The sequence below is a fragment of the Malaclemys terrapin genome, chromosome 1, assembly GCF_027887155.1.
Source record: "Malaclemys terrapin pileata isolate rMalTer1 chromosome 1, rMalTer1.hap1, whole genome shotgun sequence".
Lineage (NCBI taxonomy): Eukaryota > Metazoa > Chordata > Testudines > Emydidae > Malaclemys > Malaclemys terrapin.
Genome location: NC_071505.1, coordinates 192,996,559 through 193,140,737, shown reverse-complemented (window position 1 = coordinate 193,140,737; position 144,179 = coordinate 192,996,559). Strand labels below are relative to the sequence as shown.

The window sequence follows — 144,179 nt, the reverse complement described above, 5'->3', positions numbered from 1 at the left end:
CCCCCAATAGAATTCTTCAAACCTTCCTTATACCGCATTAAAAAAAAAAAAAAAAAAAAAAAAGAGGAAAAAGACACAAGTCCAATTTTTGTAGGTCAACTTTAACCTCTTTTGCAATTTCTGGTATCTCAGGACTAGAGATGTATAGATATGAGGGTGTGACATCAGTCAATTTCCTTGTGGTAACATCACATAGTAGTTAGATTAGGAATGAAGTTCACTTAAGTCAGTTTAAAAAACTCTTGTCTTGAATGAGAACAGGTTTGGGCCTTAAATTGCTTTAAAGAGGGCTCTCGGAAAAGAGGCATATAACACAAATTATTTCTAGTCATTAGGGAATTTAAAAAATGCCTTTAGGGGACTGCAAATGAGCTATTATGTTCTAAACAATGAAGGATTAAGGGTGAAGAAATGCGGAGCCATATTATAACTGAATAAGCCACAACAAAAGCAGAATTCCCCAAATAGTAATTGTTTTTCAATTGTCTCTCCACACTCACCACAGATCAGGGGATGGCTCCCTTGGACAGTAACATTTCTTCCTTAAGGTTCTTTAGCAGAAGAAACACTTTGTAACATTATTTTTTTCCCCCTGATAGAAAATTAGAGTTTAAAAGACAAGAAAAATGGGAATAAGATGAGTTTCAGGAAGAAAAAAAAAGACATAAAATAACTATTGAGCTAAAATCTGATTTCACTATCAGGACTGCAGCAGCAGCAATTTACCCACTCTTATGGAGTACATCTAGATGGGTAAAAAACTGACTCAGGAATATTTTTGTAAAAAGGGAAGTGAGTTTGACTTGTTCTGATTCACAGATTCTAAGACCAGAATGGACTGTTAGATCATCTAATCACACCTCCTTCATTACACAGGCCATAGCATTTCATTCAGTTACCCCTGTATTGAGACCAGTAATCCTGGGGTCATATTATTATTTATGACTATTCAGACAACTGCAGAGTAGCTGTGAAAATCTTCACAGATTCCTTGTTTTACTTACTTTAGCACAAATGTTTAGCCATCTGAAAATTCATCCAATGCATAGTTTATTTGCTGTTTGTTATTATCTTATTTTAAAAGTATCAGTTTTCCACTCAGGAAGCAGAAAAAAAATATACCCTGTAACTTAGGTGACCAACACACTTCATAGCTAATCAATTGCCAATAGCTGAAGTGAATAGTTTATAGCAGGAGTTGGCAACCTTTCAGAAGTGCTGTGCCGAGTCTTCATTTATTCACTCTAATTTAAGGTTTCGCGTGCCAGTAATACATTTTAACGTTTTAGGAGGTCTCTTTCTATAAGTCTATAGTATATAACTAAACTATTGTTCTATGTAAAGTAAAGAAGGTTTTTAAAATGTTTGAGAAGCTTCATTTAAAATTAAATTAAAATGCAGAGCCCCCCGGACCGGTGGCCACGACCCGGACAGCGTGAGTGCCACTGAAAATCAGCTTGTTTGCCTCCTTTGGCACGCGTGCCATAGGTTGCCTACCCCTGGTTTATAGGCTGAAAATTATTTATCCAAAATATTCACCAAATATTTAATAAGGAATACATGCAAAGGAAAGGAGGAGGAGTTTGTGAATAATTTGACAAGAGCTAAACTGTCACTTTTAGTAGCATTATAGAACTATCTAGAGGCCCCAACAAAGGTTAAAGCCCCATTGCGCTATGTGCTTGGGTGGGGGGGGGGGGAGGGGAAACAAAAAAAATGTAGGGCTTGTTTGTCTACACCATGGGGTAATGCTCTTTCTGGGGGGGGGCGTGATTTCTCTAGGGCACAAATGTGTTGTGCATTAATTGGTCTGTGTAGACCCTGCTTGTGTGCTTTAATGTAATGCTGTTGGAAGCAATACCATGTTAAAGCACCCGTGGGAACCTTTATTGTGCTCCATCTGGATCTACAGAGAACAATTAATGTGCAACACGTTAGTGCACTTGAGAAATCAACCCCCCAGAGCACATTACTCTATTGTGTAACTAAGCCCTTAGTAAGGGCTAGTTCCCGTCTCAGTGTTTCAACACTCTAAATAGACAAGGCAGACAAAGGGTAGGAGAAAGGAAGTATTATTATCCCCATATTATAAATAGAGAATAGAGTCACAGAGAGATTAATGTTGAATCCCATTTACTAGTATGCTTTAGTAACTTAGGTACTTTTGAAAATCCATCCCTAGGAGACTTGATCAAAGTGATACAGGAAACATATTGTAGATGTAGGAATTGAACCCAGGGTCCCAATTCAGTACATTAAACACAAAATCATTTTTTGTAAATAATAATTCAACCCAATGCAATCTAGAGCAGGAGGTGGAGCTTCTAATTAAAACACTGAGATTGACGCTTCGGGGGATTTTTTTACAGGTAAAAATTAAATAATTACCATTTGCTTCGATGGCATTTTTCTTGTCTCATGGTGGGTTTTTTTTAGCAGCTAGATTTTTGTCCGAAACAAGTAAGTGTGTGTGTTACACTGTTCCAAAATTGCATGTAACTCTGTCCAGGTTATCGTAAGTGTCCCTGTCAAGGACACAGTGTAAATACATTTCCACAAGAAAACATTGTCTGGACAAGAAAACAAATATTTGACTAAAAGTGTAATTGACTATTGTTCAAGAACTGCCACCTGTTCCATGGTTTCTGGCGCTATCTCAGAATCAGACAACATTGCAAACCACTGACTTCAGCCAAAAATCATGCAGCAGCCAGCACTTGATCAGCATTCACCAATCAAGTAAACACTCCGCTCACTCGCTGTTTTCCAGGCTGGGTCATTTTTGATAACAGAGGAAATGTTCTGAAGAAAAAGTGCAAAGGCAACAAGCTATGCCTCGGCTACAGCTGTGTGAAGGATATTACATATGTGGTGCCATATTCTGCATTTAGATGTATGCAAGTGTTCCCGTTGCCTTCAGTGAGAGTTTTGCCCATGCATCAGGAGGAAGAATCTGACATGTGTAGTCAAACTGGCTTACTTGGTTACTTCATATTTTCACAGATGGGTGGGGAAAAAAAACAAACAAACAAACAAACACTGATGTTTTTGTTTGGCTAAACTGATAGCCATGTGCCTGTGGAGTTATGCAGTCAAAGGGGGATGACAGGCAAAGGGAGACTACATCTTAAAGCAGGGGTCAGCAACATTCGGCATGCGGCTCGCCAGGGTAAGCACCGGCGGGAAGCCGCGGCCAGCACATCCCTTGGCCCGCGCCGCTTCCCGACGCCCCCATTGGCCCGGGACGGTGAACCATGGCGAGTGGGGGCCGCGATCAGCCGAACCTGCCACGTCAGCGGATAAATAAACTGGCCTGGCGCGCCAGGGTGCTTACCCTGGCGAGCCGTATGCCGAACGTTGCCGACCCCTGTCTTAAAGCATCTAGTTTTAATCTGAATCTGAGTAGCTACACCCAGTGTGAGTATGAGAAGAATTGAAAGGGTCAGAGAGGGGTGGAGCTAGCCAGCTGTGCAAGGCAAGGAGTATGATGCACCCCTTAGAGTGGTGTAACAGTGTCCACGCTTTCCTCGCACATTGCAGTGTGTTGTTGCTGTTGCTGCTACAGCTTCTGAGTTGTACTTCCCATTTGCTTCTGTATTTTCTGTTCTCCACCATACTAAACCTGGAACAATTATTTGCCATATTACCACTGGATGATCCCCTCTCTGTCCCTGCAGCACATGTTGTATAATAACAATACGGTCCAGAAATGGAGTCCCACATTCTGACCTATTCCACTGTTATGACATCTCCGTTATTTACCTAAGCTGTTTACATTTGTCCAAAAAATGTTGGAATTCTACCTGGTCACTATTGCCTCCTACTTGATTCACCGAGGAGGACATGCTGATTTATATATCATAAAATCATAGAAGATTAGGATTGGAAGAGACCTCAGGAGGTCATCTAGTCCAATCCCCTGCTCAAAGCAGGACCAGCACCAACTAAATCATCCCAGCCAAGGCTTTGTCAAGCTGGGCCTTAAAAACCTCTAAGGATGGAGATTCCACCACCTCCCGAGGTAACCCATTCCAGTGCTTCACCACCCTACTAGTGAAATAGTGTTTCCTAGTATCCAACCTAGACCTCCCCCACTGCAACTTGAGACCATTGCTCCTTGTTCTGTCATCTGCCACCACTGAGAACAGCCGAGCTCCATCCTCTTTGGAACCCCCTTTAGGTAGTTGAAGGCTGCTATCAAATCCCCCCTCACTCTTCTCTTCTGCATACTAAATAACCACAGTTCCCTCAGCCTCTCCTCGTAAGTCATGTGCTCCAGCCCCCTAATAATTTTCATTGCCCTCCGCTGGACTCTCCAGTTTGTCCACATCCCTTCTGTAGTGAGGGGACCAAAACTGGACGCAATACTCCAGGTGTGGCCTCACCAGTGCTGAATAGAGGGGAATAATCACTTCCCTCAATCTGCTGGCAATATTCCTACTCATACAGCCCAATATGCTGTTGGCCTTCGAGGGCACACTGCTGACTCATATCCAGCTTCTTCTCCACTGTAATCCCCAGGTCCTTTTCCGCAGAACTGCCGCTTAGCCAGTAGGTCCTCAGCCTGTAGCGGTGCATGGGATTCTTCTTCAGGACTCTGCACTTGTCCTTGTTGAATCTCATCAGATTTATTTTGGCCCAATCCTCCAATTTGTCTAGGTCACTCTGGATCCTATCCCTTCCCTCCAGCGTATCTACTTCTCCACCCCAGCATAGTGTCATCTGCTGAGGGTGCAATTAATTCCATCATCCAGCTCATTAATAAAGATGTTGAACAAAAACAGTCCCAGGACTGACCCCTGGGGCACTCTGCTTGATACCGGCTGCCAACTAGACATCAAGCCATTGATCACTACCCATTGAGCCTGACAATCTAGCCAGCTTTCTATCCACCTTATAGTCCATTCATCCAATCCATACTTTTTTAACTTGGTGGCAAGAATACCGTGGGACATCATATCAAAAGCTTTGCTAAAGTCAAGATATATCACATTCACCACTTTCCCCATATCCACAGAGCCAGTTATCTCATCATAGAAGGCAATCAGGTTGGTCAGGCATGACTTGCCCTTGGTGAATCCATGTTGATTGTTACTGATCACATTCCTCTCCTCCAAGTGCTTCAAAGTGGATTCCTTGAGGACCTGCTCTATGATTTTGCCAGGGATCTGAAGTGAGGCTGACCAGTCTGTAGTTCCTTCAGTTCTCTTTCTTACCTTTTAAAAATATTGGCACTATATTTGCATTTTTCCAATCATCCGGGACATCCCCCGATCGCCACGAATTTTCAAAGATAATGGCCAATGGCTCTGCAATCACATCAGCCAACTCCCTCAACACCCTTGGATGCATTAGATCTGGACCCATGGACTTGTGCATGTCCAGCTTTTCTAAATAGTCCTTAACCTGTTCTTTCACCACCGAGGGCTGCTCACCTCCTCCCCATACTGTGTTGCCCCATGCAGCAGTCTGGGAGCTGACCTTGTCTGTGAAGACCGAGGCAAAAAAAGCATTGAGTACTTCAGCTTTTTCCATATCATCTGTCACTAGGTTGCCTCATTCAGTAAGGGGCCCACATTTTCCCTGACCTTCTTCTTGTTGCTAACATACCTGTAGAAACCCTTTTTGTTACCCTTCACATCCCTTGCTAGCTGCAACTCCAATTGTGCTTTGGCCTTTGTAACGGGGTCCCTGCAGGGCCTCCTGGCTCCTGCCTCCACTGGGCTGAGAAAGTCACAGAGAGACCTTTGGGTGCAGCGCTCACCTGGTGCTTTTATTTACAGGCTGTGCTCCCACCACCTTTCCGCCATACACATAGTCTCCTTCTTACAGTCCCCCAGCAGGAGAGAGGGGACAAGCTATCTCTCTCTGCTTCCTCTCACTGCCTTGCCTTGCCATTACTGCAGCTTCCCTCTTTCCAGCTCCTCCCCCCAGCTTCCTTCCCCTGGGGTTTTTATCTAGCCCCAGCCTGATAAGGCAGCAGCTGTTCCAGCTTCCCTAATCAGGGACAGGTGATCTACCCAGCTCCAATTCATCTCCCTTAATTGGAGCTGGAGTGACCAAGGGTTGGCTAAGCAGTTTTCTGCTCAGCGCCCTGTCACAGCCTTCCTGGTTACATCCCTGCATGCTCTAGCAATATTTTTATACTCCTCCCTGGTCATCTGTCCAAATTTCCACTTCTTGTAAGCTTCCTTTTTGAGTTTAAGCTCACTGAAGATTTCACTGTTAAGCCATGCTGGTCTCCTGCCATATTTACTATTCTTTCTGCACTTTAGGATGGTTTGTTCTGGCACCCTCAATAAGGCTTCTTTAAAATACAGCCAGCTCCCCTGGACTCCTTTTCCCGTCATATTAGCTTCCCAGGGGATCCTGCCCATCAGTTCCCTAAGGGAGTCTAAGTCTGCTTTTCTGAAGTCCAGGGTCCGTATTTTGCTACTCTCCTTTCTTCCTTTTGTCAGGATCCTGAACTCGACCATCTCATGATCACTGCTGCCTAGGTTGCCACCCACTTCTACTTCCCTTACCAATTCTTCCGTCTGTAAGCAGCAGGTCAAGACGAGCATGGCCCCTATTCGGTTCCTCCAGCACTTGTACCAGGAAGTTGTCCCCAACACTCTTCAAAAACTTCCTGGATTGTCTGTGCACCACTCTCCCAGCAGATGTCAGGGTGACTGAAGTCCCCCATTAGAACCAGGGCCTGCGATCTGGAAACCTTCTGATCTGGTGGTCTATAGCACATGCCCACCATGACATCACTCTTGTTGCTCTCACCTCTAAACTTAACCCAAAGACTCTCAACAGGCTTTTCTCCAGTTTCAAACTGGAGCTCTGAGCAATCATACTGCTCTCTTACATACAATGCAACTCCTTCACCTTTCCTCCCATACCTGTCCTTCCTGAACAGTTTATACCCATCCATGACAGTGCTCCAGTCAGGTGAACTGCCCCAACAAGTTTCTGTTATTCCAATCATGTCATAGTTCCTTGATTGTGCCAAGACTTCCAATTCTTCCTGCTTGTTTCCTAGGCTTCTTGCGTTCGTGTACATGCACCTAAGATAACTAGCCGAGTGCCCTACTTTCTCAGTATGAATCAGGAGGTTACCCATCTTGTACCCTCCTCCTTATGCAGCTAGTCAAATACTTAGCCAGCTGGAGTAACTATAGACTTTGACTTCATGAGTGTTCTGTCCTGTGCTGACTATGGGAAGTTCTATGAGGGCAAGGTGCAATACATGACACACTGGCAAATTCCTCAGCTCCAGGGCACCCACTGCATTTATGCCAATATAGGGGGTACAACAGCAGCTTTAGCCCCAGACAAAGGGCAGATTTGTTAACTGCTCTATCTTCTGCTGTGTCCTTAGCTTAATCACAAATTGGTTGACTCCTTTTCCCTAACAGAAGGCTTTCCACAAATATATTCTCTCTTCAGCTACATAGTGTTGATTGAGCAAGATAACCATGGCACTTGCACTCTCCTTTCAATTTCCCTCTTCCCTCTCCAAGGCTTGGTATTCAATAGAGCTGAGCAAAAAAATCAGAATTTCATGGGAAATGTTGATATTTTAACATTTCCCCTTCCCCTCCCCCAAATTGGGAGGAAAAGTTGAAATATTGCAATTTTTTGCAAAAAATGAAATATTTAAAAAAAATCTATTTTGAAGTGGTGAAACATTCCAATTCAAGTCAGTTCAACCACTGTAATTCCTTAGATTGGCACACTGTCTCATGAGAGTTGAAGTTTGGGTCTGGTTTCCCCCATTTTCCCTTATGGACCATGTTCCCAGGCAGACTACACCTCCTGTAATGCACCATGCCATTCAGTCAGAGGCAAGACTGCATTACATCTTGGAAATAATCCTTTCTTTTTGCCAGAGTTGCCAGATATTATGATACACCTCTACCTCGATATAACGCTGTCCTCAGGAGCCAAAAAATCTTACCGCGTTATAGGTGAAACCGCGTTATATCGAACTTGCTTTGATCCACCAGAGTGCGCAGCCCCATGCTCCGGGAGCGCTGCTTTACCGCGTTATATCCGAATTCGTGTTATATTGGGTCGCGTTATATCGGGGTAGAGGTGTATATGGAATCACAGTCCATCTTAAACAGGAGTCCTTTATTAAAGAAAACCACTGCAACTCCAGACAAACAGGCTTCTGTGCAGCTTGAGTCCCAGCTTAGCCTCCTTAGTTTACCAGAGATCACACCCTTTCTGGAACTGTATACAACTCATAGAGACATTTAGTGGCTGAATATTATTCTGAAAGTAAAACTTCATTATCCCAGATGTGTTTCTCTATAGTTTATCCAAAAATGTAATAAACCTATTTGCTACCATTCAGCAAAAGTTTTCATTTTTTTACTTCCACTAAAAGCCCCAAGTCAGTTAATGGCCAAATTCCTGGCTGGTGTAGCTCCCTTGAACTCAATGCCCAAGAGTTGCCAGATCTATCCGACTCCATTATCATTCACTTTTTCTTCCCAGATCTCCCCTATCTATAGGAGTCTCTTACCACTTTCAGAACATTTCCAGAATTGACCTTAACTTGACCCTCCTTCTGCTGACATCCTCAGTCTCTTCTTCTCTCACCTATTGCAAGTCCCTCTTTTATGGCAAGCTTAAATCCATACTCTCTAAGGTCCAGTCCACACTGCACAAACAACCCTGTTTCAACTGTGTTATGAAACATAGCTGAGGCAATGTTATTGCATGGTGTAGTCTTGCCTGAGTAGAGAGAAAAAAACATACAACAACATATGGGGTTTCTTCATGTGGAGGGGGGATAGCTCAGTGGTTTGAGCATTGGCTTGCTAAACCCAGGGTTGTGAGCTCAATCCTTGAGGGAGCCATCGGGGGCAAAAATCTGTCTGGGGCTTGGTCCTGATATTCTATGATTCTTCATCCACAAAGGCAAGAAGAAATGTGAACATGTTTGATCCCCAACACTGTTTACATAGGATTATTTTTGTAGCATAGATGGTGCCAAAAACTTCAGGGGATCCACAATACTGAGGAAGTGGGATCATATTGCTCCAAGAAGTGAGACAATAATAAACCCATCATTTACACCTGTTTTCTATCTGTCTTCTACTCCAACCTGGAGTGACCTTCCTGGTTGTCAAAGCTCTCTATGGACTCACTCCATCCCTTACTTCTGGCACTGTATCCATCTACAGCACACCATTGCCCACTCATGCCACTGTTCTCTGGCCCCTCTGCTCGGGAGACAGGTGGAAGACATCCCATGCACAGTTGACCTTCTTTTAAAATGGTCGGAGTCAACAAGGATACATACATGTGCATGCTGGAGTACCCCTGCTGATCTGAATCTCTTTGCTCTCTGGATGTTTTTCTTTGAGTTAACACTATAATTTTGTTATGACTTTCAGGGCTGGTGACAAGTCAGGTAAACATCTCAAAATAGCCTCACCTTTTACCTCTTGCAAACTCCTTTTTCAACCCCAGATGCCAAGAGCCCAAAGCAGAAAATCTCCCTTGTGTGTATATCAGGGGAGATTGGTATCTCTAAAACATGCCACTGTGCAGAGCATGCATTTAATCCACAAAGGCTAGGAACTGTACAGTCTCAATTCATAAATGGAGTCATTCTCCTTCTCTCTGAGCCTTCAAGAGGCTCAAAAGAAAATTGCTGGTCTGTGACCTACTAAGCTGGATACCATAGGATATCTACGTCATTGCCCAGTTAGAACAAACTTTTTCAATATAAAATGGATCAGCATCACAGTACAGCAGAGATCAGAAATTGGAGACTAGCTTTGCTGACCAAGAACACTGAAAGCTAGCTAATGTCCTTGCACAATAACTGCAAGATTTGCTCAAGTAGAGAGAGGAATGGGGACCAGGGACCCTGATTTCTGCCAGAAGATTGCTAACAAAGGCTGCTGCTTCTAACAATCCTAGAGCTTTTCTCATTGTCTGCGCTAGGAAAAATCAGATGTAATTAGCTACTAATGGAGCTTTATTTGTGGTAGCAGTGGTAGAAGACGTGGCATGGGAGATTTTACTACTGTCTAACCCTATTCGGAATAGGGAGGTAGGGGTGGAGGAATAAGAGTCATTGAGAATGAATTATTATTCGACAGCATGATTGGGGCTAGACTAAATGGTGGTTAAAAACACCTGAGCCCTCTTTACACTAGAATTTCCACCATTGTTATCACTGATGGAGCTATGCAGTTCTGAATTTCCCCATCTACACATTGGGACACATCCTCAGCTGGTGCAAGTAAGTTGATTTATTCCAGCTAAGGACCTGACCCACTGTGCAAAGTTTTAGCTGTTGCAAGAGGAAACGATTCCTTGACGCATGCCAACTCTATAATTGGGGAATGTACGCAACTGGGAAATACCTAGGCTTTTCTTCATTTCTTATGAGGAAACTCAGGCATTTGTCAGCCAAATATTTGTTTTTTAGAATGAAGAGGAAGCAGAGGTGTTTATTCATCAAAGGAAACAGGAGGGCTCAGCTGCTTCTCAGAGTCATTGTCTGAGTGTTTTGCATTTACACAGAGAATAGGCCTGCCATGCTCTTATCCTGTTTCCATTACTACACAGGAAGTTATCATCTTTCATTCTGCTAATACACGTTGCAACTGCAAAACCTAACATTTCATACATATTGTGATGCATGTTTTGAGTTACAAGTTTTCTTTTTTCTTTATGTCTGATCTTTGAATGGTGCTGCCAGAAAGAGCCATAGCAAAAGTTGATTTGTTGGGGGGTTTTTTAGCCAAAGTTCATCGTGTATAGCTCATTCCCTCAGTGGCTGCATGTTTGATTCTACTTTGGGAATGGAACCCACCAGAAAACATTTTTTTCTAATGGCCTGAGGGATAGCTCAGTGGTTTGAGTATTGGCCTGCTAAATCCAGGGTTGGGAGCGCAATCCTTGAGGGGGCCATTTAGGGATCTGGAGCAAAAAAATTGGTCCTGCTAGTGAAGGCAGGGGACTGGACTTGATGATCTTTCAAGGTCCCTTCCAGTTCTATGAGATAGGTATATCTCCATATAAATATAACATCCATTGCAGGTAATGGAAAGACTCTCTTGCCTTCAATGGGCATTCTGCTTTTTATAGATTCTTATACTGCCCACACTATCTGAGTGCTTTCCAGTGGTGCATTAAGTGACATGATTAATATCTATCACATGGTTCATTCTTGTTCTGATCCTCTCCCCAGGGGACAACTGTGTATGCAGTGAAATGTTTTCATTTGGTAGGTTTGGGTTTTTTCTTATACACACCCAACTCTGTGTTTATGTTAGAGAAGGCAAGGTCAAAGGAGTGCATCTTGTACTTGGAACGGAAGGTGGTGAGGTCTGTCATGGTCCTTAGTTCCTGTGGGAGTTTGTTCCACAGTCTTGGACTGGCCTCTGAGAAAGCTCTGTCTCTCGCACAGACCAGCTTTATCTTTATGGAAGAAAGTTCATTGTGCCTGAGGAGTGAAGTTGTCAACCACAGTCAGCATCCCAGAGCTTTAGCTCATCTTTTAGATATGCCAGGCCCAGGCCATTAAGCATCTTGGAAATAAGGACCAAGACCTTGACTTTGACTCGATATTCTATGGAAAGCCAATGCAGAGAGTTGAGGACAGGTCTGATGTGCATATGATAATCCATCTTGCTGAGGAGATATGCTGCCTGTATTCTGTACTAGCTGGAGTTTTCTAGGAGCTGATGGCTTCATTCCCAGATATAATTAATTGCTGTAGTCCAAACAGCAGGTGATAATGGCTTCTATAACCCAGACCAAGTCATCATTCATCAGGATGGGATGCAATCTCGTAGCCATCCAGCAATCGTAGAAAGAGTTATTTGTGGGTCCTCCCATGTGAGAGCTCAGTGTCAATGAGGAATCCAGGAGCCTCCTAAACTATGGACTGAATTGACCAATTGTGGCTGTGTTCCTTCATCCAAAGGAGACTGCACCGTGGCTACAACCTCTTCAAAGTGCTTTCCTCTGCCCACCAGCATAATCTTCATTTTGCATGGGTTCGGGATTGAAATCTGGACCTGCCTGGTTATACCTGCCTAGCTAATTCTGAAGAACAGTTCTTGCAGCAGAATGTTGATATCTCAAGGAATGTAGATTAACAAAACAAAACAAAAAATGACTGAGGTTTATTTTGTAACAATTTTGCTGGACTAATACTCCTTTGGCAATTATCAGCATGGAGTGATAGCTGAATGGAAAAGGTATAGTATGTGCAATGTTATAGTCATGTTGTTGAATTAGGATAATTTATTGGAGATCAGTCTCTGTCCCCCTAATATTGGAATGAAAAACCCTCCAGCAGTTCAGAGCTCTAGGAGAGCTCTTTAAGCTGCTGTAGATTTCATTTTCTTGTTCCTCCCTGGCCTACCCCTGCCCCGAAATTCTGGGAGCAACAATGCTCCTCACAGAGCTGTACCCAGAGTTGTGCTGCTCAGGTGCAATGCACACTCTGCCTTGGGTCCTCAAGTCCTACATCTACCCAACCCTGTACAGTAGATCCAGGCTATTTCCCCCATGGATGAGGCCCTTTGCAACCACTGTGGAAGAAACAATGCTTATTTCCACAGCCCTCTGTGAGCCTGATCCAATGCCCTTTGACATCATAAGAGTATTTCCATTGACTGCAATGAGCTCTGGACCTTCATATGAGCAGGGAACTCTGGGGGCCCCTTGTATTTATTTCTTTACATAGGTATTATGCAGTACATCAAATATTATTTTCTGCCATCTTTGCTAGTGGGACTCATTAATTTTTGCCCAACCCTACAAAGCATTTCTAGGACAACAGTCTTCAAATTTGTAAAAAGTTTTAATAAAGAGACCCCCACTCCGCCTCAGCCCCTTGCTCCAGTGATTGCCCCCCCCCCCCGCCCACTCTGCTGTGGTCCAATTTCCCCAGCCCTTTGCTCTTGGGACTGACCCCTGCCATGCCCCGATTGGGCAGCCGGGCAGGTTCCATGTCAGCCCCTCCCAGCCAGCTCTGCAAGCAGCAGGTGAGTCCCAGGGGATGGGGGAGCAAGCGACAGGAGCGGGGGTGGAGTGAGTGACAGGTGGGGCTGGGGACAGGGCCTTGGAGGAAGGGGTGGGGCCTCGGGGGAAGAGGTGTTCAGTTTTCAGGGATTAAAAAGTTGGCAACCCTAGTTCAAACCGGATACTCCAGGGACCAACAGACAAAGAAAAGATTTTTTGAAAAATAGCGTAGTTTTAAATAGTCTCGGGAACTGCTTTGGGATCCATGGAGGGCCCCAAGCTTTAGGGAAGGGTTGGAAAGATTTGGCTTACTGAAGTCCCATAAAAGACTGGGTGCTAGTTCTGAGCTGAGGCTGTGATGAACTTGTGACCACAAAAGGTTTCCCTTTTGAGGATCTGAAGGACTCGTGCCAGAGTCCATGTTGGAGACAGCTGGAGTGAGCTGTGGTAAGATTATCAGCATACATGTAGGTTCTTTAATTGTTTTTAATAGGCTTTCTCTATAGTGCTTTTTCCTTAAGAATAAAATAGGCTTGCATGGGAAGTATGTGTGATAACTTATAACTGTTGGCAATTACACTATGTACTGTCTAGGAGCAATCAGGCCTGTCTAGGCAAACTATCTTTTGCTGGGAATAACACACTAAAGGCAGAGAACTGTTTGGCCTGGGAATTCTCCTGTCAGAAGGAAGAGAGATGTGGATCTGCACTCAAGAGAGGTGATGACCAGGGGAGCTGGACGCTTGAGAGTGGGTGCCCTTGCTGAATCATTAAAGGGAAATACAGGTGCACGTGCCCTAAACTGTGACAGGTAGGACAAGAAATAATCAGCTTAGTTTGCAGCAAGGGAGATTTAGGTTGGATATTAGGAAAACTTTTGAACTATAAGGACAATTAAGTACTGGAATAGGTTACCAAAGGAGGTTGTGGAATCCCAGTCACTGGAGGTTTAAGGACAGGGTGGTTAGACAAACACCTGTCAGGGACGGTCTAGGTACTTGGTCCTGCCTCAGCATGGAGAAGACAGACTAAGTGGACTCTTGAGGTCCCTTCCAGCCCTATATTTGTATAATACTAATCAAAATATGTTTGAATAGTGGCCCATTTATATCTTAGGGTCAAATCATGTTCAGCTCAACTTTGTCCCCATCAGTGGAACTACTCATGCAAGTAAAGCAAGTAGGATTTAGTCCTTGAACAAAAGTCATCCCAGTAAATTGCACAGTTCCATAAAGCTCATTGCTCACGCTGGCCAAGGTCAGCATGTTACACTCTTCACTGAGTTAAAGAGCTTTAGTTAAAAAAGCTTCTCTGAGTAAATATGAGAGTTATACTTTGGGGATCCATGAAACAGTAAAGAAATAAGGGAGCTGCATTTAAAGTCCATAGCTCAACAGGCAACAGTTGCTATCTCAAGTCTGAAAAATTATCTGTGTGTTAACAAAACTAAAGGAAATTGACTTGGATTCAGCTTTGTTTGTGATCTACAATGACAAAGTGGGTTAAAATCCCTAGGAAAGCAAATGCTAAATCTAGTCCACTTCTCTGGGAACCCAGAACCATGCACCATGCAAATTCATGAAGCTGCAATAGAGATGTAGGCTGCAGATGGTGTGGCTGTGGGGAGCAGAGGGTGCTGGCTGCAAAGAGGGTCCCTGAGCTACCCCACCAACAAAGAGCAAGTTAAGTCAGTAAGCAGGAGACGGGAGAGTGTTTATTGTTAATAAAGGACAAGGAAGGAGGAGTGCTGAAAACTGCCCATAAAGCTTTCACAGTTACCAGGTAAACTTTGCCTCTGAGCCTTCCTGGTCTCTCAGTGCACACCTCTCTAGGTCTCAGGCCTTGGGTTGTCTCTTCTCTTGGGATGGAATGACAGGATTCTCCACTCTCAGACCAGGAGCTGGGTTGCAGTCCCCTGGGTCTCAACTGTGATCACCTCAGCAAGTCTGGTTTATGCAATTCCATTCCCCTGGGGCAATAACAGTGGTCATTAGTGACCAAACAGCCTACTTAAAGGAAAGAATCATTTATTTAGAACAAAAGCATTTCAGAGAACGTATATCTTAAAAACAATAAAGCCTATTGTGCACATACCTAATTCTTCCCTAAGGCTTACCATTCCCTGGATCTAGGAGACCCAATTCCTCCAGACTCCTCCACACAGCCCTGTCTGTGCCAGCTTGGCTGCTCACAAGCGACTCTTCTCCCCTTCAGGAAGTGCTTTTTAACTCTTCAGTCTCCATTTGCTCTCCAGCCTCCTAGTTCTAGCAAAACAAGGTTTACAGGGTGTTGGAGACTCAGCATAGGTTCCTTGAAGCGAACAGCTTGACCCACTGTTTTTCTAGAGTGCACCTAGATCAGTGGCAACCTGCGGCCCGTCAGGGTAATCTGCTGGCAGGCCATGAGACAGTTTGTTTACATTGACTGTCCGCTCCCAGTGGCCGCGGTTCACCATTCCTGGCCAATGGGAGCTGCAGGAAACGGGGGCCAGCACGTTCCTGCGTCCCGCGCCGCTTCCTGCAGTTCCCATTGGCCGGGAACAGCAAACTACGGCCACTGGGAGCTGCAGCCTGCCGTGCCTGCAGACAGTCAATTTAAACAAACTGTCTTGCGGCCCGCCAACAGATTACCTTGATGTGCCGCATGCAGCCCGCGGGCCGCAGTTTGCCCACCGGTGACCTAGATGGTCTTCACTAGGAAGCCGTTATGTTGCCTCCCTGTCTGTTCTTCCCACAGCCCCTACTGTATTCAATAAATATGCTACTACCCCACTATAAATTATACAGTCTCCCTCAATAACTATGCTACATATCACTATTCTCAAATGCTTACCTAGCAGGTCCAACAGTATTCATAACAGTGGTATGTATCAGCTCCACTTCTGTCACAGAATGACAGAGGCATCAGTAGTCCTTTACAAAAGAGAATAAAGAGTTGCATTAAGGGACTATAGGTGGGAAGGTTTTACTGCGTGTGCCAGACATAATATAGTCTTTTATACTTGTGCTCAAAGGTTGGTTATTATTTCTGATAGATTATATGAATTCTTTAAATTATGGGGAGTTTACTTTCAAACATTTTTCATTATCAAAGCAAAACGCCTGCCAACCCTGAAGAGTAGTGTTATGTATCCACAATGCACAGGCTTTTAACCACAGTAGAGTTTGTTCCAGTCATGCTCCAGTTACTGAACTATTTCCTGTTTATTTTCCACTGTAACGCAAAACTAGGCACATAAGTAGTAGTTACCAACTTCTAGCTCAGGTCACGGGGGGACCTAATCATTTGGACCTTGTAATGGGGTTGCTACTCACCGCTGGCGTGCCACCTTGTGATTCATCTGGGGATTAGCTCACTATTGGTCAGACACCCCTTCCTGCGGTCACTCAGCCTGTTGTCTCCATCTCACCCTCCAGGTCTGGGTATTCTTCTTCTTTGTGACTCGACCCTCCGGCCTGGACACTTTAATTCTCCCCTTCCAGAAGGTCTGTCAGTGTTTCTCAGGACAAGCTGTTCCTCTGCCCTTCCAAGCAGTCCTCCGTTCTACATCCAAAGCTGTGCCACATACCCAGTGGCTGGTAGAGGAACCCAGGCCCACGAACTAACCTAGGTTCCAGCCCACACACCCTATGCTCCGCAACTATGGTTCTACTGACTCCCAGACCTGGTTGTTACTTCCCTGGGCTCAGTCCTACCCCCTCTTTCTTTCCTCTGGCACCTCTGGGTTTAGCACCCACCCAAGCTTTCTCCGCTCCCTCTGGCTACTTCCCCCTCTGGCTTCGTGCCAGACCCTGTAATCTGTAACAAACCTCCCTCCTGTCAGGGAGTGACTGCAGATTATTTCCCCCTGCAGCCTCCATCTGGTCTCAGCTTCTTCGCTTTATAGAAGTCCCACCTGTTCCTGCCCAGGTGAACTTCATCCTTAATAAAACGTTATTGATCCCTGGCTCCCCTCCAGGATTAGTCTAGGTGGTTAATTGGCCCGTCTAGCCTACCTCCACCCCTTCAGGAATGTTGTAGGGTGAATACCCCCATCACAGACCCTTTCAATTTTCTGTTCACTTGCGAAGGCTATAGTGCAGACACTTTCATCTAGCCACTTCATTCATTAGCTTTTCCTTGAATGCCAATTGAAACAGAATCCTGAAAGTCTCCATTTGGTATAGTATACACCAGGAATCGGCAAACTTTGGCACACGGCCCGTCAGGGAAATCCGCTGGCAGGCCAGGACGGTTTGTTTACAGGCAGCGTCTGCAGGTTCAGTCATTCTGCAGCTCCCATTGGCCTGGGACGGTGAAGCGCAGCCAATGGGAGCTGCGATTGGCCGAACCTGCAGACGCTGCAGGTAAGCAAACCGTCCCGGCTCGCCAGCAGATTTCCTTGACGGGCCACATGCCAAAGTTTGCCGATCCCTGCTATACACTGATGTTTGTGAGAATGTGACATTTTCTCTCAGTGCAACACAGCATCTCCTCAAATGTAACAACCAAGTAATGTGACTCCAGACAGCAGTCCCCTATTTAAGCCTGAGCCTGCAAGATTCTGAGTACCTCCTGTGAGGTGCTGAGTCACCTTGCCTCTGATTGAACCGGAGACTGGTTCAGTATTTCATTCGACCACCTGTGGGAGACTGTACCAGGCTGCGGGAGGCCCTCACCAACTTATCTCAAGAACAAGCATCTCCTGTGGACAATATTTAGCATGCACAGCTGAAATTGCTTCATAGGTCTTCATACCCTTTCTCTTCAGCAGGGCTGGTGCAAGGATATTTTGCAACCTAGGCAAAACTTCCACCTTGCGCCTCCCAACCCCACCCCTCCCCCCGGAGCATCGCTTATTATAAACTTTCAAAAATGAATACTTCATAATATGGCATTGTTCATTAGAATTAATACATATTTGGCTTGAAAATTTATTAATTTAATTATTTAGACTACATATTTTAATGAAAATAAATGAATAACCTGACAGGGTGTGGGGCTGGCTGGCTTCGGGCATGGGGGTAGGCAGGGGTTGGCTGAAGACAGGGTTGTGTGGGGCTGGCTGGCTTCGGGCAGGGCAGGGGATGCGGAGCTGGTTGGAGATGGGGTCCGGGGTTGGCTGGAGACGGGGATGTGGGGCTGGCTGAGGGCAGGGTGGCGGGTACCAGGGCTGTCCCTAGATATTCTGGGCCCTACGCAGCGCCCCCCCAGGGAGGGTGCCCCAGGCCTCCGGGGGGTCGGGGCTGGCTTGGAGGGCAGGGGGGACCACCCCCCAGCACTCACCGGCGGCGCAGCTGGGGCCGGGTCTCTGCACTTCCCGCCGCCGGTGAGTGCAGCCCCGACCCTGCTGCAGAGCTCAGGGAGTGGGGGGCAGGGCAGGGCTGAGCAGGGGCGGGGCCCTGGGGAAAAGCCAGAGCAGCAGGGAGCAGCGCAGCGCCCCCGGTGGCTGGAGGAGGAATGACATCACTTCCCGGCCGGCCGGAGCTGATCAAAGCCGCAGCGCCCCCTCGCACAGTGGCGGGAAGAGGGTTACACATTTAGCCAGTGCCACGTGAGCATCCGAGGCATTTTGGGCACCGCTTTTTGGCGCCTTCAAATCTTGGCGCCCTAGGCGGCTGCCTAGTTTGCCTAGTGGCCCTGCTCTTCAGGCATGTGGATAAAATATGATAGGCATAGGGACAAATTCTGTGCTGAGGCTCACTAGAGGCTTGTACAGAATGTAATTCAGGCCCGTACCGGTGCTGTGCTGGCCAACTGGGAAGATTTGCAAGCCTACTTCATTAACACCATTTTTATACCAGGCCCTATGTGTAGAGAAGCTATACTGTGACAAGGTCGAGGTTGCTGTTGGTTGGTTAATCGCTATGGTTTGTTTCGCTTATGGATAGAAGGAGGTTGTAAAGCGAGTTCAGGTATGTCTATACATGATGCAGTCACATCTTTGATTGCAGTGTAAATATATCCTCAGCATCCAGGTTCGGTTCCCATTCTGCCATCAACTTCCTGTGTGACCTTGGGCAAGTCACCGTGCGTCAGGTCCTCATCTGAAAATTGGGGCTGATAATCCTTCCTTTTGTCATCCCTTCGGTGGTCTTGTCCATTTGGACTGTGAACTCTTGGGTGTGTATGTTTAGAGCAAGTGGAAGCAGCTGCAGCCAATGACGTAGAGGCATGAAAGCGACTGGTTTCCGCCCTGTGCACCAATACTGACATGGGGAAGGACATAAAAACATTTAGTATTTGTAAATGTCTCATGACTTTTAAGCCAATCTTCTGATTTTTGGTGGTGTGACTCCTGGTTTTTGACTGTATATCAGGGATCGGCAACCTTTGGCACACGGCCCGCCAGGATAAGCCCCCTGGTGGGCCAGGCTGGTTTATTTACCTGCCGCGTCCGCTGGTTCGACCGATCACAGCTCCCACTGGCCGCGGTTCACCGCTGCAGGCCAATGGGGGCTGCTGTGGCCTGGAGCGGCAAACTGTGGCCAGTGGGAGCTGCAATCGGCGGAACCTGCAGACGTGGCAGGTAAACTAACAGGCCCGGCCCACCAGGATACTTACCCTGGCGGGCCGTGAGCCAAAGTTTGCTGATCCCTGCTACATATATTGGGTCATAGCAAAACTTCACTAAGATTTTAAACAATTGTAAGATGCTCCAGCTGTATTTGTACTCTGTGCATGGAATATGCAAATGCAATATAATCATTTTAAAGGCAAAAGGTTTGGATCCTTTCCCTTTTGGCTAAGTAGTGAAAGTAATGGGAAATTGGTGCTATGCTGCACTGCACAGATGAAAGCGCAAACCAATTTGTTAATGGCAGCATCAGCTTGTGACATGAAGCATATCATGTGGGAAGGTCTAGTACATATTTCAAATGAAGTTGCTCGTCTGCATGCAGGATCCTGCCAAAACATACATTTACTGTATAAGATAGGAGGGGGCCAAGATAGGCACTTTTAAGGACAGAATCTACTTTGGAATTAAACTATTCCAGGATATTGAGGGAAAGTTGTCTAAGAAGGACCTGAACTTGTAAGCAATTGAGCAACCCCAGGATGTAATGAGCATCCTCGACTCAGACTGAAGTCAATGGGAGTTAAGGGATCCCAGCACCCCCTTGGTGTTGCTCAGCACTGTACAGGATCAAGCTCTAAATAAGTAATAATGCCTATTTATGTGCATAACAAGACATGGGCCTGAACCCAGAATCTCTTTTGAATTTCCAGGGACTTCACATTCAGTTCTCAAATCCAAATCTGCTTCTATGGTTCTAGTTCCAGATTGGGTTTAGAAACACAAGGGTTGTGTATTGCAGCTCCAGGGCCTGACTTGGCAAAGTGCTGGAGTCATACCATTGAAATTCCTGGATGTTGAGCATATGCAGCATTGCACTGAAAGTACTCAGGATCCCACAGCATATGACCCAGATTCATCGGGGACTGAAATCTCATAAGCAAAGCTTTCCTGGTAAGGAATCTCATCAGATGAACATATGCAATTGCCGTTCCCTCAACTATGAATCTGCACTTTAGCCCTGAGTCAGCCTTGAACCACAATGCCCACCTAAACCCCATCCGGATTCAAACACTGCTTCTTCACCCATTCAGAACACCAAAGAATTCTAAAGCTGAATTTTGGAATTCTCTGTGGTATGTTATAATCGACATGGAACAGAGTGTGGGTAAAACAAGCACGTAGTAGCATTTGGTTACTGAGGCCCAGATTTTGATGCCTTTACTCACACTGAGTAGTAGTTTACTCTCTGGGCAATACCACTGAAGTCAATGGAGCTACTCATTGTGAGTAAGAGTGGCAGAATCTGGCCTTTAATTTATTGCCTGTAGCTTCCTGACCCTGGAGTCTGAGAGTTCAGAATATGTGAAAGAGGAAGAGCAAACATGGAGCTCTGTGCAGGCAGTTGCCAGGTCACAGCAGAAATGTTTACTCAAAACCTGAAACATTAAACCTGGGAAAAGAGCGAAAGTATCAGCTATTTCCATCTGAGATTCCAATACTGAGTTGCTCCCCACAGGGAGAATTTGCCCTTACAGTGTCTGGTAGAACAGTGCAAAATATTCAAGGTAGGTGAAATTCACCTCTGTGCAGAGGGTCTGCACAAAGGCTTTCCCACTGCTTAAGAGTCCCATTTAACCCTATTTTCAGGGCTTAAAAGGTGGATAGGCCTCTTGCAGGTGGTTTGCTGCTCAGAGATGTATTTCACCCAATGAAATGTGAGCTACCTAAAACTTACCTCATGCTTCCACAACATTTAGCAAAAATGCAGGAACCTGCGGGAAATGATACTGTGGAAATTGTATGCACCATGTGCATTTTTGCTTAGCTACTATGTCAGTGAGGGACTTCATGTAGCAAACACAATTTGCCTAAAAAGTCCTTGCCTGTTTTCTAGGGACCCAGTCAAGCTCCCATGGAAGTCAATGGGAGACCTTGCATTGACTTCAATGGGAGCTGAAATAAGCTATATCTCCCTGGGAGTGATTTTTCCTCTATCAGCTAGTTTACAGGTAATTTGCTAGCAATCCAAGCTACATGTTACCCTGAAAAAACAGAAACTTCACATTTCAGATAAGATTGCATCATAACAAGTCACTACTGGGTAGAGAACAGGGGAGCAAAGAAAACTGCAGACAAAGGAAATGGCAGATGCGCCTATTAGTTAGTTATTTAGGGCTGATCTGTCTCCATGTTTTGCAGCAAGGGGGCATGGAGAAGGAATGTTTCAGTCCATGGCTTTGTAAGTCTGAAGAGTAATGCAAAATATTCATCTGCTGAGCTAGCAGGATGCATGTTAGAGTTTGGGATTTAGGCCAGCCTCTCCTAAGCACCAAAAGTTGATTCAGAAAAAGAGCGAGAAAACACATGATGAACTCTATTCAACTAAGCACAATTCCTAGCAACCGTGGCAAGAGTGTTTGCTAGGCCAAGACTGTTCACAGAAAAATTAGAGACCAGACCCTGGTCTGGATGGCAATATGATCTGATATGTTCCCTTACAGCAAAATAGTATAGCTAATGAAAAACGGAGGCATGGTTGAACAGATGAAGGAACAAACAGGATTTTTTTTAATGATAGCACTGGATTGTGAAATGATGCACACTGCTAGGAAGCATGTGGCATTGCTGATCTGCATTCATGTTGTGAATGCCAAACTATGTATTTAGGACTGAATTCACCCCAGTGCAGAGGATCAGCACCTGGACAATGCTCCACTTTAGTCTCACTTAAACCCTATTTTAAGAGATTAAGTGGGATTTAAAGCCTGGCTCCAAGAAAACCTCTTCAACAAATGTTTAACGTTAAGCACATAAGTCTTGTTGACTTCATTGGAACCACTCACAGGTTCAAAGTTAGCATGTGCTTAAGTGCTTTGCTGAAGTAGTGTCTAATGGTGGATGGGTCTTGGGCAAACTTCTGCACATGAATAAATATCACACACGGTTTACAAAATTAACTGTTAGACTCGTAAGGGCTGGAAGGGACCTCGTGGGATCTTCTATTTCAGCCCCCTGTGCTGGCACAGGCTCAGGTAAACCTAGACCACCCCTGCACAGGTGTTTATCTAACCTGTTCTTAAAATCTCCACAGCCTCCCTTGGTAACCTCTTCCAGTACTTAACTATCTCAGTAGTGTAACTATAGCGCCCTTGTGGTCAAGATGGAGCCTGCTCTGTAGGCAGCTCTGGCCAAGAGAAGGTGTGCATGCAGGAATACAACAGTGAAACTCCCTTTCACCCCAGGGGCACCAGTTCCAACCCCCTCCCCCACCTCCCAAGTGGGCACACACACTGGAATAGTACAACGAATATAGGAAAAGGAAATATTTATTTACAGAGGGCTGAATGGAGAAAAACAACAGGGGGTGGGGGGAGATAAGGGGTGCGGTAAAATAGGGTTATATCCAAAATGAGCCCCACGGACCCAGTGGTACCACAATATGAAAGGGCAGACACCAAACCTCCCTCCTTATTCCCAGTGCAAAGTCACAAGCCCCAGTACTCACGGCCCCATACAGCTCTGGGCACAAGTGATACTGGGTCCAGCTCTGGTTTGGCCTTCTTGGGTGATTCCTCCCTGGTTCAATGCTCCTCTTGGCCCTGGCCCTCTCCATCCCAGGCTTCAGGCTGGTTCTTGGCTGCTTCACTCTGTGAAGACCTGCTTGCTGCAGCCCTCTTGACTGGAGCTCCAGACGCACACACATACCCTGTCACCCTCCCTCTTTCCACTCCCATGGAACAGCCAGCACTTCCTCTGCCTCAGGGCAAAGTTTTAAAGGGGCCAAGCTCATTAAGTAGCTAGGTTAGATATTAGAAAAATCTTTCTAAATATCCCTTGCTGCAGATTAAACTCATTACTTCTCATCCTACCTTTAGTGCACACGGAGAACAATTGATCACAGTCCTTTTACATCAGCCCTTAACATGCCCAGTTCTTTTAACCTTTCCTCCTCTGTCACGTTTTCTAAACTTTTGATCATTTTTGTTGCTCTCCTCTGGACATTTGCCAATTTGTTCACATCTTTCTTAAAGTGTGATGCCCAAAAATACTCCTACTGAAGCTCTTCACCAGTACTGAGTAGAGCAGAACAATTATCTCTGTGTCTTTCATATGACACTCCTGTTAATACACCCCACAATGATATTAGTCTTTTTTTTTTTTTTGTAACTGCATCTTATTGTGGGCTTATATGCAATTTGTGATCCACTATAACCCTCCAAAGCCTTTTCAGCAGCAGCACTATCACCTAGACAGTTTTCCCCCATTTTGTAGTTGTGCATTTGTTTTTTCCTTCCTTAGTGTAGTACTTTGCACTAGTCTTTATTGAATTTCATCTTGTTGATTTCAAACCAATTCACCATCTTCTATATCAGGGGTTCTCAAAGCCAGTCCGCTGCTTATTCAGGGAAAGCCCCTGGTGGGTGGGGCTGGTTTATTTACCTGCCACGTCTGCAGGTTCGGCCGATCGCGGCTCCCACTGGCTGTGGTTCACTGCTCCAGGCCAATGGGGGCTGCGGGAAGGGTGGCCAGCACATCTCTCCACCCACGCCGCTTCCCACCACCCCCATTGGCCTGGAGCAGTGAACCACAGCCAGTGGGAGCCGCGATCGGCCGAACCTGCGGACGTGGCAGGTAAACAAACCAGCCCCGCCCACCAGGTGCTTTCCCTGAACAAGCGGTGGACCGGCTTTGAGAACCACTGCTCTAGATGAGTGGTGGGCAACCTGCGGCCTGCAGACTGCACACGGCCCATCAGGGTAATTCGCTGGTGAGCCACGAGACAGTTTGTTTACATTAACTGTCTGCAGGCACGGCTGCCCACAGCTTCCAGTGGCTGTGGTTCACCATTCCCCGTCAATGGGAGCTGCAGGAAGCGGCGCTGGCAGAGATATGCTGGCCGCTGCTTCCTGCAGCTCCCATTGGCCAGGAATGGTGAACCGCAGCCACTGGGAACTGCAGACAGTCAATGTAAACAAATGGTCTTGCAGCCTGCCAGCGGATTACCCTGACGGCCTGTGTGGGGCCTGCAGACTCCAGGTTACACCACCACTGATCTAGATGCCTACAAACAGATTGTTTAATAATTTGTTCCTGTATCTTTCCAGGTATGGAAGTTAGGCTGACTGGTTTTTGTGGGGGGTTAGGCGTGCTCTGAGCCTGCCTATTGGATCACACCTCACAGGCAAGATAGGTGGAAGAACTCCTATCTATCTTGCATAGGTTTGTGAAGCACACTGTGGCTTAGTCAGGAGATATAAATTCGGGTGCCTAGAGTGAGGCAGCAGTGCATGTGCTCAGAAGCAGAAACATAGGTGCCTAGGGAACTTTTACTGCAAAAACTTAGGTGCCAAGTGAGTTTCGGTGCCTACAGTGTTCAGCAGCGGCTGAATGGGGGTTTTGTGCATACCAATAGTGCCTGTAGCAATTAGGTAACTAAGTCCTTTTGTGAATCTAAACCAGTGCCTCTAATATATGCACAGAATGGAGATTCTTGTTCTGGAAAGGTCAGTATTCAGCTAACTCTAAATTTCTGTTACATCTACTAAAGTCACATATTATATCCTATTGGAACTTTTACAAGTCATGTTATTTCATGTTTCCTCTATTAACAGTCCACTAAATGAAAACCATGAAAATCATAATCATATAATCAACTTTATTCTATTGCCAGTTTTTAACAGAGAGGGGGGGCTACCGTGATTCCCAAACATAACGAAAAGAATAAAAAGTATACATGCAAATGGTTAATATTTCAACAATGCACTGAAACACAAGAACACATTTAAAAATGATTAAGGGAAAAAGCAAAACCTTCACGGTGTAATTGGACACAGAGTGTAGTCTATGTGCTGATGGGCATGAAAATTTAATTACTGCTTCAACTATTGAAATGAATGTTGCAGCCTCCCGTGCCTATAGAATAAAATTTATGGGCCAGATTCACTGTTGGCACGACACAATTCCATTGACTTCAGTGGAGCTGAGTTCACTTAATTCAATAGTGTATTTGGCTCACAATCTCCAAAGCCCTTTGAAATCTGTGGAAAGGCTTCTTTTGCATTCAGTGAGTTTTGCATCATGCCATAAGTGTGGTTTGCCAACAATTGAATTAAATTTATGGTATAGACCAGCATGTTGACCAGACTTAGAACTGCAGGAATGGGAATGAAGTACCCAGTAGTTAGTGGTTCTATTTCTGTATCTCAGGGTCAGGTCAATAACCAGTCAATGTACATTTAGAGTAATTCCATTTAGTAATTAGACCATCCATTTTCTTGCATTATAGTTACTGCCAAAGTGTTCTCCCATCACCTAACACATTGCTCTCCAGCAGCCACACAAAAATTAAGGCTATTTTGAATCACGCTTCATCGGAAAAAACATGATTCTAGGCCAATGCATTCTTGTACTGCACCAGCTCTCTATTCTTTAAGCCTATCCAAGAAAATAATTTCCCAAAACAAGTTATTAGGTAGAAGCTAGGATTGAAAAGAAACTGAGAGAGAGAGAAAATGTATTTTTAACTACCAGTTAACACCTTTTATTTGTAGATCTTGTTGTTATAAAATATTGCTAGAGGTTTACAGCCACTGGCTTGTGCGACTAAAGCAGTTACTCTAATTGTAGCTGATAAAGAAACGCAGCCAGAACCCAGTACAATGTGAAGCTTTACAAAAACTGTACTTTAAGATGCTTTGGAATGGATCCCAAAATCACATTATGGGAATCACATATGGGTTCAGAATAGCTCTGCTAGAGAATGTCAGCAGGCCACATCCCCAGTCAGTCTTTTAGCTGAAGAATTTCGCAGGGAGCCACAACAGTGTTTGCAGGAGGAGGGAGAGAGTATCTCTTCTCCTGCCTGCCTTTTGTGTGAGGGAGGGAGCTCAGGGACGGGGGCTGACCAGGAACATGTGGAAGAAGAATGGCAAAAGAGACAGAAAGAGAGAGGCTATGCTGGTGAGCAGTGATGATAGAAATGGTGCAAAACAAAATACATATTTAATAGAGCCATATCCCTGCTTACAAGGACTGGAAGAGATACATCCAGAACTACTGATAGAGCAGATTCCAGTGGTGTGCAGTACGGACAGTAGCAACAATGCCACATACCTACCATAGCCTCATTGATAGAGCACTGAGCTAGGAACTTGGGTTCTAATCCTAGTTCTGCTGCTGGCCTATTAGGTGACCTTGGGCAAGTCACTTCTCTCTGTGCCTCAGTTTCCCCCTCTATAAAAGTGGGGATGATTATATTGACCCCATTAATAAGTGCTTTGAGATCTACTGATGAAAAGTGATATATAAGAACTAGGCATTGTTATTAAATAGCAACTGCATTCAGGTATCAGTTGGGTACTTGGGCAAGATTCTTGGGCTCACAATGGTACTTGGACAACTGGATGCTGATAGCAGATGGTCAGGTTTGAAAATATCACTTGCATTTCATTTCTGGCTACTATCAGACTACAGCAACTCTTGTTTACTCATCTGCTAAATATTAACACTGAAAAGACCTGAATTTAAATTCCAGGTAAACATCTACATTTAAGGCATAAGAGAGAGAATTTAAACAAACCTTTATCTGTGATCAATTTATCATCATAGGACAGAATTAGAGCTAGGCAAAATATTTGTTATTAAATTCAAAACTATTTGACGTGTATTTCATATTTAGTTATGATCTCGATTGTGGACTCAGTTTTTGCATAGGATTTCACTGAGGCTTTTTTTTTTTTAATCAAAACGAGGCCCATTTTCCAGTGGACCCAGGACAGTCTTCATGCTGTTTCGATCTACGCCAGGGAAATTCTCAGCTCGACTGTTAAGTTGGCTTTACACCTTTGCACCACCAGAGCAGTGCAAAAGGACCATTGTGAGCCCAAGAATCTGGCCTATTGACTTCAGAGGCATTATACCCAGGAAATTTGACTCTGTATGTTGAGCATATGTCAATTTAATTAATCCTCACAGGCAGGTGATAAGGAACCATTGTTAACAATATCATGCAGTATTAGTGCATCTTTCCTGTGAAGAAACATTTCAATAAAAGGAACTACAACCATTACCAACAATCTGAAAAAGCCTGGGAAACTCAAGTGTTATCTAGAACTGAGGGAATTGGGAAATCACACCTGAAGCAAGTTTTGTTTGATTCCCCTCCCCCCTCAAATTTAGCTCATTTGTCCAGGTCAGTGGATTCAGTGCTGTAAGTGAACGGAGAGATCAATGCTTCAGAAGAGAGCCATTTTGGAGATCAGAGCCTTTTTAAAACCACCAGTCAGCAGATTCAGGGTTTTGTTTTGTTTTTTGGCTGGGCTATTGTTTGTAAATGTTTTATTGCTCTAGCCAAGTTTTGTGCTCTGCTTTTGTCTCTCAAGTGCTGTGGAGGGGAGGAACAATCAACTTAGAGTCTCTCTGTGATCTATTTGTAGAGGTAAGCAAGGGAAACCAAGCCAATAGGTGCCTTCGCTTGAAGGGCTAGATTTACAAAGGAATTTAGGTCTGGCGATGCTGAGCATCGCCACACTCAACATTTAGGTGCCTAGAAAGTCACTGGGATTCCCAAAGTCTGGTATAGGTGCCTGTGGTCATATACACTGAAGGAAAAGAGATAGGCATCTCAGAATAGGAGTCACAAAAATCAGCACATTAAGTGGCTCCCTGGTTAAACTAGCCAATGGGAGATGCCGAGGCAGGGGATGTGTCCTAAACCTGCCCCCCCTCTCAGGGAATTAGGCTCCTAAATCCAGGCAGGCACCGTCCTCTGCTTGGGATTCTCAGCTGCAAACCCTCTCTTGGGGTTCAGCTGCGAGGGCTGCACTGCTTGTGCAATAGGCCTGAGAAGGAGGAGGAACAGCTCCCTCATAACTTTTAGTCCAATGGGGCTCCCTCAGGCTCCCCTGTTGAAGCTGTTCCGCTGTGGATAATAAATAAAGAAGTCATTGGAGTAGGGGACTGGATCCTAGTTCTTCCACTTCCAAGGTGACCACGCTAACCACCAAGTGACAGAGCCAATCCCATGCTTGTGCTCACTCTCCTTTCCCCTGCCCCATAGTTCTTTCATGATTTGTCCACAGTGGAACAGCTGCAATAGGGGAGACCGAGGGAGCCCTCTCAGAACATTCCATAGCCCAGAGGTTAGGGCATTCACCTGAGAGGTAGCAGATCCCTGTTAAATCCTGTCTCCTCATCAGGCAGATGGGGGACTTGAACTGGGGTTTTCCCCCATCCCAGGTGACCCCCCCCCAACCCCATCCTAACCATTAGGCTAAAAGGTATGAGGGAACTCCTTCTTGCCTCACAGCTATTCTGTGTAAACTGCCCTATAGGGGCCAGATGCAGAAGGTGAAGTCCAAGCATGCTTACTGGACTGGGCAGTGCAAGCAAGTAACACCTATCTTCCCCCAGTTTGTACATTGCTCTGTGGCTTAGTCATCTGGCTAATTGGCGCAGTGGGGTAGTTCACACATAGGTGCTTAGGGAATATGTACTGAAAACATTTAGGCGTGGAGTAAGTTTAGTTGCCTACAGCTGCCTGATTCTGGGATTTAGGCACCTAAAGTGGCAGTTAGGAGCCCAAATCCTTTTGTGACTCTAACACTAGATCTTAACCTTTAATACTTTAACCTTAAATCTTAAAGACCTCCTCTCAGAGAAAGGTGTTTCTTTCCTTCTCCTCTTCTGCTCTGTATTTTGTTAAGAGTTTGCATTATTATTTGACAAGTAAAAGATGGCACGGTATGTACTGGGGGCTGGAGCTTGGAGATATTTGTGTAGCTTCTCACCCTTCAGGAATCCCACAAATTACTGCCCGCTATTCTGATCCACAGGACACTCTGTGAACAGTAAATCGGGCCAAATGAATTCAGAGAAGAAATCAGAAGAAAAAAGTGCAGGGATCTCTTTTAGAACTATGGTTAATTTTCAAGTCTGTTCTTAGTCAAACGCCTAATGGGCACACATTGAGGCTTTCACAAATAGTGTGATCCTAGCCAAAGGGTATTGGTAGTGAGGCAAGCTAAGGCCAAGGAACATTGTTCATTTCAGTTTTCTCACGAGGAAGGCAGTAGTCTACAGGCTCATGCTCAATGATAATATCTTCATGGCACACCACAGGCATCCTTCATTGGTTAGGTGAAACCATTACTATAATATGTATTATTCCTTCCAAGATTTATCCTAGTGTAGGATAACATAAAGACCTTTACTTAAAGACCTCTCCTACTTAATACAACATTCTCAGAGAATTGTTAAGGATCTCTGTGAAAATAGCCCTCCCTTTTCTTGCCATAAGTAGCAAGGTTAGCAGTTGAGCAGGCATTACATACATTATTCCCGGGTGTGGATTTTCAGATTTATTCGGAGTCATTTCTTAATTTGGAGCACTGCAATGGGAACATTTTTGCACACAATTTTACAAGTTTCGTTGATGAAAGGATAAGCAATAATCTCCTAACTTTTGTTGTTTTGACCACAACTGTTAAGTGAAATCTTACTCTTCTCAGTGATTCAAGGGTATATCATCTTAGCAGAGGAAAGTAAGTGAGTTGTGACCCTATCTGAAATCAAACAATTAGATCTGTAACATGTACAGTATAGGGGGGAGACTTTGGAATGGAACAATGGGAGGCTAACAATTCGTAGCAGAAAAGCTATGCACAAATATTGAAAATATACACAGTCCTTTAAAGCTCCAGGTCTAAGTCTCCACTACAGGACAGTAGATTTAATGGAGTACAGCATCAGGCCCATAGTATCTTGTTCATGAAAATATTCATCTGAGGTTGGTGTGTCTGCTCCAAACTTCTAGCAGATACCTACACAGTACTTAGCGCCTATCTATTCTACTGATGTCAGACATCATATCACCTCTTGTTCAGGCTGATGAGCAAAGAAGGTACAATTTAATGAATTTAATACAGCTTATGCAATCTGTTGAGGTGTGCAATAATCATCAAAAAGTTTATTATTAAAATAGATACAGTATATACAAAATACAGTTGCTGGGCTACTTGTGGATTACATTGTTTTGTTTCTGTTTACTATGTGGTGACTCAGAACAGGACAATTCTGAGTAGCCTCCGCTGACAGACTATATAAAGCACTGGAAATGTTTCAAACATTTTTCCAAGCCAGTTAGGTACAGGATGTTCAGCAGAAATCTTCTCCATTAAGAAGACCCTGAAATGGTAATCTAATATTTTCACAGAATAGGCTGATGGCTGACCAGCCTAGTAAGAGCATAACGTTCCATTATTCATGTAATAATGTACATAAGTGTGACAGATAGTTATATTCCAGCCAGGCAGAATTTTAATATCGAATATGCAAGTTCTACTATCTACACAATACCTTCTTTTGTGCTGCTTTACATTATGGATCAGACACAATCGATGCACAGTCATACCTGTTTTGAATTGAGAGCAGTCTGTCATAGGAAGTGTTCTCACTGGAGCTGGGCAAATACTACCAAATGTAACGGTGGAGATTTGTTTGAATATAAAATCATGAATTCACTTCAGAGCTCACAACCCGTTTTATTTGTTTATACAAACATGAGCGCCATTTTTGCAAGAAGTTTTGCATTTCTTCAGAAAGCAAAGGCCTCCAAAGTAGAACGGGGCAAAAAATAATAATAATTCAGTGAATAGTAAATTTGCCAAAAAATGCATGTTGAGGGGTACTAAAACTATTACTTGGGTTAAATTTGATGAACAGGTTTGGCTGAACGAACTCTGAAAAAATATTCATTTTTTTAAACTATCCCTTTTGCCATTTTGTTTCAAAACAACATTTGCAAAATGAAATGACAGTCTAAATATTTTGTTCAACCCAAACACAATGTTTTTTGTTTGGTTTGGTTTCAGTGAGAATTCACTTTGTTTGAAACTAACCAAATTTTTTTTCCAGATTTTTCGGTTTAGACACTGAACGAAAAAATCAATTATTCACTTAACTCGACTCACAAATACGTGTACAAATGCATTTGCACAGTGCTATATTCTAAGGGTGGGATCCACAAAGGGACTTAGGCTTTGCAAAACTGAGCATCATGGTGCCTAACTTTTAGATACCTAGAAAAATCACAGGAACAACAAAGCTGAGTTAGGTGCCTAGGCTCCTTATACAATGAATGGAGAGAGACAGGCACTTTGCAATGGAATCCACAAAAGCCACCAATGCTAGACAGGGAGCCACCTAAGCTAGGTAATAGTGGGACACCGATCAGAGGAGTGTGTGCTAAGCCCGTCTCCTCTCTCAGAGATAGGCATCTAGCTCTACTCAGCAATTCACAAACAGGAACCCAATAACTATAGGGTGGCCTTTAGGGTCAGGCAGCATAGATGGCTAAGGCATTTCTTGCAGGAATGAGTTAGGCACCTGCCTCCACACAAAATGGCTGGTGGAGGAGGTGATGCTGCCGCCCACGTTAGAACCTTTAACCCAGTGGTTAAAGCACTCACCTGGGATGTGGGGAGACCTAGGTTCGATTCCTCCCTCTCTTCCAGAGGGGGAATAATTTGAACAGGGATCTCCCACCCCTTAGGAGGGTGCTCTAAGCATGAGATATGGGATATTCTGACATGGGGCTCCTTCAGCCTCTTCTGTTGAAGCTGTTCCACTGGGGATAAATAATGAAAGAGTGATCAGAGCAGGGGGACTGGCCCCTGGTTCTCCCATGTCCCAGAAGCATGCCCTAACCACCAGGCTAGGGAGTCATTCTCTCACTCTCTAGCCCAACGACTGTTACAATGTAGGTAAATCCTTAAATAGTTATTGGGCTAGAGAGACCAATGGGACCCGATCCAGTAGACACGCTCAGAGGCTGCCTCTCAGATTGGGCCCTGCACATGAGATAGGCAACTGAATGCCTATCCTCTCTCAGTTCGTGATTCACTCTGGGGCTTAGGTGGGAGATAGGCATCTGGATTCCGGACACCTAGAGTGAGGCAATGGTGCTTGTGCTCAGAGGCAGTAACGTAGGCACCTAAGGAACTTCTACCCTGAAAACTTTGGTGCCAAGTGAGTTTAGCACCTTCAGGGTTTGGAAGGAGTTTTGTAGATCACAGTGGAGTGAAAACTGGGATTTTGGCACTTAACCCTGAGACTTAGATGCCTAAGTCTGGGGTTTAGGCACTTAAGTACCTTTTGGATCCCACCATAGGTGTTCAAGGCCCTCTCGAAATCTCTTTAATTTATTTTTTCCTGTTTCTAAGATACCCAGGGATGCAGCGGAAGGTAGCCGCTTAACAGCATGAAAAACTAGTAACGAGGAGTTGAAGACATTGATGAAGCAAATAGCTCATAAACAACCCATAGGCTGAAATTTCTTCATATTTGTTCATGGGTTGTACAGTTTCAAATCATTAACACATTTTCAAAATCAAAGTCTACTCAAAGCTAATTTATGAGCAGGAGAAGAAAGGGCTAACTTTCTACTATTATTTGGTACAAGTAGATTAACAGAGTTTAAGGACAGACTGGACTATTATAATCGTCTAGTCTGACCTCCTGTGTAGTACAGGCCACAGCATTGCACCCAGTGATGTCTGCATCTAGCCTAGTGACTTGTAGTTCAGCTAGAACATATCCTTTAGAGCAGGGGTCCCAAGCTGTCCACCCCCCACCGCTTCCCCCCCTCCCAGCTCACCATGTCCCCGCGCCTCTGCCTACCTCCAGGTGCTTCCCGATGCTAAACAGCTGTTTGCCGGCGCTTAGTGCTTTCCAGGAGGGAGGGGGAGGAGCAGGGAGCCCCGTGCTCAGGGGAGGAGGCGGAGAAGAGGCGGGGCTGGGCGGGGATTTGGGGAAGGGGTTGGAATATGGGTAGGGAGGGGGCGGAGTTGGGGCGGGGACTTTGGGGTGTAGGGATATTAAAGAAGGTACTAATAGTGATTCCCCCGAGTGACAGTGACCCCCTCATAATTTCTCCCCCACACTTTAAAATCTAACAGTTTCACCAAGTACAAAAATCTCTTGGGTCTTCTGTTAAAATTTGTAAGCTACTGTCTGTAGAAACCATTGATTGTATCTACACTGTGAAAGATACTTTATTACTATGTAAAACTTACAAACAAGTTAATTGACTTTGTTCTTGAAGTAATTGATATAATGTAAACAAATACTATAAGCCATTAAATGACTTTCACTTCATTGTAATAGCACCGGCTCCTAGGACAGACCCCCACCCTCTGTGATTAAAGGGCCAGGAGTCTCAAATGAATTAGCACACACCCCGACAGTGGTGGAGACAGTAAATTAAAATATGGTTAAGATATGGAATGTATGCTGATGCTTGATATTCATGAATGGTTAGGGAGGTGCCAGCCTAGAAAGGGAGTATCCATCGGCCGAAGAATGTGTCAAGTGGACCACCAGACAACCCCCGGAGGGTAAACTGGGATCCACCCCATCACCTGGAAGGATGAGAAACACAAACTTTGGACAGTTTGGAACCACCAAGAATGTGCCCAGGAATGTGCCATCTGCTGATTGAGTCAACAGCAGGATGAAACAGCTCCCATAGACTAACATAGGAATTAATTCCTATAAGAATGGACTCTCAAGACTGATAGCTTTGAGTCTCTGGTTCTGCTGCCAACCTCCAGGAGTATCAGGTGCATCTGACACAGACTCGGCTCCATCCTCATGACCAAGATACCTGGCCAGTAACTTGGCATGAGCAACTTCTAGGCTGGTAACTATAACACCTATACAGAACTTGAATGAATGATTGTGTGAATGAATCTCTCTCTCTCTCTCTCTATATATATATATATGTGTGTGTGTGTGTAAGGAATAAGTAGTGATAGGAATAAGTGGTCAAACAATGTTGTTTACTTTTATCTTTTGCTTTACCATTATATTTACAATAAATGTGGCATCTTTGCCTTATCCCTCTTAATAAGATCCTGCTGGTTTTTATTCTATTGGTATAACAGGGGAAGGGAATGGGGGCGGGGCAGGGGTGGCAAGAGGCGGGGCAGGGGTGGGGCCTCATGGAAGGGGTGGAGTGGGGGCGGGGGCAGGCTTTTGTATCTTTATATGAAAAGGTGTCAGTGATGCGGCCCTTGGGCCAATGTATTAGTCCTCATGTGGCCCTCGTGGTGATTCGAGTTTGAGATCCCTGCTTTAGAGTCTGCACAGCTCTAATTCTGGTCATGTGCAAGTGAGCTAAAATTTTTCTTGGCATAAAATCATAGAAATGTAGGGCTGGAAGGGAACTCGAAAATGATTTACCTTAATGGCAGGACCCAGCGCTTCCCAGACCTAGGCCCAGCCTGCATACATGACACACCCAAAGCTCACACTCCGGACAACAGGGACTTTTCCATGTACCAGGTTTGCCAGATCAGGGCCTCTGGAGCTCACCACTGCCACTGGCAAAAGCACACCTGGGGCTGAAAGGAAACTCATTTCTAAATTATATCGGATAGCTGTTCTTCATGCAGAAAGTATGTTTCCAATTCATCACTGCTCCACAGCTTTCTCCCCATTCCCTGACTAGTTAAAGTGAGTCAATCTGTAATCTTTGCTTTTGCTGTATGTAAATTAATATGCCAAGCATATCCTAACTACCACACCCTCTGACTGCGCCACAAAGAAATCAGCAATCGTTCAAATTACATTCCTTTATTAATAGAATGGTTTAATAGACCAAAACTGAAATGGATCAAAGGAATGATTGTCCATTAAAGTGGCCAGAAACAGTAAATATTGGCTACAGATGTCATCAAGATTTCATTTAACAAAAATTAAATATGGCCCATGGCAAAACAAGCAACCTTCAGAAATGTATTGTTAGGCTGCTAATAGAAATGATTTACACTTTATGAAAACAAAAGTCTTGGCAAAGCCAGTTTTAACTTAGTTAATTACTGTTTTGATTCTATGTTAACTGCCCGCAGCTCCCTCCCTAGATGTTATATACAAGCCTGCCATTAACATGGTAAAAAAACAAATGAGTGTTCAAGAAACTAATGGTCCCTAATGGAGCTGAGAACACCCTTTTAACAAAGTCCAGCGGGGCTATTAGTGTACAAGTCATTTTCTCTCATTCAGGATAAAAGGATCTGTTTACCAGCTATAGTATGTCTGCATTGATTGAACCACACATCTCTCACATTAACTTAGTTAAGACCACTTAAAGAAAATAAAGCACTGGTATGAAAATAAACATTTTAAAGGAGCCTATTTCCTTCTGGAAGCACTGTGTGCTAACTTTGAGATCCCACTGTTATAATTAAATGATGGCAAATATCTATGTGAAGAAATCTTCTCACGGTATCAAACTCCACTTACCAAATGGAAAGTAGTATGTCTGATCTTACAGCTGGTACAAGGCAGACTCTCAAAATAAATCCAACTCTGTTAAGTCATTATGATAAACAAAGAAATCCCACCTAATTAAAACAAATACTCGATTAACAACTTGACTTCACAAAAGGACAGATTTACTCTATACCAAGGCACTTGCTTAAGAGGTCTCTGCTGCATTTTCTTAAGAGCCATACAGTATATAATGTATGCTTTTGTTTCAGTTTGTAAATAGGCATTACTAATGTTAAAGTTTGCTCATACAATCAGGGCCGGCTCCAGCATTTTTGCCACCCCAAGCGGTGGAAAAAAAAAAGCCATGATCGGCGGCACTTTGGTGGCAGCTCTACCGCTGCCACATTGTTCTTCGGCAGCAATTTGGCTGCAGGTCCTTCCCTCTGAGAAGGAGAGAGGGACCTGCCGCCAAATTGCCGCCGAAGAGCCGGACGTGCTGCCCCTCTCCATTGGCCACCCCAAGCACCTGCTTGCTGCGCTGGTGCCTGGAGCCGGCCCTACATACAATCACACATTGCTTTGCTGTAACAAAATTGTTCTCAGTCCTCTCTCTCTTTCATCTTCCTGTCTGTATCTCTCTTCTAGTTTCTGTTTTTCAGAGTCCATGCTATAAAAAGTAGAGTCTACACTTCTTCTGATTTGCTCAAACTGACTAAAATCAGCAACATATTTTCCATTTTGAGAGAGAGAAACCACAGGCACAAACTCATAACCCCAGTGGATCTCCTCTGGTATATAAGAAGTTCTGCTTTGGCAGACGGCACTAGTGGATTCTACTGTGGCATTCAAGAGGACAACCAGTTCAAAATCCTTTTCTTTTAGGTTTTGGGGTGTGAGATCTCTTAAAGGGCTACTCTCATCCAATAAATGGTAAAAGGTTAAAGGTAAAATCAGAAAAGGACTTTCTGAAGAGGAGTCAACATGGAATTTGACACTGGCTTGGTTGAGCAGGATCCTCTCCCCTTCTTTGGTTTCATAGGTTTGAAGAAGTTTCCCAGACAGCTGACACTGAATCAGAAGACTCTTCCTCATATTTGCTACTCTGATCACAAGGCAAAGCTCTCCGTTGTGTTTGGTAATTACAGCACAATGACTGAACTTAATAGTCTCAGCCCGTTTTTTGGGTCTTGCAATTTTGGCCAAGAAGGTACCAGTGATAAAGATCTCAATCAAGGTTGTGATGACCAGCTGAGCAACCAGGAGGAATATGGCATGAGGGCACTCCTCTGTGATGAAACGAAAGCCATAACCAATAGTTGTCTGTGACTCCAAAGAAAAGAGAAATGCCCCAGTTAGTGAATTTACTTCCTTGACACAAGGCATATGTTTGGGGGGGAAATGATCCCTTTCTAAATCTCCATGAAGAAATGCAATGGCATAATAGATAACTCCAAAGAGGAACCAGGTCATCACAAAAGTAGCAGCAAACAGGGTAAGTTTGTATCTCCACTTCATGTCTATAACCGTTGTCCACAAATCTTGAAGGTAAAGCAGGTATATACCATCTACTTTGTCAATCCTCACATTGCTGTGACCACTTTTGGACATCACCCGGGGTCTGTGTGTCTTGAGGTCAGCGCTGATAATACCGTTAACGAGTGGGGCACTTGATGTATTGATTTGAGTGGTGCCCATTTTCAGTTCCTCAGTTCTAAGAAGAGAAAAAAAGAATTCAGTTACTTAAAGTCAAAGTACATGTGCCTTAAAAATCATTTGAAAAACACAGAAGGACAGAAGTACACAATCATGACCGCATTACATATGTATAATAAAGGAATGCCCCTGGAACAAAAAGCTACCATCATATAGTGTCTGATATTAAAGCTATTTGACTTTTTTTTGACTTTCGTGACTGCCATATAAGGAGAAATGGACTGTCTTATGGTATCTTGGAAAAGAAATTTGACCAAGCTAAAATCCTATGTTAGTACTGTGTTTTTTAAAAAGGCATAAGGTAAAATTCTTCTCATATATTGTTGAGAAAGCAGGAGAGACTTGTTTTGACTACTATATTTATTCCCACTCATGCACTCAGGAGAAGGATTTCATTAAAATTAAACACATTTTGATGCTTGATTTAGAATGCCGGACCACCTTTGTCTTGCAAAACAATACAGTCAAAATAAGCAAAACAAATTTTGTTCATGGCTAATTAACTTCCATAAGTGATATAATCAATCATTTCTAGCTCTTCCCTAAACATATAACTAAGCTACAGGGAAACAGCATAGTCCTGTGAACACATAAAAGAGAGTTTTGGAAAGAAATATTTGCATCTGAAAACTCTTCAAGGCTCTTTGTAACATATAGCACTCCAATTTCAAAACAGTCAGTGGAAAACAGGAGGCAATTCACAAATTCAGCATTCTAGCATTAGGCCCTGACCTGTGCAAACACAGGAATCAATGGAGCACAAAACTCAAGAAGTTTGTTTACTGTGAACCAAGTTCAGTCCAGATGGAGATTAAGTGGGAGTACATTCAGGACGGAACAAAACCCACAAAGTGCAGGAGAAGGTTGCCTGTGCCAGTTTGATGAGGCAAATAAAGAAACACAGCTTCCAGGACAAGACAGTGGTTGCGTAGTGCAAGGACAGGGGATGTTACAGTAGTAGTTTCCAATAACAAAACTTCCTGCTCTAAAAAAAGCCCACTGTGCATCCTTTGTGCTTTTGGCAGGTCATACAACAAACATTGGTTTGTTCCATTGTTTTGCTTAAAAAGAAGCTTTAATAAGTGTTTCTTTTTTATGAACCACAGGAAAAAAAAGTTCTCCCTTGTAACTACTTAAAAGAAACTCACAGGAAACTCAAGACCTATTTGTGGTGGGGGGGTGTGCCTGCCCAGGACAACAACATAATTGTTCAGTGTTGTAACTTTCCTGTTATGTCAATAAAAGAGAGTTTTGTTTACTAAATACACTGATAATCAAATTACTGTTTTTCAGGGGGAAAGTAATTGCAATTTTATTTGTATTGTCACACTGTAATTCATTCAGATTTTGTTTTAATCGTTAAAGCTCATTTTCCTTATTTTAGGCTCAGTTTTAAAATATATAAAAAAAAAAAATAGGACTGCACTGGTGATCCCAGTAGGAGACCTTTTATGTGACAATCAAACCACCACACACACTGTGCAGCATGTCCAGATAAACAGAAAAAAAAAAAAAAAAAAAAAGACCAAGTGATCTTAAAAAGAACTACAGGAGGAAGCAGAAAAAGCAAAATAAAACACAGCAGCATATGAGCAACTGCTGTTTAGACAAGCCCACAATTCAAATGGTGCTGCCAGAGAAAATACAGCGTATGTAAGTATATGCAACATGCAGTGTAAAACTCATTAGGAAAAAATGCACGCCATATAGTCAAGAGGCTCCATTGCCCACATCAAGCATTACCATGATAAGATATTGATATAAAAAGTGCCTAAAATCTGTCCTGATATCAATCCTATCTCCTCTAAAGCTCACTTCTCCGTAGTCTCTGCTTCCATTCATGAGAAGTGATGGGTTACAATTAGTTCTCTGCCACAAGCAGCTTTAATCCGCTAAAGGCCAAATTGTACCTGGACTTTGAGGCCATGCAGCAGAGTAAGGGCCAGCCCCACTCCCCTGTGCAGCCTACCAGCATTGCTGCTTCGTGTGCAGGGGGCAGAGCAGGCTCCCCAGAACTGCTACCTCCTGCCAGTTGTGCAGTTGTGTGAGGCGTGGGTGGAGAGAGCCAAGGACCTGCCCTCTTCCCTCAGGGCACCAGTTAGTGGAGTTGAGCTGTTGGGGGAAGGAGAATGCTGGGCCTGTGAGGTGGGAGGGTCCCAGAGCTCGGGCATCTACACCGCAATTAAGCCCCTTTGCCTAAGCCCCGGGAGCCCAGTGTAAACATACCCTAGTGGGCTATAGCAAAACAGTCTCCTCCAAGAGAGCAGGGAGGAGCCAGGGAAGGAACTGTGATTCGAAGGCATGATTCTTTCTCAGGGTTGCTCGTGGCATGGAACAGTTACAACATGTGCTGCCTCTTCCAAAGACATCAGATTTCAGTTTAGCTGTAAGTGACCTACAGAATGTTCCAAGTAACCTCCCATTCACCCCTTTACTCAAGCGATCTGCAAGTCTGTCCCCGACATCCCCAGCCTTTTCTCCACTTCTGTGGTGGGGATTTACACATCTGTAGGTTGCTGGATCTCCCTTAGCTTAAATACGAATTATAATGGCTTCATTCTGGTTTTTGCTAGGCTCCTCTCTTGATTTGTATTTCTATATTATCTCAAGGCTCTCAGCTCTTCAGATACTTCCTTTGGTATTCTGGAATGGATCCCATCTGATCTTGGACTTTTTTCTGACTTCCTGCATTTTCCCTGTTACATCATCTATTCCTGCACAATTTTGAATTCCTTTAGTATATTTCTTCCTCTCACAGGAAATTCATGTTGGTTTTCTCTCACTATAAAAGTACTTCCTCTGTTTGGTGTCATCCTAGCTGCATGAATAGCGGAACAGAAGCATTGCCATACTGTATCAGACTAGCAACCCATCTAATCCAGTGCCAGATGCTTCAGAGGAATGAACCCTTGAGTAACCAGTTATGGGATAACCTGCACCTAAGGTAAATTTTCTCCAAACCCAAATAGTTAGAGATTGGCTTATACCCTGAAGCTTGAGGGTCCCCTTCCAAAGCTCTTGGTTTTTAAAATGTTCTCTATTTTAATAGGATAGTCTTGTTACTCAGATAAATATCGAATCCCTTTTTGGACCTGCTAAACTCTTGGCCTCTGTGATATCTTGTGGCAATGAGTTCCACAGGCTCACTGCGAGCTGCCTGGATAAGTATTTCCTTTCTGTATTTGCCACTTTCCAATGTCACTGAATGTCCCCTTGTTCTTGTGGAGATTAGAGAGAAAGACTGAACAGAAGTTGCCAATCAACCTTCCCCCTCTAATTCAGAAAATATCCTTTCTGAGATGAGGTAACCAATACAGAATCCCAAATGAGGGCAAGTCACTGAGTTATATAATGTCATTATATTTTCCTTAATATTCTCCATCTCATTCCCTATGCATCTTTATATACAGGCATCTTAAAAGATTTCTACAGGGTGACTTCCTTACATTTGGAATTTTTTAGTTCTGTCTTGATTCCCTGCCCAGCTTTTATTCTACTTCTTTTCCTTTCAATTTTTTCCTGAATCAGCAAACATTCCTAAAACAACAAATTTACATTTTTTCAAAGAAACATTCCCAATAACAATAACATGCTAGTTGTAAGGGAGCAAACTAGTTGATTTATACTGAAGTGAAAACTACCAAAATTTAGCCAAAATACCCTGTTAAAAAAGAAACCAAACCCCACCCCAATTCTAACTACAGAATTAATTGATAGCTTAAAGAAACAGTAGCATAATAAGGGAAGGGAAGGACGAGTCTGATATTTATATTGTACTGTCATGCCCAACAGTTAGCCCCTCCAGATTTCTGGTAAGAACTCTGGATCCACCAGAAGAGTGATTCCCCACCAGAGTGCATACTGGTAAAGGACTTGAATGCACACAAGATCAAGAAAGCTTAGAGTTATGTACCAAACCACTGACAATCAGTATCTTGATGTTAACACTGACTCCAAGGGCCACATTATCAAAGAGCTGAGACCCACTTGCATACACACTAATGTCCACACCGTACAACTAGAGTTGCTTGTTTAGGACCTACTTGAGCCTACACAAATCAATTAAAGAAGACAAAAGCATTATTTGGTCAAATGGCCTCAAATGCCTCCTTTCTTATCCATCAGATATGCTTTGCCAATGGAGCCTCCCCCACTCTCCTCTTGGATATAAATGGCTAAAACTTACATTGCTCTTTTAGCCATTGTAAGCTACCAGCATTTGAAAAAAAGAAAACAAACCTTTTTCGTCTTGAGATCTTTGACAGGTCACACATAGGGTTGCCTGGCATCCGGTCAACCCCGGTTGAAAAGGGACTCTGGGGACTCTGGTTGGCACTGCCAACCAGGCCATGAAAAGTCTGTTCGGCAGCGCAGCAGGGACCCGGGGCTAACGCAGGCTCCCTACCTTCTCTGGCTCTGTGCTGCTCCTGGAAGCGGCTGCCAGGTCCCTCCGGCCCCTAGGCGCTGGGTCAGAGAGGGACTGCGAGACTCTGTGTGCTGCCCCTGCCCCAAATGCTGGCTCCACAGCTCCCATTGGCTGGGAACCGCAACCAATTTGAGCTGGGGACAGGCAGCGCTTGCAGGCACGAAGACACCGCACAGACCTGTCTGGCTGCCCGTGTGCCTAGAGGCCGCAGGGACCTGGCGGCCACTTTTTTCTCTGAGCCAATGTAAGTGATGCCAGGATCCCATAACCCCACCCGCACCCCAAACCCCTCATCCCCGGCCCCACCCCCAGCCAGAGCCCTCACTCCCCCCACATCCTAACCCCCTGCCCTAGCCCAGAGCTCCCTTCCACACCTCAAATCCCTCATCCCCGGCCCCACCCCAGAGCCTACACCCTTAGTTGGAGCCCTCACCCCCTCCTGCATCCCAAACCCCTCATCCCCAGACCCATCCCAGAGCCCGCACCCCCAGCTGGAGCCCTCACCCCCCCCCCGCACCCTAACCCCCTGCCTAGCCCAGAGCCCCCTTCCACACCCCAAACCCCTTGGACTGAGGTGGAGATGGACATAGGAGACGGAAGTGTTGAGAGTCTCTGGGTTAGGCTAAAAGGGGTAAAAAACAAGGGTGATGTCATGCTAGGAGTCTACTACAGGCTACCTAACCAGGTGGAAGAGGTGGATGAGGCTTTTTTTAAACAACTGACAAAATCATCCAAAGCCCAAGATTTGGTGGTGATGGGGGACTTCAACTATCCAGATATATGTTGGAAAAATAACACAGCGGGGCACAGACTATCCAATAGGTTCTTGGACTGCATTGCAGACAACTTTTTATTTCAGAAAGTTGAAAAAGCTACTGGGGGGGAAGCTGTTCTAGACTTGATTTTAACAAATAGGGAGGAACTCGTTGAGAATTTGAAAGTAGAAGGCAGCTTGGGTGAAAGTGATCATGAAATCATAGAGTTTGCAATTCTAAGGAAGGGTAGAAGGAAGTACAGCAAAATAGAGACAATGGATTTCAGGAAGGCAGATTTTGGTAAGCTCAGAGAGCTGATAGGTAAGGTCCCATGGGAATCAAGACTGAGGGGAAAAACAACTGAGGAGAGTTTGCATTTTTTTAAAGGGACACTATTAAGGGCCCAAAAGCAAGCTATTCCGCTGGGTAGGAAAGATAGAAAACGTGGCAAAAGACCACCTTGGCTTAACCACGAGATCTTGCATGATCTAAAAAATAAAAAGGAGTCATATAAAAAATGGAAACTAGGTCAGATTACAAAGGATGAATATAGGCAAACAACACAGGAATGCAGGGGCAAGATTAGAAAGGCAAATGCACAAAATGAGCTCAAACTAGCTACAGGAATAAAGGGAAACAAGAAGACTTTTTATCAATACATTAGAAGCAAGAGGAAGACCAAAGACAGGGTAGGCCCACTGCTCAGTGAGGAGGGAGAAACAGTAATGGGAAACTTGGAAATGGCAGAGATGCTTAATGACTTCTTTGTTTCAGTTTTCACCAAGAAGTCTGACGGAATGCCTAACATAGTGAATGTTAATGGGAAGGGGGTAGATTTAGAAGATAAAATAAAAAAAGAACAAGTTAAAAATCACTTAGAAAAGTTAGATGCCTGCAAGTCACCAGGGCCTGATGAAATGCATCCTAGAATACTCAAGGAGCTGATAGAGGAGGTATCTGAGCCTCTAGCTATTATCTTTGGAAAATCATGGGAGACGGGAGAGATTCCAGAAGACTGGAAAAGGGCAAATATAGTGCCCATCTATAAAAAGGGAAATAAAAACAACCCAGGAAACTACAGACCAGTTAGTTTAACTTCTGCGCCAGGGAAGATAGTGGAGCAAGTAATTAAGGAAATCATCTGCAAACACTTGGAAGGTGGTAAGGTGATAGGGAATAGCCAGCATGGATTTATAAAGAACAAATCATGTCAAAGCAATCTGATAGCTTTCTTTGATAGGATAATGAGTCTTGTGGATAAGGGAAAAGCAGTGGATGTGGTATACCTAGACTTTAGTAAGGCATTTGATACGGTCTTGCATGATATTCTTATCGATAAACTAGGCAAATACAATTTAGATGGGGCTACTATAAGGTGGGTGCATAACAGGCTGGATAACCGTACTCAGAGAGTCGTTATTAATGGTTCCCAATCCTGCTGGAAAGGTATAACAAGTGGGGTTCCACAGGGGTCTGTTTTGGGACCGGCTCTGTTCAATATCTTCATCAACGACTTAGATATTGGCATAGAAAGTACGCTTATTAAGTTTGCAGATGATACCAAACTGGGAGGGATTGCAACTGCTTTGGAGGACAGGGTCATAATTCAAAATGATCTGGACAAATTGGAGAAATGGTCTGAGGTAAACAGGATGAAGTTTAACAAAGACAAATGCAAAGTGCTCCACTTAGGAAGGAACAATCAGTTGCACACATACAAAATGGGAAGAGACTGTCTAGGAAGGAGTACGGCAGAAAGGGATCTAGGGGTTATAGTGGACCACCAGCTAAATATGAGTCAACACTGTGATGCTGTTGCAAAAAAAGCAAACATGATTCTGGGATGCATTAACAGGTGTGTTGTGAGTAAGACACGAGAAGTCATTCTTCCGCTCTACTCTGCGCTGGTTAGGCTTCAACTGGAGTATTGTGTCCAGTTCTGGGCGCCGCATTTCAAGAAAGATGTGGAGAAATTGGAGAGGGTCCAGAGAAGAGCAACAAGAATGATTAAAGGTCTTGAGAACATGACCTATGAAGGAAGACTGGAAGATTTGGGTTTGTTTAGTTTGGAAAAGAGAAGACTGAGAGGGGACATGATAGCAGTTTTCAGGTATCTAAAAGGGTGGGATCTGAGTTGCTACAGAGAATTCTTTCCTGGGTGCTGGCTGGTGAGTCTTATCCACATGCTCAGGATTTAACTGACCACCATATTTGGGGTCAGGAAGGAATTTTCCTCCAGGGCAGATTGGCAGAGGCCCTGGAGGTTTTTCACCTTCCTCTGCAGCATGGGGCACGGGTCACTTGCTGGAGGATTCTCTGCACCTTGAGGTCTTTAAACCACGATTTGAGGACTTCAATAACTCAGACATAGGTTAGGGGTTTTGTTACAGGAGTGGGTGGGTGAGATTCTGTGGCCTGCGTTGTGCGGGAGGTCAGACTAGATGATCATAATGGTCCCTTCTGACCTTAAGTCTATGAGTCTATGAGTCATAAGGAGGGGGGAGAAACTTGTTCACCTTAACCTCTAAGGATAGAACAAGAAGCAATGGGCTTAAACTGCAGCAAGGGAGTTTTAGGTTGGACATTAGGAAAAAGTTCCTAACTGTCAGGGTGGTTAAACACTGGAATAAATTGCCTAGGGAGGTTGTGGAATCTCCATCTCTGGAGATATTTAAGAGTAGGTTAGATAAATGTCTATCAGGGGATGGTCTAGACAGTATTTGGACCTGCCATGAGGGCAGGGGACTGGACTCGATGACCTCTCGAGGTCCCTTCCAGTCCTAGAATCTATGAATCCCTGGCCCCACCCCAGAGCCTACACCCCCAGCCACAGCCCTCACCCCCTCATGCACCCCAACCCCCTGCCCCAGCCTAGAGCCCCCTCCTGCATCCAAACTCCTCATCCCTGCCCCCACCACCAGCTGGAGCCCTCACACCCTCCTACACCCCAACCCCCTGCCCCAGCCCAGAGTCCCCTTCCTGTACCCCAAACCCTTCATCCCCTGTCCCACCCAAGAGCCTGCACTCCCAGCCCAGAGCCCAGACTCCCTCCCGCACCCCAACCCCCTGCCCCAGCCTGGTGAAAGTGAATGAGGGTGGGGGAGAGGGAGGGAGGGAGGAACAGGGGATGGAGCGAGCCGGGGCAGGGCCTTGGAGAAGGGGTGGGGCATGGGCAAGGCCTCAGAGAAGTGGGGGTAGGGGGCGGGGCAAGGGTGTTCGGTTTTGTGTGATTAGAAAGTTGGCAGCCCTAGTCACACAAGGTTCAGTGGGTTGTACAAGTGTCTCAGAAATTCTCACAACTTTGTCCACCATCCCTCTGGACTACACAAGTGCCGCACGGTGGCAGGTTCTGCTCTGTGACAGTTGACCAGCTAGACCCTCCTCCATGTTCCAACACATGGAATCAGAAAGGTGGGCAGTTCCTGAAAATGAGCTCCTCACCTTCTCCAGGCTGCAGCATCCAGTAATAGAGCCTTGTCACCTGAAACCCTGGACACTTCCAGCGACTGTTACTTCTAGGCTCCTGGCTGGGCTCCAGGCTGGAGTAACAGTCTCCTCTACAGCTGGGACCAGGGAAGGACAGGCTGGTAGCCCATGTGATCAACAGAGCCAATATTTTTTTTAAATTAATTGCTTTTTATTTGTAAAAGGGCTGGACCCTCATGCCTATAAATATATCTGCCTGTGGCTGATAGATCAGTTCCTGAAGCTAGCCATTTAATAGCCTGTCCATTTGCCTCTCCCCAACCACCAGTTGATACTAAGGCACATAAAACAGAATCCAATGGATGATATGAATAGCTCTCTCTGACTAACCTTAGACATGCATCTCTCAGCGAAGGGAGTAAAACATCCAAATCCAGTCATGGTTTTTCATAAGTTTTTCTCTGCCTGACACATTTGGTCAGTCGAGGAAGAGGTCAAATCAAACAAGTCTTGGGTGTTCCATTGTGTCCAGCAGATTCATATCTCTCCAAGGGCCTGATCAGGGTCATTGCTATTGATTTGATGTGTAAGATGCTCTGGTACCACAATGATGGGCCGAAGAATAAAAGAAGATAGATAGATAGATAGATAGATAGATAGATAGATAGATAGATAGATAGAAAGAAAGAAAGAAAGAAAATCCATCCAAGTCAATGATTCCGTTGGTTTCAATGGGCTTTAGATCAGACCCCTCAAACAGGTTTGAGGAACATAGTCCCTGCCACTGCCCATGTCCAGTAGATAAACAGAGGTTTTTGCTGTCCACAGAGCTATCAATCTAGAATCCTTCATGAGCACCATTTTTTTAAACAAACTAAACGGTTACTAAAGTTTGTTTTTCTGTTGTATGAAACAAGTTATAAAATGCTGCTGGAACAGAGAAAAACATTTATGCAAAGCATCACCAGAAACCTGTTATGTTCAAACTTTTTTATGAATGACTTTTCCTCAGTAACAAAATGTTCAGAACTTTTTTATGTGGCTCTTGCTGGGATATTATTTTTTCAAATTCCTTAAGTTCAAAGCGCTTTCATCTTTACTCTTTATTAGCATAGCCAGGCATTCTGACTCCTAATTCCTGAGCGGTGCTCTGCCCTCCCATCACCCTTCCTCTAGTTCATGCTGTGCAAACCTTACCTGTCTCTTTAGGAGGGCAAGTCTAAACAGACACTAGTTCACTATGAAGTCACACTTTCCATTTCTGAGGCTCGGAGTGCTGGAATTAAACGACAGGTTACAAAGAGCCATTATCAGCTGAACATGCTTATCATCATAATACTTAGCACTTCCCCACTGTATCACTTACAGCTTCAAAGCACTGTACAAACACTATTTAATGCTCACAACACTGCTGTGAAGCAGGCAAGCATTCCTAGCCCACTTTATGTAGGCAGAAAGGAGCAGAGAGAGAGGCCAATGTCTTAGCCAAAGCTGCATAACAAGACAGTAGCCAAGCCAGGATTAGAACTCCGAAGATCCTAGATTCTACCCATTTTTTGTCCAGTAGGCTTTGCTGTATGAGGCTCCCCATTTCTTTTCCCCTTACCTTGTTAGTGTGCCCTCCTGGGGTCCTCCATCCCCATGCTCTCTTCCCACTTCCCTCTGGGGTGTGTCTTTTCCCTGTGAGGTATTCCTTGGTGTGCTGTTTTCCCTTGTCCTGGGAGGTATCCCCTTCCTGTCCTGCCCTCCTTAGCTCTTTGAACTAAAGGGGCTCTACCTATTTGCATGTGTTACCACCACAGTATATTGGTCTCTTACATGTTTTATTTATTGCTTTACGAGTCTCTTATGTTAGGCAAGGCTGATAGCACCACCTACAGTGAAGGTGGTCTGACACTTCCCATTATCACACCCTGTTTTCAGTTATAACTTTGCCAAACTTTAACCATTTGGGCTCAAATTTTCCATGCTGGGGGTCTGCTGCAGGGTGAATTATTTATGGGAGCTTCAGCCAAAATGGTTCAACCATTTCCAAGAATGAGGCTAGGGGGAAATATGTTGTTTTATGTAGCAGCAAGTGTCCATAGTTCTGGGGCAGCCCTGTTGTGTGGCTGGCTTTGGGGATAGAGACCTCAGGGCTTCCTGGGTCCATGGTTCCAGGGCACCTCCTCTCTGGCATGGAGCCGGGAGCCTGGAAACGCTGGGAGCCCCCACTCTAATTATAGCTTGGATCCAGTCTCCATAGCAAGTAGCCTGGAAACCTTGAGGTTCCCAGGGCTTCTAGGCTTTCCAGCCATAACCTGGAAACTGGGGGATTCTCAGGACTTCCCAGCACGGAGCTGGGAAGTCTTGGGATGGATTTCCTGAATGCAGCTCCTTGGCAGCCCCATCCTACAGACTGCCCTGGGATGTGGAGATCAGGGCTTCCAGACTGCCAGGCCAGCTGGTTCCCTGGGTTGGGGGAGACATTTGGCCTGTCTGTCTGGAAGTCCTGGCATTCCCAGCTCAGGTAGTCCGTGTAGCAGGGCGGCGCCTAGCCACAAATCCCTGTAATCCATTCCCTGGCAGTTTGTGGTGAAACTAACAGGATTCTTGTCAGGTTTACTGCTGCTCACTCCTGAATCCTATCAAGATTCCTGTCAAGACAAGAATTCTATCAATTTCATGCAGCCTAGGGGAGCCTTTTTCATTTCAGAAACACTCTGAGTCAGCATTTTCAAAAGAAACCATTTCTGGAGTTTCAGGTTCACAGGAAAATGTCAAAACATGGTTTTGGTCCAAGTCAGAATGAAAAATTTTTAAATGTGAAAATTTCTTGTGAACTAGGCCAGCGTTAACAAAGAGCTAATTTCTAAGCAGCCAGAGCGCTACTCAAGGTGCTTAGCCCTCTTAGCACACTTCACTGTGAGAAACAATGCAGATCAAAGACTTTACCACAACAGACAATGCAAAGGACTTTATGGTGTGGGACAGTGAAGGGGACAGCAGTTCATTGAATGGACTCTCCTTAGTAAACCTGAATGATTAAAATGGGTTAGGTGGTGGTACCTCCAGGCAGGACCAGGCAAGCTGCTCCTTTGGGACTGGAGGAGACCTGCAAAGAGACACTTGGACTACTGATTCCAATGAGTGGATCTTGGTGGATGGGTGAGGTGGTACAGTCAGGGGACTCCCATAGCAGGGGGGACGGAAGTTAGGCAGACTACGGCCAAAGTTACTGAAATGGGTTAGGTCTATTTGCACATACATTCTGGTGCTGCGTTTTCTCAACTGGGTTCTCTTTCCCATAATAAAGATTTCCTTCTGCATACGCAGTTGCAGAGAGCTTGTGCACAAGACAGCTCAGTCTGTTAATGGCTAGGATGCATTTAACTTTCCCAGGTTTCTGGGAGGGGGCTCGAGACATCAGTTTAGTTATTTGGCGAGAGGGACCCTACTTATATTGAACCTGGCTCTTATTGCTGCTGTTAACTTCCTGGCAGAAGGGTTACCTGTGTATATACCTTAAGGGAAGCTCACACTGTTGCTACTGATGAGGACTAGGACTGGTACCTGCCTCCCTTGCTGTATGCTGCAGAATCAGAGACAAAACTAGAAGAGGAAAAGTCCCAATGAGAGGTGGAGGCATACAGTGCAAATAGCCAGACAGATAATGAAGCAGAAAGAAAGGCAGAATTTGCTTCTTAGACAGCTTCTGCACAAAGGGACCCTCTGCTGGCACCTGGGGAGCAACAGCACTAAACCCTCACACAGGGCTTGTCTTCACTACCGTGCTAGATTGGCGCCACTGCATCAAATGCTCTCCTGGTGACATAATTACTCCACCTAAATGAGAAGCAGAAGCTACGTTGGTGGCAGAGCATCTCCCACCAACGTAGCACAGTGTAGACAGCGCTTTAAGTGGATGTAAGTCGCGTCGCTCGGGGTGGTGGTGGTTTTTTTCACACCCCTGAGCAACGTAACTTATATCGACTGAAGTGGTAGTGTAGACAAGCCCTCAGTCTCAGCTGCCTCGGAACCAGAAATGGGGCAAATCAGGACTCTCCCAGGCAACCTGGGGCAGCTGGTAAGTCAGGCTTGATTTTTGTTAAATGCTGATGCTCAATTTTGCTAAATTGATAAGGATTGTTAATTCTGGATCTCAGCCTCTGTGTAAGCAGAAATATTACTGGTCAAAACCTTTATCCAGGGGCTCAACAACCTGGGGGGCAAAAGAGGGGGGGGGTGAGACAGTGGCCTCCAGTTGCAGGCAGATTATTCATCCAGTTGTAGGTTGGACACTCCTGTGTAAAGTTTGTCACCCTGTCCAGGACTGATATAAAATCAGGCATGGTTTTGTACAGTATCATTGCGACGTGGATGCACCGAGAACATCATTTTACAGGGCACGCTGCTCCACCCCTGCCAGCATGGCCTCACCATTGCACCCTGGGATAGAGACTTTTATCTGTGATATTTCCACTTGGTTTATACCATGTTAGGTGTTACAGTCGCTGAGCTCCAGAATTAAACATCATCATCCATTTAGCAAAATTGATCACCAGCCCTTAAACAGCAAGTCAGGCTCATCCTGTGATGTGACTGTGCATGTGAGGTCATGCTGCTGGGGGTGGGGCAGCAAGCTCTGCAAAATGGCATCCTCTGTGTGGTGTGACTGCACAGCGGCAGGGTTGTGACAGCAGGGGTGGGCCCACACCACTCCGGAAGTTCATGCAACCGAGCTGGATGTCCTGTATTCTGGGGATGCGTTAATGGCCACCCTACCCACTTTGGCCCCTGACCAGAGCAGGACATTTGAGTGGCATTGTGCCCCCATACACCAGTTTGCAATGCCACTCACTGGACAGCCAGGCCAATTGGAATATCACTGCAACCCCATGTGCCTACTTGGTCCCCCAACTTTTGTAGTCTTTCTGGTGCCCATGGGCATGGGGGCCTCCCAGCTGCTGGGGAGCAGTGGAGCAGAGGATACCTGGAATTCCCAGCATAGTTTGAGGACTGGAGCCGGGCTTTCAGTGCTTTCTGGGGAAGTGGAGATGCAGAAGGAAGATGGGATCTGGGGCTCCCCGAGCTGCCTACCCCCTAGTGAGGATGGTGCTCTTCAACTTGACTGCCTCACTGAGTAAGAGCATGGAGCTGGGTGTGGGGGCAGAGAGACTGCGGGGCTGGGTGCAGGGAGCGCATGCACTGAGTGAGTCTGGGGTCACAAGAAGGGAGTGCATGTGGAGCTGGGTGCAGGGGGACGAGCACAGGTCTCTAGGTGCAGAAGAAGAGAGCTTGGGAGAAGGTTGCAGGGCGGGGGAGGGAGAATCCTGGTCCCCTCCTCAGGAAAATTCTGGTTGTACCCCTGTCTCTATCCATCTGCCATACCTATACTGCCCCCATTACCACATTATCTGAGTACTGTATTTATTAACAACACCTCAGCGAGGTAGGGCAGTGCTATTATCCCCCTTTCCAGATGGGGAAACTGAGGCAGAGAGAGAGAGGCTAAGTGACTTGTTCAAAGTCACACAGGGAGTCTGTGACAGACAGGGCCAGCTCTAGGTTTTTTGCTGCCCCAAGCAAAAAAAATTTTGGCTGCCTCCCCACCCCACTGCACCCTCCTGCCGCCCCAGCCCTGGGTCACTGGTAACTTGCTCCCAGGGCAGATCATTCAGCAGGAATTTTGGATGTGCACAGAACACAGACAGGATTGGTTCCCATATGGTTACAGAACTGCAGTAAAGTGGAACAATTTTCAGCTTGTGTGATTGGAGGATATCTGGATGCATATTATAAGACTGTCCTACATAAACGAGGAAAAGTTGAGGTGCCTTTATTACTCTTTTGTTCCATTCTTTGTTTCTATGGGGAATTTGCCAATGCAATATCACGGTCTTCCTTTTAAACAAATAAAACTAAAACTTAAAAATAATAATATAATAATAATCATAATCATAATAAAAAAGCAATGGCTGTTGAAAATAGCAATTCCAGTCCTAATAACCACTGGGAAGCATTTCTTGCTCAATTTATTCTACTTTTTCCTACAGCAAGTTACAGTGGCTCAGTATATTTGATTTGGGAGAAATGAAGTAACAGCTGCCCAAATTGAACTTGAGCACTCCTGAATTTTGAGGGTGTTCAAATCTGGAAGGCAGGTGCTGGATTCCCTTTCTGAATATTAGCTAAATCTGGAAAAGAAAAGTCAATTTCTGCTTCCATGGCTCAGAAGTGTAAATCCTCCTACATGCCTCGTACTGTATCTAAAGCTGCCCAGTCTAGTAGAGCCGCCCCTCCCTTACTTTTCATTTTAAATTCTAGTGGGATCCAGGTACTTGCCTTGCTAGGCTTCAGATAGAGAGGTGCAATGTCCATTTAGTTCACCTGATTCTTTCTTTGGGGGAGAGCCCAGGGCTGGGGTGGCAGGAGGTGCGAGTGCAGGGGGGAGAAGAGCCCAGGGCTGGGGTGGCAGGAGATGCGGGTGGGGGCCAGAGCTGGGGCAGCAGGGAGGGCAGGTGCAGGGGGAGGAGAAGAACCCAGGGCTGGGGTGGCAGGAGGTGCAGGTGGGGGGGGGGGAGAGCCCAGGGCTGGTGTGGCAGGAGGTGCAGGTGGGGGGGGGAAGAGCCCAGGGCTGGGGTGGCAGGAGATGCGGGTGGGGGGAGAACCCAGGGCTGGGGCAGCAGGGGGGTGCAGGTGGGGGCCAGAGCTGGGGCAGCAGGGGGTGTGGGTGGGGGATAGTCCATGGCTGGGGCAACACAGGGGTGTGGGAGGAGCCCAGGGCTGAGGTGGGGGGCGGCAAAAAACCTAGAGCTGGCTCTGTTCCTACCATTCACAGCAAGCTGCAGCATGAGGTTTCAGTTCTACACTCCTTCCCCCCTCCCTTTCCTGTTAATTGCGGCTGAGGGAATGCTGGGAAATGTAGTTCTTTCTCTGCTCCAGGGCTGGCTCTATAGGCAGGGAGCTAACCAAGGAACTACAGCTCCCAGGGCTCCCTGTTGGTTCTCAGCTCTCATGCTGGATTCTTGCACCCCTGCAAATTTGCCGCCCCAAGCACCTGCTTGCTTTGCTGGTGCCTAGAGCCGGCCCTGGTGACAGAACCCAGGCCTCTTAAGCCAGCACCCTAACCACTGGACCATCATTCTTCTCCCCAAACCTTTGAAATCTATTGCACGTTACTTCTCACTATACATACCTAATGAATTATTAACGTTAATAGGAATAGGCTCTTTGATGTTCACTTCAGCCATTTTCTACTTAGCACCATTCCTCCTCCACACAAGCACATAGTAAGAGACACTCCCTGCCCCAAACTCCTCAGAAGCCAAGTAGACAAGGCAGATAAAGATTGAGAAGACAAACAGAGGCACAGCAAGGTAAAGTGACTTGCCCAAAGTCCCACAGCAGGTCATGGCATAGTCAGAAAGAGAATCCAGGTCTCCTGGCCCGCAGATGAGTGTTCAATTCACTGGCTAACAATGCATCTAAAATTAACTAGATTACACTAATTTTTCATGTTTCCATTTAACTTCTCAATGATTTCAACCCAAACCAGCTTTTCCAATGCAGCATTGTTGCAGAGCAGAGAAAATGTATTTTAAAGTGTGCCGCTCTCTGCTGGGAGCATAATTGTTAACACAATTGACAACTCGGTAACTCACAACAGCATTAACTTACCCTGGGCTTTTCCTAGTCAGGAGTTCAGCAAGTAGATGAGGAAGCAGACCAGAGTCTGTCCTAGGCCCCAGCAACACTTATTGAAATGCAGAGTACAGTTGCACCTAGAGGTATCACTTTTAAATGGGCAGGGTTTCTTCATTGTAAATAAATTAGGAATAAACAACCACTTGGATGACTCAGAGAATTCGTATGGGATACAAGAGCTTTTTTAGGTCATTGGTTCAGTACTGGCCCACAGGCACTAGTAGTGATCAATGTGTTACCATCTGTTTGGCTTTCTAGGAACTATATACAACCAGAACCTAGCTGGTGTAAATTGGGGTAGGTCCGTTTACTTCACTAGAACTTGGACAGTTTATAACAGCTGAGCATCTAGCTGATAATTTGTTTAGGTCCCAGAATAATTGATCTGTCGTTGCAGGATTTTGCCCAGGGAAGGCTGCCGTGTCCCCTCTGTCACCAATTTCAGTTATTCTTTCTTTCTCTCTTTTAACAGACCAGACCTTCGTGCTGCTACATCTCTCATGCTTACTGTCTCTCCAGCGGAGGTTACTATATGTGGCCCAGATCATAACCCTCCAGGGAAAATGCTACAAGGGTGCCGGGGCCTCCACAAAGTTCCCCTCACGGATCCTCCTGTCAGTTGGTCAGGGATTTCCATCGAGGAAAGGGGGGCTTGGTCCCCACAACTGAGGATCTTTGGGTGTCAATGGAAGTCAAGACCGTGCACTGCCCTTGAAACCCTCCTTAAAGAGGATTCCATAGCCTGGGATGGGCTTTACTCCTGAGTTTGCTCTCCATGTGCTTGGGGAAGGAGGCAGGAGGAGTAATGCATGGCTTGACCAGGCACAATCTGTCCTTAAGAACTAACATAGTAAATCAGTTACACTTTGCCATGCTATAGGAGGCTTGGCTGTGCTTCCATATATTGGGTCATTCATACATGCTCTGAAGAGCTCTTTCTTTTAAGTAGTTGCCGTTAACTATTTGCTAATTCATTTCACTGCTGCCTGCATGTGCTCTATTACAGTCAAGTTGGGGTTTGTTTTTTAATTAGTCTCAATACACTTGCATTTATAGCAGAGGGTAGGTGTGGCAGCAAGGTACGGCTCACTGGAGGGTGTCAAAATTTTGCTATGGCAGCTTCTGTAACAAACTCACTCCTTTATTCCACACCTAGAAGGCCTACAGCATCATCAGTAGTGAACAAAGGGTAGGTGGCAGTACTACCCAGAGGAGCCCCTCCACCCCCCGAACACTCACTCTCTCTCCAAAATAATTTTATTTTACACACTATAATGAAAATACCAAGCACAGCTCTGAAGAGGGCTTAGAACAAAGTTTATGATGAAATAAAAACATTACATCAACCTGGAAACATCTTCACAAAATCAAATTCTCCTGGTATACAAGAAGCACAGCATGCTATTTAAAACCATACTACAGCTTCGTAAGGGAAGAAAAAGGGCAAGGAGTACAAAGTCCTTCATTAAAAGGTCAGTATATTGCTGGGCCTTTTGGTCAGCTCAGCTCTAATATAGATAGAATCTAAGCTAGTTGGGGAAATACAGCATATTCTTTCCCAGAAACGGGAGAGACCCAGTCACACTACTAGAGTTTTCCATCGCTGAGAGCTATGGGCCAGATTCACCTGTACGCTTCAGCTGCTATGCAAAATAGCAATAAATCTAACATCATCTGCTAGTTAAATCAGATTTATGGCTGCTTTGCATGACCAGAGCATACCAGTGAATCTGGTCTTATGATTTTACAGTATTATAAAGTGTGTTTCCAAGAAAGGACGACTCCTCTTGTCATGGTTTCATCTCAAAACTTGTTTTCTCAGGAAGTGCTTGTGCTATGCAGAAGAATTCCATTGCCTGTGTGAACAAGTTCATGCTGTGGAAGGGCAGATGATAAGACAAAGTATCTTTTTTCCCCATCTAAGTCTATTAGATTTTAAAGCAAAGCTTTAATTTCATTCTGCTAAACACTAACTCGGGCCAGGTCTACACTACATACTTGCTTTGGTATAACTACCTTGCTCAGGGGTGTGGAAAATTCACACCCCTGAGCGAGGTAGTTATACCGAATTAACTCCCATCCCTTCCCCATGTAGACAGTGCTTTGTCAGTGGCAGAGCTTCTCCCGCTGACCTAGCTACCACCTCTCGCAAAGGTGGAGTTACTAAACCGACAGGAGAGCTCTTTTCTATTGGCTTAAATCGTCTTCAGCAGCAGCACCACAGCAGAGCAGCTGCATTGGTGCAGCTGCACTAACACGTTTGTAGTGTAAACCTGCACTCACTTACCACATGACAGCATTCTGCTCTAAGCTCAGCAACTAAAAAACCCAATTACAGCAGAATTTCACTAATTTGCATGAGCAGCTAGGAAACACACTACAGGTTACTACGGTCTGGGTGAAATTTACTCCTGTATAGTTGGCCAGTACAAGGTCTATGTGCCACTTAAGCTACACAGGCATAAGTGGGAAGTAAATGGTGCCTTAGGCTTCATGCTGGTCTTTTGCACAGGGGTGAATTTCATCCTTTGTTAATGAGTAAACAGCCATGATGAAAAAATAAAACTATTTATATTTTCAAAATCAAAAACTGGGACACTTGTGTAGACATTATTTTTAGGGCTGCGACATAGCCATTCAAAAGATAAAAGTACACAGTGGGTAAAAATGTGGCTGCGCTGAAGTGAATGGCAAAACTCCCACTGTCCTAAAGGGTGAAACCCTGGCCCCCTTTATTTTGAAAATGTGTGCTGCTGTCATACTGCCAGCTTCGGAGACAGCAGCGACACATGCATGTTACTCAGAGTGGAGGATTTTCTTGCAGCTATTTTGGGTTTTGAATGAGCTGATCATGTATTACTGAATAAGCATGTTGAACACTCACTCCGAGTTAAAGAACAGCTTCAAGGATGGCCACTCTCGTTTGAGTTTTCGTTTTAAACTCCAAATGTTGTAAAGCACACAACCACTTGTTCCCTTGAACTGTTTGTTTCTAGTAAACACAGAGCAAATTCCACTCTTTAGCTCTTAAACAGACAAACATGTGAACTGATGCAATAAAAAACTGGTACTGTCTGGTGAAATCAGGACATGGAGTCACCTTACAGATGATGCATCAGTACATATACTTTGTTCATTTATTCTGACCACCTCAGGTTAGCTTTCACTATGTATAATAGCACTTCAGAAGATAGTACTCTCTTAAATAACCAGTAGTGTATTTTGTAAAAGTAACTTTTGGTGCAGTAGCAGGGTCTACACAGACCTATTAATGTGCAGCACGGTAGTGTGCTTTAGAAATTACATCCCTGTCATGTGCATTACCCCACCATGTAGACATGTCACTGGTAACATGCTTTAACAGTGCAACACTCATTTGCTGCATCTTCGTTGAGTAGTGGATTGAGAACGAGCAGTTGCAAGTATGAGCAGGTTTGCCTATTAACCAAGTGTTAATTTGTGAGGTATTGCTGGATCTAGTCTTGGTTTGGAAACATCTGGTTTTGAATACACATTCCTCTGCACTTCTTGCCTACAGAATTGCTAGGTTCAATTAGGAAAAGTCTTTAGATCGTGACAAAAATGGAACTTCTGAACTGACCCTTTGTGATACCTTAGCCATATCACTAATGTCCAATACAGGGCTCAGAGTATCCTCTTTGAGCTAAATCTTCAAGTTCTTTGTCAAAACGCCCACTGAGTTTTGCTGATGGGCCAAACAAACATGCAGTTCATGTCCCCAAAGAGGTCCCTCTAACCTATGAGTGGCTGCTAACTAAAGCAGTGCAAAGGGGCTATAGCAGAATGGAGAATTGGGCCCTAAGCCCAGACTGTCAAAGGTACTGAAGCACCTAACTCCCAATGGGAGTTCCACGTCTAAACACCTTTGAGGATCTAGGCCTACTGCTCAACTCCGGCAGCAGCTGCTGGGGCATATGCCACTGAGCCCTCACCATCACCCACTTGGATAATGGCTTAAAGCTACAGTCTGAACTTATAATGAGCACTGAAATAGTTACACTATGAAACTAATGGAATGATATTTAAAATGCCAATGGCACTGTCAAATTGGGGCAGTAGTGCTTGTTTTCAGTACCAGCTGAGTGTATTATTTCAGGGCAATTTTCTGTTTCTTTCCTCACCAGTTTATGCATGTGATCAATTTATGGTTTAAAAGGCTTTCTCTCATACACACACACACCCATATATGTTTTCCACTGAAGACTGTGCTTTTTCCTAGACCCACCCAAATTCCAGTACATAACTCACTTGTGTGCCAAGTTTTCATATTCTCCATGCAATGAATGGAAAAAATGCCTTTCCCCCCCACTTCTGCACATTTCTGGGGAGAGGAAGGAAAGGCCTCCAGAAGAATTTGGTTATACCTGTTGTTTCAGAGCAGAAACATGAGAGGTCCACTGTTAATGAGAACATTCTAGTGCTGCCTGTGGAAGGAAGTTTATGGTGTTGGAATCCCAAACTATTTGATTGTGTTTTCAAGCCATAAATATAGAGTGCTACAGAGATTTTTTTTAAAAATAATTATAAAGTGAAAATAATATAAACTACTAGATTGTGTGGCTCCCTGCTCTGTTTATACAAAGTATTCCAATTACACTCTTGAATGCATTGATGTTTTATGAGGGAGGGTAAACAAAAATCAAAGCTCAGTGGGGAGAAATATTAGGGAGCTTTATAAGGAAATGGTAGCTTGCAGCTGTAACCTTAGAGCCTCCCTTTAATCCAATATGGCAAGGGATTAGAAAGGGTTTGTGAAAGGTGCTGGACTGACAGCATTGCCGTCCTCTCCTTATCCACAGTGCAGAAAGGAGAAAGGCTGCAGCACTGTGGGCTTCCCCACACTGCCACAATTGCTGCTCTAGAGGGAATCATTTTTAGAGCTGAAGGGGTTCACTGGCTGCACTCCTCTTCAAGCCCCACACTATCTCCAAAACTAACTGGAATGCCTATGGTGTTCTGAAAGGCCTGATTCTGTTACCTTTACTCACACTGCACAGTGGCCCCACTGAAGCCAGTGTCCCAGTTCACCCCCATGGTGGTAAGGCCCTCAGGACAGGCTCTGGGGGAGGAAATCTCTGCAACCATTTCCTCATGGACAGTGAGGGGGGTGTCAGCTTTCCTCCAACTCAAACCTGATGATTCCCAGGCTATCTGCTGGAGGTCAGGGCCATCCACACAGAGCTCCTGGGCAGTATGGCTTCATTGGACTGGGCTGCAGTGGCCACTGGGATCCAATATGGTGTGGTGCTCTGTGGAAAAGATAATACAGCCCCAGGCTTCTTATTTTCCAGGTAAACTCCAGGGGAATGGAAAGGAATGTGTATGTCCCCTTGGTCCTTTGCCCATTTTCCCACTGCAGTCTCTGCCCCTCCCGCAGCAGAGACACCCCCCCCGTCCCCAGACCTTCAGAGAGATCATCACGGATTCCAGAAAGGGAAAGTGCACGGTGGGTACGTGCAGATAGGGAAAGGGACTGTCAGCATCCCTTCTGCATGGGTCATCTCAGGGGCACTCTCTGAGCCAATGGAACTATTTGTGGAACAAGTTACTATTCATCCTAGGTAAAGGTAGCAGAATCCATGCCTAAGCTCTTTATTTGGGGGGATAACTTTGTGGTATTCAGTCCTAATTTATTTTCTCTTCACTTTATGGTTCCTTAGGAAACCCTTGTAAAACCTGTGCTATGCTGCCCTGCAACATACTTCAGAGAACAATGATACATTCCCAAAAAGATAAATACCAACCTGTTTTTCAAAGTCAGCATATCTATAACTTCACTGAAGGGAGGTTGTATTGCTTGTTTATTTACACTCTATCTTATCTTTATTATTGTTTCTTTATGATCCTGTCTCAGCTCAAAAGTTCAATGATCTTATGTACTAGGGAACTTGAGAAAGTCTAGCTTTGATCACTGAAGAATTAAACTGGATATTTCTTTCATGTTCTGTTGAGACATAGGTTTGTTCTTTTTTCAGAGCTCCCCAAATTTATTCTTAAAACTCTACAAAATTCAACAACTTGAGTAATTATATTAAATTATTTTTGTCTTAACTTTTCCAGATGCCAAGAAGGTCAGAAGCTACACTTTGATGTTTTCCAAGTCATCTGCTTTACCAGAATAGCAAATATGACCCTTCCCCAACTACCTTATTATGTCACTACTAGGTGTTTGGTTGACAAGGATAACTTATCAGGCTTTTGATGGCTTCATAATGTGTATCACAGAAGAGAACAGAGAAACATTTAAATTTAAACATGAGAGCTGGTTTCAGCGGTTTTTCTGCTGAAAATTTCAATGAAAACAAATTATAACTTTTCAGATAAAAATTGAAAATTAAACTATGCGGCTGAAAACCAAAATATTTCTAGTCAGAAATGCTACCGCAGTGACTCAGAGGAGCTGTAGTTTGAATGCCTGATGTTTCTGTTCTCTTGTATAGGCCAGGCTCTTTGGTCTCCCTTCTTGGAGAGGGGAAGTAGTGGATCATAGGAGTCCTGGTCCATAGAGAAGAATGGGGTCATGAGAAAACCAAACCACATCCTCGCCATGAGACACACAGCAGCATTTCCTGAATCAAAATGTTTCAGATTTCAACTGAAAACATTTTGGTTTTCAGGTGTCTTTTTGGATGAAAAATGTAAATTTTCCATCAAAATCAGAGACTTTTAATGAAAGATTTTGTTTAATTGTAATCCCAATTTTTTTGATCAGCCCTAGTAAACAGCCATATGTAGTCTCATTGACTGATAATCCTATATAAAGGTAGCTTTTATTCTGTCATCAATTGTTAAAGAGAAGTGAATCTAACAAGGAGTTCTGAAGCTTAAGTTGTGAGGTACTGTAGACTAAAATACTACATACTATTACAAATCAATAAATGTAAGGAAATCTTTTCTTGTTTTTACTACATAGCACACTACGAGTCACCTACTCTTGGTGATAGATAATAAAAAAAATAACTAAAAAAGACCCATGAGCTTTAATTTGCAGTAGTGTATTTCAGTGGAATCTGTTTGTAACCACAGTGATGGATGAAAGACGGATCCAGTCCTCATGCTTCAAAGAGGCACAGAGTACTGTGTTTCCATTATGGATTATGCGAATGATACAACATTCTGTCATCTTTGATGCAAATATAACATCAATCCAGAGGCCTTCATTTGTCCCTGTGTTAGCAAAGTGGCACCCCTGGGAAACCCATGATTTACAAAAGGAACATTTTCTGTGAGATACAGCATCCTTTGCTTCATTCATTAAATGAGTAAAACTCCTCCCTTTCTGTTGGCAGCTAGACACTACAATATAGCCAAAATCCATCCCTTCCTCTGTGAACCCACTGCCAAACTCTGGTTCATTAGCTAGGTGTTTTCTAACTTGCCTACTGCAACCATGTGTTCTTGGCCCTTCTCCTCTACCTTATGGCCTAGCCATCCAAAGTGCTCCTGCAACGATAATTTTTCTTTCCCATTATTCTGATCACGACTTCCTCTTTCCTCAGTGCTTGCACAGCCTTCCCTTCCATTACTGCACAAAAGCATAGCTCGCCTTCAAAGTTTCCCATAACTCTGCCTTCATCCACTCCGACCTGGCCTCCCACTTCTTCTGATTCACTTCTGACTGCTCCTTTTGTCTCCTTTGCTGATATATCATCTGAGATTTCTCTCCGACCACTCCATGTGCCTGGAACAGCCTCCCAATTAACATATGTCAAATCCCATCTCTGGCTGCTTTCAGAACAACTTCCCAAAACACATCTGGTTTGATGGAAGTATTCCAGCTATAGTAGCTACATGCCACCTTATGTTTGCCTACAGTGTACCTGTATCTCTTGTTTGTGCTGTATCATACTCCACTTGTGCTGTTAGATATGAAGTTCTTCAGGGCAGGGATTCTGGTCTTTGACTTCAGCACTGTATAAATAATACATTCAAATTATGGACCACATTCAGAGCTGATGTAGATTACAAGTGGCTTAGTAGCTTGGAGGTATGTCTATTGCTCATGAAGACAAAGGACCTACCTTCAAATCCCACAGAAGCCCCATCAGGTGGATAGAGATAGGGCTCCTATAGGACATCAGCCTAGATCATCTAAAAGTTTCTTCTGGCCTTCACATCTATGAGTTTAAGTTATGTATGTGTAAGTTATGCACAGAGGAGGCAGAATAGAAGGGCATAACAGGAAAACAACTAACTGAAAATATAAGATAAGGTGTGGGGATGTATCTTATGGTTTTCCTGCCCCAGTTCACCCCCTCTTCCATCTCCTCTTCATGTAAACTGTACCACCTTAGACTCTCTTGTACTGACTTACTGATACATAACTTACATCACTGGGAAGAATGCAAAAAAAGGCAAACCAGTGTTGGCATTAAGACAGAGTAACAGACTGCAAGACCTGCCTGAATAATTCAGATGGACTTTCAGGACCAAAGAGTAATAGAAATAAGGTATGAAAAAGACCTGTTAAACCATCTAGCTCCATCCCCTACCGAAGTAGGGTCTCACAAATCTAATGCTGTATAGGACTCGCAGCTCTCTAATCCATGATGAGATCTAGGGCTTGGCTACACTTGCAAGTTAGAGCGCATTAAAGCAGCCTCAGGTGCCCTAACTCCTGATGCATCCACACTGGCAAAGCATGTAGAGCGCCCGGACTCTGAAGCTGGAGCACTCCTGGTAATTCACCTCCACGAGAAGCATAACTCTTGCTGCGCCCCAGCTGAAATGCCCAGGTGTCAGTGTGATCAAGCTGTTGCATTACTGCACTGTGATTGGCCTCCGGAAATGCCCCATAATCCCCTGAAGTCAAGGGTCCACTCTTCTCATTGTTTTGGAATCGGCTGTAGGAATGCGGATATCCCCTTTCAAAGCTCTGTTTCTGAGCATGCTTATCTGCTCTGGGACAAAGTAACCATTAGTGTGGAATGCTGTTGCTGTGAGTGTGTGTGTGAGAGAGAGAGGCGGGGGGGAGGGGGGTCTGCTGCTGTCTGAACTTACAAGACAGCATGCTGACACACTCTCAGCACCCCAAAACACACTGTCTCTCCCTCCACATACATACAACACACTCCCTGTCACACTCCACACCCCCATTTGAAAAGCATGTTGAAGCCACTTGCATGCTGGGATAGCTACCACAATGCACTGCTCTCTGTGGCATTGCAAAAGCTGCTCATGTGGCCACACCAGTGCACTTGAATCTGACAGTGTGAACACATGGCAGAGTTTTCCCTGCTGCTTTCTCCGAAGGCTGGTTTAACTCCCAGCTCTTTACATCTGCAAGTGTAGCCATGCCCCAGATGAATTTACTTTTACGGTGAGTGCACAACTGTTGAAAGACTGTTCTCAGAGAGTAGTAATCAATGGTTTGCTGTCAAACTGGGAAAGTGTATCTAGTGGGGTCCAGCAGGGGAGAGTCTTGGGTCTAATACTACTCAATATTTTCATTAATGACTTGGATAATGGAGTGCAGAGTAGGCTTACAAAATTTGCAGATGACAGCAAGCCGGAAGGGGTTTCAAGCACTTTGGAGGATGGAATTAGAATTCAAAGTGACCTTGATAAACTGGAGAATTGGTCTGAAATCAACAAAATGAAATTCAATAAAGACAAGTAGAAAGTATTGCACTTAGGAGGGAAAAATTAAGTGCATCACAACAACAATTGGGAATAACGGGGTAGGTGGTAGTACTGCTGTAAAGGATCTCAGAGTTATAGTGGATCAATAATTGAATCTGAGTCAACAATATGATGTAGTTGCAAAAAAGGCTAATATGCTGGGGTGTATTAACAGTAGGGTGACCAGATGTCCTGATTTTATAGGGACAGTCCCGATATTTGGGGCTTTTCCTTACATGGGTGCCTATTACCCCCCACCCTCTGTCCCGATTTTTCACACTTGATATCTGGTCACCCTAATTAACAGGCGGGTTGTATGTAAGACACAGGAGGTAATTGTTCGGTTCTACTTGCACTGGTGAGGCCTCAGCAGGAGTGCTGTGTCCAGTTCTAGGCACCACACTTTAGGAAAGATGTGGACAAATTGGAGAGAGTCCAGAGAAGAGCAACTAAATTGATAAAAGTTTAAAAAAACCTGATTATGAGGAAGGGTTAAAAAAAACTGGGCACGTTTTATCTTGAGAAAAGAAGGGTGGGAGCTGATAGTCTTCAAATATGTTAAGAGCTGTTATAAAAGGACTGTGATCAATTTTTTCTCTGTGTCCAGTGAAGATAGGACACGAAGCAATGGGCTTAATCTTCGGCAAGGGAGATTTAGGTTAGGTATTAGGAAAAACTTTCGCAATATGAGGATAGTTAAGCTCTGGAAGAGGCTTCCAAGGTACATTGTGGAATCCCCATCACTGGAGGTTTTTAAAGACAGGTTGGACAAATACCTGTCAGGGATGGTCTACATTTACTTTGCCCTCCTTCTGCACAGAGCAGGTGGACTTAATGACTTCTCAAGGTCCCTTCCAGCCCTCATTTCTATGATTCTACATGTATGCAATTACAAAAATGGTATTGGCTGTTTTTAGTAGCACATTTCATTGCAAACTCATCCAATTCCCTGTCCACTATCAGCCCTACCTCTTTTGTAACATCACTTTGATCTCCCCAAAATGATATTTGTTTCTTAATTCTACCATTGTTTCTTAGTGACATTTGCATTCACTGAGAATTAGCCAATAACCAATAAGAAAAAAAGACAAAATTAGAGCCAAGCACTATCACCACAAGCCTCTGACAGATGCTGCTCTGCACTCTCTGTCTTTGCCTTTCATCTTAACATTTTCAAAGTTACTGATCACCCACGAGTCCCATTGATTTCAACCTTAGTTCTGGATGCTCAGCAGATGCTGAAAATCAGGTCCATTATTTTCTAAGGCTGAGAAACAGCAGTCTGTCTGTTGTTCAAGCCTTTTTTATATATTCCCATGTTAATATTTCAGCTCTGACAGCCTGTGTTTTTAAGCAATGTACTTTAACTGATGTTTTCAGAGGTTATTGCCCTCTGTGGCACTTTCACCCTTGAACAGTGAAAGTTACTGTAACAGCTTCAAATGATTAACTAGTTTCATAAGACTGACTAATGTATCTAGAAGTAAATGGTTTGTTTTGTTTTTTTGTTTTGTTTTCTAGCCATTACTCAGAAGCTTTCCAAGAGAAATGTGTTCTTTAAAATCTCCACTCTTAAAACTGTAAGTCTACAAAATCATGACTACACTCAGCAAAAACAAAACTCTGTTACAGGATACGAGGAGGATGTATCATTGGGACTGCTCGATTGAACTGTTTTCTGCATTCCACTAAAGGACAAACACAGACAAATGGCATCAGGGTAATATTTCCAGTTCTCCATCACACGGGAGTACTGAATATGATGTTGCAAAATTAATGCAAACGTTATTTTGAAGCCTTGAAAGTCAAGTCACAACTTGTCTATTTTATATTGGAAAGAAATAAATCAAGACCAAAGGGCAAATTTTGTGTTTCAGAAAATCCAATTTTACCCTGCAGTACATTCTTCAATTGCAACAACACTCCTGAAAAGGGATGAACTCAAAGGGCCACATACCCTCGAATCCTGTAGTGGCGCTCACATTATTGCGTATGGAAGATGCACAAGGGAAGAGAAGTATGTAGCTTTAAGTATGTTGGTAGAGTTAGTTCAAGAAAAGCAAGGATATGAAGAAAAATAAGACAAACTATTGGGGCGGGGGGGAAGTAAGCATAGTAAGCACAACTGCACTATTGTGTTTGCTTTTTAATTTATCTGAAGTTGATTTTAGTGCTCATGAATTCTATCCAAGGGATCTCAGTGGAGGCAAAGGGCCTGATTCTCACTTGCACCAAGATCTCTTTACACCACTCGGGCAGTGTAAAGGGACCTTGATGGGAATGAAAAAAATCAGGCTAAAGAAATTCACCACATCAAGATTGCATCTGAAGAAGTGAGGTTCTGACCCACGAAAGCTTATGCTCCCAGTACTTCTGTTAGTCTCAAAGGTGCCACAGGACCCTCTGTTGCTTTAGGCTAAAGAAACTTGTTTATCCATAATGTACTGATAACAATGGCAGTGCAAGTTTTCCCTCACTGCTTGCTCTACATTCTTCCACTTTTACTGGTGAAGCAGCACTTCACATGCTGTGCCATTTCAGTCTTTGACTCTCTTGTGAGACTGCCAAAGAGGACCAGTGTGGTGGCAGTGTATTTTATGAGGTAACATCAGTATACCAGGAACTGGGCTGAGGCCAAGGGCATGTTCCAAATGGGCTACGAAACAGCTGCCAGATGTTAAATCAAAAGTTTCCTGATCAAATACTAATTTCTTGAATCACCCAATCCCCTGTAAAAAGCAACAGAGGGTCCTGTGGCACCTTGATTGAACTAACCTCATTATCTCCATACTGATTTATACCTGCCTCTGGAAATTTCCATTACTTGCGTCTGATGAAGTGGGCATTCACCCACGAAAGCTTATGCTCCAATACTTCTGTTAGTCTTAAAGGTGCCACAGGACCCTCTGTTGCTTTTTACAGATTCAGACTAACACGGCTACCCCTCTGATACCCAATCCCCTGTATTCACTCAATTCACTGCTTGAAATGTTATGCAAATGGTGCCGCAGTTAATTTCTTCCTAAGAAAATGAATGAGAATTACACGTGTCCTGGAACATCTATGCATCACCACACATACACCAGGGCCAGGGCCTTATTTATATGAGGGACAATCTGACTCACATTTCCACAAAAATAACAGAATCACATTGGCTTTTCTTCCATTATTTCTTCCATATTTTTTTCGTACACTGGCTGCTTTTGTAGTTTTGTGGCATGTTTTTTTGGTGGGGGGCGGGGGCAGATTGTTAATAGATTTAGCATCTGGGAAGTTAGGGCAGATGCTTTTGTGGATGGCTGCAGGTGGCTAAGGCAGCAGGGAAGTAAGGACTGTTTGCTGGGGCTAGAGAATGACAGTGGATTCACCAGCTGACAGGAAGAGTGAAGATGCTAGGAGTGGGACCTGGCAGTGGTGCATTATAATCAGAGCTTGTCAGAAAATCGAGGGGAGGGTTCATGGAAATCATCAACAAAAACAAATACAATTTAGTTTTCATTGAAATTTTCCACAGAAAATGTCAACTTATTGACCCCTCCCCTCCCCAAAAGAAACAAAAAAACCAACCAGTTTTGACAAGAAAACAGTTTTGATGAAAAATGTTCAACCAACCTTAGGTACAATATCCATTGCTCTGCCATGACTACATTTGCCTTTATCTCCCATGATCAATTAATCTTGATGTGGTGAATTATGCCTTTGAGAGAACCTTAACTATTGTCCACAAAGTTATCTATTAACAACAGAGCTGGTCGAAAGATTCGAAAATTTATTTTTTATGAGATTGTTCGATTTTGTGATGGAAAAAGGGTAGAAAGTTTCATGAAATATTTGTGATTTTTTCCCATGTTTTTTCCATCAGCTTACTCTAATCCACTTTTAAATCAGAAAAGCAACACATACAGCATTTTTAATGGCATGCATTGAATGAAATGTGTTGTGTTGTACATTGGTCCATTACAAATTACACTCATTATTTCAACAGATAATCTTTTTATTAAATATCCTTAATAAAAAGTTAAGTTCAGATTAAAAAAAGTGTAGATGAAAATAAGACTTGAGAAACTGGATGTTTTGTAAAAGCTCTGCTCTAGGAATTATTTCGGGGAATTTCTATATCTTGTGCTATACAGGAGGTCAGACTAGATGATCACAATGGTCCCTTCTGGCCTTGAAATCTATGAAACTAGAGAAGAGGAACAAGCTGTGATTTAATCTAGTATGAAGCACTTGAGTTGAAGCTGTGGAAACAAATTGAACCTAACCGGGTCAGACTAGTGTGCCACTGCTGATCAAAACTTACTGTGCTTTATCACTTTGGATTTATAAAGGAAGTTTAAAGCCACCTAGCCAAAGCTCTGTCTACCTTTTACACTTATTTAAAAACACCAGGCATACAGCAAGTCCAGCTGCCAATCCTCGCTACATAACAAAAGTAAACCAGCCAAGCTTTACAAAAAACAAAACAGGTGAAATATCTCACCCTTCTCAGCTGCTAATCCTCAGGTGTCCCCCATCCCTCCCTAAAAGCCAGAGGGAGAAAAGAACTTTGTAATATGTCCTGAAGGTCAACAAATTGGGCTATTTTGAACCAAGTGGGGAGCAGATTCCTAAGTTAAGGGACCCTCCAGGAAAGTAACACATCAGCAACTCCTTTGCTCCAGCTTGAGCAACTCTGCAGGTTTCAGCTGCAGCAGCTGTGGCACAGGCAAAGGAGGGGGAGGTGTCTCTCAAGTAGGCATCTCCTAAGCCAGTTAGAGCTGCATAGACCAAAATTAACATCTTCTGCTCCACAAAGAAATCCAAAGGATGCCAGTGTAGTTCCCAGAGCACCAGAGTAATATGGCATCCCATGGTGAAATGCACAGGGAGGCAAGAGATATTCTTAAGACTTGGTGGCTTTACAATCACAGAATTTCCATAGTATCACACAGGTGGGAGGATGGGCTTTACCTCATCACTTAGTCTGGTGGGCCCTGGAATATCTCAGGTTATCATCTTGCAGAACTCAGTAAATCCGAGTGGAGCACCTGCCCCTTCATGGTACTCCCTGGCCCCAGCCTACCCCACAGCAGCATTGCTCCACTCCACACCTGAGGTGTAATCATGGCCCCACTGAAATCAATGGGAGTTTTGCCTGATTTCCTGGAGTCAGGATTTCACCCCTGAACCATAACTACTCTCCCTGAGGTGGGCAAAAATGAACAGAGCTGAGTTTTTCAGAAACTAACTCTGATCCGGCAATTGCACAAGAGTTTCCATTGGCCACTGGGGGGGGGAGGTGATGATACGTAGAGCCACCCTTTCTAGTTTTGCTCCCTTTCCACCTGGCGGTGTCCTCCAATTTAGTGAGCCTCAAAATATGTGCTGTCCATGCAATGGACTTTCACATGTTCCTGGGCAAGGAACAATGCTGCTGATATTCCTTCCCCCTCCCATATGAAGAATTTATCAGTGGTTTGGGCTGGTATGCATTGCATTGAATCCCATGCATGTCTAGATACCGAGAGAATGATTTGGCCTTTCACTTTAAACACATATGCAAGAGTTATAAGAGTGCTGTCTTTTTCAATTGTGCCATTTACTCCAATAGTGCACACTCTTGTCTTAGTTCCAAGCCTTTTAACGTATTAGTAGCATAGATATACAGAGTGCTGAGGTGATCCCGGAGTTGGTAGTAACTCATTCAAGTAACTCATGAATGCTTTTTCATGCCAGTGAGTTAGGGACATCACAGCTGGAAGGCAGCTTTCAAATACTTGACATTTAATGGATTCAACTCAGCTTAGAGATTTTGAATTTAACTGTTTGAGGGTCCAGTCAATGTTTTCCCCAATTACCTGTATATTTTTACAGGCAATAAGATAAAGATTGCCTGACCGCAACCCCCGCCAAATTAAATACAAACCCATCAACTCACAATTCACTCTAGTTTTTCTAGAAGCTAAAGAATCCAAGTTTATTTCAAAATGTCCTGAAGTTCAGTGTGCAAAACGATTAAGTATGTTTTTTTGGTCTCTACCTGTACCCAAAGAATACAGCTGGTCTCTGCTAGTTGTGTGTGTCAGGAGAGAGAATAGGGGTCAGAACACTTTTTGTAAAATCTGTGCAAACCCAAATTTCAGCTCCAATCAGTACTACAAGCTGATGACTTGGTTGTTTTTTTTCTTTTCATGAGCAACTGGGGTAAAAAGCACTATTTGTTTTCACTTGAAAGGCTATCGAAAGTAGCCTGAAGTGTTGAAAGTCATCTGTTGCTGTTTTTGTCTCTAGTCCATGCCTAATTTACCCACATGGAATTCTTTTGGAAGTTTTGGACTCCTCAATGCTCCAATTTGCAAATGTGATGCCAGTTTGTAATCTACGACCAACTGCACAAAGTTATATTTTGAGCCTTTCTTCCCCACATAAGCTGGTTACCAGAGAGTGCAGAGAGCCCAGAGCAACATTTTACAACAGAGAAAAATAAAGGCATTTCTGTAGCGGCTCTCTATTTTGAAAATGCCCCTGCTACCTCCCTGCTTTAAAAGAAGAAATCATGAGTGATGATACCAAATCAGAATTAAAAAACAAAATATGTTGAGGTTTAAGGTGGGCACTCAGATACTAAGATGAAGAGGACTCTAGAAATGCCTATAAATATAAGCAAAGTAAAGTGGAGAAACAAGGTTAAGTTATAAAGATAATATAATTCTCCATGGTTCACGTAGAAAAGCTAGTTTTGTTGCATTTTCATAACCTACGTAACATGGAAAAAGTAATGTAACTATAAATATGTTCAAAGCATAAATTATACAGGAAAAATAATAGTGGGAAGGTACAAAGCTAAACAGAAGTAATGGGGAATTTGCAGCTCAGATCTAAGATTCTGATTGCTGACAGTAAGTCATACTTGTTATACAGTTAAGGAAGAAATATAAAGACACCATCCAGGAGCTGGGGGAAAGTGCATAAAGTTCTCCAAATCAGAATTGTTTACATTCCTTATACCTACCACAGAAAACGTACAAATCCTTTCTTATCCAGATATGCACCAGAGATTATAAAATGTTTCGGTCTAGTTTCCCACTGTGGAAACTAAAACTGATTTTTCCACTGAAAAAGGAGAAATAACTGACTGAAAATTAGCAAAAACAGATTTTTAACAGAACAAAAAGCATTAAAAATGTCTTCAGAAAAACACCATAACAGGAAAAGTCTTGCAAAGATAACTATTATTATCCCCTAACAGACCAAAATATCCCCCCACACACACATTGTAAACATAATGTTTGGAATACTGCATCAATAGGTAGAATAAAACATGACAGCTTTTGCTGCACCATCACTAAACTGCTATGTAGTTCTAGTTTTCACATGCAGGCATGAGCTAATAAGCAGATTTTCTTTTGCAGATAGTTTCTAGAACCATACATTATTAAAATAGTTAAAATAGGACGAGAATGGATTCATTAAGCTTTATCTGAAACACAAAGTTTTTAAACCTCTCTTAAGCATGTATGCAATTTTTTTTAAACCAATTACTTCTTACCTGTGAAAGATCAATGTTCAGATTCCTTACTAGATGTTATCGTCATGACAGGTCAAACAACTGTTTATAAAAGAATGAGTATCCTTTAGGTACAGCACATATGTATGTTTTAAACACTCCCCCTCTATCCCCCTAAAAAGTCTTCCTTAATTCACTGTCAGTCAAAAACAAGTTGGTAAGAGTCTGAGTTGGAATTACCTGAAGGAGGAAACAGGAGAGAGAGGGAAAGGAATCTGAGAGGAGATTCAGTGATGTCAGCAGTATGTCTTAAGGAAATCTAGAGCTGAGCCCAGCAAACTTTATAACTACAATAGCACTCAACACCCAGTTACGTGGTAAGCAAATACCTGCTTAAAAGGAAACTGATGTACTTTTAAAGAATGTCAGTTAATCTTTGAAGAAACTTTAGTCTCACTGAGCAAAGTCCCTCAAAGGCCTTCTTGCCGGAACAAATAAGGGCACAAACCTTTGCACACATGAAAAAAAGAAAATAGAGACCAAAAAAAAAAAAGTCAACATTATTGATGATCCCCTTCCTTCTGGCAAAAAGGAGACTGAAACCCATCTGAAATGAATTTATACCAGGACTATTTTAGCACACTGAACCATAACAACCATGGTCATAGCTGAAATCCCTGAACACTAATGTTTCCAAGCTGGTTAGCCACGACACTGTTTCTTTTTGATGACTTATTCTGAGCTTTCCTGTGTGCCATTTCCTCTGTTATTTACAAGATGCAGAAAATAAAGTGAGGTGGTGCAGATTTGATTTGGGGAAAATTGGGTGCTTCTGAATGTGAGGAGTGAGTGGTGTAAGTGTTTTGCCATCCATAACCATTCCGAAGTGCCTTAGGCGCTACTTTCTTGTTTGATGGGATTCCCAGAAGTAAATCCCAAAAGCAGAAATGAAAGGGAAGACATTACAGCACTGGAAACACTGATCTGCTGGCTCTGGGATATTGTTCTCTGACATACATCCTCCCAGATGCATGGCTTCATGGAATTATGTCACAGCAAGACGGTCCAATGCAACAGATCATAGAGACAAGCAACCATAGAGACTTCTCATGGGGCACTTGATGCTAGATTAATCTTGCCCCCTTTGGTGCTGAGGTGCGAGAGGTGTTTTAAGTATGGCTTTTTACTAACAAAATCAGAACCATCTCACTGAAAAGAAAACATACTAGCAGAAGCGAAAGCTCTTTTTTCCACAGTGGCATTGGTAAACAATCATGTCATCGATATGCAACCATAGGAAATAGAGGCCTGGAATTCTGCCTTCATGTGGTCAAGTATGTAGGCATTTAGGCAGTGCCAGCAGGCAACAGCTGTTTTAAATTTAGAAGAACATAAGTAAGATGTGATTTTATTTCCTTGTCAAAGACAAACAAATTTCACACCACTCACACATACACTCCTCCCCCAATCCTTAGACCTGTGGAACTGATTGTCCCTTTATTAATTATTATGAGAGATGGAGCTGGTAGCAACCCCTATATTTAGGTTGTCTAGTGCCTTGCATTATAAAAGGAGTCCAGTGACCTTTTTTTGAGATGCTGTAACACCGTTGTTTGCAGCAGGCCTTTGGAACTGGGCACGGATAAAGCCCTTGAGCTAGAGAAATTCCATTCTGGGTTAGCTGAGCTATGAATGATTAAAATTGCTATTTCCTGGCTCTCACTTGTATTCCTCAGGAAAATGGTGGCAGCTTGCCAACATAATAACTGCACGTGAATATTCTAAAGTGTCAGGCCCACACTGCCACTGACGCAGCACACACTGCACTGGGAAAGCCCGTTAGCTGCCAAAGCAGTTAGAATGGTGGGTAGGGTGGAGTGGAGGCGGAAAGAGAGGCAGGCTGGGCCCTCAACAGCCCTGGCACATGGTTTCAGCATCTTAGCCCCCCTCTGTGGATATCAAATGGGGCAACAGTTCCTCCAACTCCCAGAGGGGTGAGGAGAGAGACAAAGGTGGCTGAGCTCCGCCCTCAATCATACCTTGGACTCAGAACATGCACCAGCAACAGATTTCCTCTGAGATAAGAGCCTTCTTCTGCTGTTAACTGATGCAGTTAGCCCCATATCTCAAGTGGCAGTAGTCTGTATTGCAGTGCTGAAGGTTCATAGTTCACACCCTGTTAATGATGCATGATGACAGATATCTACCTTTTCCCTTTTTATAAAAACCTAGAAAATTACTTGCAAAAAGTTATGTTAAGATTGCAAAGTTAAGCACTTGAAAATTAGGAAATGCCTGTTTTACAGTTGCCTGTGAATATTTATTCAGCCCCTTTGTACATATGTGCTATGATACAGTCTTTAATTACATGATCTATTACTATTTTTCCCACAGGATGCCTGCCTCATTCAGTGCACAAAGTGGTGGAATTAAGGGTCCACAGGTAAATATAAATCTGACATTTCCCAAATTTTGCGTGCTTGACGTTGCAACTCAAATGCCTTTCTTTTAATGTAGCTTTTTCTGAGAATTGTGAACATAAGGTCCCCATTTTAAACCACTTACTCTGCATATAATCTCTTCTACTGTACCTCAGTACTATGGCGGACATTTAGAACAATGATAGGGAAGAGTATAACATCCCAGAAGTTCAGCTGTTTATCTGTACTTCTTGGATCTATAAATTTGAGCAGGAAATCTAATAATAATAATTGACTTTCTTGTGGTATTTCCAACTCTTGTTTTTGGAAAGAGTCAAGTAGGGAAGAGATAGAAGAAAACAAAAATCTCAGACAGAAAATGCTCCAGGTAATTCAGACTTGCAAAAAAGTTTTAGTCAAGGTTCAGTTCAACATGTGTCTGCATGCATCCCAAAGAGGGAAGAAAAGTCATAATGAACGTTTGAGTTTTAACTCTTCCCTATCACAAATGTGTCAGAAAAATGTTTTACTGTCCCTCTGAAACAAAAATAAAGATACACATTTCATTGCACAATTTCTCTAGGTAAATATATATAGGAAGTAGCAAAAGTTGTGTTATAATTTATGATCATAAACAAGTGCAGAAACATATCTTGACCAAAATGCATCTCTAAGTTCTATTTACTAACAAATAAAAAAATTATTAAATCTTTAATTATGTGCATTAATTAGAAGTTTTAGAATCACTGGGTGGGTTAAGCAATGGAAGAAAGAGTCTAAGAAGAGAGAGGCTACTTCCACCTAAATATGATAGATGTGCTTGAGCCATGAAGTTCAGACCTGAAATTATATCTGAATCTGGATCCAAAATGTCCCCAAAGTTTGGGGGAATTCAGATCTAGGATTTTGGCCCAGCTCATTACAGAAATAGGAGACACTATGCACTGCTCGGATCCTGATCGAAATGTCCTGCAGAGGTATTTGAATCACGGGGTTTGGGTGAGGTCCACATCTAATTATTATTGAAGGATTTGGGGAGAAGAAAAAATGAGTTTATGGTGCATCTCAAAAGCTTGGAGCAGCAGAAAGCATTGTTTCCAAGGGACAAGATGTTCTTTTGGAAATGCTAGAGCTATTTTAGGTGAGCTGGTAGACTGAAACCACTGACTCAGCCCGTACATGTCACCTAAGACACCCAGCTAAGTAGGTAGAGACCAGTTGGTCAGGCTAACTTCACAGTATGTTCACTCTCCTGAAAGTTGCTTGTGCTAAAGAGGACAGTTCTTGGGATACTACTGAGCACCTTAGAGGAAAAATCCTAGCTATGTAATATCAAATATGTTTTTAGAAAAAACAACAACTAATTTTGATATGATTTTACCATTGTTATCCTCTATCATTTGATGGTTTGAAAGAGAGTATAATTGTGGGGCTAGCCTAGGACTTAGGAGTCTTGAGTTCAAGTCCCAGTTCCACCACAGGCTTCTTGTGTGACCTTGGGAATGTCACTTCGGGCCAGATTTACAAAGCCATTTAGGTGCTGAAAGATACAGGCGGGTACCTAGTGGAATTTACAATAGCTCCTGAGCAAGTTAGATGTTTAACTCCCACTCAACGTCAATAGTTAAGGGCCTATCTCACACAGGTGAGTTTGAAAATTCCAGTAGGCATCTATCTGCATCTTTAAGCACTTAAATACCATTGCAAGTCTGTCCCTTAGTCTCCCTGTGCCTTTGTTCTCCATCTGTAAAATGGGGATAATAGCACTTTTTACTTCACAGGGGTGTCGTGAGGATAAATACATCAAAGATTGTGAGGCCCTCTGATACTGTGGTGATGGGGGCCATATAAATACCTAAGAGACAGAAAAGCTCTCCCTCATAATATTAAATTAATTTTTCAATATCTTGACAAAATTTTGACAAAATGTTGAGCTTCAGTGGCTGGGAGTCCTGCCTATCCTAGGTTTGGTCCTTGTGGTTTCCTGTGTTCTGTGGTTACTTCAGCTTTTTGTCTTAGCTAGCTATAGCTAAAGAGTAAACTCCAGAATCTTTAACGTTTTCTTTATGTAAAGAAACAAAATACCAGTTGGGTTTCCACTTCAATCACTAAAACATAATTGTTTCTGTTTTTATTATTGGCTTTTTAAAATTTCATTTGTAATGTCAAAACATTAGATCAATAAAACAAGGATTGAAAAATTGGCAAGTACTTTCCCTGAATTGTCAAGGAAAAAAAAGTAAGCTCATTGCAAACCCTGCAAAATGTAGTTTGGTTAGGAAGTACCTCGTAGAGAGAACAGCCAATACAACCAAAAACATTCCTTTCAGAATAACAACTTTTCACACACACAAAGAACTAAGCTCAAAATGCATTTTTATCAATTACTCTAGTTAAATGAGACCTGGTTATTTAATATGTAAAATCTACATAAAAAAAACGATTTCCGTCCCCATTAAAAAGATAGTAAGAAAATACACACTGCACTCTATAAACGATAGTTTTAATTAAAAAAACAAAAACAAAGATGCTAACTGGAAACTTCTTCTTAGATTCCTGGGCTAATTAGAAAAACCTACAAATCCAGATCCCTACTGACATTCTATTCTGCAAATACTCATGTATTGCTTTCCAAACTATAAAGCTTGATTACAAAAGATCAGTAGAAATTTGTCAAACTGCTTTTTCAGTACATCAATCAGTTACCCTTTTTAAAAAAAACCCATTGACAACTATGTACTCTCTCCTTAGTATATTTTCTTTCATTGTTTTTAAATAACCTTGTATTGTTTGCATACTTTTCCTGAGATTAGAGATTTTATTTGTAACTATATCTAATTTTGAATCAAAATGGTAAATCTGTTTCTTAATGACTGCATTGTTGATAAAGTTAGATAAAGAGGTGGCAAGGACATATGTTTCAACTAAATGCGCTGTTTCTTGGGCAATGTGACCATGAAAGGAAATGAGGACCCACTTCTGCTCCACTGAAATCAGTGGTAAAGCTGCCATGGAATTCAATAGTACAGGATCAGGTACTGAACGAGAAGACATTCTCTTCAGTGTCATTCCCTCCTATTTAGATGTCATCGTGGTAGTCACTGCTCTCCACTTTTGTGTCTCCATCTTGCTTTTGTCATCTCTTTGAAAATATCACAGAAGTCCACACTAGGGGGATTGTACCATGGTATAGTTAAAGTGATACAGTTTGTGTGTGTAGACAAGCCCTCCTTCGCCTGTATCTTAGGGTGGATGGGGATGGGAGACTCAGGTGCTGGTTGACAGTTGGCAATGACATGCCTATAAGAGTACACAATTGGAATGGGCTTCTTTTCCACTTGAAGAGCTTTACACTGAAAGATTTGGGTGGGATTTTCAAAAGCATCCACCACTGACCTAACTCTGCTCCCATTGAAGTAGATGATAAATTTTCCATTGACCTTATTGGGAGGAGAGTTACCCCCACCAACTAATGCCTTTGAAAATTCCTTCCTTTTTATCAAGTAATTTTATTTCACCAAGTGAGCTATTGCTGAGATGGTTCTTATCAGTGCATGGTAAGGAATTTGTTTGTTTTTCCACCTGATTGGTCACATTATTAGAGCAGCAACAGAAGTGATTTCTTGTTAGTTACCTGAAAACTTCCATTGTAAACCCAGTTTAAAAACTGGATTTAGGACAAGCTTTTCAAAAATGGACATTGAAAGTTAGGTAACTACATCCTGAAGTTTTGGTCCCAAATGACAGAACTATTGATATATTTCAGCTCATGGTGTCAGGAACCTCAAAAGATTTCACAGGATGGCTGCAACCTCATGATGATAGCTGTTCCTATGAATTTGTGGCTTCATTTTAATTAAATCGGTTAAATTAAACCCTTCTAGTTTTGATTGTGACCCAGAACCAAGAGTGAAGGTGTAGGTTTAGATGCAGGAATTCAAATATAAACGGCCTTCAAGCCTCAAACTGGAAATTTTAAAAGGCTCAGGTTCAAGAAAGTTTTTTTTTTTTTTTTTTTGCCTGATACGTTCATGCAACTTCAAAGCAGCCAAAATTCACCTCACTTGCCCGAAACTCAAACATGTCCCTTTCCCATCCCAAGACTCTTCTGGTGAGTGACTGACTGGCCCATCTGCTGTATTTTGAGGTGGGAGGACAAAGTGAGCTTTCGCTGATTACACACACAATATCGCTTCAGGGGAACAAATTGCCCACCTGCTTGTAACAAACTAACCTACACAGATGCTTCATGTATGCCCCTTCTTTCCCTCCTCTTGGATCAGGAACTGAAGGATCCAAAAGATTCATCCAGGTCTCTCAGGCTGTGTGCAATGGGGCTGAAAATGAAAAACCTCTATTGAGGTTTCTTCCCCATGAGGCCATTGTATCTACCTCTCAAACAAAGAAATTGCTTCAGATTGATTATCCTAAACACTGAGAAATACCTTTATCACTTTTGCAATCCAAGGATGTTCAAAGGAGCCCTGCTTTGGAAAATTAGTGCAAACAATGGATTAATTTAATTAGAAATGGTTTCCATGGACCAGCAATATGGGACCTGACCCAACATCCACTGAAACAATGGAAATTCTCCCATTGAATTCAATAGAGTTGTGTCAGGCCCATGGGGATTTGAGCATCAAACCATGGAATTAGTACAATCAGTTTCAAATGCCCACACACTAGATTGATTCTCTGTAAATAGAACTAAAAAAACCCAAACCAAACCAGTGCCTCATTGCATTCCAAATGTGTATTCCTGGAAAATAGCATCTTGAATAAACATTTGAGAGTTCTTCATCATCCGACTGTAATCAAAGGAAATGAAATCTGTGTTTTTGCAAATACGTTACTAAGAAGGCTTCAGAACTGAACCTTGAGAAAACTACTGAGGTTGATAGTGCCTATGAAATTTTATGAAAAGTCCAAGAAGTGATGGTAATAAAGAGAAGAGTACACATATCCTGCACCTCAAATCTGGTACAATGATTATCTCTAGGAATACTATCTCAGAGAGATCTTTTTATTTCTACCATGGAAAAAGTTAAGAAATGCCCTTGGAAGGTCATAGAATACATTTATTTCCAGATGTAGCTAAAATTACTCAATCTTAAGAAATAATCTATAGAAAAGAGAACTATTATCCTTTATCCTGCTAAATTCAGGGTTGAGAAGGGATAAAAAAAATTCTTCCTTCTAATTAAGTTGGTTCAATAAAAGACATTACCTCGCCCACCTTGTCACTCTAATATCCTGGGACCCACAGGGCTACAAAGAACACTGCAAACACTGAGAGACAGTTCTTTTCTTCACAAGAAGATGTGATAGTAGGTCTTGGCCACACCTATTATCACTATAGTTGCAAAATAGTTTCCATTATAACCCTCTGTTTTCACATGCTCAAACATTGCAAAACATTGACCTTTGGGGCTTCATTTTTCCATAGTTGCTCTCTACCTGGAAGGTGAATTCTTTTAGAAAGTTTGAACAAAATCCCTTCAGAGACAGAGGCTATTGCTTTCAGGCAGTCGCTGGGACAATTTGCCTGAGGAAGATTGTATAGTAAGTATTTTGTTCCTCTGAGGTAAAGTAAATCCTGCTGTAAACCATCTGCATCTGAAAATTACAGGCATGAAAAATAATCAGGGACTTCAGAATTTTAAGGTCTGCAAGGAATTTTTTAGGTTTTCAGATGGCTGGGGGTTGAAATGGGGGAATAATTAATTGGAAAAGTTATTTTAAGGATGATTGTCCCTTTTCCCCCTTCCCCACCCAATGTGCATCTCCTTTAATGCAGACTATATAGAGTATTCATATTAGCAGAGTATATTCCTCTCAAACTCTTGGTTTGATGGTGCTGATCACTGATATTTGAAACATGCTAAAAGGTATCAGTAAAGCAGGGGACAAGGATTTTCTCGGTTTAAGGTGACGGCAACGAGAGGGAATCAGCCAGGTTAGTGGGTGTCTACAGAAAATAAGGATCAGCTTTTCTAACTTGATGCCTAAAAGGGAAAAATATGTCACTAACTTTCTCCATGCAGCTAAGCAAGGAGTAAGGCAGTGCCTTTCTCTCCTGTATCGCCTCTGTGCATTGTTGGGGAGAACAGGCTCCATGAGGTCATTCCTCTATCCCCCCTGACACTTACACACAGGCAAGAGGGGACTGGACAGAGGTGAGCAAAGAATGGATGAAGTTTTGGCTCCCACCCCTGCAATACCTAAGCTGGCACAGAGAAGGAAGCAATCTACTACTGTTGTAAGCCAGTAGTAGATATTAGTTCCTCTCTGGAGCAAGAGGGAACCGGTGAAGGAACTGTAAGTCTCAAAGCTCCTGGGACAGGGGAGCTACATGTGGTCTCTTACACAGGAGGAGACAAAGTCATTATGTGAAATTCTTACCCTGTTCAAGTCAATGGGAGTTTTATCATTCACTTCAATGGGGCCAGAATTTCACCCTTAGTTAGGCACCTGCATCCAGTAGATGCCTAAGTAAGTGACCTGATTTTCAGACATGCTGAGCTCACAACCTATACTGATGTCAATGGGAACTGCAGGTGCTTTGCACCTCAGAAAAATCAGGCCACTTATTTAGAACTCTAAATGAGAATTTCAGTGCCTAACTTCAGATACCCAAGTTTGCAAATGTTGGCCTTACAGAATATGTATCTATGTTCATTATCCAGTGCTGTAGCAATCCTGGATTAAAGTATGAGTAAGGAACCAGAAGAGCAGCAACACCCAAATCAAAAGTAAGATATGGCATTAAGCCACAACACTCCAGAAAGTCTGCAGCCTCATCTGTCCACACTCCTGAATGTGTCATCAACATAAGACATGTTAGAAAGAAACTGTACAGACAGGAAAAACAAGACTTCCTAGAGGCAACAGCAAATACATTTGTTTCGTTAGGTCTAATTTGTGATGATTCATCTGACGCATATTGCATGTTATTCAATGCCAACTTGTAGCAGATGAAAGTTGGCATTAGTTCATTATCATTTGGCTAACGCTGCATCTCCAATGTAAAGCTGGTTGGGAACTTTTGACCAATCTCATTTTTGTCAGAAAATGTCATTTTGTCTCAATCAAAACTTATCACAAAACAGGGGCATGTTTGACAAATTTCCTTACTCAAAAAAAGGCCATGAAAAAGATTTAAAATTGTCAAAATATTTCGTTTTGACAATTTCAAAACAAAAAAATGTCAGCTAATTAGAGTGAGAAAATGAAAAAAGATCAAAAGAAAAAATGAAATGTTTCAATTGACCCAAACCAAACAAGTTTTTGGTTTGTCGGTTTGCAAATATTTTTGAGATTTCAAATTTGCACCTTGATTTGAGAAAGGAAAAAATTTGGAACTCTTGCAAAAATTCCCAGGATTGAAAAACAATTTCCCACCCAGCTCTGCTCCAATGGCAGAGTACCTGCAGGGATTTCTACTTCATCTTAGATTTCAATGCACCTGACGTTTTGAGGTAAAACTAAATGATCTACTTTGATCATGATCAAGTTATGCCACCCTTGCCCCAGCACTGCCATCACCCAAAGCCCAACTACAGCCCCTTGAAAAAGCTGCCTCTTTATGAGGTAAACCTCCTGTCTTTTGCTTTACTGGCTTTTTCTGCTCTGACTGCTACTGCTGACCATCTTCATTTTCTTTTTGCAGTTGGTATGAAAGAGATATTTATCTGGCTCTAACAAACAGGGAATGTGGGCCTGCAAAATATACTTATAAGACACTTAGGGTATGTCTACACTGCAGTCAGAAGGTGAAATTGCAGCTCATGATACCTGAACAAGATCAAAGAGAGCTTGAGTAATAATTTCAGTGAAGCTGAGGCAGCATGGGCTGGCTGCTCGAGTATGTCTCCAGGGTCCTAGGTGAGCCAGGCTAGCTCGTGCTACCTGGATCAAAGCTAGTGCGTGTATGTCTACACGTGCAGCAATCACACCTCCTGACTGCAGTGCACACGTATCCTTAGAGAGTGAATTAGTAGCTGGACAAAGAAAGGCAAGTAGCGTAGGCCTAAGTTTACATGAGCCTGGTCCCTGAACAGAAAATCAGAGCTACACAATAAAAAATACATTATTACAAGTGCAAAAAATTATTCTGTCCATCCCTCCCTGACTAACTGATGATACCAAGACAGTGATTTTGTGTGTGAGAGGGTATTTTAAAAGCTACAATATATGCAGTTGCTTTACTCCTGGGGAAAGGTATGCAAAGCTCAGTGAAACAATTTCTCTTTGGGTGTAATTTGCCTATCTGCAGAGGGCAAGCACCAGTCAAATCCCACTTGCAGTCTAGTTATGTGCCAGCCCTCTGCACAAGGATGAATTTTACCCTTTATGAACACACAACCACAGCCGGCAATATGGTGGCCCCTTTGACTATATGGAGTTCAGTTGGTTCAACCAGAGTTCCAGAGAACCTACTATATAATTTACACCAGGGGATCTTTTGCAATCAACCTGAAATGAACCCATTAAACTTAGCCTCTAGAAATTCACATTACTCCAGGCAGAGCAAGGCATTTCACTTCTAATTCTGGCAAGAAGTTTGCAGTCTCAAAAACAATTCACAAGGCACCTTGCTTTCTCTGGTTTTGGGTTCACTCTCTAAGGCAGGTGACTGTTTGCATGGCCTTCACTTGCACTGTGAACAAAACATCTCGCACAGCTCTAGCCAAGAAGAGACCAGCTGATTGTCAGTGAGAGGAGGTTAAGAAAATGCGCCCTCCCCCCTCCAAGCAGGTAAGGACTGCACGGCTATTGCACTCGCTGCCAGTGATTTCTGAAGCCAAAAAACGAAGTATTAAATTAATCAAGATCATCAAGTATGATACTATATATATGCAGATTAAGAGTGAATCATTAAGCCTTCAGAGGGTGCCTGAACACATCTACAGGCTCTCTGTTTCCTTGTACCACACCCTTTCATAATATTCCCTTGGAGGGGGGAAGAAACCATTTGCTCCTCTTTTCTTAGGTGCTACTTTCATTCCTCTAAAAAAAAGAACAGGAGTACTTGTGGCACCTTAGAGACTAACAAATTTATTAGAGCATAAGCTTTCGTGGACTACAGCCCACTTCTTCGGAAACTTTTCATTCCTCTGCCTCCCCCTAGCATATTGAGTAATCAAAGCACAGTACTCTCCTTCTCTCATGTTAGGAATAGGCCTACTATGAAGGATTTTGGCAGCTGAATCTCAAAGATTAATATATATATATATAGGCTGTCAATGGCAGGTAACGCAAATGATTAATGCAAAACAAATTAGATTTAAAAAATAGTTGTGATTAATCACAGTTTTAATCACACTGTTAAGAATAGAATACCAATTTAAATTGATTATAAAAATATTTTTGGATGTTTTTCTACAGTTTCAAATATGTTTGTTTCAATTACAACACAGAATACAAAGTGTACAGTGCTCACTTTATATTATTATTTTTATTACAAATATTTGCACTGTAAAAAGATAAACAAAAGAAATAGTATTTTTCAATTCACCTCATACCAGTACTGCAGTGTAATCTCTATTGTGAAAGTGCAACTTACAAATGTAGAATTTTTTTTTTACATAACTGCACTCAAAAACAAACCACTGTAAAACTTTAGAGCCTTCAAGTCCACTCTGTCCTACTTCTTGTTCAGCCAATCGCTAAGACAAACAAATTTGTTTACATTTACAGGCGATAATGCTGCCCACTTCTTAATTAGAATGTCACCTGAAAGTAAGAACAGGAGTTTGCACAAAGTGAGCACTGTACACTTTGTATTCTGTATTGTAATTGAAATCAGTATATTTGAAAATGTAGAAAAAAATCCAAAAATATTTACAATAAATTAAAATTGGTATTCTATTATTGTTGAATAGTGCAATTAAAATTGCAATTAATTGTGACTATTTTTTAATCTCGTGATTAATTGCTATTTTTAAAAATTGTTTGATAGCCCGTATATAGGTGTAGATATAGACACACAGCAAACCCTTTAAGAAGCTTCAGTACAATTTGCATTTTCTCACAGTGCTACAAAAACCATAGCAGCTTGTGGAGATTCCAGAGGAGCATCTACAAAATATCTGGCAAATAATATTTATTTTCAAAATTGATGTGTGAGCCAAACACAATATGGGGTATTTATCAGCTTGGACCCATTACAATCTTTTAGATAAATATTCTGGTTTTTTAAAAACCTAAACTGTGTATCTAATCCTGTTGTGTCACTTCTCATTTCCTTCAAAGAGAGGGGGAGAAAGCTAAATTAAGTCTGAAGCTCTTTTGAATTTACTGCTCCTTCATCATTAAGAGGCCTTGTTGTGCCAGATATCACTGCATATATTGTTTTTGAGATCACTCACTTGCCCCAGACCCCTGCAATACCTAAATACAAGGTGGTGCACAATAATGGTAGTATCACTTTACATTGATATAGTGCTTCTCCTCTCAAAGGACCCTAAAGCGCTTTGCACACTGAGCTACTAACTATGGACTAGATTGTACCCTTTAGGGACCAGCTCACACTGTGTGTGGTAAGTGCTAGTAAGTGAGGGGAGGGGAGGAACCCACTTGTGCCACCCCACGTTAGGGTTGCCAGGAGTCCAGTTTTCAACTGGAAAGTACAGTCAACAAGGGAACTGGCAGTGTCCAGTCAGATCTACTGACTGGACACTAAAAGTCCACTTACCACAGACGGGAGGTTGGAGGGGGGAGTGGTAGCCTATTGCCCAGCCCTGAAGCATCGGCTCCTGTGGCAGCAGCATGCACCGGCTTGGGCCACGGGCGGCCCCTTTGAGGAGCATGGTTTGCAGGGCTGCAGCAGAGGACAGAGTGCGGGAGCCCATGGCGAGTGGGGTAAGTGGCTCCCAGTGGGCATGGAACATTCTCCGGGCAGGAAGGAATGCGAATTGCCCCACCAGCCAGCACTTCCCTGGGCCACGCTCTCAGGCAGCTCCAGGGTGGGGAGGGCTCGAGTGGGTGGGAAGGGGGCTGCTGGGCAGGCAACGAAGAGGGAGGTGGGGGGGGGAGGGCCTGCCGGGCAGGAGGGCCGCATCTTAGCTCACCAGCAGGGCTGCCTGGCTGCTCCTGTGTGGCCACAGCACTCCTCTGACCTGCACTGCTAGGTGACCTGCTGGAGCTGCGGCTGCTCACACTGGAGTCGAGGGGGCAGAGCAGAGAGTGATGAGGGAGGGGAGAGGGGAGAGGAGTGAGTGGTGGGGGGCAGAGCCTTGAGGGAAGAGGTGGGGCAGGGACGGGGCCTTGGGAGAAGAGACGGACAGGGGCAGGGGAGTCCAGTTTTCAGACATTAGAAAGTTGGCCAACCTATTCCACATGCTTCCAGTTAATTTGCCATTTCTAAAGTGTAGCCCACTGAGGCGAAAAACCACAGGAAGCGCACAGCAGCACTGCACTGCAGTTCCAAAACACAAACCGAAGAATGCTCAGAGCCTTATTCTCATGTACACTAAGGTCTCTTCACATCTCTCTGGCAGCACAAAGGGAGCTTACGTAAGAACCGGGCCCTCGTTCTAACTGAGACTGCGGGGGAAGGGTGGGGAAGAATTTATGTTTGCACAGAATGGTTAAGTGAGCTGCAGTGCTCACTTAGTCAAGGTTAATGCATCCTTATTCTGATGAAGAAGTATCTTGGCACCTTTCATTACCACAGGCTAAGTGGTCAAGACCTTATTACACTATTCCCCTAAAAATCTATCAATTCAAACCCCCACACATTCTTCTTGCCATCCTCAGTATTCAGGGATCTTCTTTTCGGCAGCACCTCTGCAGACATTCAGGCTGAGTAGCTTGCTCTTGATTCTGCTGTGTTGGTGACTGAGACTGTCCCATCCTCCCTCAGTTCTCCTGCCAATTGCTCCCACTCCTCCTCCTCTGCTCAGCCATTCCCTCTCTCTCTCTCACTGGACAAGGTGGAGGTGCGGAGCACAGATAGTGAGCTGGATGGCTGGCAGGGGAAGAAGGGATGGAATCTCTACTATTGGTCATGCCTACCCTGAAAGACAGCCAAAAAATAGCACAACGCAGGGGAGAGGCTTAGGAACTGGACCTGAGGCCAGAAAGCTCCAGCCAAACTCAAGTGTTCAACAGGTGTATTCCTCCAGCAACATGATAACCTATCATTCTTAATTGTCAATGCCAGTGATGTGCTGTGGGCCCACAGGTTCCTCTTGTTAAAATGTCCTGCATTCTTCTTCCCTAATCTGCTGAGCAGCAAAAAGAGAGAGAAGATGACAAAGAAACCAGCTGCCCTGGAAGAAGAATGCCACATTTTTTCCAAGTGTGCAGCAAGGACTACTAGAGCTTGATGCACATAGTAGATTGAGCTAGTATATCTGCTCCTGACCTCTGTAGGTAAAATGCCTGTGGCCACTGTCACTATGCCTCCTCTCCATGCCCTCGTTTAGTTTAATTGTGGCCCTAGGAACATTAATTCAGACCTTGACTTTGACTTCATTTATCCCAGCTGCTGCATTGGGGGGGGGGAGGGGAGAAGCAGCAATTCACTGAAAACACATGCTGTCTCTGCACTAACTAGATAAATCAGCTACACAAATAAAAGATTGTTATGTACCGTTTTGATTCTCTGGTAATGTTTTAGTGTTTTCACTCTTAATATAATGATATTTAAATCCCAAGGATGTCATAACATTTTATGTTATGGGAAACATCCCACTGGTATTTGTTATGAACACAGTAGTTAGTTACTGCTAATTTAGCATTAAAAATTAGGGAGAAATCAGCATTCAGTTTATTAGAGTGGAACATATAGAACATTCCAGATTTTTCTTCAATTTACATTTCTTCAATTTACTTTATAGCTTTTATTTTATATATATATATGAGGGAGAGAGAGAGAGAGAGAACTGTTCCACCTAGGTGCTGGACTCAACTTGTTCCAGCCCTCTACTTCTCAGATCACATAGGCTCTACACAGGACCGGCTCCAGGCTTTTTGCTGCCCCAAGCGGTGGAAAAAAAAAAAAAAAAGCCACGATCGCAATTGCAGTTGGCGGCACTCCGGCGGCAGCTCCACCGCGCTGCTTTCTTCTTCGGCGGGAATTCGGCGGCAGGTGCTTCCCTCCAAGAGGGACCCGCCACCGAATTGCCACCGAACAGCCCGATGTGCCGCCCCTTCCCCTTGGCCGCCCCAAGCACCTGCTTGCTGGTCTGGTGCCTGGAGCCGGCCCTGGCTCTACAAGAAATATCTTTGGATATATTCTATCTTAGCACTAGAACAAATTAAAAAACTTTATCACTTACATATGCTTGCTTGCTTTCCTTTGCTTTAATGCAATGTCCCGAGCTGATCTTACAATATATTAGATAACACTGATTTTTTTTTTTTGGTGGAAACATTTAATCAGTGTTTACAGTTCTAAGGAAATAAAAGAATGTACTGAGCACTATAACCTTGAAATCTCACATGAAAAATATTGATGCATTTCAGAAGTTGAATTAAATGGAGACAGAAAAGTATTATGTTGAACGTAATTTCTTCTATACCTGTTAATTCACAATTTCATTTAGGATTGATTAATAGGGTTTCAGAAATGGACAGATTTGGAATTTAGTTAAGCGTTAGGTTTTTTTCCTTAAATAATGTGTTTATGAATGCATATGCAGTACATACGCCAATGTGTGACAAAGTTTATCTACGATACACAATGAAAATTAAAAAGATAGCAATGATATTTTGATTATACAGCCACCTTCAAGCGTGAGTAAGGAAAATGCAGAGGTTTCAAAGGAACACAAGGAGAACTAAAGGTTAAAATAAAAACAAAAGATATGATTATGTACTCAGACCATAGTTATATACACTCCCATCATCCCCCCTCTCCCTTGAGACTTGTGATGTCTCCCTTGGAAACATGCAAGCACAATGGCTCAGTTAACTTGGTTTCAGATAGTCCTTCCTACAGCCAGTCCAGAAAAGAGAGGAGTGCACTACTCCAAGCACTTGTTTTATGGTGCCAGTAGAGTCTCAGGGTGCTAGGGTCTTGACCACACCTCAAGATGCCAGTCAACAAACACTTAGGGCAAATAACCATTCCTGGCATCTTAGTTAGATCACCAGGATAGTACTCAGAACACTAAGTCACCATTCTACCTGCTTCCTGTGCAATGCAAATTAACTGTTGGGCAACAGGTAAGCAGAGTAGAGTATCCCAAACTCTCTTCTTCCTAGCGCAAGACAAGGCAGAACTTACCCCGCATCATTTTCCTTTTCAGATGATTTCAAAAGGGGATCTTCATGTTTGAAGCACGGTTCCTTATTTGACTATTTTAAGTCATCTGTTTTTCTATTTACAGCCAAAATGCTGATGCAAGACTTGCTACTGACTTCAGTGGGTTTGGATGAGGCCCTCACATCAGTCTCGTGCACACTCTGTGATAGATCACAGGGTATAAAGCAACAGAAGAGAATATAAAACCTTAGCCTTTGACTGGGTTTGTGATTTCTGTAGCTATTTGTTCCCACCAAGAAAAGATCACAAGCCCTCAAGGACATATACAAAACTTGAACATGTCTACAAATGGATAGGTCATGGTCATAAGTATAACTTCTTGATGGGATTTACACCCAGCCACTAAAGTCACGATCTCATATTCATGAAGTGTAAGAGAGGCTGTAGCAATGCACAGGAATCTGTTCTAGAGTTGGTTTCCTATTAACAAGGAACAAGATTGGGTGTTGAGAGTGCCAGAGCCCTAGACACCAACTGATGCCAAGTAGGAATTGGTTGTGGAGCCACTGGAAGACTCCAAAACACTGGAGATTGTTGCTGAACCCAGGTGAATTATTTGTACTGTGTCCATTTCAAGAACATGTTTTGTTAGAGTATTTGTTATTGATCATGGATATCATACCTAAAACTGGCTTTACTGTGGCCCTGCCCTGTGCGTGGCACATGAAAGTCTGTTGATTAATCTCAAATGTTTCCCCCTCAGCACTGAGCGTTATAATTGTATATAGCTGCAAAAGTGTGCCAATATCTATATGCTATTGGTGTGGATTAGGTGTCTTAGACATTTTTATAAAGTGATTCAGGGGGAATTTTCTCCCTCAAAGTTTTATTCTTGAGGGTTTAAGAGTGTATTTGTTATAAGAAGACAGGGGAATAAAACAATCGTACATAACTAGAAATAAGAGAGAGAATCATCCCCAGCCAAGGTTACCATGGCAGACATTCAATACGAATCTGCAGAGTTCCCACAGTTTCCAGCGCATCATTCTATTATGTCTCACAAGTAGCTGCTCTTATAAAGTTTCCTGTGTCCCATGCCCAAGGATGTGTCTCACACTGTGATGAAAGACCTTTGGCATCGCTGTGACTGGCCCAGGTCAGCTGACTTGGGCTCATGAGGCTGGGGAGTTATAAAACAGCAGTGTAGACATTTGGACTCAGGCTGGAACCAGGCTCTGAGACCACATGACTGGGGAGGGACTCAGGTTCTCAGGCTCCAGCCTGAGCCTGAACATCTACACCACTATTTTTAATCCCACTGCCCACACCTCACAAGCCTGAATCATCTGAGACTCTGTGCCACAGGTTTTTTATAGCTGTTGGCATAACCTAAGAATCTGAATGGAACTTACTACCTCATCCCTGTCTCATCACTTCCCCCTGACCATCTGTGTGAGGTCTTAGCAGGGAGCTAGCTCCCTTCTTGTTGGGCACATCTGACAGAGTATGCAGACCAGTTCCCTACCCAAAGAAGCTCACAATGCAAATCGCAAGAGTGAAGCAGCACATCACTCTCCATTTTCATTACAACACGCTCCATTATTTTTCACATGGATATGTTAAGCTGTGAACTTGATTACCTACTCCACTTATTTGTCCACTGAGGCCTTTATTTACTAGCAGCCTCCTTCTTGTAGTGGCTGAAAAACTGGCTTCAGCTAAAACTGAGTTTAATAAGACTGCTGCTATACAATGAATGCAAGTTAGCAGAGTAATTGTACTGGTTATTGTAAATTAACCCCCAGCATAATACCAGCATGACACATTTAGTTCTGAAAGTCACAAATCAGAAGTTTTAAGTAAGCTACTGAAGTTCTCCAGTACTTTTATTGATAAAGATGTGTTAAGTCTGTATGTAACAAAAACACTTTATTCGTTTTTTGCAAGAATAATAAGATGTTATTTGGGAGGGGTTGTGCCAACAATAAAACTTAAGGGTGAAAAGTAAAAGTAGCTATAACGTATCTTGGTTCTATTCCAGTTGATGGCTAATCTCCCATTGACTTCAGTGGATCCAGGATTTCACCCTTGTTCTTCAAACACACTTGAGTTCAAAGAACAATCCTCTACCTGCAACTACAGAAAGGAAACAACAGATATTAGAACCTTCACTGAAGAATATTTAATTTTTAACTTAATATTTTAACTTTAATAGTCACCTTCATCCTCTTTCATATTTAACTTGTCCTTATGGCTACTTCTACTTATTAACAATGTCCTGGCTACTTTTTAACTGCTCTTGATGAGCATAATCCTGACAATGCATGTCAAGGCAAAAGTTGTTAAATAATCAGTGTGAACTTTTAGCTCAGTTAGTTTTACTAACCCCTCAGTCCAAGTGGTTAAAAATCTAGAGAATAACTGAGGGTCTAGCCAATCTGTAATATAGTCATAGGGACAAAGTCCACCCACCTGAACAGTCCCATTAAAGCCAATGGGAGTACTCGCATGAGTCAAGCAACTAGAAATCTGCCCATTCTTATGGTGGCTGATGCAGTGGCCATGGAGGTCCTGTCCCATTGATTGCAATGGCTGCTGGATCAGGCCCTTAGTTTACAGTGTGTTAGGATTATGCTTGGGAGGTAGGAAAAAAGAAAGCGATTGTTGTATTAAATTGTGATGTGCTTTTTTATTTAATTTATCACATTTCAAACTGTGCATCTTGTAATCTTTTGCAAAAGGAAAGACCTAAAAATCATAACAGAGCCCTGGAAACATCTTTCAAGTATTGCAGTAAACAAAGTGTAAATGTAATTATTGCTCCAAGAAAAAAAATAAATGTCAGTATATTGATCATTTTTTTCAGCTGCAACATGAAGATCAAGGATCAGAAAATTCAAGCCAAACATCTGAGCTAACTAATGAATTTTTAACAAAAATGCCATTTTTTCACTGTACAGCTGCCACAGCAAAGCAGATGCTAGAAATTCTCACTCCAGAATTCTCTGCTTTCAGTCCAAAATAAAAACTGTGTGGCGTTCCAAGTTAAACTCACAAAAGAGAGAGAAATATGCTTGTGTTTTTGCTGTAATATGAATTTTCCATTGAAGATGTGGTTGAATTAGCAGTTCATTTTTTAAACTATTACTTTAATTGACTCTTTGTGGTCAGTGTTTTCTTCTATAAAAACCATGCCCCAGTCCTACTTCTTTTGAGATACCTCACAATAAAACACATACAAGGGCAGAGAACTGTCTAATTATATGTCTGTAATATGCCTAGCACACTTTTGGGTGCAGTAACACAAATAACAAAATGTGGTGGAATGTGCTGCTGAATGGAGGTGGGTATGGCCATCTTGTTTCTGGACATGTGCAGCAATACACAGGGGTTGGGAGTAATTCCTTAGTTAAAGTTGAGTCTAGACACCCATTATAAGCCCTATATTTTCAAGCCCCCCCCTTCATTACTTCAGGTAAAAGTTGATTTGTTTCCACATGGGGACACTAAAGCACAAAGAGGTTTTTTTATCCCCCTGAACATTTGGAATGTACTTGATTAAAGGTGTTTTTTGTTGGTTTTTTTGCTGCTTCATCACAAACTGCCTGTGTTTTAATTTCTTCTCTAGCATTATGCTTTTGGTGGGGCCTCATATTCCCTTCACTGGTAGGTTTTCAGAACCTCAGATGTTATAGTCTGATATGACTACTTAGGACAGTTTTAAATCATGGGACATTTTTTCCAAGGAAAGAAGTATTTTTTACTCTTGATCCTTATGGACAGAAGTCACATCGAACAGGAAGGCATCAAGGAAGACAGACTAGGTTCACTGGCCTGGGAAGTGTCTCACCTGTTTGCTAGGATTGTCTACAATTCTGGAGAAAAAGAGATGAAATCCCAAGAGGCTGATGGGGAGAAAGTGGAAAATGGAGAGAGAGGAACCTGGAGGGGAGTGAGAGAAGGTGGAGACCAGAGCGGGGAGCATGGTGTGTGGAATGTAAAGGATGGGCTGGAAAGAAGTACCTATGGTTGTTGTGGCTGAAGATGTCAGTTAGGCTCACTGAATGGCTGACCTGCCCAGTAGGACCCTTTGTGTTGAAAGGAGGAGGGGGTCTGGGGAGTGAAGAACCATTTCCCTCTCCTCATCATGATACTTCTGGCCTAAGGCAGGAAATATTGGACAACAAAGCACTTCTACACCACCTATCCTGCTATATCCTGATGCTCTCTGGCATCCATGCAGCAGGACTCTGCCCTTCTCATGCCCCCTGCCAGGGGGTAACATGAATGTTTCACTGATATTAAAAAAAAAAAAAAGGAAGTTTCGAGACAAAAAACCCCACCTTAGATAATGCAAGAGTTAAGGTTGAGAGCAGGTGTCAGAAAGCCTTTCAAGAACATGACCACACATTCTGGAATGCTTTACAAAGTCCATTATACAGAGTCTGACGTCACTGGTGGGATGAACATCTTTGTAACGGGTGGATAAAGTTGTCTCGGATTTTGGTTTCCTTGCTCAGGGCACCACCACTGGGGTAAAGGTAAGGTTGTTTGGATGCCTTTAACAGGGCATTTTCATACTTTCAGAGGTTTGGGATCCTTTTAACTTTGATTCTGAGTTTAATGCTTTGGTAATTGCAACATTCCTGCAATTTTTTCTTCTTTTCCTCAAAGTTACTGATATGTACTCTCAGCAAGTGTGCGTGTGTGTCCAACAGCTCTTTCCTAATTCTCTACTTATACCATGCCAAAACTCATTTTTCCGAGCACAGCAGCTGACAGAATTTCATAATAACTTACTACAGATTTAGACTGCATTTTTCCTCCAGAAGGATTCCAAAGTGTTTCACCCCCCACTAAAATAACACCATGTGCAGGATGAAACAAACTGACTTTTTAATCTCATAGTGCAACACTACACAACAGGTTAATCCAAGAAGTGAAGAATATCATTATCCAGTTGAAACAATGCCTTTCAGGACAGGCACCTATCTGTTCGGCATTGACCTATACCTGTCCAATGCTACATATATTTGTGGCACTGTTGAAATATTGTGCCATATGCCTTTCAAAATTCTCAATCCTTTCTCCACACTAGTAGATTTTAATTCTTACTCCCATTGCATCTTAATCCGTAGCTGACTTAATTCCCCCAAATTTACTTTTCTGAAACTGAATGTCCTTGTACTGCTGCATTCTATGACTCCCATTCCTTACTATGTTGAATTCAAATATTTGAGGTCATTGGTTCCAAGCTCACCTATTAGCTTCTATCAATGCCTCCCTGACAGGAGGAAGAAGATCTAGGATGGCTTCTCCTCTGGCTGAAGTCTCTAATTTCTGGACAACAAGTTGTCTCTACTCTATGCAATTTAGAAATCTTTCTGATTATGCCTGTTTATCTGTATTTCCTACCCAGCAGCTCTCTGGATGGTTAAAATCCCCCATGAGTCCTGTTCCTGTCTTTGTGGTCTACAGCTTATGTTCACAGTCCTCTTGCCTTTGCTTTTCATTTGTTGTTTACTTACCCAAAAAAGCTGAGCTTGGACAAGATTCAGTAACAATTTACCTTAATGTAAATTCAGGTTATGACTCACCTGATTTTAATGGAGTTACTCTAGATTTTTACTTGCTTAACAGAGCAAAATCTAGCCTCCCGACTTCTGAGTTGCCATATGGCAACGGAGAGAAATATGATGAATATTTATATTGTCTCATCACAATAAGCCCAATTGTGCAAGCTTTCTTCATATGGGGACTTATTGGGTGAGTAAGTGCTCTCGAAAATGAGAAAAGGCTGCACAACTGAGTTATATGTCTTGTTCAATTGACTAAGATCTCAATTCAGCAAAATACTTGAGCATGAACTTGATCGTCAACATGTGCTTAAGTCCTTTCCTGTTCAGCAAAGCTTTTAAACACATGCTTAACTCTCAGTGAGGTCAATATCATTTAACCATATACTCCAATGCTTTGGTGAACAGAGATGGACATAAACACGCACTTTGCTGAATCAGGGTTTAACAGTCTGAATTTTATTTTTACAGAGGAATGTGTGAGATAGTTTAGAGAACTCTATGAGCATCCATGATATACTTCTCCTAGTTCTAGTTAAGAAAAATAAAAGATTTCAACAGAAAGTGGCTGATATTTGAGACCTAACTTTGTTGTAAAGATGTGAAAGCAGTGACCTTGACTGTGGTGCCCATTCCAAAAACCTCCAGGGCACTGACTGTGCAACTCTTTGTAATCTAAGGCTGAATAATGTATTGCTTCAAAAGAGAGACTATGAAGTAGATCCTATTGTGCTTTTAACATGCTGCTCCAATAAACTCCAGAATTACTTTTTCAAAGTTTAAGAAAACTAGAGGGGTCAGCATCACAGAATGTTCCTAACCTGTCTATTCCCCGGGCTGTTTAAGAAATAGAAGACTTCTCCTTTGGACTAAATCACACTTCCTCCACCCCACTGCTGCATGCACACCCACAACTGCTGTGGAATTTCTCTCTTTCTGGCTTTGATCCTGCAAGATACTGAGAGCTTTTGATGGGCACTGCTGAGTCCTGTCAGGACCAACTGAAGTCAACCTGGCAGAACTGAGCTCTTTGTTTCTAGCTAAGGCCTAATTCAGGAAAACATAGGGATGTGAACTTAAACCTCTGAACTTTAAGTGCATGCTCAAGTCCCATTGAAGTCAAAGCAACATAGTAAGTACATGTTTAATGTTAAGCATGTGCTTACGGGGTTTCCTGAATTGGGGACTGTGATGGGACCGTCCCTTCAGCCAGGTCATTCAGTGTTCCTCCTTCTGGGGTATATCAAAGTCTTTCCTTCAGCTGTCCTAGGCAGTCTTCCCATTCACCACCTCAGGTGCCACTCCTTCAGTGGCTGGTAGGGGAACCTGGGCCCATCCTCTACTCCAGGTTCCAGTCCAGGCAAGGATTTCCCTACAACCCCCAGGGGGGGTGTACACCCCCCCTGAATTTTTCCAACAAACCCCCCCCCCCGTTTTGTGAACTAGTTACATGCAGTGTTGCCAATTTAGTGATTGTTTGGACATTTGAATTGAAATTGAAACATTAATACACACTTTAAAAGCATATAAAGTGTATGATAAAATACGTGTATCTGAAAAAGTATAATAGATTTGAAAAGTATGAAACAGACTAGCTTCCTTATACAGCTGTTGTTTTTTAGGACAATGTCAGTGCATTCATTTCGGTGATGGTGGCCAACCTAATAATTTCAAATTATGATTTGTAAGCGAAGTCTAAATGAGCTCTCCCTGACAGCTAATGGTGAGCTGGGGGCTGGGGGGAAAGGCTTCAGGATCAGATTGTATTTACATTCACACCTAATCTACCTAGGTACCTATCAAACAGAGCTGTGTTGCCCAAGTGATAGATTTTGGCTGGGGTTGGGTTACAAATCACTTGAATGCAGGGGTGGGGCGGAGGGGGAGGGAGAATGAAATATTGTTATTCTTATTGTATGAATAAAAGGCAGTAGAACTGTACTTAGCCTGTGCTGATTGAGGGCATCAAGAGAGAGGGTGGGACATGTGCTTTGCTTGATGGTCTGCCTGAGTCACAAGTACTATTTGACCGGCCCTTCTCCACTGTTTAAAGACAGAGCTGATTATGTTAGTTTCTTGTTTTGTTACGTGACCACTACAGCTGAAATCACTGATAATCAGGTCTAAGTGCTTAGATCTGCTGTGGGACAGTGTTTCTGTGGAAGAGACGGTCCAGTCTGCACTAACAGCAAGGTTCCCCCACTGACAGCTCAGCTGAAATCACTGAGAGCTGGGTGGAACCTCAAGAGACCAACTCACAGAGGTCACAGGGGCAGGTGGCAGCAGAAGGTGATGATGCAGGGCCATTGGCAACAGAGCGATGGAGTGAACGGTGGCACAATGAACAACAGTGGCCAGAGCGAACAGTGAGCAGCTGGAGGAATGAGCAAGGTGCCTTCTTGCCCCCGACCTGGGAGGTGAACTCATGTGAAAGCACCTCTGAACTCTGAGTCTCCACTGACCAAAGACAACACCGATGAGTGTTAATGAGGCTCTTAAGAATGCTGGAGACACAACACAGTTCATGCGAACAAACATGGCTGTGGAAACATACTTTCTATTTAAACAAGAAATACCACACACTACAAACTGGAGGCCAATGTTAAGGGCATTGTCACTTGTTCATCCTAAAGCTGAACACTGGTTCCGAACAAGACCAGCAAATGCTCACTATCTTTCTGCAAGAAACTCAACTGACTGGCTAGAAGCATGTGGTGCAACAGTGAAAGACTCAACAGTTGAAAAAGTGAAGAACTCTCTCACCACATTCAAAAAATTTGCATACATGGCTGATGAATGCACCAATGCAAATGAACATTAAGTATTAAATCATTGTGTATGTTATCTTGATGTCAGTGGTAGGCTAGTAGGTGCGTTTCTAGATGTTCAAGTTATAGAAGACACATTGGCTGCATCTGTGACCACCCACATCTTAGAAGAGTTAAATGCTTGTCAATTGGACCCCAAACAGATGGTTGCTTGTGCATTTGATGGAGTTGCAAAAGTCTCTGGAAGACATGCTGGAGTACAAGCTTTGCTCAGAGAAAAGTGTAACCCTAATCTCTCCTATACACATTGCAGAGGCCAACTACTCCAACTAGTGCTAGTACGCGCTGCAGACTCTTCAAAAGACATAAAAATCTATGCATTTAATGTCTTCATTATGTTCTTTTTTTCAGCAAGAATCCAAAAAGACTGAATATCTTGGAAAATATAGAAGATACACTGGGACTGAAATTCAAATTAGTCCAACCTGGGAAAACCCTCTGGCTTTCTCATGAGCGATCCTTGGCTGTTGTCTTAAAATTACTCCTGCCATTATTACTGGCTTTGGAAAGTATCTACCAAGATGGGATGGATCTAAGTAGTGAGGCTGGTGGATTACTTTTGCTACTACATTCAGAGAAGACTATTGCCATTCTCTCTCTCGTAAGTCTACTGTTGAAACCAGTTGGGTCATTAAACAATGCCATCCAGGCATCTGCTACAACAGCAGTAGATCTTTGTCCAGCAATAGAAGCTACATTTGCATCAATCAGAGAGCTATCCATTGAAAAAGTACAGGAAGAAGCAAAGACTTCAGTCCACAAGTTGACTAATGAAGGCATTTATATTGAATCCTTAAGTGAAGAGGACAAGAAGTGTTTGTTAAGACATCTGAAAAAGTACACAGACTTGATTCTTAAAAATCTACAACAGCGAGTTCTAGATTCTACTCAACCTCTATGTAACTTTTACAGATCCCTGTCCTATAAAACACCTACAAGTTGCATGGAGTGAGGCACTACCAGCAATGGGGCTGCCATGTGCTCAGGACAGAATAGAGAATTTGAACACAGAGTAGAATATCGTACAATGAATGAATGAAGATTTGACTTCAACTTCTTTTTTATCATCACTAGTGGCTCGACTGACCCGATCTTTGTGTTCTGTTCCCTGGGATGAAAGAAGTAGGAATTCATCTCTTGCTACTCCCAGTCACAACAGCTACAGTTGAGCGCTCTTTTTCATCATTGAATAGAATTTTGTGTTCTGAAAGAAGTCGCCTTCTGCCTGATCATGTGAATGAACTAATGAGCATATCAATTGAAGGAATGGAAGTACCAGACACACGAGAAGCCACCAAAGATGAACGCATTGCATTCAAGAAATTCATTAACAGAGTTGTGCAAAACTATAATAAGAAACCAAGGATGTAGACGTAGTGCTTCATAGAAGGCTTGAGTAGCCAACTTTACTTTGTGTAATGATTTTAAAACATGAGTTAAATCTAATAAAAATGAAACATTTTTCAGTTTTTACTATGGTGCCATACAGCCCACCTTCACTCTCACAGTCTTACCCCTCATCGGCCCTGACCCCTTCCCCACATAAATTTGAACACACACCCTGATTTCAATTCCTGGGGAAAACACTGAGTCCAGGGACCCTCAACCCAGCAGTTCTGGGCTTTACTCTCCCAGCCCTCACTTCTCCTTCCCTGGACTGCTTCTTACCTGATTCCCCCCATCTCTGGATGTCCTAGCTCCAAACCCTCCTCCCACTTCCCAGGGAGTGATTGCTCTATCTCAGCAGCAGTCCCTGTATGTTGCCAGCTTCCTACTTGATAGGCCCCACCTATTCTTGCAATCTGAATCTGCTTGCAATCAATTCCCTGCACCCTGGTTCTCCCTCCAGGTGCAGCCTGTGGAGTTAATAGGCCTACCTGGCCACCTTAGACTAGTCCTGTGTGGGATGAACACCCCATCACAGGGTGAACACCCCATCACAGGGTCTAAATTCAGAATTGCCGCAGTAGGGCATACAGTGCATTCCATGGATAGATAAGTTGGTTTAGTTAAGAATAAATACCAATCTGATTCTGTGAGCATCCCTGAAACTGAATCAAATCTGATTTATTTTAATTTTTTTAAACCTTTGGGAAAGTTCAGTAAAAACTACTCCTCTCTCCCCCTCACACACTCCCTCTCTGGCCTTCCCCTTCCCAGACCTGGCCTGAGTGCCCCCTTCTTCCCTCTATCTCACCATCAATCAACATGACCACATTTGCCAGCCAGTGCACTAGCAACTACTAGTGGACTTTTGAATGAATTCACACCATCACTGCTCTGAATAGCCCCTCTGACAGGTCCTTTGCCACCACAACCATTGCTGTACGAGAACAGTATGTTTTATTGCCCCTTAGCTATTGAGGTTTCAGTCTGCTTGCCTTGGCTACACACATATCCTGAGAACTCCCAGTGTAGTTCCTTTGCTGATCTGATTCCTGTGCTTGAAACTGCTGAATGTTGGTTAGTATTTAGGCTCAGTCTTCATTATGAGAATAACTGGCAGCTGACCAAGCTATAACAATAAATGAGTCTAATGGGTGAACAGTAGTGAACTTGCAAACTATAAGGGATAGTATGTTCACCACTTTGGCAAACAGTACCCTATAAATTATCTATAATGTTATTTTAATGTCTGAATAGTAAACTGTAAATTCTTGCATTTTGCCCAAGTCTAAAATACAGTCAACTGACCCAGGATTAAGCCAATGGGAACAGTACAACTCTAAAGTAACACAGATTCAATAATGGTGCCAAATGTTAGGAGGGTTGGGAAACAAGAAAGATGACCAAAAGAGGGGATGCCAGGAAACAAGTGACTGTAGAAGAAGAGTGCTGCACAAGTTTGAATTATAGGAACATTCTACAGGAGAGTGGCAAACCAAAACTAAGTACAGTAACTCCTCACTTAACATCCTCCCGCTTAATGTTGTTTTGAAGTTATGTTGCTGCTCCATTAGGGAACATACTCGTTTAAAGTTGTGCAATGCTCCCTTATAACGTCGTTTGGCTGACTTTACAAGGAAGCATTGCACAAGTTCCTCTTCTCCGTCTTCTCCCCTTCCCTTCTTCCCTCCCTCCCAGCGCTTCCCCCGCCAAACAAGTTGTTTCATGTTGTCATAGGTTTCCTTCATATGGACTGCATGACCAACTGGAATTGATGGCAAAACATTGCCATTATGCAGTAAAACAGCTTTAAGACTCGTCTTCGATGAATCAATGAACAGTCTCCACTCATCTGGATCGTGAACGATGTTGAGGGCTGCCATCACACCATCGATGTTGTTGCAGGCTACAAGATCACCTTCCATGAAGAAGAATGGGACAAGATCCTTTTGACGGTTACGGAACATGGAAACCCTAACATCACCTGCCAGGAGATTCCACTGCTATAGTCTGGAGCCCTGCTCCCAACAGCTCTGCCTTACTCTTGGGTAGTTCCAAATCCCTGACAAGGTCATTCAGTTCACCTTGTGCTATGAGGTGTGGTTCAGAGGAGGAGGATGGGAGAAAATGTGGGTCCTGTGACATTGATGGTTCAGGACCAGAAGTTTCATCCTCTTCCTCTTCCTCGTCTGACTCAAGTGAGAATGATTCTGGTGCATCAGGAACCAGCAGTCCTTCTCCGTGGGATACTGGGCATATAGCTGATGGAATGTTTGGATAATGCACAGTTTTGCCTAAAAAGCAAGTACTGTCCAAACCCAGTCATAGATTTATTCATAGATCCAGTCAAAGATGTATTTTAATCATTTCTGGTTTAAATTGAGATCCCTTCCCTTTATAACTCACTTATCCTCCGCCATTCCCAAGTCAAGGGTCGTATATACTGACCCAATAGCATATCTTGAAAACTAGAGCCAATCAACAATTTTAAGCATCATTTTCATTCTCAGTGACCCAGAATTAGTAAAATTTGACTACATTTATTTCAGAAGCATTTTGGCTGTAGAGCAGTGTAATCATTTACTATATAATGCACTTTATACACTTCAGGTAATTCATTCTCCCAATACCTACATATTATCCACATTTAACAGATGGGAAACAGACACATATTGAAACATAGTGGGCCAAATTCACTCCTGATGTAACTCCCCTGACTTCATGTGACCTTCCTTATCTCACAGTAAGTCTGAGACAGAGTTTGGAATAAAATTGAGGAATTCCTTGCTCTTAGTCCTGTGCTAAGACTACCGGACAAGTCGCCCTCTCTCTTTAAGGAGAATAAGATGGCTGGCTGGGACACCTTTTACAGAATTTGGATCAAGCAGACAACTATCATTTTGAATTGAATGAACTTCCATTGCTATATATTTTTCTGTGTATTCCAATCTTTTAAAAGAACTTACAGCTTTCAGTTTTACAGCTTAGTGGTGACAATAATAACTAAGGTGCTGAAATGAGCTTGTTGACATCTAGAAATGATTTTGATAACTTCTTTCAGAGGCTCTGGGGAAAAGTTAATGTTTAATTTTCTTTTATGACTGCTTTGTCTTATGACTCAGCTTCTCCTTCTGATTAGTTTATTCACCAAGCATGTACAGCTACATTGAGAATGTCACTTACTTTCAAATCATGATTCTTAATCAAATTACTTCAAATTGCCCTAGGTGTCTGACTGGGCGTTAATTTTCTCTATCATAAGTGAAGTATATTATTTTCTTTTACAGTGAGTACAGAAAACACATTGACCTGTTTCTGTAGATGTATGTGTCATTTGTAAGTTTTGCAATGCACTTATCAATTTGTATGGTCTCAATAAGCTGTTTCATTTGTGTGCATTTTAACTAGGATGAAACTATGGGATTCATTCGATTTTTATATTTTTAAATATTAAACTATGTAATTGATATTTACATATAAGGCATCAAGATGGAGATGAAGAGTTCTTCATAAATAATTCCGGCCAAAACAACTGAAAAGCAAGAGGCACAAAGTTATCTCAGATTTAGAGACACTTTACTATCAATTGTGCCCAATTATCTACAGGATTGCCATTCCTATGCAATTTAAACAAAGAAATGGGAACTACTTCTTTCTTTGTGAAATAAACATTGCATTTGCAGCTCTTGTATATGGGAAGAGTCTCTTCCAACATTAACGTTCATTAAATCTTTATTCTTCATTCAGTTGTCACCCTTATAATATCTATGGTTAATGTAACTAGCAAATGCCATTGCTACATAGCCTTAAAAACTGCAATACTAAGCCAGTAACAGGCTACTGCCTAGACTATGATTCTGAAAGCTAATTACTAACAATGCTTCATTTTTTGGTAAAATGAATTATTTTATTAATCACAGTAGCACTAAAGATATCAACCAAGAATGGGGGTCCCATTGTACTTAGCACTCTATGTAAACATTAGAGTTGATTGGGAATTTTCCATTCTAATGATTTTTTTGACAGAAAATGTAGTTTTGATCTTGCTGAAATTTTTCAATTTCCTGATGGAAATCCAATCAAAATATTTTCATTTCAGGTACATTTGACCCGAATTGAAGTATTTTGGTTTGTTGAACTGTAGTTCTCTATAGTGCTGCATTGTTTCAATGAGACTTGTAGTTCCAGGTGCTTCATGCCACTATTCTCCCCTATGGGAGGGACTCCCTCACTGGACTACATTTCCTATGGCACACAACATGATCTCTTCTCTGATTCACCCATGGGAGTCATACGGCTACAGTGCATCATGGCAGATTTAGTTTAACCAGAGAGCCCAGCCCATAGGAGATAAGGGGGCAAGAGGTACCCAGAACTATAATTCTTATGAAGCAGTGCAGCACTATAGGGAAATACAGTTTACTGTTGACCTTCCTCAAAACTAAATCTTACAATTCTGTTCCACAGAGCGAAGTGTTTGGCTTTGACATTTCTAAATGGATTTTTTCTTAGAACTTTTCATTCCTTGAAATATTCCTTGAAATATTTTGACTTTCAGCCCAATTTGTGATTTAAAAATGTCAACATATTGGAATTTCGCACAGGATGGATTTTTTTTTGCTCAGCTCCAACAGACGTGGTAAAAGAAAATCTATGCTTTGTAGAGTTTATAATCTAAACAGGCAAGACAAAGAATGCGAGAGCACATTATTATCCCTATTTTACAGATGGGGCATAAGATTAAGTGATTTGTCCATGTTCTTACAAAAGGTAGGTGTTCGAGTCAGGGACAGAACCCAGATTTCCTGATTCCTAGTCCATACTTTAACCACAAGTTCTGCTCATTAATCTTCTAATTTGGTACACAAACCAAGAGACCAGGTTATAATATGTATAGTGTGATAGTGGATGTAAGTACAAATAAAGATATTAGGAGATATAATTCTACTCTACATTTTCTAGTGGTAGAATCCCCAGCTTCTTTTTCTTCCCACAATTCTCAGCTATTTGTTGTGGGGCTCCAGGACTAAAGAAGCAGGAGTCTAATCCTGACCACTTCATAAGGGATGATGTGAGATAAACTTTGCTGGCAACAATGTTATGGTAATGCAGGCACAAATTCTAGACACAGAATGTAATAACGGGATGGGAACTTGCAAGAACATGGGTTTATATTAACATTCTTAATTAATGTTTCAGTGAAGTTTTCAAAGAGCTTGTCTCCTGACATGCCTGCACAAACTCTTTTGCTGTCCAAATGTTCTCTTTCCAAGAGTAAGTGCTGCTTGTCATGAGGACAAGAACCACCTGTTGAAACTCCCTACAGCAATCACCAATTTTCCCATTGAACTACAGGTTCCAACTCCCTCCTGCCCCACACTTCCCATTGAGATAAAGTTGAATTTCCGTTTGGTGGGGAAAACCCCCTTGCATTGGCAGAAAGTGATATTCTTTTACAGTTTTCAGGAAACTTCAAAATTCACCAGTTTCATTCATTTGCCAAAACTTGTCACCAATACTGTATATGGATATGGTGTGTAGTTGCAGAGGTCGTCCTCTATCATCGAAGAAGGCTGGGGGTGGGGAGCAGAATAGACGGTAGCAGGCTACAGCAGGTTCCTACCATTGTACTACATAATATTCTAATAATAGATCGTAAATTTTTGGGGGCAAGCTCTTTTTTTGTTCTGTGTTTGTACACCACCTACTACAATGAGGTCTTGATCCATGACTGGAGATACCACAATACAAATAATACATAAAATTGTTGAATACAGGCTCTTGACCACCACAAGTACCAGTTCTTTCCTCTCTTCATAGAATCATAGAGATTAGAGATATAAAAGCCCTGGCAGTTCAATTATTCCATCTTCCACTGACATCCAGGATTAAATGTCTACTGTTTTGTCTTTTAAAAAAATACATATATATATATATATATATTGAAGTGCTGGCACTTCCTGCCCTTACCTTGGGAATCTATTTCACATGATAATAGACCTCATTCCTGAAAATAATAATAGAATTCTTGAAGAACCTTGGCCCCCATTCTTGGCTTCGGCTTGTGAAATTCTTCATCAGTGTCATCAGTGAAGGTAGGCTACCGAAAATATGGTGCACCGCAAAAGTCATTGGCCTCCTAAAGCCTGGAAGGGACCCAAGTCAAGCATCAAGCTATCGTCCCATGTCATTATTGTCGGTGTGCTTCAAGGCACTGGAGTGCTTGGTCCTACAGCATATATTACCTGATGTGGAGAGAATTTTGAGCCCTGACCAAGCCAGCATTCACCCAAGGCCATAGCACGTGCGACCAAGTATTCATGCTGACCACACTTGTTAAGAATAGCTCCCAGAGAAACTTGAAAACAGGTGCTGTTTTCATCGATCTAACAGCGGCCTATGATAAGATATGGCACAACTGTTCCTCCGCAATAGGCAGTTCAGAGTCCATATGGGGGAGAAAACGAGTGCTTGGATACAACAGAGCAATGGGTTGCCCCAGGGCTCTGTGCTTTCTCCAACCCTGTTCAACCTTTACATCAATGACCTGCCAACAACGAAGTCAGGAAAATTCATTTATGCAGATGACATCTGTTGTGGTACCCAGGCCTGGACATTTCATGAGCTTGATGCCACCTTAAACTGGGACATGATAAAGTTAGCTGACTACTGTAAGACTTGGCATCTCCAGCCAAGCATCATAAAAACAGTCTCCAGTTTGTTCCATCTTTACGCCAGCACAACCCGAGAACTGAATGTTTATCTGAATGGTCAGAAGATGAAGCATGAAGAAGAACCGGTCTATTTAGGCATGACCTTAGACTGCACACTGAGTTACCATGCCCACCTGAAGAAGACAGCAGCTGAAGTTAAGACGCGCAACAATCTTCTTAGCAAACTAGCAGGTTCGTCATGGAGTGCTTGTGTTCGTATTCGATGGCAGTGTACTGCGTACCAGTATGGAGTCGATCGTCACACACCAAACTGGTGGATACACAGTTACATGCCACCATACGCATCATTTCCAGCACCCTGCGTCCTACTCCACTCCCATGATTTCCAGTTCTGAGCAATATTGCTCCTCCTCATATCAGACAAGAGGTTGCCACTGGCAAGTTACTGGAGAAAGTACATGCCAACTCAAGTCTGCCACTGCACAATGATCTTTTTAAACCACCAGCTGCACATATTTGCTGTCACGTTACCCATTATGGTCTCATCCGCCACCCCAGGATGTTAGGGCGGAAACACTCTGGTGAGAGGAATGGATATCAGTTATAATCCCTCGTCGCCGACCCCACAATTTGCCCGCCTGGTTTTGACCTGCCCCGTGGCCAATGGTCCCTGTTGAACAGGTTCTGGACCGGGCAAGGTCTCTGTGCAGCCAACCAGTATCACTGGGGCCTACGTGACAGCCCTTTGTGCAGCTCCAGCCCAACACAGACAATGACGCACATTGTCGATGAATGCCTGCTGACTAGGCTCAGTGGTGGCCTAGAAGAACTGCATCACGCCACTGAAGATGCCATCGCTTGGCTAGACAACTATGCACATGCTAAATAAAATAAAACAAATAGACCTCATTGACAGAATGCTTCTCTTGATATGCAATCTAAACTCCATTACTTCTATCCCTCTCAAATTATCTCTCTCCTTTCTTGCTGTTTATATTCTTCAAATATCTGTAGATAGCTATATCCTCTCTTCATCATTGCTTAACCTAGCCATAGAGATTTCGCTTTTTTAATCTTTTCTCACAAATTCATCTTTCTCTAACCATTTTTGTTGCTCTTCTCTGAATGGGTCTATGTTGTTTGGTGAGGTTCCCAGAATTGAACACAGTATTCTAGATGCAATCTCACTGTCTGATCCTTGTAACGTATAATAGCATCTGAACCTTCCTCACATCAGGCTCGCTGCATTTATGCCATCTTCTGGTTGCTTAGTGAATGGTATTTATTCCACAGTACATATGGCTGTTGTATCCTTTGGGAAATACATAGGTCTCTTTAATGAATTTTACAATTCCTTACAGTAATTTTTTCCCTTGAAGCATTATGAAATTCTGAACTATTTCTGTTTTTTCTGAATAATTTTTTCTCTCTCCAATATCTTTACACTATACATAGAAATTGTCGTTTTTCCTTATGTGACAATGTTATGTATTGCTCATCAGTAGGCTGCTCCTACTCTAAAGAAACAATTACTGAATCTAATCCAAAATCCTGCTTTGGCAGTAGGGCTAGATTAATTGATGTAGTAGATTGAATGCTAGTTTGGCACAGTTGAATGCTAGTTTGAAAGATGGCCTCTTTTTTGCTGTAAAATGCATGAGTTAGTAGTATTTGCTATGGACTGCCTTTTCACTACTTACTCTCCTTTTATTTTTGTATCCATTATGGGTCTGATGCCATTGACTTCAATGAGAGCAGTAGCAAGCCTTCTACCTGCTATTTTAGAAACAATTATATCTGAAGGGTGCTGCACTTATTATTTCCTTTGGGGATAAAGGAATGTTCTAATCAGCTTCTTTTCTTACTATTTTCATTACTCTCCTACCAACATTTTTGTTATCATCCAATTACAGATGAACATGTATTAAAAGAAAAATATTGATTTCTAATCGCCTTAAATTCTTCGCTGTATAGAATTCTACAAAAGTAACTCCTGTCTGAGGCCCATATTCAGTAAGACTTCAAGTGAGGAGCTAGCAAGTCAGTGGGGAGCTAGCAAAGGGGGGAACAGCAAACAGGGGAGTTTGAGAGGGAGAGAAGGAGATCTCCCTGCTGAATGAACAAGGTGTGAGTACTAATCTTAGGTGTGAGTGAGCTAGTATTGCTGATTGGTTTTTGATTGTTTGTTGTTTTCTCTCTCTTTCGGGCATAGGCACAGACTCCGTGGTACTCCAGGGCTGGAGCACCCATGGAAAAAAAAGCTACAGCTTTTTGGCAGCACCCCTGATCAGCTAATCAGGGGCACTGCCAAACAGCTGATCAGGGATGCAGCCAAACAGCTGATAGGCGATGCCACCAAATACCTGTTTGGTGGCTCAGGGAGGAACTTGGGGGAGGGCAGAAACCAGCGAGTGGTGTGCAGGTTGGGGCCTCAGGAAGGGGGCAGAGTGGGAGCGGGAAGAGGCGGAGTGAGGGTAGGAAGAGGAGAAGTGAGGGTAGGCCTTGGGGAAAGGGGTGGGGTGAGAGCGGAGCTTTGGGGGAGGGGCAGAGCAGGGGGGGAGCCTTGGGAAGAGAGTGGGGCAATGGGAGCTGGACCTCAGGGTGGAGCACCCCCAGGGAAAAGTAAAAGTCAGAGCCTATGCTTTTGGGTTATTTAAAGTTACAGGGTCAGTTGGGATTGTGTGTTTGGGGACTGTTTGGACTTTTGCCATCAGCCTTGTGATCACCCTTCCCCTGTGTGATTAATGAGTGCTGACTTAGGAGAGAAGGCCTTAAAAGCCAGAAGCTAAGCGACTAAGGGAAGCTAGTGAATGGAGGATCGCAAACAGCAGAGTTTAAGATAGAGTTTGTAAGAGCACCTGTGATCACAAGGAATTCATAGAGAGTATTCACGTGGAGACATCCAAGGCTAAGGATGCTATCCAGCTACAGAGGATTGCTGTCACACCACCAGGGGAGGAGGATATGGCTCTGTCCCAGGGAGGAAACTGGATACTGGATACTTATGGCAGCAGACATTGCTCCACCCCTACTCTGAACCTATCAACCATCGTGATGAAGAACCATTATGCTGCCCTGGCAACAAGTGATGAGAAATTGCCTCCAAAGGTGGAGGAGGAGAAGCGCTGTGTCCCCAAGGCTGGGAGGAAATGTAGGGTAGTGGTGGATGGGGACTCTTTTCTAAGGGGGACAGAGGCACCCATCTTTCACCCTGACATGGCATCCTGGGAGGTATGCTGCCTGCCAGGGACCAGTATTTGAGATATTACAGAGGGACTGTCAAGGATCATTCAGCCCTTTGATACTACCCCATGCTGCTCATCCATGTGAACACTAGTGATACTGCAAGGTATGACCCTGAACAGATCAGAAGTGACTACAGGGCTCTGGGAGTAAGGGTGAAGGAGTTTGGGGTGCAGGTGGTGTTCTCTTTGATCCTTCCAGTCAAGGGTAGGGGCTGAGGCAGAGACAGATGCATCCTGGAAGAGAATGAATGCCTGCACAGATGCTGTGCCAGGAGGGCTTTGGCTTCCTGGACCACAGGATGCTGTTCCAGGAAGAAAGCCTGCTGAGCAGAGATGCGGTTCACCTATTGAGGAATGGGAAGAGCATCTTTGGATACAGACTGGCTAACCTAGTAAGGAGGGCTTTAAACTAGGTTTGATGGGGGGAGGAAGACAAAAGCACACAGGTAAGTCAAAAACGTGGAGACCTGGGAGAAGGGTCAGAAGTTGGGAGGATCATGGGCCATTATAACAGGGAGAAGAGAGAACACAGAGGGGAAATCAAATCAGTAACTTAGATGTCTGTATACTAATTCGAGAAGTTTGGGGAATAAGCAGGAAGAACTACAAATTCTAGTTAATAAACACAGCTATGACACAGTTGGCATCATAGACTTGGTGGGCTAATACACATGACTAGAATATTGGTATAGAAGGGTACAGCTTTCTCAGAAAGGACAGGCAGGGAAAAAAGGGAGGCGGGGTTGTCTCATATATCAAAGATGTATACACTTGGACTGAGGTTGAGATGGAAATAGGAGACAGACTTGTTGAAAGTCTCTTGGTAAGGATAAAAGGGGTAATAAACAAGGGTGATGTCATGGTAGGGGTCTACTACAGACCGCCAAACCAGGAAGTGGTAGTGGATGAGGCTTTTTTTAAACAATTAACAAAATCATCCAAAGCATAGGACTTGGTGGCGATGGGGGACTTCAACTACCCAGACATTTGTTGGGAAAATAACACAGCAGGGCACAGATTAGCCAACAAGTTCTTGGAATGTATTTGAGATAATTTTTTATTTCAGAAGGTGGTGAAAGCTATTCGGGGGGAGGCTGCTCTAGATTTGATTTTGATAAATCAGGAGGAACTGACTGAAAATTTGAAAGTGGAAGGCAACTTGGGTGAAATTGATCATGAAATGACAAAGTTCATAATTCTAAGGAATGGTAGGAGGGAAAACAGAACAATAAATATAATGGATTTCAAGAGGGAAGACTTTAGCAAACTCAGGGAGTTGGTAGGTAAGATCCCATGGGAAGCAAGACTACAAGGGGAAACAGTTCAAGAGAATAGACAATTTTTCAAGGAGACATTATTAAGGGCACAAGAGCAAACTATGTGTAGGAAAGAGACCACCCTGGCTTAACCAGGAGATCTTCAATCATCTGAAACTCAAGAAAGAGTCCTACAAAAAGTGGAAACTAGGTAAAATTACAAACAAACACAAAGGCCAAAGCACAAAATGAGATTAAACTAGCTAGAGACATAAAGGGTAACAAGAAAAAATTCTACAAATACATTAGAAGCAAGAAGATGACCAAGGACGTGGTAGGCCCATTACTCAATTGGCGGGGGGGGGGGGGGGAGAGGGAGGGGAGAAGAGGAACAATAACAGAAAATGTGGAAATGGCAGAAGTGCTAACCAACTTTTTTGTTTCAGTATTCACTGAAAAGTTTAGTAATGATTGGATGTCTAACATAGTGAACAACAATGAAAATGAGGTAGGATCTGAGGCTAAAATAGGGAAAGAAAAAGTTAAAAATTACTTAGACAAGTTAAATGTCTTCAAGTCACCATGGCCTGATGAAATACATCCTAGAATACTCAAGGAGCTAACTGAGGAGATATCTGAGCCATTAGCAATTATCTTAGAAAAGTCATGGAAGATGGAAGAGATTCCAGAGGACTGGAAAAAGGGCAAATATCATGCCTATCTATAAAAAGGGGAATAATGACAACCCAGGGAACTACAGACCAGTCATCTTAACTTCAGTATCTGGAAAGATAATGGCACAAATAATTAAGCAATCAATTTGCAAATGCCTAGAAGATAATAAGGAGATTAGTAACAGTCACCATGGATTTGTCAAGAACTAAATCATATCAAACCAACCTAATAGCTCTCTTTGACAGGGCATCAAGTCCCTGTGGATAGGGAGGAAGTAGTAGATGTAGTATATATTGACTTTAGTAAGACTTTTGATACTGTCTCGCATGACCTTCTCATAAACAAATTAGGGAAATACAACCTAGGTGGAGCTACTATAAAGTGGGTATATAACTGTTTGGAAAACAGTTCCCAGAGAGTAATCAGGGGTTCACAGTCAAGCTGGAAAGGCATATCAAGTCAGGTCCCACAAGAATTGGTCTGGGATCCAGTTCTGTTCAACATTCTCGTCAATGATTTAGATAATGACATAGAGAGTACACTTATAAAGTTTGCGGATGATACCAAGCTGGGAGGTGCTTCAGGTGCTTTGGAGGATAGGATTAAAATTCAAAATGATCTGGACAAATTGGAGAAATGGTCTGAAGTAAATAAGATGAAATTCAATAAGGAGAAATGCAAAGTACTCCATTGAGGAAGGAACAATCAGTTGCACACATACAAAATGGGAAATGACTGCCTAGGAAGGAGTTCTGCGGAAAGAGATCTGGGGATCATAGTGGATCACAAGCTAAATATGAATCAACAATGTAACACTGTTGCAAAAAAGGCAAACATGATTCTGGGATGTATTAGCAGGAGCGTTGTAAGCAAAAAACAAGAAGTTATTCTTCCGCTCTACTCTGCACTGATTTGGCCTCAACTGGAGTATTGTGTCCAGTTCTAGGTGCCACATTTCAGGAAAGATGTGGACAAATTGGAGAAAGTCCAGAGAAGAGCAACAAAAATGATTAAAGGTCTAGGAAACAATAACTATGAGGAAAGATTGAAAAAACTGGGTTTGTTTAGTCTGGAGAAAAGAAGATTGAGAAGGGCCATGATAACAGTTTTCAAGTATATAAAAGGTTGTTACAAGGAGGAGGAAGAAAAATTGTTCTCCTTAACCTCTGTGGATAGGATAAGAAGCAATGGGCTTACATTGCAGCAAGGGAGGCTTAGGTTGGACATTAGGAAAAAGTTCCTAAGTGTCAAGGTAGTTAAGCACTGGAATAAATTGCCTAGGGAGGTTGTGGAATCTCCATCATTGGAGATTTTTAAGAGCAGGTTAGACAAACACTTGTCAGGGATGGTCTAGATAACACTTAGTCCTGCAATGAGTGCAGGAGACTGGACTAAAAAAACCTCTCAAGGTCCCTTACAGTTCTATGATTCTATGACTACCCATGTAGTTAAAGTTAGGCACATGCTTAAATAACTGGCTTGAATCAGGGCCTGGATACTGAAAGATTTGAGTAATAATTTTAACTGTAGACATAGTCAGAGAACTCTGCTTACCATTCAGGTTTTCATCTCAACTCCACTACATTGCTTAAAGGAATGTAAATAATTCATTGGAAAACTGAAATAAATAATTGGATGTTTCACTTTAAAAAAAAATGGACAGGCCATTAGGGATTGAAGTGTAGAATGGTGCTTTTGTACAATATTTTCTGGATTTCAGTTTGACCCATTAATAACTGGTGTTTAGAACTAAACAATGAAAGTTACAATTACTCCAGTGTGCCAATTTTTTGTGAAAAGTGGCATTTGAAAAATAAACATTAAAATAAAATCAAACTCTCAATTGCCAGAAAGACATTAAGGTGAATCACTGATATTAATTTCATGTCCTGCTACTACTTATGTTTAATTTTTGTACAATTATTTTTGGTTCAATTGAGAGAGAAAATTAACAATCTAGATAAATTTAACACCTCAATCTAGGACACACGCTAAGAACAAAGAATTCTAAATCTAATATGCCACTGTTGCATTACCTTACGTTAAAACACATATCCATTTATTGACAAAGTCTGGAAAGACAATTCCTGCAGTTGTTTTGCATGTATTTAATAGCCACCATTTCTACTATGAATAGTTCTATATTTTTACTGGCCTGATTGTAAAACGAATTATTTGTGGAAGCTGAGGCTTCAATGGCGAATTTATTTGCATGTTATATATACTACGTTATTTTAAAAAGAAAATAATTCAATTTTGTCTATTTCTAGTTAAATTAGTCACTTAGCTAATTTACAGATAATTTTTTTCAAAGAGGCCTCCACTCCACATTCTCAATGCACATATAATCGTATTTACATGACACACATGGTGGGTGCAAATTGGAATTTGCACATGCAAATTGCACATACTATTAGGATGTCTGAATGGCTATATGCATAGTCACAGCAACAGACACATAATCACATACATGTAAATGCATGTGAACCTTGGATTTCTCTTACTCAAATTTTGGCACTTAATTAAAAAAAATCTTAGTTTTCCTCTTCAAAACTAGCATTTTAATATCACTAATGAATACACAGCATTTCACACTTAATAATTGTGTGGATGTCATTACTTTAGATCAGCAGTAGGAAGCAAGACAGGGAACTAAGAAAGGTACTAGTCAGAATCACTTCAGTGAAGCAAAAGAAAGACGTAATAGCTTTAAGTATCACACTGTTTGCTTTAATACGAAAAAAACTGTTCCTTGTTGAATGTTAGAAGAAAGTGAGTGTGTCTGCAGTTCTTTCCCATTATGTCATGACAATAATTAATTATCAGCTTTTTTTCTGTAGGTATTTTACCTTAGGGCCAACAAGTGAGAATATGCCAAGTATTTTGGATAAAATAGAAACTGACCTGAACTTCTACCCCAAATTCAACTTTTCACACTCACACAAAGGCTATGTCTACACTACAAAGTTTTGTCAGCAAAAGTTATGCTGCTTTAATTAAAGTGCTTTAATTAAAACCGTTGTTGCATGTCCACAGTAGCTCCTTGTGTCGGCAGAGCGCATCCACACTAGCAGCTCTTGCATCGACACAGAGAGCAATGCACTGTGGGTAGCTATCCCAGGGTGCTTTGGGAAGGGTGTTGCAATGACTCATGGGGAAGGTACAGCATCACATGAGGCATGTTTCTCAGTCCCATCATTCCAGGGGCATCCTAGTAGATTGTCAGCTGCTTTTTCAACTGAAGTGTGTGCGGGGAGGGAAAGGAGAGTGGTGTGGCTGGGGCAGGCGAGACAGCAGGCTGATCACCTATCCTGAGGCGGGGGAGCGGGACACACACCCCAGGTCAGCCCCCGTCTCTGCTTGGCAGTCGGCACAGCAGTCTCCCCTAATGCAGACCGCTCTGCCTGCCTGCCTATGGTTCTATGATTCTCGCCAAGTTCTCCCACAGCCCCCTCAGCTGCCGGAAGCAGCATCCTGAGCAGCTCTGTGAGCTCTCCATGCTGAAGAATGTCAAAGCAGCACAGCAGTCATCCATTGTCCCCCCTGTTCCTCGCAGCAGCAGTCTGCCTGCCGCTGTGCTCCCAGTGCAGGGCAGAACAGGAGCATTCCACGCTCATGATTTGCTCTTTGTTCCCCAAACTGAGCAGCAGGCTGAGCTGCCAGATACTTCCCAGAGCTTTGAAAGGGGAGGGGCGCATACCTGCAGGGCAGCAGAGATCAAAACAGTGAGCAGAGCGGTCACACAGGCATTGTGGGGTACTGGTGGAAGCCAGTTCTGTCGACAAAACAAACAGCAGTGTCTACACTGACCCTTTGTCGCTTTAACTTTGCCCCAAAAGGCTTTATGCCTCTCGTTGAGGTGGTTTTATTTCGTTGGCAAAACAGCAGAATTTTGCTGACAAAAGTAGCTTTGTAATGTGTACATCTCCCTGTTTTGTTGGCAAAAGGCAGCTTTGGCTGACAAAACTTTGTAGTGTAGACAAGGTCTCTCTCTCTGTCTCTCTCACACACATACACAGATTGAGAGAGAGAACATGTAAGGGGCCTAACATCAGTAGAACAGTGGTCCTCTCCCATTTGGAATATTCTGCCAATATTTGAACACACCTCTCTTTTTGTAGCTCCTGCCAGAAGTCCTGTTGCTCCCAGAAGAAGAGGATCATTTCCTCTCCCCTCTAATCCCTTGGTAATACGAGCAACAGTAAGGAACTGAGCAGGGTCTTCATGTTCACTCTCAGGCCTTGGGGAGCAGAAACTGAACCAGCCAGGGAGAAATAGCCACTTTTCTTCCCTCCAGAGGCAAGGAGCTGAGCCAGCTGGGGAGAAGATCTTTATTCTCCTCTCTGCTGACAGCAGCAGGCCCAGAGAGTACTAAATTATCAGAATTCATGTGAAAATCGGTGATATTTGGCTTATTTATGGGAATATCAATCATATTCACAGTTGGGAAACTTGGTATTTGACCCCCCCCCTTTTGGGGGAGGGGGTATGAAAAAGAAAATCAATCATCCCTATCCCTTATTTCTCATTTTCATGTGTGTCTGCAGTTCCAGATTATGGCCAGGAATGGAAGTGTTGAAATACCACGAGAAGATTTACTCTTACACTATTTCTGGCCTGATTGGAAGCAGAGCGTATCTGAAACCCAGTGCTTTGAGATACTAGGTTTCCATCCAATTATTGGAGATTCCAGAGGTTCAGATTGTATGTATGAGCACCATGAGAACCTGAACTGTTGGGTGTGTTTTCGGGTTCACCCCTGAGTCCTACAAAAGGTGTTGAAGCAACAGCACTATCCAAGAACATTACAGCTATTGCTTGATCTCAAATCAAGTTGTTAGGCTTCTGCTTGCTAAATAATGTTCTTAACATAATCAATGACAGAGCCAGCAAGATCTCTGCCTCAAAGGGACCAAAATACTCCCTACCAAATCTGTACCTGTACCACAGTGAATCATTAAATTGGCTCTTGCTCTGAATCTAAGAGTGATTATTCCCTAGAGGTGTGCATTCCAGTTTCGTTTTATTGTCAAGTTTCAGTCCCAGAATTTAAAGATTCCCTTTTTCTGCCTCACAATCATCTGGAAATAAACACAAATCATAGACCAAAATCTTGGATATGAAGTTTGAGAGAGGTGGAAATACAAATTTGAATCTGTATTCACATTATACAGCTGGTCTTTATCTCTATATTATATTGAGCCAAAGCCCAAATCTAAACACCCATAGTTTCCAAGTAACTGCACTTATATTTCCCCCTCTCTTCAGAGCACCCACTTAAAGGTTTCTGGCTCCCAGTCATCCCCTCTTCTGGGCAGAGACCAGTGTCTGACTCCCTTTTGACCTGGGCTTTTAAGGCTGCACGGCTCCCTGTAATATTCTCAGCAAGCCAGCCTGCTTTGCTTTCTCTCTGAGAGCTATGACTAGAGCAGTGATACTCAGACCTCAGTGGTTCAGGAGCCAAAAGAGAGATCAACTTTACCCAGAAGAGCCACAGTAGTAGGAGTTTGTTGTTTCATTTACTATTTTTATACGTTATTCTCTCAGCAAAATGACTGATGAAGTATTATTATTTTAAAATTAAAACAGGTTAATAGCATAGTAAAAGCATCCTGACTGGATAGTAACTAAGCCCTGGTCTACACTACGAGGTTAGGTCGAATTTAGCCGCGTTAGGTCGATTTTATAAGCAATGCGTCTACACATCCAACCCCGTTCCATCGACCTAAAGGTCTCTTAAAATCGACTGCTGTACTCCTCCCCAGTGATGGGAGTAGCACTAAAATCAACCTTGCTGGGTCGAATTTGGGGTAGTGCAGACGCAATTCAATGGTATTGGCCTCCAGGAGCTATCCCAGAGTGCTCCAATGTGACTGCTCTGGACAGCACTTTTAACTCTGATGCACTAGCCAGGTACACAGGAAAAGCCCTGGGAAATTTTGAATTTCATTTCCTGTTTGGTCAGTGTGGCAAGCTCAGCAGCACAGGTGACCATGCAGTCCTCCCAGAATTGCAAACGAGCTCCAGCATGGACCGAACAGGAGACACTGGATCTGATTGCTATATGGGGAGAAGAATCTGTGCAGGCAGAACTCCGATCAAAAAGAAGAAATGCTAATATATATGCCAAAATCGCACAGGGCATGGTGGAGAGAGGCTACAACAGGGACACACAGTAGTGCCGAATGAAAGTTAAGGAGCTCAGGCAGGTCTACCAAAAGACAAAGGAGGCAAACGGTTGCTCCGGGTCAGAGCCCCATACATGCCGCTTCTATGATCAGCTGCATGTCATTCTAGGGGGGGACCTTACCACTATCCCACCACTGTCCGAGGACACCTGCAAGGGGGGAGTCTCATGCAACCAGGAGGAGGATTTTGTGGATGAGGAAGAGGAGGAGGAGAATGCGCAGCAGGCAAGCGGAGAATCCATTCTCCCGGCAGCCAGGACCTTTTCATCACCCTGGAGCCAATACCCTCCCAAGGTGGGATCCCTGACCCTGAAGCCGGAGAAGGCACCTCTGGTGAGTGAACATTTGTAACTACAGTACAGGGTTTTAAAGCAATTGTGTTTAATGTTTGATTCCCCTGAAGACTTGGGATGCATTCGCGGCCAGTACAGCTACTGGAAAAGTCTGTTAACGTGTCTGGGGATGGAGCGGGAATCCTCCAGGGACATCTCCATGAAGCTCTCCTGGAGGTACTTTGAAAGCCTTTGCAGAAGGTTTCTGGGGAGGGCTGCCTTATTTTGTCCTCCATGGTAGGACACTTTACCATGCCAAGCCAGTAGCAAGTAGTCTGGAATCATTGCAGCACAAAGCACATGGCAGCGAAGGGTCCTGGGTTTTGGTCACATTCAAGCAACATTCGGTCTATATAGTTCTGTGTTAGCCTCAGGAGAGTGATATCATTCATGGTCATCTGGTTGAAATAAGGGAATTTTTGTAAGGGAACAGTAAAAGGACCCCGTTCATGCTGGGCTGTTTGCGGTTGGCTAAAAGGGATCATTCCTGAGAATGGCCATGCAGTGGGGGGGAGGGGTGAAGGGATCATCCCAAATAGCCATACGGTTGGGGTGGGGGGAGGGGTGTGTTGCACATCTACCCGAAAACCGCAGCCCCTCCTTTTAAATGGCAAACCCAACTGGCATTGCTTGCTATGGGAAAGGAGGGCGCTGCAGTTTGAAACCATTCCCACATGTTATGAAGGCGGAAGAAGCCAACCCCGCTTACCCTTTGGCTTACCATGGCTGCCTGGAAACCGAATTCTGTTGCCCAGCCATGTGTGATGTGTCAATGCGACCTTGCACCTAAAGCACATGTGCTGTCTGCTGTGAATTGCTTGATTCTCTGTGAAAGAGTCTCCCTTTTGTTCTCAGAAATGTATTTTCTTAAAGTCTACTCTACCTTTTTATCTCCCCGCAGGTGGAAATGTTTCAGTGCTTCCCCTATCATCTCCGTCCCTGAGGTTATCGCAGATTAGAAGGCGAAAAAAACACATTAGTGATGACATGTTTTCCTAGCTCATGCAGTCCTCCCACACTGATAGGGCACAGCTGAATGCATGGAGGCATTCAGTGGCAGAGGCCAGGAAAGCATACAGTGAACACGATGAGCAGAGGCAGGAGGCAATGCTGAGGCTAATGGGGGAGCAAACGGACATGCTCAGGCATCTGGTGGAGCTGCAGGAAAGCCAACAAGAGCACAGACAACCACTGCATCCACTGTACAACCGCCTACCCTCCTCCCCATGTTCCATATCCTCCTCAACCAGACGCCCAAGAACGTGGTGGGGGAGGCTCTGGGCACCCAGCCACTCCACTCCAGAGGATGGCCCAAGCAACAGAAGGCTGTCATTCAAATAGTTTTGATTTGTAGTGTGGCTACAATAAACAATGTGGCCTTGTCCTCCTTCCTTCCTCCCCGTCCCCCACCCCACCCCACCCGGGCTATCTTATCAGTTATCTCCCTTTTTTAATTAATAAAGAAAGAATGCATGGTTTCAAAACAATAGTGACTTTATTTCCTTTGCCAGCTGTGATCGAAGGGGGCAGGGTGGTTGGCTTACAGGGAATTAAAATCAACAAAGGGGGCAGATTTGCATCAAGGAGAAACACACACAACTGTCATACCGTAGCTTGGGCAGTCATGAAACTGGTTTTCAAAGCCTCTCTGATGCGCAGCGCACCTAACTGTGCTCTTCTAATTGCTCTGGTGTCTGGCTGCTCAAAATCGGACACCGGGCCATTTGCCTCAACCTCCCACCCTACTATAAACATCTCTCACTTACTCTCACAGATATTATGGAGCACACAGCAAGCAACAATAACAATGGGAATATTGGTTGCGCTGAGGTCTAACCTAGTCAGCAAACAGTGCCAGTGAGCTTTTAAATGTCCAAAGGCACATTCTACCACCATTCTGCACTTGCTCAGCCTATAGTTGAACTGCTCCTTACTACTTGTCCAGGCTGCCTGTGTATGGCTTCATGAGCGATGGGAGGAAGGGGTAGGCTGGGTCTCCAAGGATAACTATTGGCATTTCAACATCCCCAATAGTAATTTTGTGGTCTGGGAAGTAAGTCCCTTCGTGCAGCTGTTCAAACAGCCCAGAGATCCTAGAGATGCGAGTGTCATGCACCTTTCCCGGCCATCCCATGTTGATGTCGGTGAAACATCCCTTGTGATCCACCAGTGCTTGCAGCACCATTGAGAAGTACCCCTTGTGGTTTACGTACTGGTTGGCAAGGTGGTCCGGTGCCAAGATAGGGATATGCATTCCGTCTATCGCCCCACCACAGTTAGGGAATCCCATTGCAGCAAAGCCATCCACTATGAGCTGCACATTTTCCAGAGTCACTACTCTAGCTAGCCGAAGGTTAATGATTGTCTTGGCTATTTGGATCACAGCAGCCCCCACAGTAGATTTGCCCACTCTAAATTGATTCCTGACTGACCGGTAGCAGTCAGGCGTTGCAAGCTTCCACAGGGCTATCCCCACTTGCTTCTCAACTGTCAGGGCAGCTCTCATCTTGATATTCCTATGCTTCAGGACAGGGGAAAGCAACTCACAAAGTTCCAGGAAAGTGGCCTTACACGTGCAAAAGTTCTGCAACCACTGTGAATCATCCCATAGCTATATATGGAGATATACCTATCTCATAGAACTGGAAGGGACCCTGAAAGGTCATTGAGTCCAGCCCCCTGCCTTCAGTAGCAGGACCAACTACTGATTTTTTGCCCCAGATTCCTAAGTGGCCCCCCCAAGGATTGAGCTCACAACCCTGGGTTTAGCAGGCCAATGCTCAAACCACTGAGCTATCCCTCCCCCCTCAACACTATGCAGTCCCACCAGTTTGTGCTTGTTTGCCAGGCCCAGAATTGGCGTTCCATGGCATGAGCCTGCCCCATTGCCATCAGGATGTCCAAATTGCCACATCCTGTTCATTCAGGAACATCTGTGTCAATGTCCTCCTCACAATCGTCCTTGTGCTAGCGGCTCCTAGCCAGGTTCTGCACATACTGCAGGATAATGCACAAGGTGTTTACAATGCTCACAACAGCAACAGTGAGCTGAGCGGGCTCCATGCTTGCCATGCTATGGCGTCTGCATGGGTAACCCAGGAAAAAAGGTGTGACATGATTGTCTGCCATTGCTTTCACAGAGGGAGAAAGAGAGGGGAGACTGAAGACATGTACCCAAAACCACCCGCGACAATGTTTTTGCCCTATCAGGCATTGGGAGCTTAACCCAGAATTCCAATGGGCAGCAGAGACTGCAGGAACTGTGGGATAGCTACCCACAGTTCACCGCTCTGTGAGTCGATGCTAGCCATGGTATTGAGGACGCACTCTGCTGACTTAATGTGCTTAGTGAGGACATACACAATTGACTGTATAAAATCGCTTTCTAAAGATCGACTTCTATAAAATTGACCTAATTTTGTAGTGTAGACATACCCTTAGACTGGTTAATAATTAAATCACACAGTTCTTTTACTACCACATGCTGCAAAGAGCTGCAGGAGACACATTAAAGAGCCACTTGCGGCTCACGAGCCTCAGTCTGAGTATCAGTGAACTAGAGTATTGCCAGCAGTTTCAAGTTACCACACAAGCAAGCACATTTATTCTTCGGGTAAAAGCATTGCAGAGAAAACATATAAAAATAATAGACATTCCTATATGCATGCTAAAAGCTCACCGGAGGTTACCCATCTCTCTTATGGGCCCCTTAAATCTTTCCAACCCTTCTGCAAGGGCTGGAGCCCCCCTTGGACAGAAAGTCCTGTAACTTGCCTAAGGTCCTATGAGTCCATGGTAAAAATTCTAGGAGTCCTGATTCCTGAGTCCACTGCTCTAATCCTGCTGGATCACATCCTAAATCAACTAATTTTATTATAATTAATGCAATACCTTTTGCATACCTACAAATAAAGGAAAAGACATATGACAATGAGAATGCTTTGCAGAGTTGGCTACAGCAACTTGTATTCTGGCAAGAAAGGGAAAATGCCAGAAAGAAAGGAAGCTAAATAATAGAAAGCTGAAAGTTACAAGGGTAAAAATAATAACAGAAACTACACACTTATGACATCATCTTTCATTTGAGGATCCCAAGGTACTCCCCAAACATTAAATTCCCCTCGGAAATAAAATATTTTACAGATGGATAAAATGAGGCACACAGAGACTAAGGCCAATATTTTCAAAAATGTCCATTAATTTTTATCATCTTATTTTTTGGATGCTCAACTTTGTTTCCAGATGCCATGGTGATTGATGATCCTATAAAATGAAAAATAGAATAAATCCTCCAAAATAGATACATAGAAATACAAATATTTTATGCCCAATTTTCAAATGTGCCGAGCCTAACATTTTCAGCTGGAGAAAATGATGGCCACAGCTTCTCAGCACCCCTTAAATGTCAGGTATAATGCTGCTCAGGTTGGGCATCCAAAAACTGATGCACCAGGAATTAGTAGACTATTTTGAAAATGTGGGCCTTTTGGATTGACTGTGTCATGACAGTGAGCCGGCAGCAGCAGCAAATCTAGCAATCTTGATTTCTAGTCTCCTCTAACCACTAGATCATTCTGCCTCTTACACTTATGCAAAGAAGTATACCTAGAGACTAGTTAAGATGTGGGAAGAATAGGAAGATGAGTAAGGTAGGAAAAGGAAAAAGGAGCACATTTCCATGCTGATCAGAGTGTAAAGTGAAAAAAGGTTATTAAAGTTACAGAATGGCTTGGAGAGAGCAACAGTGTCAGACAGAAGGAGCAGGAGAAGTAAAATTCCCAGCCTCCTTTGTGGAAAGTAGTAGAGAGGGGGGACAGAAATAACAGCCAATCAATCATTGTGTTTAATAGCAATAACCAGATTACACACCGTGATGGAATTCTACTCTGATTATTCCAGATTTTAAATGTTTCTGTCCCCAGTCTCACCTGAACTGTTCTACCTTCAGAAACCCATTACCCAGTTTCCCACCACTCTTTTCGAATTGTATTAATAATCTCTCTCTCCAAAGCATGTCATAAACTTTCCAAAAAAGAAAAACCACAAACAATACCATTCAATAATCACTCTTCTACATTGCTTTCTAAAGAGCCATTACTAATCTAATGATCTGGTCCAACATACCTATGATGCTGATCCTAAATCCACTTTGTATTGTTAACCAATTACTTTTTTCTAGATAATGGGACAGGTTGTTTTGTTGTTGTTGTTTTTTTTTTTTTTTTTGCTGTTCTTTCATTATTTCTCAAGTAATTGATGTTAATCCCACAGGTTTTGGGATGTTGGCTCTGACAGGTTTGATCCAGGTTTGCAAACAAGTGCTATAATCCCCTTGATGCCCCTTGTAAATCCAATCTACATTAAACAGTTCTGCAACTAGTTCAAGTGTATTTATAAAGTAAAGAAGCAGGTTTTTAAGCATTACGTTGCAGGTATTAGTCTGTTCCAAACCAGCTGGCTGCCTGAAGCACAAGAGACTTAAGGGTCTTGCTCAAGGTCCCATGTTAGGGGCTCGATCCTGAATGATGCTAAGCACCTTCTGTGAGATACTGAAGTCAATGAGAGCACTCAGCACTTTGCTGAACTGGTCCTTAAAATTGGTGGCTCAACCCAGATTAGTATGAATTCTCCTCCTGGCTCCCAGCACAGAGAAAAATAAGAGTCCATGTGAGAGGGGCACTGAGAGGTGTACTGAAAAGCAGTGATTGAGACCACATCTACACTATAGCCACTACAGCAACACAGATATGGTGCTGTAACACCGTAGCATAGATGCTTCCTACAATGATGGAAATGGGATTTCCATTGATGTAGATAATCCACCTCTCTGAGGGCAGGTCTACACTATGGGGCTAAATTGACCTATGTTACGCAACTCCAGCTATGTGAATAACGTAGTTGGAGTCAACATATCTTAGGTCGACTAATTGTGGTGTCTACACTGCGCTGGGTAGACGGGAGAAACTCTCCCATCGACTTACCTTATGCTTCTTGTTCCAATGGAGTATCAGAGTCAATGGGCAAGCGATCGGCGGTTGATCTAAAGACCTGCTAAATCAAGCCCCGGTGAATCGATTGCCACGTGTCAGTCCCCTGGTAAGTAGAGACAAGCCCTGAGAGGCAGTAGCTAGGTTGACAAAAGAATCCTTCCATCAACCTACTCGTGTCTACACTGGAGGCTAGGTCGACCTAACTACAGCATTAAGGGTCTAAACCAGGACTAAGACAGGACTCCATTTGTGGTTGGTTGATGGAAGTGACTGACATAATATTGAAATCTCTCTGCCAAAACCCCCAACCACATGGAGGTGTTTTGTGAAGGGATACAGGGGAAAGCCTGGGATGCTGATTACGAGAAAAACACTGGGTTCCTTGATATCAGTGCAAAGGAAGTGTAAATGACCACTATTCTGATTTAGTAGATGTTACACCCACTTTGTACTCAGGTTGCACTAATGTAAATGACTACACAACAAAGAGTCTGGTCCACTGACTATCTTCTAATACTCATGCCACTCTGATTGTCTTTTGTTTAGGTGTTTATTCCAACGGTGTGCATTTTTTATTATTAATTATTTAGGCACACATAGCTCTAGTCAGAGCAGGGAAATTGAAGGAATTTTGGCACAGACCCGTGCTGCAACGGCAAATTTGGGGGATAAGGCATAATGATTTAACTTAAAAAAAGAAAAAAAAGATTTAGTGACCAGTATCTATTCACAAAATTATCTAATTAAAACAACCCCCTAAATGTGATGTTATAGATGAGATTCCAAGGGCTATACAGAAGTTAGATTTCAGTTGGATAATTTGGAATTTTTTTTTTAAGTTTACATATTCAGTGGAATCTTCTTTCAGCAATTTATTTTTCACAAAAAGATGTTTCTAGCCAGAACTGTCGTTTACACACTGCAATGCACTGAAACAATTAGACTTCCAAGCCACTGTAAAGAGAGTTTTACTATCGTTAACTCACCATTAGCAGGTTCCACTGTATTTTTCTTCTTAGATGTGCTGAAGTGACTAGTTGACAGCTCACGCTGTAATAGGAATATTTTGTTTTAAATGGCTAACAAACCCAGTAACTATACACAGCATAATCAGTTCCATGGGTGTGTCATGCTATCAGAAGCATGGTTCTGCTCTATTTTCATTGACTCCACTGGGCTTTGGAACGGGCCCTATAACAACAAACCCAGGGAGTCTACTACTCCTCTTATCAGAGGCAGACTTTTAGGCTGTTACAGAAAACAGGGTGGCATATTTCATGTTGAAAGACATACAATACAGCATAAAAATCCACATGTAATTTATATGACTATTAATAATTTCAGCCATTCTGAGAGATTTAGAGAAGTTCAGACTGAGCAGCAATAGGGCTGCAGTTCATGAAAATGTCCATATTGGCGAGAGATTCTTAAATGGTTAACCCTCCATTTATTACATGGTTCAGCAGTTCGAGGAATGACACAAAGCTAGGTTGGAACAGGTGAGTGAAAGCTACACATACACTTTCTAATCTCCTCCTTGCTAACCTCAGAGTGCTAGTTAGGATCTTTTTACCCAGGGGAGCCATAAATCCATCTTCATCCATCATTCTACAACAAAACTAGACATCAATAAAATCCTTCGGAAGGCAGGAAAATGGCAAACATTTTCTAAAAGTGACTCTTTTTTCCCCAGGGGGAGGGAGACTGAAGATTCCACTGATTCCACAAAAGGTCCTTCTGTGGTTGAAGGAAAATGTCCTCTTTAATTGCATAGAGTGAATACTGTGCCTCTCCAGGCCAGAATTACTTATAAGAACATTTTTGAGTTGAAACTTGGAGACTCCAGGGCCTTATGGATGTTTGTCCTGTGATGGATATCATCTGGCATCTACCAGCTTTTACTGCTAGCACTGCCAGAAGACATGGTTCTCCCTTCACTATTGGCCTGCTCTAAAACCCACTGACATTAATACAGTAATTCCTCACTTAACATTGTAGTTATGTTCCTGAAAAATGTGACTTTAAGCGAAATGATGTTAAGTGAATCCAATTTCCCCATAAGAATTAATGTAAATGAGGGAGTTAGGTTCCAGGGATTTTTTTTTCACCAGACAAAAGACTATGTATATATAGTGGGGGCTTGCTGGCAGCAGCTGCGGTCTCAGCAAGCTGATCTAATTAACAAAGCAGTGTACTTAAAGGGGAAATGTGCATCTCTCTGCACACACACACACAGAGTATAAGTTTTAAACAAACAATTTAATACTGGTACACAGTGATGATGATTGTGAAGCTTGGTTGAGGTGGAGGAGTCAGAGAGTGGGATATTTCCCAGGGAATGTCTTACTGCTAAATGATGAACTAGCAATTGGCTGAGCCCTCAAGGGTTAACTCTCACACTTTACAAGGCAGCAGGAATGGAGGAAGGGGAGACAGCATCACAGACAGAGACAGAGACACACACTGTGTGTGTGGGTGTGGGTGTGTGTGAGAGAGAGAGATGCACATTTCCCCTTTAAGTACACTGCTTTGTTAATTAGATCAGCTTGCTGAGACCGCAGCTGCTGCCAGCAAGCCCCCTCCGTCCTGAGCCCTGTTGTGTGTCCCCCCTGCTCTATGGAAAATGGGGCAAATGGGGTGCAGGAGCAGGAGGGAGGAGGACACCCTGACATTAGCCCCCCTCTATCTTCCCTCTCCCCCTCCCCGCACAGCAAGCAGTCTCGGGGAGCAGCTCCAAGGCAGAGGGCAGGAGGAGCACATGGCAGTGGGGGGAGGGACAGCAGCAATTGCTAGCCTGCGGGCAGCTGCTGCACAGGGAACTTAGGGGAGAGGGGAGCTGATGGGGGGCTGCCAGTCCACCCTGGTTCCAAGCCCCCACCAGCTAGCTGCAACGGGCTGCTCTTCCTGCAAGCAGTGGACAAAGCAGGCGGCTGCCAAACGACGTTAGAAGGCAGCATTGCGCAACTTTAAACGAGCATGTTCCCTAATTGATCAGCAACATAACAACGAAACAACGTTAACCGGAAGGACTTTAAGTGAGGAGTTACTGTAGAAGTCTTACCATTGACTTCAGTGAGCTTTGGATCAGTCCCTATGACCAGGAGAGAAAGTTGTCACAGTGCCCAGTATGGGACATAGCTAAAAGTGCCAATCTCAGGTCAGACTGCCAGAAAACAACTGGTGGTATATTCTATCATGAGATGGCACCAAGCCAGTAACTAATGTGTGCTTCCAAAAAACTACACTAGTTATTTTGAAGCCACACACTGTTCCCTTCAGGCCCTATAACCCCTTATGTGTCACCCAGGGCCGGCTCCAGGGTTTTGGCCGCCCCAAGCAGCCAAATCCAAAAAAAAAAAAAAAAAAAAAAAAAAAAAAGCCGCGATCGCAATCGTGATCTGCGGTGGCAATTCAGCGGGAGGTCCTTCACTCCGAGCCGGAGTGAGGGACCGTCCGCCGAATTGCCGCTGAATACCTGGACCTGCTGCCCCTCTCCTGAGCGGCCGCCACAAGCACCTGCTTGAGAAGCTGGTGCCTGGAGCCGGCCCTGGTGTCACCCAGACAAACCAGACTTCTGGTTTTAATAATTTATCACAGAAATCACATTAGGTTCTTCCAGCTCCAGAGAGCCAGCCACTCATCCCAGGTCAGAGTATATGCCAGACCTTACCCCAAAACCAAACCTTTTGTAAACTAAAACTAAGAGTTTATTAATATAAAAAAGAGAAGAGAGTTATTAAAAGGTTAAAATGAATCATATACATTACAGTTGATTTCAGAGTCTGTAGATCAGGGTAATAACAGTGATGTTAAATCTGCCAGTCTGTAATAAGTCTCTCTGGTACATCCAAACTATTGGGGTCCTCAGTCCATTGCTCAAAGCTCCCCTGTTGTTAGAAATCACAGTCCAGAGATGTGGAGCAGGAAAGCGGCCTTGAGGTGATGTCACACTCTCCAATAAATATCCCTAGTCCATCTGCATGGAAAAATACTGGCTCAAACATGGAGTCATGGAACACATGTTCTATCTGCCCTGCTGAGTCATGGGCATCCATTGTCTGAGGCATCCTTGGCAGGGTGTGTGGCCCCACTGGAAGAGTTGATTCTCCTGAATGGTCCATCAACACATGGCTGGCTTGTCGTGATGTAAATCTGTCTTGTGGGTGTTACCCAGGAACACAACTTCATACACAATAGTGATACACACTTTTAAACAGGATAATAATACTTAGCAGATTTTAACTTTTCCAATGTTACCTTACAAGGCATACTTTGTACATGATTTATCACAATGCTGTAACATTGGTGACGACATTGGTGTAGACGGCCACCTTCCTTTTTAATATAGCATCACAAAAGTAATGGAAGCCTTTGACAAGAGACAATTTAATAAATAGTTTGATCTGTGGAAAGGTATGCATCTACTGATCTGACATTAATAGCTGAACACAAGGTTCTGGGGAGAAAAAAAAAAGAACGGAAAACCCAGAAATAACATCCTCTTTCACATCCGCTTCATCAACTTTGTCCCCGCATCAGCCAATTCACAGGCAATCTCTGAACCTTAGCATGTTCTTTTATTTCCCACTCTTAAGAGTTAAATCTAAGGCTATGGCTACACTACCACATATGTCAGCAAAGCTTATGTCACTCAGGGGTGTGAAAAAACACACACCTGAGCAACATATGTTTCACCAACAGGAGCACCAGTGTGCACAGCGCTATGCCAGCAGGAGAGCTTCTCCCACTGACATAGCTACTGCCGCTTGTTTGGGATGGTTTAATTATGTCAACAAGAGAGCTCTCTCCCGTCGGCATAGAGCAGCTACACAGAGAGCCTACAGCAGCACAGCTGCATCGGTACAGTTGTGCTGCTGTAAGCTCTCTAGTGTAGCCATAGGCTAAGAACATTTAATAAGGGGGGGAAAACAGACTTGAGAAATTACAGTAGCACAAAAGAAGAATCACTATTATTTCTTCCCACAGGCCCAATTCTGCTCTCCGACACATCTGTGCAGTCACACTAGGGTCCACAGAAACTTCATAGGTATAACTCAGGGTAGAACTTAGCATAAGGAATCAGCACATGCCAACACCCACATTTCCATTTGCAGGTGGTGATGTCTGATTTAAAGAGTGACTTTTACTTCTTTGGTTTGGAAAGTAAGCCCAAGGCTTAGAATGAATTAGCAGCCAAAGACCTTTGAAGACCAATTTTCTGATAGCACAAGTTACAAAACTGCAGCAAGCAAAACAAATCCCACAATGGTTTTCAAGGAAGAGTCTGACATTTTCCCCCACCCTCCCTGTGTTACAAATTGCTTTTCTATCTGACAACAAATTATATAGGCATCATGCTTTCTCCCCAAGTTATTTATGGGCATTCTGCAGACTGGGGATGAAAATACAATGTATGCCATCTAGCTACTATTCTACTTGTAATATCAGGGTTGACAGTATCTGAATTTCAGTGAATTGGTTAGTATATTTCCTGTCACAGACAAAAAGTTATTTACAGCAAAGCAAGAGCAATATGGTAACAGTAATTAAACCAGAGTGCTTAGAGCATATTGTTCATTGGTAGGAGAAAGCTTCAATGATAAATTACTGGAGCAAACTATTTGACTAGAAAAAAGAACTTTGCTTCAGAACTTTAAATATGAGTCCTGCACAACTACCTGATATTGGTACACAAGTTGCTATAGGGAGCTAGACATGCCAACTCATCAGCAATCACAAACTTGGATTGAGTATTGAGAGTTATTTGGTGAACTGAATGGCTTTTGCTTTGTGAAAATTTCAGAGTGAATCCAGTTTTATAGTTCTAAGTTTAATCTAATTTTTATTTGCTATTACTGTTATTACTTCACGTTCCATAGTGCCTTTCATCCTAAAATCTCAAAGTGATGAAGTCCTTGTGGCTCTCACTCAATTATTGATCCATCTTGACCTTACGTAAGTATTTCGTACCTTATGGAATCACAATACACGTCTTTGGATGTAGTATGTTTCCATTATGCACTTGTTCAGCAAATTGTGATCTTTTTCATGAATTTGGGCTTAAATTTGCCATTTTGGGAATAATAGTAATATTGGTGACTGACCATTTTTCCATACTTATACCCAAAGCTTCCAGAAAAGAAAAAGCAAAATTAGTCATTTCACCTTGATGTGATTTCCCTCTGCCCCGCTCCTCCCCAATGGAACAGTCAGTCCCTGACTATATGACCTGAAAAGCATCTGTTGGGATTGTGGCCAGGCAAAGCATGGATTCATCTGCTTTCAGCAATGGAGAAGGAAGACAGACGATAAACTATGGCCACAAAAAGAACAAAGAAGAGCTGCACTATTGCAAAAAAGAACAAAGCAGGCCAACAAAAGAAATCCCTCTTGCATGGCCGAAGAGTGAAATATAAATAATGTCTCTTACACAGAAAGAGTTTGCTGCAAACCAAACACCAGCAGGCTTAGCACAAACCAAAGTTATTCCATGAGATCTGGAAACATTTTAAAGGTTTGTCTATGCTAGGAAAATGACCTGTCGCTGACAACCATTGTCAGCAACAGAATTCCCCCCTGCCCTTACGCACCATTTTCCTTTCAACTGGTGATAAAAATGATTTAGTTGCTAGTGTCTGTGGGACAAAAATCATTTTCAACACCATTAAAGACAGGCTGCCTGGTAGAATGGGTGTCCAACATACTTTCAGTAATAGTGCTGAAAAAGTTTTAACCCCTTCTAACACTAACCTTTATAAATCTCTTCAACACCAGTTGAGGGGGAACAAGGGGAGACCCAACCCATTGCTGACAACCTCTGACAGCAGCAGGTAATTTTCCTCATGCAGATAGACTCTTGAGTCTTGTCTACACCTTTGCTAACACTGGTTCGGCTCTGAGGGTGCTAGGAGACCATAGTGTAAACAGGCTCTTGGTTGCCACCAGCATTTGAAGCACTGCCTTGCCTAACCCTGCTTAGCACAGGTCTCAACTGACAGTGTTTGAAACTGGGAGGTGGTAGCATGTCTGCCACAAGGATCTCAGCATTGGTACCACCAATGGAGCTGAACTGGTGATAGCAACAGTGGACATATTTTGGAAAAAATCCTTACTGTAGACAAGGCTCTGAGATGTTGGGCAGCTATGGCACTTAGCGGTGTATATTAAGGTTAATAAGGTGAAAACACTTCAAGAGGCTAGATGGTCTTGTCACAACATCCTCTCATTGCTAGGGCACTTCCTCCTGGTCGCTCTGGGGATTAGCTCTTTCCAGTTCCAATGCCCCCTTCCGCTGCTCATTGTGCACTGTGCCACCTCTCTCTCTCAATTCCCTGTGACTCTGGATGCTTATCACGTCATGGCTTGGCCTGGGCAGGTCACAATAGCTTTTCCCTTCCAGGGTATCAAGTCTTTCCATACAAGTCGTCTCAGGCAGCCAGAGCCATCCCTTGGGTATGGTGAATCGGGGCCAGTGCGATTGGCTGGCACCCAAGACCCGGGTGTGCGGGGCTGGCAGCCGGAGGAGCCCCGGGCATGTGGGGCCAGCAGACAGAGGAGCCCGGGTGTGATGCAGCACCCCCTGCACCTTAGTTCCCTCATCTATGGCAGGGGCTGATTTGTCCCGGGCCCTGCACCCCCCAGGGACGGCCCTGCAGGCAGCCTTCCCATTCACGGCCCATATAGTGCCACTTCCCCAGTGGCAGGTAGAGGAATCCAAGCCTGCCCACTACTCTAGGTTCCAGCTCAGGGACCCTTTAATCAGGAGCCAAGTCTCCACTGTCTTAAACCTTGCTGTCCTTTCCTGCACCCTCTCCCCTAGGTTGTTTGTTTCTCTCCCTAGTTTCCAGAAAAGGGCAACAGGCTTCTTCACGGCAGCTCCTTTCCTGGCTTTATATTAGCTCCACCCATTCCTTCTCAACTGGGGTCCATCATCATTCGGGGATTACTTAGGCCATCTAATTCCCCTCAGCTGCAGCCTATCGTGTTAATTGGCCCCTTCTCAGCCTCTTTAACCCCTTCTAGGCTAGTGTGGGGTGAACACCCCATCACAGGCCCTCACAAAGTAAATCTTCAGCTCAGGGTCAGCATGAGATACAGCCACACAACCCCCTCCATTATTACTACTGTGTCCTCAGGACTGCAGGGCTGTCAGCAGCTCACTAGCAAACCCTACAGGCGGCATTAGGTCAGTAGATCAGTGTAGGCAGCTAGTCCCCCCTCTATAGGCTTCCTGGAGAGGCCAGTAGGGAGCCCCAGCTCACAACATGCAGATGCTGCAGAAGCCCCTTTGTCCTCCCCCCATTTCCTGCTCAGCAGAACCATGCTAGTTCCCCTGCAGTCAGTGGATTTACATCATGGGCAGGCAATTATCAGACTGTTAATAAGAGAGGCTCTATCCCTGTTTTGGGACAAGTGACTCGAGAGGCACAAATGGGAGAACAACAGACAAATGGGAGAACAACAAAGGGGAAGGGAAGGAACAGGGAAGTGAGACTGGTTTCATGTGTTATATACATTTTTTTTTCCAATATAGGTCTGTTTTCCCACCTCAAGGGTCTGAGACTTGAACTTCATTTTTGTGGCGCTTGATTTCATCGGGATCCATTTATGGATTTACAATCCCTAAAAGTAAATGCTAAACACATACACAGCACAGCACCACACAAACACTAACTCAGTAACCCTCTCAACACCCTTATGAGATAGGAAGATAGTATTAAACCTATTTTACTGATGGAGAAACATACACGGAGGGCCATAGCCTCAGGGCCAGCTATGCCTGGCACAGATGTGCTGAGATCTTAAGACTATTAGATACTGGGTTGGTCCCAAGGAACAGCTTAGAGCAGCCCCAGGGTTATTCTAAACTGCACTAGTAACAACAGCTCCCAGAGACCTTTCTGGCTGGGGATTGCTGGAGTGCAGCAGCATTCTGACCATACCATTTTGTGCCTAGATTAGGGGAAATGGTGTAGAGCCAGCTTTAAAGTTGCTTTGAACCATCAGTGCAGCACAGAGCAGCCTTAGTGAGGGCTAGGATCTGGCCCACAGACATTAAGACCCACATCCTCAGCACCTGGTAAACTAAAGGGGATTTAAATTTCTGTTAAGGCAGCAGCTTAAGATTGCCCTGTCATAGAAGCCACATGTGACCCATCTTCCCATCACCAGCAGTGTAGGAGTTAGGGCCAGCGCACAATGCATTCTTGAGATTTTGCCCAATGGAATAGCTCCTAGGAAGCTGCTATCTGCCTGCAAAAGTTGAAGCGACCCTGAAATTGACAACCTGCATTGGGAGCACTCAGAAGCTGCCCCCCTCCCCTCATAGGATCCACAGAGAAGGGAAGCTGGAACAAAGCCACCTCTACACTTCCTCCAGGTGAACTGAATGCTCCTCTGGAGTACTTGGGGCTCAAACTTATCATGACTTGTCCAAGGTCATGCAGCAAGTCCATATAAAAGCCAAGACTACACAGATCAGAGTCAGGATTAGAGCTCAGAAGATTCTGATTCTCATTCCTATGGCATGATGCCTGTTCTGCAGTGGCTGTGAAATCATTTGTGGAAAGATGCTTTTTGGTCACCTTGCTCCTTGCGTGATGTGAAGAAGGTACAATTTCTCCTTTCACAGTTAAATGTGATAGCCTTGTTTTATTTCCACTAGATGGCACCTCCGTTCTTCAAAACATGCCTCATTTTTACAACATTTTCTAATGCTGCTAGACTTACAGTGCTCATATACCATAATTCCATTGTTTCAGAATTAAAGATGGGCAAATATTTTATTAGCCTGTATCCGCTTCTATTCCTAGATACTCAAGAAAACTTGCTGAGCAGCAACATTGCAATATCTTCCTTGTGAACATCCCCACCAGAAAGCAATGAAGCCAGAAGTGACCTTTGAATCAGTGTTTCCAGTAATGGTTGACGAAATCATTTCCAGGTGCACAGGCAGATTTTCAGCTCTGACAAAGAGGGTGGTATGTAAATCCATCAGTTCTAGTAGTGGCAAAACAAAGATATTGTTACCTTAAAATTCCATTTATGTATTACATCACAGCATGTTCAAGCTATATTGCTTGTGTCATGGCTACTAGCATGAACATACTAGCTGTACCACACATTTCTCTCATAAATGCCTTGTCCCAATATCTTTTCAGCACTTGTTATGATACAGTTTGGAACCTTTAATAAATGCCCAGGCTGAACATAAAACTAAAGCATCTCATTGGTACTGGGTCTGCAATCCAATTTCTGATTAAGAAGTCTGCCTTTAATGAACATAGTTTATTAATGTGCCTTCAAGTCCACAAAGGCTTAACTTGCCTGAATCACAGTACAGTGAAGACACATAATCATAGAATATCAGGGTTGGAAGGGACCACAGGAGGTCATCTAGTCCAACCCCCCACTCAAAGCAGGACCAATCCCCAGACAGATTTTTGTCCCAGATCCCTAAATGGCCCCCTCAAGGATTGAACTCATAACCCTGGGCTTAGCAGGCCAATGCTCAAACCACTGAGCTCTCCCTCAGATGTGGCATCTAATTTTGCACTGTTCTGACACACAATGGGCCCGATTCACCACACCACATTTATGTCAGTGGAATCAGTGGTGTAAAACTGGGGTAGCACTGGGGAGAATCAGGCCCCAAAAGACATAGCTGAAAACTAACTAAACAGCTCCGGTAAAGGAGGTAGAAATTAAGCCCAGCACAGCTGCACAGATGCCACTTGCAGTAGCAGTCCCTGTAATTGGGGAAAGAATGCGGGCCTGATCTAACTCTCAGTACTGAAGTCAGTGGAGAGATACACATTACATGGAATGGATTTTGGATTAGGCCCTTAATGCTCACGCCTGCTCTTTCCCCCAGGCATCCATGGGCGCAGAAAACTGAAAGGGGGAGCAGACAGAACTCTGAGCTGTAGCCTCATTTCATACCAGCCCATGGAGGGGGGCCAGTGCGCCAGAGGGAACATTCAGCACCAGCCTAATGGCTGATGCAAAAGGTGCACTCCCTACATGTGGGGAGCAGCCCGGGGAGAGATTTGTGCCTTGGGGATTTGTGCAATCTCTTTGGCTTTCTTTTTGGAGCAGTGCAGCTCCACCCTGCATCCTAGTCAGACTGTGGCATTTTAGTCACAGAGTCTGTCTGCTTAGAATGGGTTGAGAACATGCTACTGCAGTGGATGCAGCATAAGCCAACAGAGCAGGGAGATGCAGAACCTTTTCAAATTTACAATCAATTTGCTCTAAGTTAGGGCTTCGTGACTCAAACAGCACCGACTAGTCAACTTGCTGAGCATAAGGACTACTGCAAATGCCTTGGTAAAATTAATCAAAAGGTAAAACTATAAAGATTTTCATGGTGACGACCATGTGTACTAATTACATGGATAAAAGCGCAAGGAAACAAAGCAAAAATGAAAATACCTCATTGATGACATAGTCATAAGTTAATGAACTGTACATTACAGAGCTGTCAATGGATGTTAATGAGATGGTATTTCCAGTGAAACAGTTAGAGCTGCAGATGCAAGAAATCTGACATTTCGTTTGTGTAGGAAAGGAACGTTACAACAAAAATAATTAAATAAAGAACAAGAGATATACTAGATGTTCAGACACTATGCGGATGGAAAGGTACTGTACTATACCAGCCAGTGGAAAAGATACTGAAGTGGGAGCCCAAAGACTTACATTCTACTGCCAGGTCTGTCATTGACTCACTCTGTGACCCTGAGCAAGTGTCTACACCTCTATGCCTCATTTTCGCCACAGGTAAACTGGCGGTAAAAATTCTTAGCCATGTTTGTTAAGTGCATTGAGATTTACAGCTGAAAAGTGCTAGGGGAGTCATGTATTATTAGCTGTTTCGGGGAGGGGTATGGCTTCCCTGCCTCTTTTCCTCTCTCTCTCTGTTACATGCTTATGGAAGATGGGATCATTTTAAAGTGCGTAGAGTCCTTCCATTTCTTTTCAGCCTCTTAGTACGTTGGATGCTTTTAGAGACAAACCCGAACCAAAACCCATGGACACAAACTGAATTGTCTGGTGGCACCTTAAAGACTAACAGATTTATTTGGGCATAAGCTTTCGTGAGTAAAAACCTCACTTCTTCGGATGCAGTGAGGTTTTTACTCACGAAAGCTTATGCCCAAATAAATCTGTTAGTCTTTAAGGTGCCACCAGACTCTTTGTTGTTTTTGTAGATACAGACTAACACGGCTACCCCCTGAAACTGAATTGTGTTCATGTCTGAGAATCAACCCCAAATGTATCAGTTTGGTTTTCTCCCTAGTTTAGAATCCATATTCACCTCCTATAGCTGAATATTGGACCAGCTGGGACTAACCTCACACAAGAGGAAGTAAAGCTATCTACTGATTGCAATCATGATGCAGTGATGTGGACTGGAACATTTTGTTATTCCTTCGAGCAGTTATGTTGACTCACATCCTTGGGAGGGGTGTGTGTGAAAAAAATTGTATTTTCTTGCCAACTCACTGGTGCAATTTTTGACCATTTCTATCCTTGTGACAGAGTTCACTCACAGAGCAGCACCTCCTGATGGCCATCTCGGGGATTAGCTTTCTCCACTCGCATGCCCTCGCCTGGTGGTGCCTCTCCCACTGCCTTCTCCGCCTGCAGACCTGTCTCAGTCCAAGTATCACAGCATCCTCTTCATGACTCAGCCTTCCAGCTGTGACAACATTCACATTTCCCCCTTCCGGGAGGAAGGGAGTAACTTTCCCAGTGGTGACTGGGGGGAGTGGGGAGAAGAGAGAAACCTGGGCCAGCCCATACTCCAGGTCCTGGCCCAGGAACCCTGCAGGTAGCAGTTTTGTGCTGCCTCTCCTTAACTTCTCCGCAAGTGCTGCTTCAATTCCCTGGGCCACTTCCCTACGGCCCCAGCACATTCCTTGCCCTCTTCTCAGGGCCTCTGGCCAACACAACCTAGCAGCCAGCCAGGAACTCTCTCTTACTCCCCTGGTTCCTGCCAGCAGCTGCCCTGTCCAAGATGCTACCTTCCTGCAGCCCACTAGGAACATAGTCCTCTCTGCTTGGGCTCCCTACAGTCACTGACCCTGCTCTGCCCTGCAGCTCCCTTTTATGTGAGCCCACTGGGCCCTGACTGGTTGCTCCGTGCAACCTCTTTCTTATTCAATGCCCCCGGTGCAGCCTCCCTAGGCTACTTTTAACCCCTTCCTTTCCAGTGTGCAGTGAACACCATATCACAATCCTCCATCTTTATCATGAACCTAGTGGGCAATAGACTAACTGTGAAAAGCAAATACAAACATGAAAAGCTTGGAGGGATACATAAGTTTGCAGCACTGGCAAACCAGCTCTAGTAATTGCACTCCATGTTAATATATCACCAACTATGTTAGTAAACAATACAGCTGCAATGCAGCTAGAATTTTTTCCTTTTTTAAAAAAACAAGAGACTTTCTTTTACATGAAATTCCATTGTCATAACAACATTAAGTTGACACAATTAAAAATCTAAGCACCTCTTCATTCATATGCATATTACTTCTATTATAATAATAGAGCCTTCAAGAAATTTCAGGTTATGTTCCTTTATGATAAAAACCTATGCTCAAAACCCACTATAATTGGTGTGACTTTTTTCTTGAGTATTCAATTCCTAGGACAGATTAGGAGTATAATGAAGGAAAATGTCACCATCTGGTCTCAAACTGGCTTGGAGAGTGAAATGAAAAAAAAAGAAGAATTTTCTTCCCAAATGTAATTTATCATTTTGACACAAAGATAAAAAAAATTCATAAAGAAACCAAATATTCTAACCATCAGTAAACCTTTACAATTTCTTTTAACCTTTTATCAACACTTGTCTTTCAGTATCACAGAAGAGATGACCAAATTAAAGCATGAAAGTGTTGCAGGTACAGTGAGAAACAGATGGCTTGAACAGTGGAATAAACCAAGATAGAATGCAAAAAACCTGGAACCCCTAAGACTATTTGCTGGATTACCTAATGCTAGCAGATTCTGGAACACCTGTACTATAGACCTACGGTTTGCATGCTATAGACTTATAGCTCTTTGAAGAATGACTTGTTGTGGACTGCTGCTAACAATCAAGTCATAAAACTGATATTATAGTTTTGAAGCAAAGCAGTGAACTGCATTAAAAGCAACAATTAAACTCTAGCAGACTAGCTTATAATTGCTGCAAAGGCAAGCACTAGGAGTACCTGGAATTTCTTATATAATTTTCCTGTTAAATGGCCAATGGAGTGGGGATGGAGGAGGACTTGGTAGCAGAGAAAGACAGGGCAGAGGAAGATGATATTTACAATACCTAGGGTTACCATACGTCCGGATTTTCCCAGACATGTCCGGCTTTTGGGGGTTCAAATCCCCGTCCGGGGGGAAATCCCCAAAAGCCGGGCATGTCCGGGAAAATCGGGAGGGAGGAATGGAGGGCTCGGGCGGGGCCTCTTTGGCCGGGCCGGTGCGGGGCCGGGCCGGGGTCGCGGGGCCGGGGGCATGGTGCCGGGCCAGGCGCGGGGCCGGGCGGGGAGCCGGGGGCGCGGTGCCGGGCCGGGAGCCGGGCGGTGCGCCGGGCCGCGGGCCGGGGTAGCGGGGGGGTGCGCGGGGCTGCGAGCCGGGCCGGGGTAGCGGGGGGGGGGTGCGCGGGGCCGCGAGCCGGGGTAGCGGGGGGGGTGCGCCGGGCCGCGGGGCCGGGCGGGGAGCCGGTCCAGGGTAGCGGGGGGGTGCGCCGGGCCGCGGGGCCGGGCGGGGAGCCGGTCCGGGGTAGCGGGGGGGTGCGCCTGGCCGCGGGGCCGGGCGGGGAGCTGGTCCGGGGTAGCGGGGGGTGCGCCGGGCCGCGGGGCCGGGCGGGGAGCCGGTCCGGGGTAGCGGGGGGGTGCGCCGGGCCGCGGGGCTGGGCGGGGAGCCGGGGGTGCGCGGGGCCGCGGGCCGGTCCGGGGTCGCGGGGCCGGGCCGCTGGGGGGTGCGCGGGGCCGGGAGCCGGTCCGGGATAGCGGGGGGGGTGCGCTGGGCCGCTGGGGGCCGGCAGTGCTGGGCGGGCTGGGGGTGGTCGGCCGGGGCTGGCACCCCAGGGCCCGAGCCGACCCAGGCTGGCGCCGCCGGGGGGCCAGCCTGGGCCGCGCCTGCTCCCCCCACACCCCTCCTTACCAGCTTCAGGCTTCCCGTGAATTTAATATTCGCGGGAAGCAGGGGAGGGGGCGGAGACTTTGGGGAGGGGGCGGAGTTGGGGAGGGGGCATGGGCGGGGCTGGGGGCGGGGCCGAGGCCCCGTGGAGTGTCCTCCATTTGGAGGCACAAAATATGGTAACCCTACAATACCTTTAGTCTTGTCTCCAAGGTGAAGTCTGCAGCTTTTGGAGAGGAGAATCCAAGCTAAGTATTGATTTTTAATTTCAAATTAGTTTACAATATTTGTGATTATGACCCAATTCTTCCAGTAGAAGAGGGGAAGAGGGCAGACATCTGATCTTTTCCATTACATATAATGAGCCAGCGCCTCAGCTGGGGTAAATAGCATAGCTCCATTGACTTCTATGCCAATTTGCTTCAGCCAAGGGCAGTCTGGCTGAAAATGGCATGCTGTGTGTTAAAAGTGGTTTGTTGAGAAGAGGCTGCCACTGGGAGGGAAACAAAAAGCAGGATAGTATTTTTTAGCTCTGCCACTTTAAAAATGCCTATTCCTGAACAAGGCCTCAAGGCAGAGTTGAAGCCTGAGCAGATATATTTTAAAGTAACTGTAATTAAGCCTTCCTTGGATATTAGCTGGGGAGCTGTAAAGAAACCCTGCTCACCAGGCAGGTTGTTTCAAGCATTCATAGCCCGTAATGCTATTTGTTCATCAATATCCAACCTCCACACTGTGCCCTCCCCCTCTTTCTACTGCCATTCTAATGCTTTTGAGAAAGCATCCCTCTCCCATGGGGGTTTCAGACATTCCAGGCAAGTTTGTTAAACCTATCAGTGCTGAAAGCTACCCTATTATTTTTCTGCACTCCTGCAGCAGATCTAGAAGTGCAGCTGATCTAAAACGTCCTTCCCAAAGCAGGCAGAAGGCCTCTTCTAAACGGAGAGTTCAGCTGAGCCATCACATGCCTATCAGAAAATAGAAATGCAGAGCCAGAGATTGTAGGGAAAGCTTTAAAAGATTTGTTTAACAGAGTTTGAATCTCAAGCAAAGAGTTTGCTTAGCTCAAGGTAATGCATCAAAATCCCACCCCGGCAGATGGACTCCATTTGATTACCTGAGGTATTAATCTTCTGGGTTCAAGGCTGGCACAATTGATAAGAAGGGCTTTAAACTAGGAGAAAGTTGGAAGCAACATATGAAATCTCCATGCCTGACTTCAGTGCACAGGAACAGGAAAATCAGCTAAATGAAGGTATAGTAAGGGATAATGGAATGTCACAAGCAAGAAAACTGGGTGAGGTCTGAGGGAAACAACTGAAATGCTCATACACGAATGCAAGGGGCCTGGGCATTAAAATGGAAGAACTGGAACTACTGGTTCAGAAGGTCAAACCAGGTATTATAGGGATTACAGAAACAGGATGAAATAGCACTCAGGACAGGTATTGGAGGGCATGTGCTGTTTAGGAGAGAGAGGAATAAAGTTAAAGATGGTGGGGTAGCATTGTACATCAACAAAGCAGTGCACTGTAAAGAAATAGGAAGTGATAGTATGGACAACAGAAACTGTTTGGGTCAAAATATGTTGGGATAGTATTAGGGGTCTGCTATAGACTTCCCAGGGCCAGGCTCAGATATGGATAGTGATCCCTTAAATATTATTAGAGAGAGAAATACTTTGGGGAATTGTGTCATCAAGGGAGACTTTAACTTCCCTGATGTAGATTGGAGAGTACATGCTAACAATACTGGTAGGGACCAACTTATTCCTGGACATGATAGATGACAATTTTCTTCCTCAAATCGTCACTGAAAAAACAAAAGGTGATGCAATTTTAGACTTCATTTCAGTAAGTACTGAGGACATTCTAGGAGAACTGGTTGTAGGAAACAACCTTGGATCAAGTGATCACAAGTTGAGACAGTTTAAATTAAATGGAAAAAAAAGGGGGTTGTTTAGTCTGGAGAAGAGAAGACATGATAACCGTTTTCAAGTACATAAATATTCTTACAAGGAGGCGGGAGAAAAATTGTTCTCCCTAACCTCTGAGGATAGGACAAGAGGCAATGGGCTTAAATTGTAGCAAGAGTGGTTTAGGTTGGACATTAGGAAAAACTTCCTAACTGTCAGGGTGGTTAAGCACTGGAATAAATTGCCTAGGGAGGTTGTGGAATTTCCATCACTGGAGATTTATAAGAGCAGGTTAGACGAACACCTGTCAGAGATGGTCCAGATAATACTTAGTCCTGCCATGCGTGCAGGGGACTGGACTAGATGATCTCTTGAGATCCCTTCCAGTCCTGTGATTCTATGATTCTATGAAAGGTAGTTAGGAGTAAGCAGAAAGCCTATAGGGAATAGAAAAAGGAGTTGATTAGCAAAAAAAGCTACATCATGGAGGTTAGAAAATGTAGGACTAAAGTGAGAATTGCTAAAAGTGAAGCTGAATTAGATCTTTCCAAGAAAATCTAAATAAATAAGGGGTTTTTAGTTATATAAACAAAAAGAATAATGAAGGGTGAGGTTGGGCCACTATGCAGTGTGGATGGGAAGGAGATTAAAATAATCTAGGTATGGCCCAAAAACTAAATGAATACTTTGTCTCCATTTTTCAATAACAATGCTAATATGGAACATGTGCGTGAAGGAAGTACAGCTGATGGAAATGAATGTCTAGAAATGGAAATTATCACATCTGTGGCGGAAGAAAAACTTAAAGAGCTTAATGCGTTCAAATCAGGGGAATCAGATAATTTCCATCCCAGAATATTGAAAGAACAGGCACATTGAAAGAACAGGCACATGTGTGTACAGTAGCAAGGATTTGTAATAAATCTCTTTTCAGGGGTCGTACCATGTGACTGGAGAATAGCTAATCTCCCTATATTTAAGAAAGCGAAAAATATAATCTGGGAAATTACAGAGCTGTTAGTCTGACCTCAGTAGTATGTATGGTTTTAGAGTAAACAGTGAAAGAATTAACAATTAAAATCATAGAGGTAAATGTAAAGGAGATGTAAAGCAACATGTGTTTACCAAAGGTGGATCAGCCAGACTAACCAGATTTCCTTCTTCAAGAAAATAACTGATTTTTTAGATAAGGGAAGTGCGGTAGAGCTAATATATTTGGACTTCAGTAAAGCATTTGACACGGTACCACATAGGAAATTGTTAGTTTAACTGGGGAAGATGGGGATCTGTACAAGCACTGTAAGGTGGATAAAGGACTGACTAAAGGGGAGAAAGCAATGGGTTGAATTAAAAGATGAATTATCGGACAGGAGGGAGGTTACTAATGGAGTTCCTCATGGGACCAATCTTGTTCAATATTTTCATTAATGAACTTGGCACAAAAAGCAGGAGTAGGCTTGTGAAATGTGCTGATGAGACAAAGTTGGGAGGCACTGTCAATACAGAGGAGGATCAGAATATTATATAGGAAGAGCTGGATGACCTTGAAGATCAGAGTCACAGAAAAGGGATGAAAATCAATAGTACAAAGGGGAAGGTCATGTTCTTAAGGTCTAATAATAAAAATTTTTGCTCATCACTTGGAAGTGACAGAGGACAGAGACCTGGATGTGTGGGTCAATCAGAGGACGACTATGAGCCACTAATGTGATGCATCTGTGAACCAGGCAAATGTGATCCTAGAATATATTAAGCGAGCTATTTCCAGTAGTAACAGAGAAGTATTAATGCCATTGTACAAGACACTGGTAAGCCCTCATCTGGAATACTGTGTAGGAGTAAAATGAGAATTCTGATCACCCATGTTCAAGAAAGATTAATTTAAACTGGAACAGGTGCAGTGAAGAGCTACTAGGATGATCAGGGGAATTGCAGGTCCATCTTATTAGAGGAGACTAGAAGAGCCTGGCTTGTTTAGTCTTGCAAAAAGAAGACTTGGAGGGGATATGATTGCTGTCTATAAATACACAAGAGGAGTAAATACCAGGGGGGTGAAGACCTATTTAAGCTAATGGACAATGTTGCCACAAAAACAAAGGATATTCATTGGCCATGAACAAATTCAGGTTGAAAATTAGAAGGGGGTTTCTAATCATCAGAGGGGTGAGCCTCTCAGTAGCAGTTGTGGGGGCAAACAACTTAATTAGTTTAAGAGGGAGATGGACAAATTTGAGTGCAGTTGTGTGACAGAGTTGTTTGTGAGGAGCGGGGGTGGGGGCAGAGATCAACAACTCTGAGACTCACTTCCAGTTTGTCTTATGTTCCTAAAGTTCATGCTTCTAGGTTTCAGTTGGCCACTGGCAGGAGTCAGGAAGGATCCCTCCCCTCATCTCCTTCTTCTGAAGCATCAGGGATAGCCACAGCTGGATATGGGACACCAGGGGCAGATTGGGTCAGGGCTGCGAGGTGGCACTGAACATTCTCTCTCTGGTGCTTGGTTGGCTGGTTCTTGCTCACAGTCTAACTGATCACCATCTGTGGGGTTAGGGAGGAATTTTCTCACAAGTCAGACTGGTAGTGATAGTGGGGGGCGGGGTTCACCTGCCACTGCAGCATGTGAGTGCAAGTTACTTGCCAAGATTATCTGGCTAGATCTCATTTAACCATTACCCTGGCATTGCAGGGCCTCAAGCAGGGCCGGCTTTAGGAAGTGCGGGGCCCGATTCGAACAGTTTCGACGGGGCCCCGGCAGGGATGACTAAAAAAAAACCCACATAAAAAAACACGTGGGGCTTGTACTCACCGGGCGGCGCTCCTAGTCTTCGGGTCCTTCACTCGCTCCGGGTCTTCGGGGGCACTGAAGGACCTTCTGACGAAGTGCTGCCAAAGACCCGGAGCGAGTGAAGGACCCGCTGCCGAAGTGCTGCCGAAGACCCGGAGCGCCACTGGGTGAGTAAAAATTAAAAAGGAGCCTCTAACCAGGGAAGGGATTCTCGGCCACTTCTTTCTTCCCTCCCCTCTGGCAGCCCTGCCGCTGGGCGCGGGGCCCTCTTAGGCGCAGGGCCCGATTCGGGGGAATTGGTGGAATTGGCCTAAAGCCGGCCCTGGCCTCAAGCACTGGTGCACCTTGGTCACTCCTATTCTCTTCCTGTGGCACATAATAGTCTGGTCTCATGTGGGCTGTAATGCTTTGTTCTAATTCCAGTTGGTAGGTCTTGTGTGCAGTGCTGGGTGGGCGTTGGTGGCCTGTGGTATATGGGGGGTCAGCCTAGACGATCTAGTGGCCCCTTCTGGCCTTAAATTCTATGACGTTCTGACACAAATAAACCTCTGTATGAATTTCTTTGATGGGCTGCCAGGATGTACAAATATTTTCTAAAATAATTTGTATCAATTGTGGAATGAAAACAAAAATTGAGAGCAACTTCCATAGGGGAATTTTTGTTGCACACACATTATTTTTCTATAAGTGTTATTGATTTGCTCTGTTACGAACCAGATTTGATTCTTCGGTGAATGTAATAAAAAAAAAAATCTTCACAAACACGGCTCCAGAGCAATGTAACCATCACGGTCTATGAAGGGATGAGTTGTGTGAGATTAATTTCCTTTACTGCTGTGCTGATTGTCAGAGCTTTGTCAGGTGGGGATTACAGACTTTGCATATTTTGGAGAAAAAAATCACAATAAATGGGAGAGGAAGACAAGGTTAGTCCAAACTCAGCTTACACAAGTATGTTGAAAAAAGAAGAATTTTAAAATAACCTCAGAAAAATAACTTGTAAACAGGAGGCCTTTTTCCTTTTAACATTGGAGGAGATCAGCTACAGTTCAGCAGAGCTTCACAGAAAGCTCAGATAGATTTACTAGTCAGACAAGTAGTAACTCTGCCTTTATTATCATATTTTCCTAGAGCACATACACTTCGTAAGCTCTGCATAAAGACCCTCTACCTCAGACTCAACCCCCTGTCCTATCTGAAGAATATCACACTTCAGCTGTGTTTCTCCTTACCTCTGCAGTCCTGCCCAATGCCAAACAGCCACGTGGTGCCCTCCTCCACACAGACAAGCTATAAATATGGAGGTTAAACAGAGGGGTGATTTAAAAAAAAAACACATGTTCTTTAGCTTTTTTCTGTTCAGGAAAGCCAAGGATCTTCAAAAACTTAGAGGACATAACCCTATATAATGGGGTTATCATGTGTTGCACATCTAGTTGATGTTCGTTTAATAAGTGGCTTGATGTACCAAGTAAATATTTATTTCCAATCATTAGAGATGCTATATTTACATTGCAGCAGAGGTAGCTGATTTATGAACAGATCTCATGTATAGGTATTTGCCTTGATTTATGTTCATTGCAAGTACAACTAACCTCTTAAAGTGACCACTGTAACATGCAGGACAATGTGAAAGGCAGCGGTTATCTTTAGCCATCAAAAGCTATTTTCCCTGGAGTACTGGAAAAGAGTCAGTCCTGTTCATGATACACTTAGATGCGCTGGCCCAACTCGGTATTTATTTCCAATAAATAAGCTACTCACTCCTACCAGAAGAGTTGATCATTAATCAGGTTTTCCAAGCTTACATTACATTACATTAGCTTGGTCTTTAATATAAAATGAATAGTACAAAGCATGAACCAAAAAGCTGCAGCCATGGCTTTCGGAGCAAAAATACATGATGACAATGTGTGCATGGGGACAGGGATATTATCTGTGACACACATGGGACTGAGACTCTCACTGGAAACCTGGCAGCCAGCAACTAGCAGCAGTCATTGCCACTCGTATAACAAATTCTCTAACCTCAGTCTAAGAATGCAAGTGGGGCCAGGCCAGAGGGAAAAGAAAGAGGATTGATTTTCCAAGGGGTCACCCTATTGGAATGTTGATCAAGCTCTCAGATTCATTTTTTTAAATAGCCCTTTTGATAATTGATCAGATTCTGATCTTTGTAAGTAGAGCGACAGGAAGATGGGGATGTTATTATTTAGCTTAATTTCAATAAAAGATGACATTTCCATAACACCATATAATTCTGGTTATCTCTAAAGCAATTCTTGGATCAATATTCTGACATCAGACCAGAAGTCTTTCCATTTCAAACATTCCAAGAAGATAGAAAGCCAGTTCCCTAGACCACAGCTATGGTTTCAAAAGGCTCTAAAGTTAGTTAGTATAGGGTTTTGTTTTGCTTGTTTTGACTGAATTTGAAAAAAAAACCAAATAACTCCTTAATACTAGTTAAAGAAGAACTTCTGTTAAAGTGTTGTTCTAATCACCTGAATACCAACACAATTATGTGGTAGGGTGGGCTTCCATGGTTATTGTCTCTCATGAGCTCTACGTCAAATTTGCTCATTTTCCTAGTAAAGAGTATTAAAAAACTTAGCTGTGGATCTGAAAATTATGCTGGGTTTCTTCCTTTTG

General features: G+C 43.5%; 1 protein-coding gene and 2 long non-coding RNA genes across 11 annotated transcripts; 1 reads left to right on the top strand and 2 right to left on the bottom strand.

Annotated features, from left to right (window-relative positions):
* Positions 1 to 14,743: 14,743 nt before the first annotated feature.
* LOC128848910 (uncharacterized) lies at positions 14,744 to 17,165 on the bottom strand. Of its 2 annotated transcripts, none has more exons than XR_008447132.1 (3): positions 15,823 to 17,165; positions 15,085 to 15,254; positions 14,744 to 14,959 (listed from the first exon to the last, which is right to left on the bottom strand). It is a non-coding gene; the product is annotated as an uncharacterized LOC128848910 (long non-coding RNA). The 2 variants fall into 2 exon arrangements; XR_008447133.1 differs by having other exon boundaries at positions 15,107 to 15,254.
* Positions 17,166 to 30,427: 13,262 nt separating this feature from the next.
* Positions 30,428 to 71,305, bottom strand: KCNJ15 (potassium inwardly rectifying channel subfamily J member 15). Of its 8 annotated transcripts, XM_054049079.1 has the most exons (6): positions 71,139 to 71,304; positions 70,941 to 71,000; positions 67,893 to 67,932; positions 61,609 to 61,699; positions 47,279 to 47,357; positions 30,428 to 37,472 (listed from the first exon to the last, which is right to left on the bottom strand). In XM_054049079.1, exon 6 carries the CDS (start codon positions 37,454 to 37,456, stop codon positions 36,329 to 36,331), a length of 1,128 nt encoding a protein of 375 aa, XP_053905054.1. In that variant the 5' UTR covers positions 37,457 to 37,472; positions 47,279 to 47,357; positions 61,609 to 61,699; positions 67,893 to 67,932; positions 70,941 to 71,000; positions 71,139 to 71,304; the 3' UTR covers positions 30,428 to 36,328. The 8 variants fall into 8 exon arrangements, with proteins under 8 accessions (XP_053905054.1, XP_053905071.1, XP_053905062.1 ...); XM_054049096.1 differs by lacking the exon at positions 47,279 to 47,357 and having other exon boundaries at positions 71,139 to 71,305; XM_054049087.1 differs by lacking the exon at positions 67,893 to 67,932.
* A 20,699-nt stretch (positions 71,306 to 92,004) lies between these two features.
* LOC128832868 (uncharacterized) lies at positions 92,005 to 116,953 on the top strand. Its single transcript, XR_008444075.1, has 3 exons — positions 92,005 to 92,074; positions 115,471 to 115,694; positions 116,595 to 116,953. It is a non-coding gene; the product is annotated as an uncharacterized LOC128832868 (long non-coding RNA).
* The last annotated feature ends 27,226 nt before the right edge of the window (positions 116,954 to 144,179 follow it).

Bases quoted from the DNA above. Each gene is read 5' to 3' on its own strand.
- KCNJ15 (XM_054049096.1), bottom strand. From the start codon at position 37,456: ATGGGCACCACTCAAATCAATACATCAAGTGCCCCACTCGTTAACGGT.